The sequence below is a fragment of the Thermobia domestica genome, chromosome 2, assembly GCF_964235325.1.
Source record: "Thermobia domestica chromosome 2, izTheDome1.hap1.1, whole genome shotgun sequence".
NCBI classification, from domain to species: Eukaryota; Metazoa; Arthropoda; class Insecta; order Zygentoma; family Lepismatidae; genus Thermobia; species Thermobia domestica.
The window spans coordinates 82,541,612-82,678,851 of record NC_137455.1 but is presented as its reverse complement, the minus strand read 5'-3'; the positions used below and the strand labels follow the sequence as shown (position 1 = coordinate 82,678,851).

At 36.1% G+C, this 137,240-nt stretch overlaps 3 protein-coding genes across 11 annotated transcripts; all 3 read right to left on the bottom strand.

Moving 5' to 3' along the window:
• Window positions 1-12,066: 12,066 nt before the first annotated feature.
• On the bottom strand, window positions 12,067-40,263 carry LOC145673455 (uncharacterized). Its single transcript, XM_081743174.1, has 7 exons — window positions 40,241-40,263; window positions 35,889-36,021; window positions 29,028-29,161; window positions 26,847-26,985; window positions 24,454-24,533; window positions 20,709-20,879; window positions 12,067-12,342 (listed from the first exon to the last, which is right to left on the bottom strand). The coding sequence occupies exons 2-7, from the start codon at window positions 36,016-36,018 to the stop codon at window positions 12,208-12,210; spliced, it is 789 nt and encodes a 262-aa protein (XP_081599300.1). The 5' UTR covers window positions 36,019-36,021; window positions 40,241-40,263; the 3' UTR covers window positions 12,067-12,207.
• Window positions 40,264-64,310: 24,047 nt separating this feature from the next.
• LOC145673411 (protein phosphatase 1 regulatory subunit 42-like) lies at window positions 64,311-122,315 on the bottom strand. Of its 9 annotated transcripts, none has more exons than XM_081743161.1 (9): window positions 120,178-120,338; window positions 111,185-111,335; window positions 104,840-105,006; window positions 100,941-101,079; window positions 91,476-91,713; window positions 74,603-74,716; window positions 72,749-72,862; window positions 71,570-71,683; window positions 64,311-64,584 (listed from the first exon to the last, which is right to left on the bottom strand). In XM_081743161.1, exons 2-9 carry the CDS (start codon window positions 111,311-111,313, stop codon window positions 64,487-64,489), a joined length of 1,113 nt encoding a protein of 370 aa, XP_081599287.1. In that variant the 5' UTR covers window positions 111,314-111,335; window positions 120,178-120,338; the 3' UTR covers window positions 64,311-64,486. The 9 variants fall into 9 exon arrangements, with proteins under 9 accessions (XP_081599287.1, XP_081599270.1, XP_081599279.1 ...); XM_081743144.1 differs by lacking the exons at window positions 64,311-64,584; window positions 120,178-120,338 and adding exons at window positions 64,607-70,596; window positions 114,999-115,020; XM_081743153.1 differs by lacking the exons at window positions 64,311-64,584; window positions 120,178-120,338 and adding exons at window positions 64,608-70,596; window positions 122,292-122,315.
• Window positions 122,316-136,163: 13,848 nt separating this feature from the next.
• LOC145679090 (uncharacterized) lies at window positions 136,164-136,889 on the bottom strand. The gene has a single exon (XM_081749685.1). The coding sequence runs from the start codon at window positions 136,887-136,889 to the stop codon at window positions 136,164-136,166; it is 726 nt and encodes a 241-aa protein (XP_081605811.1).
• Between the last annotated feature and the right edge of the window lie 351 nt (window positions 136,890-137,240).

Below are 137,240 nucleotides of genomic sequence, written 5' to 3'. Positions count from 1 at the left end.
ACCTAAGGTTGTTGAGTGGAAGTATATACATTATCTCTTTCATATATCCCCAAAAGGAGAAAACACATAAGATCGGGAGATGTAGGAGGCCATGAGAAAACGCAACGTCACCTTCAGCACATCGCCTAATCCGACGTGGGAGTTCTTCGTTCAAATAGCGACACATTTCAGTGTGCCAATGGGAGGGTGCTCGTGGAGTTATTGAAATCTCCCCAAATCTCCCAACTTGTGGAAGCAACCACAACTGTAGCATACTAAGGAATGACATACCCCTCAGTGTTCTCTGCGAAGAAAAACAAACCGCACTCCTTTGATTTAGACACAGCTGCAGACACATTTGCTTTTGGGGGATTTCATTCATGTTGCACTCTAGCGTGCGTTGTTCAGTACGCTAGAGATACGAACATTATGACAATTAACCGAGCGAATGGAATGTTGCCTTGACAACAGTAGGACATACACACACACACACAAAAAAAATCGTCTTCCATAGCACCCTGCATAGAATTAAAAAATTAATATTGTTTGACATGTCGTTCGGTTCTAATATTTGCAATGATTGTATACGGTACGCTTTCAGTTGCAATCGGGTTTGCAACATCTTCCAGATAGTTGGTTGCGGAATATTAAGTTCCCGACTGGCGCACCTATTAACTTCTACGGGCTACGTACGAAACTCGCTCCACTGGTTCTTCAAAAACGTTTGAATGCCCTGTGCTTTTAACTTTACACAGGAAGCCAGTGTCCTTAAACTGTCGATACCACCTCAGAATACTTTGATGACCTGGCGGTATAGTTGCAACCTGTCTATGGAATGCACACTTAACGGTAACAATAGAAAAACAGTTTTCCTATTCCAAAACACAGGATATTTTCTGCTGCATACACATCATTTTGGAAATTAGACTTGTGTTGTCATCTTCCGCCACACATATCAAGAATACGAATATGAGAAATTAAACTTTTAAGTATGTTCTTTCCTTTCATCATTAGCACAAACTTATTGTATTAATAGTTTTCGACATATATAACTTTAAAACCCGATTAATTATTTATAGTCAGCCCGTATACACATTTATTGAAAATGCATATTTTCAATTATAAAAATTCAGTGTTTTCACCAGTTTTCCATTCACAAGAGCCATGGTGGTGTAATCGGTGAGGCGTCTACTTACCAAATGGGCGACCTGAGTTCAATCTCTGGTGGGAGCGGGAATTTCTCCTTTTTAATTAATCAACGGGAATTTTCTCGTTCCAATGTCGCTCAGGGATAAACGCAGCCTGTGAAATGGATACGTGGAGAAACGTAAAGGGCAGGGATAAAATAACTGTAGCGTGGTGCTGACTACTTTACCTCATATATATATATATATATATATATATATATATATATATATATATATATATATATATATATATATATATATATATATATATGCCAAACTATTGCCACGATCTATTAACACGTAAAAATTTGAAGGTAGCAGCAGCGACAAATATCGACCATTTAATCGTTATATTGCATATTGTATTGTATGTAATATAAATTTTCTGTATACAATTTGAACATGTAGTGAACTTTATAAATGTTCGAGGTAATTTCCTAACTTACTATAAACTTTATTAACAAACTCTGTTATAGATGATAACATCGGTGTATTTAAATTATTGGATGAAGATAAAATTTATAATATTGAAAACACTACCAAATTAGTGTAAATATTGTAATTGCCCGTTGCATACAGAAATGATCGGAAATGATCTCAGAGACAAACTGTTTTAAGTACGTTGAAATTCACTGCTTTCTACACATTTCTTTGAAGCAATTTCGTAAGTCACTGTTTACGGCATATTCATTTGCCATTTGCTTCAGATCTCTCTTCCTTAAAGTTATTTTTTATTCTGATGCAGATCAATAGCATCTGCGTCGACAATAACGCTAGAGTTGTCTTGATATCCGGTGTTATTTTTTCTTAAAATTTTCCGTTTTTCCCCTCTTCTGATTGATGAGTTATTTTGTTTGCTTGCTTTTCTTGTAGGAGTGTTTTAGGCCCATCGATCTTGACTTTTTTTCATTATTGATTTGTCATTATTGTATAAATGAATACAATATTACCCTGTAAAACCATAATCAGTGCGTAGTGAATTTGAACGTTGTTTAGAGCTAACAAATTTTTACACAATATGGACCATTACCTTAGTGTTTATAAATTATATCAAGTAGATAATTACGATAGTTTTTAGTTTACATGGAAATATTATATGATTTATAATATTTAACTCCTCCTTATATCAATCTCAGGATTGTCTTTTTTATTTATATTGAAAAATTAAGCCGGAGATAATTCTGTATATGATCTAAGTCTCTCATTAGGTAGATAGTTTGAGTACGTGTCCAATATCTCTTTTCCATAGTTTTGTCTCTTGATGATCCGTTATATCCCAGTAAAATTGTCCTGGCGTTTTTTTTTTAATATTTTTTTATTTATTATTTATAATAGAGAAGAAATTTTCTGAAGTTTTAATACTCGTATTTTAGTACTGCGGATTAGCTAACCTATTGTGCACTTTTTGATAAAAGCACCAAATTTGGCACAGAGGTAGACAGATATAATATGAACAAATTTGGATGTGGAACCATCGGCCAACTGACCCCTTGCGGCCGTGGTAGCCATTTTACAAAATGGCCGCCAGTAGACACCCGAAAAACAACAGAAATTAGATAAAGTTTGTTGCTGAATGTTTTAAATAAAAACATGCCGTCTTGTAAGATATATACAGTGGCGGATCTAAGGGGGGGGGGCTATAGCCCCCGTTCACGTTCGGTTTTACACTGGATAAAATGGGCTTAAATCCTGCTTTACACTGGATAAAACGGCAAAATATGGTTTAGTCCCTCCCTTGATCATATTCTGGATCCGCCACTGTATATATATATATATATATATATATATATATATATATATATATATATATATATATATATATATATATATATATAGGCGCAACATCTACAACAGTAATACTTCACCTTTCATTCCCATTGCATAACTACAGATACAACCACCATTTTGGAAAAGTTATAAAAAAAAAAACTTTCCCGGAGTGTCACTTGAGATACGATATTACTGGAGTGTAAATTTTGGTGCTTTTATCAGAAAGTGCATAATATGTTGAATTATCCAGCTAAACTGCCGGACTATTATAAACAATCACTAATTTGAGCTAGCTTTGAAATTTCGAAAGATGCTGCTTTTTAATACTAATTTACATATTTACTCATTCTTCCTTCTCTGTTTCGAGAACAATGTCGAAGGTCTTCAAACTCGTGAAGCCTCGTGGTGAAGAAGCAGAAACAGTACAATCTACCTTCGGCCGAACAACAAGAACAGAGACAGACTGGTCATTATGCTTCATATGTCAAGAAGTGACGCGAGAGTCGCTAACATGTCCATCCAGGAATACACGTAGACAAGGGGAGCAGCTACAGCATTCTCGCAGGATATATGAAGAGGTTCAATGACCTTGAGCTTCTCCCCAAATCATATCTTTTTAGTCAACTAGATGAAGGAAGTGGCGTTGAAGCAGCATTGTTTGCAAACAATGCACGATACCATAAAACCTGCATGCTGAGGTATAACAAAACGAAGTTAGAGAGAGCAGAAAAGAGGCAGCTGAAAATAGGCGAAGATGAAGAAGTACAGTAAGCTGCTGACCACAACCGAAAATGCAGTCTGTCACGACAATCAAATACTGAGCCTAAACAACGAGAAGCGAAATGTTTCTTTTGCGAATAAACTGCTGGTTGTGCCCCTCTTCATGAAGCTGCGACATTCCAACTGGTTGAGTTGATTTTAGTTTAGCTTCCTTTTAGCAGCAAGGCTATATGAGACGTGGACCTACTGATTAACGTGGAATCGGAACCACATGAGCTCCCGCCGGGAATCGAACCCGGGTCTCCCACGCCAAAGGCGCGTACGCTAACCGCTTAGCCACGGAGGAGCTCAACATTCCAACTGGACTCGCGTGTCAGGTCGTGTGCAATGATTCTGGGCGATATGGACCTACAGACGAAATTCAACGCTGGGGACATGATTGCATAGGATGCGAAGAACCACCGCAATTGTCTCGTGAATTTGTACAACCGCGTTCGGATGATTAAGAAAATGTCTCGTAAAAGTTCAATTGATGAACAAGCAATAGAAGGGCTTGCCTTTGCACAACTGGTCGTGTTTATTGAAGAAGTTTTAGCGAAGGCGAGACGGCTCCGGTTTTCAAACTTGCAGACCTAGCCCAGTTATATGCTTCGCGGATGGAACAAATGTCGGGAATCAAGTATGAAGGCAGAGTGCACACGACCCGTCTTAAACAGAGACTGCTTGCTTACTTTTCTAACATACAGCGTCAGGGGCGCGATGTCTTGCTTGTATTTAATGAAGACCTCGGCGATGCCTTGGCAAAGGCTTGTGAACTGGATACAGATACTGATGCTGTCCATCTGGCGCGCGCTGCCCAAATTGTGCGTCGGAGATGACAATGTGTTCAATGAATTTCCTCCAGAATGTCAACAGGTTTCCGTGCCATACGTGTTGCTTGCCCTAGTCACTATGATCTTGGAAGGATCAAGTATCAAAGACCTTAGAGAAATCACTACACAAGCGGCACTGTCTATCAGCCAACTCCTCAAATTCAATTGTGTGAAGCACCGAAGAGCCGACGTAGGCAGTACATCTCGACCAGTCCGGCACGCCACCACGCAGGAGACGCCACTTCCCATTTATATCGGACTCATGCTACATGCACACACTCGTAAAAGTAAGCTAGTCGACAAGCTGTCACACATGGGAATTTCTATTTCCTACGACCGAGTCCTGTCCCTCTCCGCACAGTTGGGGAACAGGGCCTGATGCCTCTACCATCAGAAACAAGTAGTCTGCCCTCCCAAGATGAGAGCCGCAGTAGACAACATCGACCATAATCCAAGTTCTACGACCTCAAAACAGTCAACAGTCATGCTCTTTCGCTGGTGCAACATCCTGCCTTCCATGGAGCCGGTGTTGACTGCTGCATCAGTATCCTCGGAGAATCGAACGAAAGAGGCCTCAAATCAGTTGACCGTTTGCCACAATATTATACAGACGTTCCATCCATCAACAGGAGCATCAAGTACACGCAGGTACCGGTTACCAACGTGACATCCCTGAGAGGCAGTAGCGGCCTCAAGCAACATATTGAAACAGAGTATCTTTCGCTACAACACACCCAATTAGCCGTAAAAGAAAGTTTTCCATTAGAAAACACTTCATGGGCTGCATCCCACGCAAGTCTACAGTCCAGTAACAAAGTCGGGCTATCTGCCCCGCCTCACTACTTCCACTCTTCCTGGAGAGTACCCATACCGTCGCTATGATCAACCACTTCATGGATGTCGTCAGGAACGCACTGGAACATTTTAACCCTGGTCAAATTCCAGTGCTCACATTCGACCAACCGCTTTTTGCACTGGCAAAGCAAATCCAATGGAAGTGGCCACAGGTGTACGGTGAAAAGAAGTTCGCCATCCTCTTCGGAGGTTTTCATATCGAGATGGCAGCGCTGAAGACCATTGGTGACTAGTTGCGAGGGAACGGATGGGTGCAAACATTGGTTGAGGCAGAGATCACCAGTGCCGGAACTGCGGATTCCTTCCTGCGGGCATCATATATCACTCGAACCAGGAGAGCGCATCAAGTACCATCAGCAGCCCTCTTCATCCTGCAGCAGAACGCATACAACCACTACATTGACCAGTTGCGTGACGCCAGCACCAAGCAGCTTGAGTTCGCAGAATGGTGCCAGCAAAAGGCGGAGACTTGCCTCCAGTTCCACTACTGGGCAACTGTACTGGAATTGGAACTGACGATCTTAGTGTAAGTGCGCTCTCTGCGCCAAGCATAGTTTGCTATGTACGTCGATGCCCTCAAAGAACTAGCAGTTACATGCCTTGGATCACACCAACTACGCGCGCTGGATTTCTATGCATCTGCGAGACATGGTGGAAATGCCGACTAAACACCGTGAAATCGCCGATGATTTTTTCGCAGGGAATTTCACAGTCCACAAAACGACTAGGCCGTTCTCCGCCATCCCTATCGATCAGGCCGACGAACAGAACATTGCAGCCATAAAAGGAGACGGAGGTGCAGTAGGTCTGACTGACAATCCCAGCGCAATTCGACGGTTGATGGTGTCAAGACCAGAGGTTGTCAGGCTCATCGAAGAGTTCCAGGACTAACCAAGAACGATCAAAAGACACAAAGCATCATGACCAGACATCGAGTGTGCAAACTGCTTTCCAAAAAGATGTACAGTCAATGATCAAAGTGATGGAAGACTTTGGGAATCCATTTGAAGAGGATAGTCAAAATCTGTTGGTACTTGACACCAAGGAGATCGCGTCATTTCGAGCTGTAGACGACCTCCGTCGTGCATATAAAGTGGGACTGGTGAAGTTTGACAAATTTGTCAGAGAACGCCTGGTGGAGAGGACGAAACCCATACTGATCCTATCAAAAGAAACAATATCAAAATATTTGGTCAGCCTACAAAAACATCTCAAGCAAAGGGCAAACAGCAAATGAAATCCCTCAGAAACGACGTGAATCTCTTCTCTCGTCTGTATATCGGATGCCAGAACCGGGATGGAAATCTAGACGAATTCTTCAAACATGAAAACCAAGCTTTCCCTCCTGCACTATCGGATAGCGGTGGCATCCGGTTTGGTGTAAAGAGTGATCTTCTCAGTTGTCTAGAAGATTTCAGTCAGCCTAGGTCTGAGGTTCCTCCATCAAGCTGCATTGTCTTAGATGGAGCAGTCATCATCCAGTTGCTGAAGCCTGCTACTGCAAAAACCTTCAAAGAATATGCCCAACAAGTTTTTGTGTCTCACATACTCTCAAAATTTCATCAAGCCACGCGACTGGACCTGGTGTGGGACCGCTACATAAGAAACTCGTTGAAAGGTGCAGCAAGAGCCAAGCGGGGAAAAGGGGTGAGAAAACGAGTGGTGGGTAATTCAACTATACCCGGAGACTGGGTCAGCTTCCTCAGAGTCTACGAAAACAAGACAGAGCTGTTCATCTTCCTCTCTGACATCCTCTTCGACTCATTCCAGCTTGAAGATAAGGAGCTGCTCATCACTAAAGGAGATGATGTCTTGACAAAGCCAGCGCTTTTGGATACTTCAGCCCTGGCACCTTGCAACCACGAGGAGGCCGATACCCGTATTATGTTGCATGCCGCCCACGCTGCTCACAATGGTCACAAGAAGATCCTCATCTGCACAGTAGACACTGATATTGTTGTCCTGGCGGTGGCTCTGGCACGCACCTTGAATGAGGAAACTGAAGTGTGGGTATCCTTCGGCTCGGGGAAGACGTTCCGCTGTTTGGCAGCCCATGAAATTGCTCGGGCTCTGGGTCCTGAAAAAGTTCAGGCACTATCGATGTTTCATGCTTTGACGGGCTGCGACACGGTCTCCTGCTTCGCCGGACGTGGAAAGAGGACAGCATGGGCAGTGTGGACACTGCTACCTGAGCTCCCGCAGACGCTCAATCTTCTCTCCACTGCACCAGATCGTATTAATGAAGACGCCATGCATATAATTGAAAGGTTCATCATACTGCTTTATGACAGAACAAGCACAGAAATGGACACTGACAAGGCACGTCGCAAACTGTTTGCAAAGAAAAACAACGTCCAGCTGATCCCACCGACAAGAGGAGCCCTGGAGCAGCACGTCCGAAGAGCAATATATCAGGGCGAACATGTCTGGGGTCAGGAAATGGTTCTGCACCAACCGACTGGGATTGGATCAAGACCAGCGGCATGTATGAACCTCGATGGACAACGCTACCCGAAGCATTCAAGATCTGCTGGGAGCTCGTCTCTTGCAAATGCAAAGACTGCATGAAAAAGTGCAAGTGCAAGAAGGCCAGTCTGGAATATACACCACTGTGTGCTTGCGACGGGTAATGCTCTGAAATGTAAAATTGTGAACTAAATATAACTAACTAACTAACGCTATGGCCTACGGAACCCGAATGTTCAATGCCGCGTTCACAAAAGCTTTCCACTGACTTCTATCCTTAGCTAACTGCATCCAGTTTCTACTTTGTATTCCAATCTCTGCGAGATCCATCTTAATATTGTCCTCCCATCTGCGCCTAGGTCTCCCTAATGGTCGTTTTCCGATGGGTCTTCCAGTCAAGACTGAAAGCGTTTCTACTTTCTTCCATTCTAGCTACATGACCCGCCCACCTAAGCCTCCTAGACTTGACGACCCTAACAATGTTGGGTGAACCATATAAATTATGTAGTTCCTCGTTATGAAGTTTCGGCCATTCCCCATTCCCGTTCCTCTTGGGTCCTAATATTCGTCTCAGGATCTTGTTCTCAAATACTTTCAGTCTATGTTCTTCCCTCCGAGTAAGTGACCATGTTTCGCAGCCATACAGAACAACAGGCATGATTATCGTTTTATATATTTTAAGCTTCAAATTCCTCGACAGAATTCGCGACAAGAGATTTTGAACCGAATAGTAACACGAATTCCCTGCTTTTAGTCGACATTTAATATAACTTACAAATTATCTGGCATACTTTTCTTCAAAGCATCTATTAAAACCTTCAGCAACAAACTTTATCTAACTTCTGTTGTCTTTCGGATGTCCAATGGCGGCCATTTTGGAAAATGGCCACCACGGCCGCCAGGAGTCAGTTGGCCGATGGCTCCACATCCAAATGTGTTCATCTTACATCTGTATAGCTCTGTGCCAAATTTGGTGCTTTTATCAAAAAGTGCACAATATGTTGAAATATCCTAGCTAAACTGCCGCACTATTTGTAGAAGCTGCATCCACTATTTCGTGTGTATAAATTTGATATGTATTCGTGTCTCATCTGAGTTAGTAAAGTTTTGATAGTAAAGATGTAGCCATTTTTTTTTCCATCTGGTTACTAGGTTTTGTAATACTGTATACTGAAGATGTCTGAGCATATACAATCTTTTCTGATTTGGTGAGTTTTTACATATAATAAGGTCTGTCTAATTGCGAATGCTTCGTTTCATCTATGAATATATTGAGTGGAAGTTTGTCTTCTAAAATAATTCGATATAATGGAATATATATTGCCACCTCTACTCAGAATTTTTCTTTGAACCATCCGTGAATAGTAGATTGTTGATATGATACTGCCAAATTGCTGGAATGACTTGTTTTGATAATACTTATATGCCCCCAGATGGGTAGTATACTTTGAGTATCATGGCAACGAAAACAACCAAAACAGTAAACTTGTTTTAGAACATTGGTTCCCAACCTGGGGGGAGGGGGAGGGGGACAAGCTATGACAAAAATAAAATGTCAAATTATGAATAAAACACAACTTGTGATAAGCATTTACACTTTAGCTTTAGCAAATTTCAAAACGCTATATGTTTGACATTTTGTCTTTGATGTTTGAAGCGGTAGATATCACGTGCAGAGAGAGACAAACGTATGTTCGTTGGGAACATCATGAGAGATGTTAGAAGTGTCCACCATGGACAGCACTACATACATAAAAATGCCGGATCATGGAATAGAGAACCCGTTTGAAGAGAGATCTGGGTTGTGGCGAACACCTGCACAGGCCTTATAGATACGCTGTTCCAAGTCGTTGACAGGAGTTGCATACACCACATTCTTAATGTGTACCTGCATATAAAATTCCAATTAATTCAGGTCCGGAAACCGGACATGTCAATACACAAGACCGGCACGCCCGATCAAACGTCTTGGGAAATTGTTGTTGAACAATTCATCTGCCAACCTATGAGTGTTATGCATATTAACGATACCAGCCCTTCCAAACGTGGCCTCGTCAGTGAACAGTACTGATGTCTGAAACAGCATGATGGTAGTGATCTGCTGAAAGAACTCACTGGCAGAATGCTTCACATGGTTGAAAATCCGCTTCAGTCAGTCCTTGTACCCTTTGCAGGTGACATGGGTACAAGGCATTTTCATGTAATGCACGTCATACAGTCATGTGAATAACATGCGTTTCACGGCATGTTTCTTCGTAGTTATACCTGGCTCACTGACCACAGCTTCTAACACGTTTGTCCATACCGTTTCGTTCGCGGTGTTGGCATAGGATGGGGTCGACCAGCATCCACATGGGCAGATAGTACGGTTCGTGTTTCACACACGCGCCGATAATTACTGCAAACATTCAGTATGATGGTTGGTATCTCTTCGGAATACGCTTCTGATAAGAGTCGTTCTGCTTTACGCCTATTGCCATCTGCACGATCGTACATGAATAGCATATCGACCGGTTGGCAGTTTGAACAACGCACCAGGCTTTAGTCTATTACTACCACTTGTCCTATTCAACATTCGCAGGGGCAGCACAATGACCGCACTCCTATACTATAATGTCTTGAATACATGCACTACCTGTGTGTGTGAACCGAGCAACTATTGAACACCAGCATCACCTCTAGACTTCCTAGACCACCATCTCTGAGCTTATTGATTTTCGATATCTACCGCTTCGAATTTAGTGTTCCCTCGCTAACTCTGCCAATATGCGATATGTTCACAGAACATTTTTTTTTTTGTGCTTATTTCGGTGTCATGAATTACCTCCTGACGTTTGTTATATTAAGTTACACTATATACTTGGTTATACACTATATATAAGTTACACTATATATATTTAAAGAGCATGAGCATTGAAGAATCGTTACGAAATTTGAGGGAAGATATTTTTCAAGATGCAAATTCTTAAATGTTGAAAACTTCGGACGAATTGAAGAAATAACAGTGAGGCGAGCAAAAACAAATTCATTCCCTTCTTGACCGATGTCAACTACAAGTAATAATAAAATTGGAGAGATTGAAAGAAAACGTATGCCATTATTTCACTGAAATCAAATATTTTCTTTTACCTTTCAGTGGAAAAACACCACATAATGTATATTCGCTAACAAAGCTGGGATGATTAAAAAAAACCAAAAAACCTAATGCAATATGCTTATTTGCTAATAAACTTCAAAGAAAATGTAATTAAAATCAGATAAATTTTATGTAAGTTATTACGGAACAGACATACAAAAATGCATATTATTCGGATGGTACAATCCGCGGCAAAAAACCTGCAACATGAGGATGTAAGTTTATTGTGACACTACACCTAACAGCACAGGGAATGAACATAACGTCTAAGTGGAACGAATCATGCCAGGATAAACCTCGGCCTCCTCCCGTGCACACTTATTTTGGAGCAAAAGACTTCGTCATTTCACAATAAACTTATATGCTCATGTTGCAGATTTTTTGCCGCGGATTGTACAAAATAGCTTTAATTAGAAACGAATGTTTTATTCACGCATTTGAAAACTTTTTCATAAATTGGTTTTCTTACCATGCAAAGTACTATGATAGCTATTCAACACATTTGTTTGATGATGACAAATATAACATCCATGCGTGTGAATTATGTGAATTTGATACAATTTATTCTTTATAAAATACGTAAGCGAAGCAAACTGTCGCTATATTTTCCAGCATTTGCCATTTACTAGATTTAATGATGTAATACTTAAACCACTACTGCTACGATTCAGTAGCCAAGTTCTTTGCGGTAAATTATTCACAGACATGTTAAACTGTTATAGAAATACGCATAAAATATCATAAACCATACACATTTACACTAACTAATTTGCGAGTTTCACAGATCAACTAGTCATTGAAAAGTTTCCGGTATGTTTTAGAAATACTCATGTTGATTAAGGTTTTGCTTTGTTTCAACAAAGCGAATATTATAATATAAGGTCAATGATCACTTTCCTTATTGTTTTTCATCCTTGACGAGTGACGTTAACACACATGCGTCAGACTACTCGCAGATAAACCTACGAATAATTATTTAAAATTATCATTTTTAAAATTTTATTTTATTATTGTGTTAAATATACTTGCTATTTTATCTATTGATATGTTTTTGAGAATAAATAAACTAAAAGACTTCATGTGAATTTGAATAATACATTTTTTGTTAGTATTATTTATTTTTAGCGAATACTAGTACAAAATTCGGTTATGAATGATCAAACTATATAAACTAGAATAAACAAGAAGTACAACAGTATTAAAAGGCAAATAAAGGATTGAATCACGACGATTGGGAAGAGCTGGCCAATATTCGTTGAATATTCTGTTGAAGTCTTTGTAGTCCTATACGTGTTCTCTCGTCTAAATCTGGAATTTCTATCCTTCCAACGATCGGTTCAGAAAGTACGGAAAGCACCTAAAATTAGAATTACGCAAGTTAGAATATTAAAACCTATAGCCATATATCTACCACATTTCACTCAATTCTACGATTTATCTAAGTGGCATTTATAGCTTTCGTGTTATATACTCAGAAATGCAATAGGGATGTACTGATACCACTTTTTCACCGATACCGATACTTTTGGACACATTTCTTATATATTATCAGGAATTTTCAGAATAATGAAATGATCAACATTGTATTACATATAAGGCCAAAATTTGACATATAAAGACAAAATGCAGAATTTCATATTACGTTCCACACAAAAAATATATTTCCTCTAAATTTAATCCAGCTCACATAAAATGAACTAAAAAGCAGCAAATACTTATATAGTGTAAACTTAATTCTAAGAATCAGTGATTGATATTCAGAGTGATAATGTACTCTGATAGTTACATTGTATTTACTAGTCTCTATTACATACATATAATGCAAACGGACCACCGTTACAAATTTTTATTGTTTACAAAACTATGCGTGCTGAACCAGTTGTTGTGTATACCATTAAAAAAAAAGGGTTATTTAAGCGAAGTCGAAAACGATAAAACTATTTATTAACTTTAGACCTAATTGTTTTTAACCAGTAAGTTGGAGAAAATAATGACAAAGTAAGCGCTTGTGGGTTTCTTCCATAGCGTTTTCTTCTGAATCGAAACCCCTGTCCCGTTTGGAATTCAAATTACGGGTCTGCTATGCTGACCATTGGCGCCCGAAGGGGAAGGGCAAGGTGGGACCACCCCTAGCTCACGAAAATGTATACGTAATATAGCAAACCATGTATATTAAATACCAGACGTAATATAGCAACCATGGAATGGGGCCCTCCCTAGAAAATTTTCTTCGGGCGTCCTTGATCCTCACTAAGGACCTTTGGTTTTTCTTCACCACTATTTAGGCATCGAGGGACTAAAAATATCAGTTGAGTACGAGTAGTGCAAATGAAAGGCGTACGCATGCATAAAGAATTCGACTGTACAATTGATAATAATTTAGATCAACTTTAAATGTAAATATAAGAGTCACTGTTACTATTAAACAAATTGAAAATAGTTCGGAAAATGTATCGGTGTCCATTTGCCGATACCGATACTCTCAAAAGTGGCCGATATCACCAATATCAATATATCGGTACATTCCTAAAATGCAATCTGTAGCATATTTTAAATTGATTTAAGAATTGCCGTGTATACACACAGAAGACGTTCTATGTAACTACCGTTTACCTTTCCCATCGAAGAATTTGATAAATTCGCACATTTTATACGGCAAACTTTGTACAAAGCTCACTTAGCGCGAGCTGGGATCGAACCAAGGACTTCATGCACCAGAGGTGAACGCTCTACCACTGAGCCACCGCGGCCCCTTGAGACCCAGATTCTATCTCCAGTAGGGGTACATGTGATTCAAATCCTAAGCTATAGGTCCATGCCATATAACCTCGATGCTAAAAAGAGACGTTAAACTGCAAATCTACGAAACAACACTAGGAACTTTTACAGGTTCAGTAACGTATCTCATAATGCCATCTTTCAGCGTATTAAAATACAGCATAACAAAAGATGTCATATCTGATATTTTTACACGTAGTGTCGCTTATTAGAAGTACGTGTGTCACCTTAGAAGATAACAGATACCAATCTTGTGCTTAATAGTGTATCTTTCATGTATACACAATTCTTACTTGTGAATAATCTGTTCCAGCAGGGGAAGGGGGGAATCCTCAAGCATCTAATTTTTTTTCAGTAGTCCTAGGCGTCATCAGAGGTACTTTAACGGCTGGAATACAGCGGCACGAAAGGCAACAAGAAACCATCACTATTTTTCCCTAGTTTACTGATAGCAGAAAAAGACCATATGTACAATGATCTTTCGCAGGTCAAGATATAGCTTCGGTGTTAAATATCTACTCCGTTTGGATCTCTGGGAGAAGGATTTCTTAGAAAGGACTATCGGATGACAGAGTAACACTATGGGGAAGGTCGCTAGAGAAAGGAAGACAAGCCAGAGGAAAAGGTTTAGAAAATCTTAAAAAGAAATGAAACAAAATAACCTAGCCTTGGTAGTTCATGAAATTAGATGGAAAGGTGATGAAGTTGAGAACCGAAGGATATAGAATGTTTTAATCAAGTAATGAAAACGGCGGCCATAATGATGTAGGAATAATTCTTGTTAAGAGCTTAAAAGATAAGGTAATGAAAGCAGAATTTGTTGACATAGTTATGATGTTAAAGATTTAAAAAAAAAAAAAAAAATTACTGATGATACAGATATACGCATGACCTCTTTGCATACAATTGAAGAAGTAGAGGAAAATTATGAGAGAATATAAGAAATAATAGACAGGGAGAAGAGAAGTACATCGTAATTGTAATAGGAGATTTCAACGCAGTTGTGGGAAAAGAAAGGCATGTAGTGTTGTAGGCAAATATGATTTAAACGAAAGGTACTACTCAATTTCTGTTGACATAAGTTAGTAATAGTTGAGAACACTTGATTCAATTAGCACAAGAGATGATACACATGGAAATCCTCAATAGACGACCAGAGGTTCTCTATCGAAGATATCAAATAATGTTATGATTTAGGACAGGTACCGGAATAGCTTGAAATAGAGACCCTTTCTACAATCGACATTTTCTTTGATCATAATCTTTTGCGCTGACCGAAGTGAATATTCAACTCAAAAATTTAGCCAGAAGAAGAGTAGGCAATAAGAAATTGAATACTAAAAAGTTGAAAAACTAAGAAGTAAGAAATCTTTTAGTAGAAAACTGAAGAAAAGTACTCAAACGAGGAAAGGGCAGGTGGCAGGTAGTAACAGACGCAGGGAGCATATTAAAATTTTCATACAGCAGGCTGTAGTTGGTTACAGCAAACACAAAACGTCTAAGAAACTGTAGATTACAAAGTAGATGTTGCAGAAAATGAGGGAGAGGACAGCGTAGAAGCAGGTTAATACAGAAAAGGTCAGAAAGATGTACAGAAAGTTAAACAACGAGTTACGAAAGGAAACAGACAGAGCAAGGAAATAGTTTAAAAAGAAAATGTGAGGACATAGAAGAACTAGAAAGAGTTGAGAAATATGAGGAAATGTATAGGAGGTCAAATCTATGGGACTCTGGAGAAAATAAAGGGTATTATGGTGGCAATGGAAAATAAGAATGGGAAGCTAGCAAGCGAGAGGAGTGAATTCTTAGGAACATGGAAAGAATATGTTGAGGCCTTGTGTGAGGGAAGGGATAGACCGCGTGGCCTAGATGAAATACGCGAGGATGATAAAGGGTGTAATATTTTTAGAGATGAGTTTGAAAAAGCTACATCTGAGATTATGAATAGAATGCAATTAGGATAGATAATATACAGTACATTGAATTCATTAAGAATATGGCAGACAAGGGCAAGAAAGAATTGTTCCGACCTACAGTGAAATCAAAACATTTTCTAAAGACAACCATGATACCGAGAAATCGAACCCTGAGAGATGTGAAGACCACAACTATTAGTCTCATATCGCATGCAGCAAAAATTATGCTTTGAATACTGAACACAAGGTTCTATGAAATAATAAATGAAGAAGTTGAGAAGAACAGTTCGGGTTTAGGAGACGTGAGGACACAAGAGATGCAATTGGCTTATTAAGGACAATCGATTAGGTTTAAAAGAGAAAGAAGTGTATATTGTGTTTATTAATCTAGAGAAGGTTTTTGACCGCGTGAATTGGTAATTATTGTTGGGAGTTCTAAAGAAGATTGGATTGGAATGGAAAGATCGAAGACTCATTAGAAACTTATATGAACCCACAACTAAGTATTAAAATAAGGAAAGAAATGACAGTTCGACAGGGATATTGTCTCTTGTCAAATATTACTTAATGTCTATCTAGAAGAGATTGTGAAAGAGCCAACATAATTTAAGACAGTATTTCGGTAGGATATGCCTCTTGTTACGAAATTTGAAATGAAAATCAGTAAGATTTTAGAAAACTGTGAAGAATATACGATGAAAATAAATGTTAGATAGACAAAAGCCATGGTGATTGGAATGAAACGGTCGGTGTCAAATATAGAAATAGGTAAGGAGAAAATAGAACAGATGATTAGTTTTCTATACTTGGGAAGCATTATTAATGATGATACAAACTGCGAACGTGAAATAAAAGCAAACATAGGAACGGAGAAAGACGCATTTCGGAGGAAAAGTCTATTTTGTGGGTCCTTAAATAGAGTAAAAAAAAACCCTCATAAAATGCTTCACATGGGGCAGAAACACGGACATTACGCAAAAGCAACGAAAAGAAGACTGGAAGCTTTTGAAATGTTGGTGTGGACAAGAATGGAAGGAATTAGCTGGATTGAGCGGAAAACGAATGAGAGGTTGTTAGAAATGAAGAGGGAGAATTGTTCTTTTTGGATGTAATAGAAAAGAGGAAGAAGAGACACTAGTTGGAAAGAAAGTGTACAGTAAGAGACGTGCTAGATGATATGGTGGCAGGAAAGGCAGGGAGGGGGCGAATGAGGATACCGTTGATGGACGGTATCAAAACAGAAAAATCGTACGTGAAGACGAAGAGGTTAGCTAAAGACCGTACAACACGGAAGCTTCTCAATTGCAGCAAGTGACCTGCCAATAATGGCAGAATACCTATGGTGATGACTGTCATCTATCGCTTAAGATGTTTTGCGAGAAGCGTTGATTTATAGTACGTTCTGAATATATACCCAGTGTTTGTTGTAGATGTATTTTTTATAATTCTTTGTTAAAAAGAAAGAAAAATGGTGGTCATCTTGAATTCACAAATATACGGTAAATGACTTCCGTTTGTGATTATGAACAAAAATAAACCATTAATACATTGTAAACATTTATAACAATACTTTATATTCAACATCTACATATTTAACTCTTGGGTATAGATTGAAATAGTAATGACGTCATTTCCTCTTTGTTGCTATGATGATCGCCATGTCCCTTATCAAACGCGTAAAGCAAAAGGTGTATTTGTCAAGTCTAGTACAAAAAGAATAATAGCTGCGAAGTTATTTACAACTGTGGAATATTGTGAGACGAAGTGAAGTTGGTGGGAAAAGATATAGGGGTCACTATTTAAAAAAATTACGAGTAAATCTAGTTATTAGCCAAAAAAAAAAATATCTAAAGAACATACTTGTACAGGCTGCAAATAAACTGATAAAATATAAATCGCAAAATTAACGCAAGCTCCAGTACACATGTAATTTACCGTAAGGAAAAACAATTATGCACATTATAAACTCTCTAATATGCAAAATGGAATGAAATGAAATCTTCCAATTTATCGTCCCACGATCATGCTCTTTTAGGCTAAGGGAGGCGAATGATTAAGACAAATGAATAATGATGGAAGAATTGATGGAATGAGATTGTAGGAGGAAACTGGAGTACCCAAGAAAACCCACGGACACAATGTTGTTCACCACAAACTTACTTGTCCGGGGATCGAACGAGGGATCTCACGCACTAGAGGTAACATCTCTACCACTGAACTACCATGCCCCCTCTCTAACGTGCAGATTGACGAATTGTCGGTATAAAGAAAATAGTACAAATATAGGATAAGAAAAGATCATTGTCTACTTTTAGAATAGTGTTAATTCTATTGGCACATTTACATTTCTTACATCCACTTTTACGAGTGCACAATTATAACAACTACAATAAATAAATAAATAAAAATAACAATAATATTAATAAAAATGTAACCATCTGTATGCTAGGAATTTTCAATATGAACTAATTTCTGATCGGTGAACATGCATCGGATCTTTCCTTACATTCTCTACTTTAAACACAGCAAGAAAAACATCCAATTATGAATAGTTCAGCATAGATTTTAAACAACCGTTAAACATTAATTCTGTTTATGTCTGTAATACATATATGATACCGATACTACTGAATCAAAATTTTCCAGGTTTATTTAATATCCGACGATAACAAGGTGAATAGACTTAATGTAACCTCAATATGTACGAGGGAAATTTTGATAAGCCACGTGAACTCGATTATTTCACTTTCAATGCTTGTCATATAAATTTACTTAATATTGTTTAACATATACCGTATTTACTCGAATATTAGTACCCTATGAATATGACAGCCTTCCTAAAAGTTTAATGCCTATTTTGAGAATCCGTTTAATATGATGATATAAGCACTTCTGTACGATCCTCAGAGAGTCAGTATCTCTATCCATTCTGAAAAATACAAGCTTGAACTTATACATGCAACGTAATGAACTGAAAAATTAGATTAAAAGACAAATTAACTTTGCCTTCATCAGACACATTATGAAATACAATTTCTAAGATTACAGCTCATATACTTCTTAAAATGAGAGGAGGTCATTCCATGAACCAATCATATTCGTCCTTTCCTTTTTAACAATTTTTAATTAATACATATGCAACTTTTAATGATCAACATTCACTTAAGAGGTAAACTTTTAATTTGTGGGAAGGATAGAAGATAAAGAAAAAGGAATAAGCCTAGAGGTAGAATTAGAGGAAGAGGGGAAAATAAACTTTTTAGATATGACAATAAGGAAAGTAGGAGGGAGATTCGAAACTACATGGTATAGGAAACAATGTTCAGCAGGTGTTTATTGCCATAGAAGAAGTGATGTAGATGAAGGATAAAAATGATAGACAGTGATGACGAGAATAGAAAAGAAGACATATAGCAGTTTCACATATTATTACTGCAGAATGGATATGGTGAGGATAGATTGAAGAAGAATAGCAAGAAAGAAGAGGGCAGAAGGAAGTGAGAGAAGATACAGAAGAAGAAAAGAAAAGATGGTTCGTGATAGAGAGCACAGGAGAAAAAACGGAAGTCTTAAAAAACTTATTTAGAAAAGGAGGAGTAAGAACGTACAGAAGAGGAAGTAGAAGAATGTTAAATGCGTTGCGAACGAGGAAAAGGAAGCTAATAGAGATTCAAATAAGTGATGAAGGAGTTGTATATAGAATTAAATGCAAGGAATGTGATATGTTACATAGGAGAAACAGGAAAGAGGTTACAAGAAAGGATTAAACAGCACAGGGACGACGTTAGATTCAAGAGAGATGATAACGCTATATGTAAACATGTAAGGGAGACAGAACATGAAATAGACTGGAAAGACGTAAAGGGACTGGAAAAGGAGAAAAGAAGCATTATAAGAAAATGGAAAGAGGCAGAATGGATAAGGAAGGAAGGAAGGAAGGGAGAAACTTATGAATTGGAATAGCGGACTAAATATACATGATGTATGGAGGAAGATTTTGGATAAAACAGAGAAAGAAGAGGTAAAAAAAGGTGTATTGAACAGCGGATAGACAATTAAAAGTTTGTGTTTTTCGAAAGTGAAAGTTATTTATTAAGAATACACAGGTGTGTCAATTAAAAGTTTAGCTCTTAAGTGAAAGTTGATCATTAAAAGTTGCATATGTATTAATTAAAAATTGTTAAAAAGGAAAGGACGAATATGATTGGTTCATGGAATGACCTCTCATTTTAAGAAGTATATAATCTGTAATCTTAGAAATTGTATTTCATAATGTGTCTGATGAAGGCAAAGTTAATTTGCCGAAACTGTAACGCTATTATTTATTAGTTAATATATGCTTTGGTCAGGATTTGTCTTTTAATTTATACAAGAAGTTCCAAAGCTAGAATGAGTGGTATTCTGAAAAATTAGAGTTTTACGTTGTCAAAATTTCTAATTAGCTTTCATTCTACATTCTTACGGCATTTTGACACAGAAAAATTAAACAATGGTAGTATTCTGTGGTTCGTAATGGTGAAACGGTAAGTCTTACCACTCGTTGTTAACATTCTCAAATCACTGCTTATAGCTTTCGTTCCCTTTCCTCCATATACTATAAATCATAAATTATTGTTTACAGCTTTCGTTCCTCTTCCTATGTACATTTATTGTACAAATAAAGCTAAAAGAAGTAATAATGAAGCAACCTTAAGAAAAAACAAACAACAACTATGCAATTATACACGGTCCCCAAATTTTAGGACAAAAATTTGAAGAAAAGGGTGGCGTTTAATATTCAAGTAAATACGATAATTTACCTAATTCCATTTCCTTTTTATCTTCCGTTTCATTCATTGCATTTTTTTTTTAACTAATATTACCAACCCGGAAATTAGCATATCACAATTTTCGCTTTTTATTTAGGTTCTTAGCTTGTGTTATTTTAAAAATAAAATGGCGATAATTAATGGTAACGAGAAGGATGTGACGTCACAATATTTCAGTCCTAGTGAGAAATAAAAAGCACGTTAATCAAATAAATGCATACCTTGCCATCATTTAATGGTATCAGCGCATTAATTTTTGTTTGTTGAGTGTACTGGGTGATCATCAGAGGACTGCCTTCCATGGACATAGCTACCTCATCGTGACGAGGAATTCGGCCAACCTTTAACGGCTGTTGTGGATGGAACTTAGGTGTAACTGTATGTGTCAAAGACTGAAAAATAAGAAAATCACTGTAGTAAAACGTACTAAATTATTTTACTCAAAATTAAGTATGTTAATATAATTGGTTATCACAATTTTAATCATTATTTATGCTGTCACTTGGTTAAGATTCTCTCTCTCTCTCTCTCTCACACACACACACACATATATATATATATATATATATATATATATATATACAAAAAACTTTTATTAATACTACTGGCAACGCATTATAAAAGTGAGCTAAGCATATGCAATGAGGGGTTGAATTTATCTCTTCCCGTGACTGACTTCTATCCCAAACAATTGGAAACCTCAAACAAAACAAAACACACAGAGTTTAAAATCGGGAACTTTTTATCGTAAATGCTTTCTCGGAAAACAGAAAACAAGCAAACAAGACAGAAAAAAAAAGAAAGAACGACACACACACACACACACACTGAATGGCGTATATTTTCGTTTGCCTACATCAGTAAAATAAGCAAAGTTGTGAAGGTAAAAATTCTCCCTCTACTCATTCGCCCCTGGCCGCTTAAGGTGGAAATAAACTTCCACCTTTCAGTAAATATTGGGTAGAATGTATATGTGGTCAGCACCGCGTTCTGATTCTGTTTATGCCTCAGGTACTTATTTAACAGAGGTTGGATGAATCCTGAACCAGTATTTGGAAGAGGATACGATCAGAGCAAATCCCGGGGATTGAACTGAGCAATCCGATTGGTAGCCAGGATTGATACTCAGGACAGTCAGGCCGATATTATTCACGAATAAGATCAAATTGGTCATGGTATACAGAGATAGGTCTGTTATTTATTTATGTGATATATATCGTATAGTGTCCATCAGTAATTATTCCAGTTACAGGCCTCCCAGCAGGACATTGAAAAAAATATAGGACAGTCTGGTTTATAAAATAGAACAGTTTCGTTTATACAATAAAATATTATGCTTTGAAGCACACAAAATTCTATAAATGTATTGTACGAAAAGGCCACCTTTCACTCCAATGGGCAACTGGAAACAAGATTTAGATTAATACAAAAAGATTAATAAAGAAAGAAGATTGATAACTTATTTCTCTATAATGAAATATTTGAATCTAGTTAAACACTGAATTATTTGATCAACGTATTTCCCTCTGAAAAAATAATGTAACAGCATTTCATTCATCATAGCTCTCCAAACTATATATACACTTCTAACAACTGTTATACAACATGAATTTCAGGACATTTCCAGTTTATAAATAATTTCCAGGATTTTCACCACTGATCTGCTTTCCATTACTTTTTTCAGAACGTTTCCATGACACTTTTATTTCCAGGTCTTCCAGGACACGTCGGAATCCTGCATATTATGTACAGCAATATTGGAAGGCGTTGGAATATGTTGGTGAATACCAATACATCTCAATGTCAAGCCAATACTACTGCACACACTGCTGAAAGAATATGCCAATAAGAAACTGGAGCAAGTCAACTAGTGCTGTCGAAATCGGTTTTTGAAAAAATCGAAAACCGATTTTGAAAAAGTGAAATTTCTTAAAACCGAAATGTCGGTTTTAAAACCGAAAACCGCAAATGTCACAAAAATTCGACAGCACTAATATTAACAGATTTGTCGAATTTGCAGACTGCAGTCCAATGGCACTGCTATCGCCGTAAACTAATTTATCACGGGAGCCTCATTCTGTTCAGTGCCTCACATGGACATCTGGTACTGGTATTACCGTCAATTTAGGCATTTGGTATCATTTCTTCGTTGAGATGCCAACAAGTTTACAAGACACTGATTCATACAGGTAGTGATACAAATATAAAAGATCTCAGTCTAAGTGGATGAGATTTCAAATTGAATTTCATGAGTTGCATGTGTAGTGACCTTAAATAGGGATATACCTTATTTTCTATTTAGCTGTGACTTGTACAACCAACGAACTATCCCTTTCGCACAGTGCTGCACATATTACCATAATAGTCTTGAAGCAAATAAAATAAAAAAAAAAAAAAAAAAAAAAAGTTAAAACACGTATATAAATCAATACAATTGTCTCGATTGATAGATGCTTTCACAATTGTTAAAAGGTGTAATTAAAAACACCAAACATTGTTTCTGCTTTGGAAAGGACAAACATGGTTTCGCTTATAAAACCGCAAACACGGTTTCGGGTGGCTTTCGCTTTTGAAAAGAGCTTTTGCGGTTTCCGTTTGGAAATTAGCTTTTGCGGTTTCGGTTTTCAGAAAACCGGTTTTCTCAAAAACCGAAAACCGCAAATGTCTAAAAAAAATTCGACAGCACTAATGGCAACGTTCCTCAGCTAAGCTTCGAGTGGACATAAGAGGATAGTACAAAGCAAATTAAAAATAATAATAGTGAGGATTAGTGACTCGTCCCTCAAAAAAATTCTAAGACACATTTAGCATATTGTTAATATGTAGCAATTTAAATTATCACTGGAACTGCCCTTGACTTGTATTTTTAATAATTCAACCACTGAAAAATATAGGAAATAAAGGACAAGATTAAAATATAGGACACATATAGGCCAAATATACACAAATTTCCAAAATATTGCAAGAAATAGGAAAATAGGACATCTGGGACCCCTGCAGTTATATGTTAATGTTTGCACAGCAACTCTAATATGTAACTAGAACAGCCAACACGACCAAAGCTGAAGTCCTGAGATCACAAGTTTCAATTCCTAATGAATCATAGTGAGCCTCTGTCTTCTATCAATTAAATTCAGAAAGTATTTAAAAAAATAAGTTACTGGATCACAAATCGAATTCAGGTCTCCAGTTTACCACACCACTACGCTACGCAGTCTGTCCTCTGATTGGACATGCATCTTTAATCTGAAAGTAGACGCTCAGTTACTCACACCATATGTGAGGGTAAGGACAGGACAGCGTAAGTTAGCATACTAGCACGGAAACCGGAGATCTGGTTCGATTCTCGGTCCAGTTGCATTTTTTAATTTCATTGAATTCACACCTATAAAGTACATAGTGTTAGAAGCAGACAATTGCTTTCTCTATTTCTCGTATATGTACACTTATGCCGAATGGTAGTGGGAAATATTACAAACGTTTATGGGGCCAAGAATTTCTTTGGAAAGAAGTGGAATATCTCTGCGATAAAGTTGTTCACCCATATTTTTCCTTCTGTTAGACATTGGTCCGATTATCAAATTAAAGAACAATGGATTGGCTCCCAAAGACTTATATTTAATATTTTATGGGAAGAGGTAAATGAACAAGTATATCGAAGTCGTCTCAAACTTGGTGAACTTGAAAATCAGATCCGTTCAGTCATGTCCAGTATACTTTGATTTCCTAGAAGTACGTAGAGAATATTCCTGTCCATTCTGCACAATAAATATTCTTTTTGTTGTAATACTATACAATAAACAAAATGTGAGAAGAACTAAGAAGTTTTAATTTGTATATTTTAAGAAATAATACAAAATGTTAAAATCTTTGCCTCTTCAATTGTCTTAGTATTTGTGTGTGTGTGTGTGTATGTCGTCATGATGTTTTCATTCGTCGTCGAAATGCACGAAAGCAAATAATTACCTTGCCTCCCATAGGAAATGTTGTAGGAGCAGGTGTTGAAATACTTCTCTTCTTCCCACGTGTCGTTCTTGACGATTGGCCTGAAAAGACAATTTCCTAAATATGTATTCATCAGAAATCAATAAATATGGAGTAAAATACCTTTATTTGTAACTTAGCTCTATTCTTCACCAGCTTGAATCTGGAAATTTGATGAAGCGTTATTACAGATTTAATAATGAAGAAGTGAGAAGAATGTAATTGCCAATGTAACGCTGCAATAAAAGTATGATAGTATCATCTTGATTTTTTATTTTGGAATTGCTGCAGAAAATTCTTGACTTACAGAAGCTCATCCCAGAAAGACAAAGAAAGTTCTGCCATCGGGCATATAACAAGAAATCAACGTTACTAGCAATACAATGATAAATAGTAAAACGTGTAACACATACACTTCACTAGCAGAAGTGCTTGCTTTTCACCCAGTAACAGTTAATGGAATAATATGTATATTAAAATTGGGCAGGGAATGCTTAAAAACGGGATGCTATTTAATTCCTACAGTCTATATGTTGTTTATAAAAAATGTAAGAGTATTATGTGTGATCTAATAGTCAAGAAGTTCATATATAAATTAGTGAGAGACTAGGTTTTCTTTTGCGTGTAACCTAAAGTTGTATTTAAATACATGATGCTATGTGAGAATAGATGTATTCATATGGTGAGGAATGAATAAACAAGAATAATATGTGCTAGGTGAAAATAGCGTTTTCTGTTTGCATGGCAGCACTTATATGATATCGTTATAGTACTACGAGGTAACATGTTGTGCCTGTATATACTATTTAGTAGCTCAGGGCTAATAAGAATGTTCTGGTGCAAGTCCAATTTAACAGGACAAGTGTGAGAAAGTTATATTAGCAACAATAAGTTGGAGATATAAGCATTACAGAGAACAACTTTTGAACATATAAAATTAATTGAGAATATTTGAAACATATATAAGCTTCTGTCTTCTGCTCAGAAAACTCATTGACACGAGATCAAGTTCACTAGTTCCTGACCCCTAACAAGAATATTTCCCATCGCTTTCTCGCATGCAAAAGTGTTACGTTTACTCATTTAATGACAATTGTTACGATAAATTGTACTCGAAATAAATTTACCCGAACAAACTCCTATATGACTCTTCTTACAGTATAAATAGGTTTCGTGCAACCGAAAAACAACACTCGATTCTAAGCAGTCAAAATGATGAAAATAATTATTTGATTTTTTTATGTGTTTCGCTCTGTATCTCAATTACTTGGATGCTAAATGTGATGATGGCCTAGAACCATCCTAACATTACATGAAAACATTAGTAAAAGATTCACTGAAATCAATCCAATAAACGTTGGGAGGTGATTCCTGACACAGAGATAAGCAAAAAAAAGAAAAAAAATCCTATGAACATATAGGATATTGGGAATATTGACAGAATTAACGAGGGCGAAAGCGTGGGAACAGTAAGTTCGAAGCGGTAGATACCGACGTGCACAGACACACAAACGCAAGTTAGTCGGGCACATCACAGGAGATGTTCAAAGTGTCTGCCATGGACAGCAATGCATACATGACAACGCCAAATCATGTTGGGTCATGGCGAGCAGTTGCACACGCCTTATGAATGCGCTTTTCCAAGTCGTTGACATCGTCGTCAGGAGTAGCATAGACTATAATTTTAATGTCCCCACAGATAAAAATCCAGTGCATTCAGATCCAGAAAAATGAAATGAAATTTTTGAGTTTTACGTCAAGACGTAATATTTTTTTTTCTTTAAATCTTTCCTTGTATAAGGTTTCCGAACGACTTCCATGAAAAAAAAGCTGTCAATCTTCAGGAAGCAAGTTTGCTAGATATCGACTATGAGCATCTGTTTAAAACATTTATTAAATAAGACGAATCTATCTGTTTTTGGGTGAAAAAAATATACTTAATTGACCTTGACCTTCGGGAATTTAAGTGATTCATCGGTGAGAGAGTTACGGGGTTCCACTGAATTCGAATTTGCGCCAATGCGTTTGCTACGTGGTGTCCGATAGAAGTTGAACAAGAGTGGGTCCGGCCCCCACGTTCATATAATTTCAGATATTATCTTAATCTAGTAAATGTTTATTTCTGTACATCTTGCTCAAGTAGTAGTTGTAACCGCGAACACCCCATGTGTATGGCAATGGAGTGCTACGCTAGAAGTCAAAGGGTTTAAAATATTTTCCACAATCGGAGCAAGAGAGTATATATCTTCTTCCTCTTCTTTTTTAAAACGTAAGCAACTTAAATAAATATACAAAAATGATTTTAAAGAAAATATTTACGATCTCCTAACAAAAAAAGTTAACAAGCAACATAAAATAATAATAGAAATACATACACTTCTTCGGTGAGCGTGTACGACGACAACGGCTCGAATCAACTGAATTACTGCGTCCATGTGACTTCCCGTTGCTTATAGTTTCGTTGTTGTTCTGGGATTTGTCGTGTAACGCTTCGCGTTTTTTATCTTGCGATAACTGTAACAAAAAATAATGAATAAAATATAGTGACTGCAGTTCAACATACATAAACACTAATTAATCTAGATTATCATGCAGAAGCTGAAGGATTGCCATACAATTTTGTTATAGTTTCACTCTGTCCGAAGTTAGGATTTTTCACCTGTTACAATTTACTTAACAAAAAAATCCCCGCAAGGTCATCAGAGTGTCCAAATAAGCAATATACAGTTAACGTTCAAAGAAATCTCGTTCATAGATGGAATGTAACAAGATCTTTTGGGACAATAGTGGCTATGTTAGAGTGCTCACTTCGGATGTACAACACCAGCCCACGGTAGATATCAGATTCTATGAAATTTATGAAAGACAAACACAGTGAATTTTCCTGGAGTATCTGTATCCTCTCACTTTCCTATACTATCATTAATTCATTAGCAGATATCATATTAAGAAAATTACGCTGAGTTGTTATATCTTTATTACAAATTTCAATTAAACGAAACGAGATATAGTTCAATGTCTCAATATAATGTTATTTAAGCTAGAGATTATTGATTAAGTGGACACCAGTAATACCTAGCAATGAAAGAACTGGCGGAAAGACACAGAAAACTCCCAGAAATCAAACGGATAAGAGATCCATAGCATAACAATACTACATCAGAGTTACCAGGGATTTTCTATTTTCATTTTCTCTGACTTCTTTTCCAAGTCTGTAGAGCACATCACATTTTCCAGATTGAATTTCTTGAGTTTCTACTGTATATTTCAACTTCTAAGATTAGGAAATCTTCATTACCTAATAGTTGTATAATGTGCTCATCCCCCTCCTACATTGTTACTTTGGTTATATTTTGCAGCGTTTACCACTTAGGGTGTTTCCACACTTTTTGACTACACTGCACATTAAAGTATCATACACTACAACAATACAAAGTATCATACGCTACGCAATTCAGCAATCTGGAGATGGCTTTGTCTTGTACATACATAGCTGCCGTCCAATGGCTTCGGTGACACTTGTCTGCGGACTGCGTTTTGATAGATATTTACAACATGTTGCTTTTCCAATCTCTTTCGGGAAACTGTTGCTCCAGATGGGTAGGGGGGAGGGAGCACAAGCTTCATATGTGGAAAAAATGCTCCTTCCTTCTGCAGTATTGCCTCTGATTACGTCCGAACTCGGTCACGGCGCCGAATTTCATTATATGTTTCATGGATTTCTTTATTTGTTTTTTTTGGGTGTAACCTTCTCATAAGCGTTGTAACATGCCGTACACCCTATAGTAATTTCGGGAATTTTAAGGAGCCATCAGTTATATGGAGAGATGATATTAGTGTTGATCAATACCTAAGAGGATGGTGAACATTTTGGTACCAAACAGTAACCATTAGCCACTTGTTTGGCCGGTAGCCACCGATTAGTATTATTACCAAAATGTTTATCATCCTCTTAGGTACTCATCAACACCAATCTCTCTATGATTTACCGTTCCCGAGGTATTGGCCAAAATAAGTTCCGAATCCTGGAGATCTAAGGAACCATACCTTGAGAGCCGTAAGTCATAGAGAGATCACATTAGTGTTGATCAATACCTAAGAGAATGGTGAACATTTTGGTACCAAATACTAACCGGTGGTCACTGGCCAACTGACCACCGTTCCCCAGATATTGGCCAAAAAGTTTCGAATTTCGGGAGATTTAAGGAGTCATATCTCGGGAACCGTAAGTCATAGAGAGATGATATGTTGCGAATTTTTCAATTTTGAGCATGTGTTTTCATAAAACAACATATGATAGAACGTTTTAACAGAACCTTTAAACAAAACAAGTGGAAAAAAATTGAGTACTCAAGGAAATTATAAATTGATAGCTATGTTACAAGCATTGTTTAATGCGTATAATAAAATAATAGAACAATTAGTATAAAGCCTGCAGAAGTTAATAAGAAAAATTAATTATTTTTTAGTTCGTTTTGACAATGCTCTTGAAGCATTATCAACTGGTTTCACTCAACAAACGTTCTCACGAGACCAAGCCTGAAATAATTTCTTACCATATTAAGAAAATCGGTGAGTGGCGTTTTGCGAATATCTGCTGGCATCTTCATCAATATAAGACTATAGGCCGACTGTAGTTTGCTTAACATATCCTGAAGTTTTTTATCCATTCTGGTCATGCGTTCACTAACTACAACAGAGAAAATAAATATTACAGAATTAAAATAATTTCCTCATTTATTCTGACAGTTCATTTCGTGCAACATTAGGGTGGTCCTTATTTAAGTTGTTTATATCTGAGACCGCACCCCTTAATCTTTTTCTCTTAATTTCGGTGCCGCAAAGATATTTTAATCTTTATAGAAATAAGATTTAGAAAATAGTAGTTTCCTATGTTGCTCAATAGATGGCAATACATTCACAGATTTAAATTACTCTGTTTAATCCCATTTTTGTGTAATTTGAAGCAGATTTATTGGAAATAATAAATAAATGTCAAACAATTATCTTTTACGACCATTTACAACTAAATCGTTCTCACCTTTGTTTTTAATTACAACTGTTATTGTAAATAAATTAATTTTAGACTATTTGTAACATGTATGTGAGTTATTGCATTTCGTATTTATGATTGCTATTTTTAGGGAATTGAAGTTTCGTTGTGGGTTTTGTATCATCACATGTGATTAAATGAACAAAGTGATCATTATGTGTTCGGTGTCTAGTGAAATCAGTTATCGTAGTGGTATTTACCTCGTTGGTAATATGAGTGAACAGATATTAGGTTGTAAGTTACTGTTCAAGAGACAAGTACTTGGTGCATTCTTTTATAACATACGAATGTGAAATTACCTTTAAGAGAGAATGCTCGGTTTGCAATTCGTGAGACAGAAATGTTTTGGTCTAAAGCAAGAATACTGATCAAGGATATTCACCACAGCATCGATAAACTCATTGGATTGTACGAAATGTGACATCGGTTTCAAAAATCAAGTACAGGAAATAGTGAAGGGAAGTGAAGACAAGACATATTTCTTAGAAATGTTGAACGATTTATTTGATACAGCGTATGCAAATGCTTTAGACTTAATACAAATTCAGGAGAGAACAAAGAATTCCTTATATCTCAAAGGCAAAAAGGACGACTTGTGAAGTGAGCGAAACGGGTGAATAGTCGATTATCAATTCAAGTGGTGAAGACGAAGATGTACGCCAAACAGTGTACAATTTCAATGGAAGGAGTAGATTCTGATGAGGTAGTGACAGGATCTTCGAGAAGAAGAGGGAAAGTACGTTTTACTACTCCACGACTCTTTGCGGCTTTTGATCGCTATAAATTGATTGATAGAGCTCCATGCACATATTAATCGCAACAGCAGAGGCATTGGGACACCACTACTTCTAATACTGGACGTATCAATGGAGCTTGTATTCTTCTTGAACAGAAATTGGAAAAATATTTTTTATATCTTCCGTGTACATTTTTGAATTGATATTAAAGTGTGTATTTGAAGAATGTGTTTCAGTTTCTTCGGGTCCAGAGGTGCCAACTTTTAAGCGTTTCCAGAAAGAGTGGCCGAGATTTCAACACAACAATTTTCTTATATGAATTTCTGATCGAAGTGTTAATTCAGTTCTTTGCAATATGAAGAAAGATACGCTAGTTTTTGCTGTTTAAAATTTGGAAATGCAGGGAAGCATTGCAGAGAAGATTACAGAGAACTTTTGGAGCTTACAGTAATTTTTCTAGGAAGTATGCCTCCTGGAGGTATTTCTTTCCGTTTCCCTAGAGCTGTACATCAGGCAAGGTGGATGGGAAAAGCCTTATGATATTTAAAAATATCTCTCTTTAGTAAGCAGTTTAAATTAAATGAGCGGGAAGAAGGACTGCGTAAGGTGTGCACTTTTCCTGTTTTAAAAAGCTTGGTTTATGTTGTATGTAAAAACTTGGTTTACTTGTCCCAGTGTATCTCGTTCACCACATCAAGATTTACAATTTTTGAAGAGCTTTCAAACGTACAAACTCATAAACTCTGATGTCTCGAGAGTGGCTTTATTGGAGTTTTCTTAACATCTTTGGTACCTCTCAGAGGAATGTGAGCACTTTCATTTTTTGACGAGAATGTCAATAATGAACAAAACACAAAATAGCAGAAAAATTTAAAAATAGTGACAGTTCATACGAAACGATGAAGCGATTTGAACTGCACGCTAGTGAAATAGATGATATTGAAGAAAAAGAAATTGCTGATTTTGTGATAGGAAACACGAAATTTTTCGAAAGATTTCGGATTTCTACAGGTTTTCTAGACCTTGATCGGTTTGTTGGTCGACAAATGATGAATTTCTTTTCGGGAAAAAAGTAGTTGATAAGCTGCATGTTACAAATGACGCAGCGGAAAGTTAATGGAAGATCACAATGCAGTTCTAACTAAAAATGAAGAACAGAAACAATTCCTTTTGCAAGTGGTGAAAGACTATAGAATGTTTCCAGGATGTGGAAAAGCTACCTTGCGTAAAAAGTAAAAGTTATCATTAAGTCGATCTACAATTCAAATATATTGTCCATTTTTTGGAATATCAGCCACTATCATTTTTAATCAGTTTTACTTGTATTTATTAGCTGATTGATTTCTAACTCATGTAAATTTAACAAGCAAGTGGCATGAGAAATAGATCCAAATATCTTTTCCACAGTGGTTCTTAACACTGTGCATTACCATAAGTACTATATGTACAGACGATGATCATGATGCTTGTAGCTTGCTGATTGATACCCAACCGACTGTATTTGAAGCCCAGTCAATTCTGAATTACAGAGCAAAGCTTTATATTGTCCTATTTACATTTGTGATAATTATTATACGTTTATTGACAAACAGTAAATCGAGTGCCATTGAAATTCAAATGGATTTCTTGTTACATAAATCAACTGCTTTGCGGCACGGGTTAACGTTGATGGATTTTTGTGTATGATGTTTCTATTACCAAAGGAAAAGAAATAGGGGGTGCGGCAGAAGAAATTCGAAAATTTATTTTTTCCCATATACCTAAGGACCACCCTAGTGCAACATACTGCGCTTCCAGCCTGTGTTTCGAGTGCATCAATTGGAGAAGAATAAAGAGTGGATACCTAGTCCTTACAGACCATGTCCATTAAGTATCATTATTATGATTAAGTCTAGGAGGCTCAGGTAGTAGAGGTCTGCACCGGACCGGGAATGGGCCTACAAAGCATAGATCACTTCGGGCTCAGACCTTAAATTTTTAAATATACAACCTTATTTCTCGGGTTTTTGCTTGGCCTAACTTTGTATATATACTGTACAACGATATTTATCGGACCATTTTTTCTGGAGAACTTTTAAAGCACGTCTAAATTTGTAACTTGAGACGCCCACACTAAAAATCTGATTATCATTGTGCAATTGCGAGTAAAGCAAATTGTATAGTGGAGAGAAAATCTAAAATTAACAGAACTAAATATGCTTAGCTTATCTGTAAGTGAAAGTTTGAGCAACAAGAGTGTGGACTCCATTCTTTTTCTTCACAGCAGTCAACAATGACTGCTTTGAGGACTATCTGAGTGAGTCCAGTATACATCCATTTGCATAAGAATTTGGACACATTGACATTTTGTTTTAAATATTTGGAATCTATAAAATAAAATGAAATGAAATATTTAGTTTAACGTCCCACAATTATGTACCGAGGCTAAGGGAGACGGAATTTATATGATTGACCATCTACTTTAGAGAATTCATATAGTTAGTTAGTGTAAACGATAACCTTTGTTATTCTCTGTGAATTATGTAAGCTTTTAAAATGCAAAATTAGACCTCTAATTATTGTAAATAAAAATACAACTTTGCGTTAATTATTATGTTTCTGTAATTCGAGCTTATTTGACTATCCCACGAGCTTGACCTAAAGGCTAAATATATTTCGGACTCGGGTCGGGCCTCACATTATAAATTCACTGACTGGGTCGGGCCAGGCCTAAAAATTCCAGTCCGTACAGACCTCTATCAGGTGGGCAGGTCATGTAGTCAATCTGGAAGAAAGCAGGAATATGCATCCTGCCCCTATGTATCATCGCTATTTTGATAACACAACAAATCAAAATTTTACTAACGTCAGATGGTAACATTGAAAGCCATTAAAGAGTTTTATGGGAGAAGAGCAACAGAGTTTTATACTAAAACAAAATACTCCAAATTAACTTTTGGACTTCGATGTTTTCGGCAAGAGTTAAAAAATAGTTATACACTATATGGAAATCAGGTGCACATACCAAACACCATATTAAACTACGAACGAGTAGCAGAAAAGTGCACAGTGTACATGGAGATAATGTAGACTCCGACGCAATTCTAGCTATATAAGATTTTTAAATTAGCGGCGTAAGGTAAGTATTCCATTGCTTTTACCAATATTTTAACCTTTTTTCTACTCCTTCCACTTAACTACCAATTGATCCTGAAACAACATAAAATTGGAAAGTGTAATATTGAATGGTCTTCTTACCATTTTTCAATTCGACAGTAAAAAGCATAATTAACTAAGTCTATGGCCTATGGAACCCGAAGTTTCAATGCTGCATTCACAAGACCTCTCCACTGACTTGCCCTTAGCCAACTGGCTACTTCGTACTCCTACTTCTGTGACATACATTTTAATAATGACCTCATCTCCGAACCTAGTCTTCCTAATGGTCTTTATCCGATTGGGTTTCCAGTTTAAGGTCTGAAACCGTTCTTGCTTTCTTCTGAACTGGCTACATAACCGGCCAAACTGAGCCTCCTAGACTTAATGACCCTAACAATGTTACGTAAATCGTATAAATTATCCAGTTCCTCGTTATGAAGTTTCTGTCGTTTCCTGTTTCCATCCCTTTTGGGTTTGAATATTCACTTCAAGATTTTATTCTCAAATACTTTCAGTCTGTGGTCTTCGCTCAAAGTAAGAGACACGTTTCGCAATCATACAAGTAAATATGTATAATTATCGTCTCGCACAGAATTCGAACGTCTCGTATAGGCATTTTAAGGGAGCACTCCTTTTTCTTTCATTTTAAAGCATCTAAACACGCTGAAACGTGCGCTTAATTATTTTAGATTAAAAATCCAAAATACCAAATTTTGTCTCTAACCTTCGTAGAATTCCGAAATATGAATATCTCATTATAATATTCATAATCTCGCCCAGTTTTCTTGCCCACCCCAATTTCTTTCCTTCTAGGTCAAATATCAAAAAACGCCGAAACACTGTCATTATTTTAAATGAGAAGTCCAAATACCAAATTTCATATCTCTAACCTTAAGGAAATAGGAGATATGGCTATTTTAATATAATAATTTTCACCCTTATTCCACCCCTTCCCCATGAAATTTCCAAAATCCTTCTTTAGTGCTACCTTACGTCACAAATTCTATGCCTTGTTCAAATTTGAAGTTCCTAGCTTAAGTGATTTGGCGTGAGCATTGATCACTAACTCAGTCATACATCCAGGAGTTCTTATGTATATCAAGATTAATTGTAATCAGAACCATGAAAGAGCAGTTAATTCAGCCATATTTTTCTTGTTACGTGATACGAAAAGAGACGAAAACACAGACTCTGCCGGAAACACGCACTTTTTTGTGTAGCGAGGGTCTACAAACTATACAAGAATTTTACGGTGCTCGCATGAGAGGTGAGTGTTCCACCACTAAGCCACCCTGCCTTTAGTATAGGTCACAGGTATTGATTAATTCCAATTTATTGTTTGTTTTCTAAGTGTATCAAGAAAATATACATACAGACTAGCAAAGAAACAATATATGAATAATAATTAGGAGAATGTAAAATACGCAATCATCGCTGTCCAATAAAAATTAATGGATCTTCTTTGAAATATCACATAAGAATTCATAATAAATGTATCAAGAAGGAAATCATGAGTGAGCTGTGATAACATTTTAGTTATAACTAGGGCAATCAACTTTATACTTTTTCTTAAATTATGCAGCAATATGCTGTTCCTTGAATTATACTTCATTTTTAATCATTTGTATTACATATTTGTTTTATTTTATTCGCTTTTAGTATACAAGCATTAAAAATGTATATGAAGCTATTCAATTTTCCCACTAAAAATTACATCAATACAACATATTACCTCATTTTGTGCAGTTTTCCTTAAGCTCAGTTTCGAAGAAGAAACCTGTACTTGCACGGTAGACTTCTAATATTTAATGAATTCAGAACAAAGAGTACAAAATAGATTACCGCCTTCTACTTTGAAGAGGTCAGTTGGCAATTCTCTTACTCTCTGAGATTGCATATACTCTTGATTTCGGCATCTTGGAATACGCACAACCAGTCTTGCCTGCCTTTTAACACAAAATGAGGAAATAATAATAATAATATAATAATAATAATAATAATAAATTTCTGAGCGGAAGGTACAGAGAGGGGACAAATTCGAACTTTCCATCGTTACGCATAAAGGCAATTGGCAGCTGATTCCTATTGTTTGTGGGATTAATAACAGCCTATGTTGTTTTTTTTTTTTTTTTTTTTTATTTTATTTTTTTATTTTTTTTTTTTTTTGCACAAAATATATTAACAATTTTACTTTATTGTATATACACAAGGTTCTGGAATAACAAGCATTAAGCATTATGCTTATAAGATTAGCAAATTTGGATATTTAAAGTGATCAAAATCACAGATATGGTACTAACCATAGGTGAAAAATTCCATTATGCTTTTACTGCTTTATGGATGCCCTAGTTATAACCATACAGTCTACTTAAGTACATACTCCTTTTCGAACTTTATTTTAGGCTTTCCCCATAGACTATCAAATGTTAACATGGTTTCGCCTAGTTCATAAACACTCTTAATTATTGATATTTTCCTTTCTACATTACCTTCTCTATCGAAATCGTCCAAGTTAGAAGGTGGGACACTAATATTTGAGTCATTTTGTACACTGTCCTCCGACACAGATGATATCTGCGATAACTTAGGAGCATTCCTTTGCCGTCGCTTTCGAGGCATTTTCTGAAATACAATCAACTGGGTTAGCATTTCATTTTTATTAACACCATAACATCCTGTCAAAATTGAAAAGAACAAACTCACAACAGACTATGAAAGATTCAGTAACATTTTTACAGATATTTACGGAAATAGCAATGTAGTGAATAAAATGTCAACTTGACGTCTTGCAATTACGGCCCTTACCGTACGACGGGGTTACTTTGCACATCAGGAGTTACTTTGCACAAAATATGAAAAGAGTTTCACATTCATCTGTCGGTAAAACCATGAACTGTAAAGAGGAAGTTTCAACTGCCACCTTAAGATAGAACATCTAACTGTATTTTGGCTATAATCTTGGGGGTTAACATCAGTTTTAATTACCCGGAGGATTTGTTGTTGTAGAGGTATGGAAAGCATTCAGTGTATAGACCGCCAAAATTTGAAAGATATCACCTACAAGAATTTCCGTCAAATTTAAGTCAGTTTCGTAGAATACCACTGTGTATAATGGGACTTTGATGCAATAGTTGAAATTGGAATGTGAAACGTTTTAAAGTAATAAAAAAAAGTAAAACTGGAAGAAGGCGGTTTCAGCCTCCAATCGGGGTTACTTTGCACCGGTCCAAAATACTGCTTATATAGGAAATTATTAATACTGGAACCTCCTCCATTCTAAATTAAGGTAAATTTCCTACTTAGGTAGATCCCGAAATGAATTTCTTGTTGGAAAATGAAGTATGAACAGTGGCAGATCCAGAAAAATAGTTTGAGAGGGTCTTCACTCACAAAGGCTTCGTTTTTGTTTTGTTTTGTTTTGTTTCTTTCTTTCATTTTAATAACTAGACCTTTGGATGAGCTTGAAGCTTATACGCATAGGAATGACTAACATTAGATTTAAAAAACATGCAATTAGGGTGGATTTCAGCCTGAAAGTCCCAAACCCCGTAAATCTTCCACAAATTACGGTTGGACGATATTCTTGAACATAAACAATAACCAAGGCAAATCAATTCATGGGGATTTTTTTTCTTTTCTTCCTGAGTTGGCATTTTTGTGTGACATATGCTAAACTATTAGAATGTGGTTCCTGTGCCGGTACCAGAAAATACATAATTTTCTTTACAAATATTGGTAATTCATACCAAGTATCGATACCAGTACCCTCATTCTAGTATCAATATTTGTAAGCTGTATGCAGTTTTGTGTAGAAAGTAAAATGTATAAATACTGAAAGGAAAACTGCACAGAAACGTTATGTTCGTGTGTTGAACATACTTTTTTTTGTATGTTGTGCAAAATAACTCCAACTATGAGGTTACTTTGCACTAAAGTTTATATTTCAATAACTATGGTCATACTGAATGTTTACTAATAAACTTGCACGAATGTTTTCCACATATATCTAGATATTATATGTTTAAAATACAGTGTTCTAAATCATTACGTTTGTAAGTTACATGCGATTTTCTTTAAAATTCCTTAAATCATGTGCAAAGTAATTCATGTCTTACGGTATGCTAATTGAATGACGTAAAGTAATTGGTTTAATCATACATGAAAGGGTTACAAAAATAATTCGAATTACGTACACTTGCTCCACCGTTTTACGCACTCTTCAAGTAGCTGGTATATGCCTTGATTTAGAGATGACGTAGACCCTTCCTATGTTATTTACTTTCTCAAATTAACTTCTAAAGAAAAAAGATACAGTATCCAGGAGGAGAGGGGTTGGGGTCTGAGAAAGGAAAATCTAAGAAACTTCCCAAAATACCGGCAACTTATTACCAAACTCCTACCTTAAGTACGTTGAGAAGCGTTACGGCACCAAAAATGTTTTTCACGGTCATTATAAATCTGGATGACAGAGATAAAATGATTTATTATTATTTTAATGTGGTCCACTTTCAGAATTTGATGCATACAATTTTCGGCACATCCAATTTAGGCATACCATTTGAAATAATTGTTCAGAAGTCATAATTCTTTCATAAACATACTTCTGTTCTCCATGAGATTTGCTCTGGGCGATATAACAATACCCAACAAAGCACAGATGAAGTTTAAGAGGACCACTAGAATTGTTAAAAACATACTTTTTTCACGATTTGCATATGAATACAGTGTTCCGACATGTGTCATAAAAACTAAAGTACAAGAAACACACTAGATGAACTCAAAATTCTATCTAACCGAGTAAGAGCAAGGCGAAGCAGGTGGACCCGCGCAGGAACATGTCCGAGAGGGGCAGGCGCGTGAGCGACAGTGAATATACTCGTAAACCAAGTTAGCAAAGACGCGTGGGTTTCTTCAATGATACGACTTCCTATGTAGCACCTATAATGGTTTTACACTAGTAACACTACACTAGTAAACATAGACTACACCCATTCGCAGAAATACTCCGGCAGAAAATACTACCGGTACGTAATACAGTCATCATTCATATGCACTCACTCATTTATTTCAACCGTCTTATAGCACTTGTAACGATTTTACACTAGCAATCCTATATCCGTATATTTTACTATTTAATTCCGTCGCTGCAGAAATTTGTTTCTTATAAACATGTCTTTCCATGAAGAATATTTTATTTTATCTGTAAAGTTTGCAAAATGTGGTGTGCCTAAACTTGACTAGCAACTTTTTGGGTACTTTCACCTGAGAAGCGTTGTAGTACAAACATTTTTTTTTCACAACTATAGATTTTGACGAGAGGAACACATTCGTATATATGAGAACTTCGATCCGATTTTCGGAACTTGAAATAATTGCAATCTTACGGGAATTCACTTCAAGCGTAATCTTCTTAAGCTCCGAGTAGGAACAAAATTTTTGTACCTCCTGTTCCTCTCATAGAAATGTAAAGAAAACGGTAACTGTTTACTAATGGGGCGCCCAAAACTGGCGAGAAAAAAAAAAAGAGAAATGAGGTGAAAGTGGTGTCCAAGTAGTCAAGAAAGCATCATATACAATTTTTGGAAGGCAGTAGAGGACCTGTACAAACCATAAAGGTGTGTGAAAGTGATTGCCCATTTTATGCCGAGAACAAAACCCAACGAACTCCTGCGGGATTTCTAACCCATTCCTACTACTACTCCTATTCGTACTCCTAGTGCTACTACTTATACTATTGATTCTAATTTAACGTATGAAACCATAAAACGATCGAATTGAAATGGAATATTGCAGAAAAAAAGAAGTAGGTGTAAAAGTTGGCCCCTTAAAGCTAAACAATAGCCAAGAAAACATCTGTAATGTTACAGAATTCGTTTCTTAGAAATATATCTTACATTTCCCGTAAATTTTGAAAATATGGTGTTCTTAAATTTAATCTGAACCACATTTAGGGGTATGTTTAGTACAAGGGGTCCAGAAGCACGTAAAAAACGCAAAATTTACAGGAGAAATGAGTGATACAAGTACTTAGACGTAACATAACGTAACCAAATCTAACCTAACATAAACTAACGTAAGCTAACATGAACTAACCTAAACTAACGTAATATTAGTAGAAACAAGCAAAATTCTACCATTGTTTGGATAATTATGCGGGATTCTTACACTAATATAATATAAACTAAACTAACCTAACGTAACCTAAACTAGCCTAACCTAACTTAAACTAACCAACCCTACCCCAAACTAACCGAATGTGAGCAGAAATTACCAAAATTGTAACATTTTTTAGAGAAAAGAGCTGGACCCTTTCTGCTAAACATAGGCCCACATTTACAACATAGGTATGCCAGAATATCCTAAATCTGCATAAGATCTGAGGTAATTTATTGTATTGGATTACAGTACACAGCATATTTTTTTTTCATCCAGTTGTGATTATTTTTCTGGGATAACTTTACAATACACGCTCCAATTGGTATAATTACTCAGAGACGAGAAATTAACTTACACTTTATTAATTAAACAAAATGTCCAAAGTTCCATACGCGAACTCGATCTTACCTTACTCTACTCTACTCCATCCTACCATACTCTATTATACCATTTTCAAGGAGTCCTACTTAACGATGCGCTGCTGGAGGGTGTATTGTAAATTTCAGCCATTTTCTTAAAACCTATGAATTTTAAGCTGCAACGGAAATCTAAAATCCTAATTAGCATCTGTCACTTTTGATTGCGACTTAAAATGAACTCATCTACCTTAAATCGCAATCAAAAATGTCAACTTGACCTACGTATATATATATATATATACTTTTTACCACTATATATCACATACTATATGTCGTGTTCTCTCAACAACACGAAGTAAAAATTCTTGTTAACGTATTTTTAATCTAAAATCTTTAATATACAAGTATTAAAATGCATATTTACCTTTCTCAAAGTAGAAACAGAAACGCGGTTACGTTTAAAATAACATACAGTGTTGCCAAATTAGCAATCTGTAAAAGTGTAGTAATCACAACTTCCTTAAGTAAGGAAAGGAAAGTTGACATATTTCACAACATACCTACGTCAAGACTAAATAACCACTCTAGTAATGACCATTTCCACTAAAATACGGATTTAATATTTAAATTCAAAAATAAATATAAAACATTGATATAAAATACGTGCAGTTTTATTATACGGATCCATAGTATAAGTATAAGTAGTATCTGTAGTAGTAGTAGTAGTAATAGAAACGGGTTAAAAACCCCGCAGGGGTTGGTTGGGTTCCGTTATCGACATGAAATGGGCAAATTAAAGACTTGCCCAAATTTTTCTGTACATTTCACAATCTGTGGGTCCATATAGTAGTAAAACTGCACCATAAAACTTTTCTTCAAATACTTTTCAATATTGAGAGATTTCAAAAAGAAATACCGTCCGAATTGTCTTGATTAAAAAAAAAAGAGAGAGAGAGAGAGAGAGAGATTTTATTGTTCCACGTCGTAGGTATTTCCATAGTCAGCATCAACACCTTCCGTTGCCCATCATAGTGTGCGAAAATGAATTAGGCCGCGCCTCCATTGCTTCCAAATACGATTGCATATGCAAATGCGAATAAAGTTGCAAAGTCTCTTTCAAGCTTCAATGTGAAATATTTTTGCTTGAAAATTCGTACCTTAAAGTCTTGAGAGTATGAAGAAGACGAATGTGGATAAATGACATTTCTATCAAAAAAATGAGGAGGGAGAATTTAACTTATTGCCTCAGCTAGAGCAACAAGAAGAAAAGTTTTTCGATTCGCTCCCATTATTGTTATGTTTCCGTAGTAACTGCTACTATTTTCACTATAAAATAAATTAACTAAATAAAATTAGAGATTACAGAATCAACCTACTTTCTAATGAGTAAAGAAACCCGTTTTTGCTATTTCAAACATATTTGTCATTAATTACATACATTAATTACAAGCCCCCCCGATATCTCACTTACTATAGTAAAGTCTATGAAATATCTTGCAGAATTTTCACATTTTCAGGCAAAGCCCCTCCCCCGAAAGTTAGCAAAGCCCCCTGAAACAAAATCGCAAATACGCCACTGATTACATGTATTCGTACAATCATTATTTGAGGAACAAAAATGAAACATAAATTGAGTAAAAAGTTGCGGTTCGTGTATTAATTAAATCTTCATATTTTAAAGACAAAACAGAAAAATATACATATGGTACCTTCCACTCCAAGTTCCTTGCTTACATCTGCCGATAATTTGTTCACGATTTGTCGTTTGTGTTAATCTGGATGAGCTTGGTTCCAAAATGGAACTTTATCGAACACAATGGAACTTTGTCGTAAAGCATCAACATCTACTTCCATCTTTATTTTATTTTATTTATATCTCCGCACCTCGCAACAGTAGCGGCGTAAGGGTGGGGCGAGCCGTCCCATCGCCCCGGGCCCCACTTTGTGGGGGCTCCTGGATGGTAGGTAAAAAATAATTACTAAAGAACCCTGTTAGCATGAGTCGTACAAGGGCCGTCAAAGTTTATAATCCACATCTTCCCTAAAAGTAAAAACAATTAATTGTCAATTAATATTACACCAATTACCAAATGAAATAACAAAAATATCTGTCTAATAAAACTAATGAGTGTCTGATTTCCGCATAAGCTAAACAAGCTATAGCTTAGGGCCTCAATCTCTTGGGGAAGAACTAGAACTTTAAAGAAAGAAACTGAATGTAAATTAAAAATAAATAAAATAAAAGTTTCATAATATTGGGGGTCCCCAAAGAAATTTAAAAGAAAAAGCTGAATATAGAGAAAAATAGATAAAGTAAATATTTTACGCTCTTGGGGGGGCCCCCAAAGAAAAAATCTCAAAATTTGATCCAGTTATGAAGGCACATATTGATTCAATAAGCACTAAGACGGAAGAACAAAGACAATTATCTTGCTTTTCCCATGAGGTTCAGAACGAACTGATTAACTTTCTTGGAGAAAAAGTTCGACTGTACGTAATTAAAAGCGAGAGAAGAGCAAAATACTTCAGCATTGTATTTGATTCAACTCCTGATTGTTCTCATGTGGAATAGTTGTCACACATATTTCGACTTGTTGACATACAACGTGATTCTGTTCAAGTTTGGGAAGCATTTATTGATTTTATGTCTGTCGAAGGAAAGACTGTTAGGTATTTCTGCTGAAATACTGAAGAAACTTTAACGTGATAGGTTTGATATTCAAAATTGCAGAGGCTAGTTTTATGATAATCAGGCTATAAATATTCTGGAGTTCAAACTTTGATACGGAATACAGGGACGGCGTTAAGGGTGGGCGAGGGTGGGCGACCGCCCACCCGATGGATGGTCTCGCCCACCCCAACAGAAGTAGAATAATGAAGGTGACCAGTGCCGGATTTAGGTTTGATGGGGCCCTAAGCTATTGAAGATAATGGGGCTCTTTGTATTTCTAGCTTTCTTTTTCAGCGACAAAAGTTCGCCTTTTTTATTTGAATATATGCTATATGGTAATTTATGGACCTAATACATATCTAAGTACGTTTTCGCATATATTTCGTTATCTTAACTTACTGTTTTAATACATTACAGAAAAACTGTAAAATTTATAAAATTAGCGGTAGTTTAATTTGGTCCCAATAAAGCCCCTTGCCGATCTTCTCTGTTTTCTTTTTGCACCAACTATGATCAACGCTCCACGCCATGCTTCTACAATATGTGGAGACCGCATCATTTCTCATTTCAAGTTGTTTCTAGTCAGTTGGGTAAAGTTTGAAACGTTTCCAGGGATCCGAAAGTCAATACAATCTGAATATCATCCAGGGTTGGTAATTACTGCCTGAAGCTCAACTAATCGTGTAAGCTTTTTCCAGGCCAGGTTACTAGAGTAACTCAAAATGGAATGCAACTCTTGAAGATTACACAAGGTGTAATACGACACAAATTCGCTGGAAGCAGAGGCGAATCTAGAAGGTTAAAACTGGAGGAGGGGCAACTAAAACCCAGATTATGATAGATATATTGTGAGTTTACTATAAACTTTCAAAAGTGTGTAAGTAATGGCTTCAATAATTTCTGTCACTCAAAAAACTGGGGGCTTAGACCTCTCCGGCCCCTGGTTAGATACGTCTCTTGCTGAAAAACCTGTTGCAATAAAATTATTATAAGTCCTATAAATGTAGGTAGCATCTTTTTACTGCGACGTGAAAAGATTTTGGTACCTTGCCTTGCTATGTAGTAACTAGTGCCGATAACCTAATGCATTCAGTCTGCTGCATATTAACTTACACGACGTAAATTCGGGCAGTTCTGAACGTAATACATAAAATACTGTTAATATATACAAACAAACGACTCATATGCCTATAACGAATGGATGAAATCACTATGATTCGTGCTCCTATCCTTTCCTTTAGTCAGGGGCGGATCCATTCTGAATGTTTGGGGAGGCAGTCGCTCGAAGTCAATAGGTTTTATTTTACGTTTATAATACAAAGGTGAAAATTCTTAGGATTGGTTTTATTTTTAAAATAAAAAATATTCAATTCTGGGGGCGATCGCCCCCTGGATCCGCCCCTGCCTTTAGTGATCCATTATTGCACTCTATCGATCACTATATGAGCTCCTCCGTGGCTAAGCGGTTAGCGTACGCACCTTTGAAGTGGGAGACCCGGGTTCGATTCCTGGAGAGAGCTCATGTGATTCGGATTACACGTTAATCAGTAGGTTCCGTCTCATATAGCCTCGCTGCTGAAAGGGACATTAAATTCAAAATCAACTTTGAAAATCAGTGCCAAGTTCTGAAAGTTATGAAAATACTTCTGCACACTACTTTTCATACTTACGTAAGCGAAATATCTATAATTTCGCGATATAAAGATTATTGCCGCTTAGGGCTGTAATTCCAATATATTTTACTATTATTTCGCCAGCTTGTCGTTTCATGTCTTTTTCTTATGCATCCACTGTTACCAGACTCAATTTCTTGTCGAATTCCAAACAGTACGTGAAATGGTAGTACTAGAGTTATATCCGCATACAAGATACTGTATCACTTATGCTGTGAAGTCTTATTAAAATAGTTAAGTGTAATGGCTGTAAAACAGGGTCCCGATTACAAATGGGGCTCTGAAACAAGACCCCCATTACAAGCGGAGTTGGGAAACGAGGGCTCCATTATAAGCGGGGCTGGGCAACAGAGATCCCACTGCAGGCGGTTTGGAAAACAGGACCCTATTACTTGCTTCATGAGAGCTTAATACATAATAGTACAGAACACCGTTGTTGTATGTGCGTTTTATCTTGCTTGCTTTTTCATATTATTTGGAAATGACTACAGCCATTTTTCTTTAATTTTTTTGGAGCCCCCAAGCTTATACGTAAATCTGGCACTGAAGGTGACATCCTATACTTCAAAAGCAATAGGTATTACTTTCGATTGAAATGTAATAGGTTCCAGGACTCTGTTTAACTCTGCAATGAACAATGATTTTAAGACAGATACTTATAGTAATATAATGACAAAAGTCGTGATAATTGAATTCAAGTTTAACACACACATACACAATCGTGCTATTGAAACGCCAGTGTTTGTATGTGCTGCACTGAAAAAAAAAGTATATTTTAAAAAGCCGACTAAATAATGGACAGGTGGCCAGTATTGTCTATTGTCTCATTTCAGAAAGAGAGGGAGGGGAATAGTGCTTTGTGTCGGCGCGATAGCTTCTTATAAAAGGATTGCAACTTGCAATTGTTTACAGCAATGTACCAATTACCACACGTCTTATCCGTGTGGCATTAAACAGATTTGAAAAAACCCTTATTACAGCATTGTTGAGTTGATCTCTGTTGCGTTCAGAAGTCTCGGTGGTCGGTGCTTGTTCAGCTAATATGTCGAAAAAACTTATCAGCGATCTCTTCTCAGGCTCAGTGTCCTTGTGTTCAAAGAAACGCGATTTTCAATCCGTTGACGTTAGTGATAATTCTTCTTCAATAGAGAAAAAGACAAAAATACAAATACATGTGACAACCAGGATTCTCAATTTGAAGTGTTCGATTACGAAGAAAGTGAAAATGAACTAGATGCTGGAGAGAGCGAAGATGACAGTATTGCTTCTGAATATACTGATTTATACTTTTTGTCTCTTGCTTTCTTGCAATAAATCCCTCAAAGATAAAAATGTTTGCAGTAGCCTATTTTATTATTGGTTTACTTTACCTACTTGTCGTGTATTTTATGTTATTAACGAAAAGTAGAGTATTATCTGTTAGTCTGTGTTGTTAGAACCTTCTTTCATTTCTATGCATTCATGTACATTCTTGGAGAGAGAGGAGTTAAAGCTATCTTGAATTTCATCGACTACACAGTAAACACCGTTATTATTGAAAAAAAAAAAAAAACTGGAAGTAGAGGTAGTGTGTCTGCCACGCGGAATTCTGTAGGTCGAGCATATAGCCCATCCTAAGTCCTGCATTTCTCCAGTTCCACCAGGCGAATGCCGGAATTGTACCCTCTATAAGGCCAAGACAGCTGTTTTCCACATCTTTGCTTCTCCCCAATTTCGGTCTGAGCCTTAGCTAACTAAAGACTATAAAAATTGAAACTTAATTATTGTGGAAAAATGTTTACATTGCCCAGTTCTCATTTTCATTGTCCGCCCACCCAGGAACTAGGTCCGCCTCTTTCCGCCCATCCCATCAAGCGTTCCTGGCGCCGTCCCTGACGGAATATAAATCTTTTTGCCGTTTTCGTTCCTTGTAACAATCGTTCATTGAACCTTGCTGACGTACACGCTACACACGTAACGTTTGTTTGTATTCTTTTCTAGATCTACTCACCGTTGGAATGTACTGCAAAAGAACGAAAAGATTGGTCTGAAATGTGAAAGTGACACTAGATGGAGTTTAAAAACAGAAGCTGTGAAGGCACTTTGTAGTCAGTAGGATGAATTAATTTATGTGTTGGAAGAACTGCGTGAACACTTGATACTCGAGGAGATGCTGGTCTTCTTGCAAGCATCAGTCATCTAACTTCATCGCTTTACTGCATTTTTGGTCTGATGTTCTCCCATATATTGATCGGATCCAAAAATGCCTACAATCTCAGAATATGAATTTCAATCAGGCTCTTATTCAGTTACAGAGCCTGATTGACACCATTGATACCTGGAGAATTGAGCTGGCCGAGGAAATCATATCCGTAGCTGAAGGAATTGCAGAGAATGGAATATAGCTGTGGGTGCACACAGTAGGAGAAGGAGATGCATATCTGGAGAAGAAGCAAAGGATGAACCTCTGACTGCACAGGCCGAAGTGAAGCACTAAATGCATGACCATTTTACTCAGATGCGTGACCTGAACGACAGATTTGAATTTCTGTATTCCATTACCAACTTTGTGCCGCAGCTAGATGATGACAACGAGGAAAGGCTAAAAGCATGTAGGTCTGATTTGGCTTTGTTCTACTCGAGTGACCTAGATGGCGTAGAATTATTTCAGGATTGTAAGGATATAATCCGTTCACTAAGATGTGCTTAGAAAGCTAAAGAACAACTTGACTTTTCCGCACAAGGCATACTGAAATATGTATCTTCAATGGGGCTTGAAGTTGACAAAAGTTTGGCAACCACTCTTCAGATTTTGATAACACTGCCTGTATCTGTCGCATCATGAGAAAGGTCTTTCAGCAAAATGAAACTGATAAAGTCATACTTGCGCTACACCATGAGTCAGGAATCTGGTCATTCTTTCTATCGAAAATGACATAGAAAGAATATAGTTGAGACTTTCGCAGCTACCAAAGCAAGGGAGGTAGTATTCTGAATGCTGATAGAACACATTCTAATAAGGTAGTGGAACTATCGTCGAAAGCAGTTTCATGTTTCAAATTAAGACAATAAAATTATAAAAGTACCAAAAGAATAATAAAAAGCCGTCAGGATCTGTAAATTGACTGATGATGGGTGCAGGGATGTAGCCAGCAGTTTTATGTAGGAGGGGCCCGTCGTTTTTTAGGGGGGGGGGTGGCAGCTACAATGTACAAAGCCAAAGAAAATGTGTTGTAGCTAGTGCTCTTGAGGCCTGGAAAAAACGGAAAATTTTAGTTTCCTTCCGGAAAACTAAAAAACTGGTTTTTAGATTATTATTATTATTATTATTATTCGTTTTTTCTCCATAAATTTTATTCCAGGTAGTTTTTTATTATGTTTGACCAATAACTGCTGTCCCCGCCAAACGTTATACCTTTCTGCATAACTATTTTAGTTTAAGCCCTTGTATCTTCATAAGACTGATTTTCTTTGAAATTTCACTTAATTTCTTTAAACTTTCCTGACAAAAATATTTATTTATTATTCGTCACTAAAAAAAATTTAAAAAAGACATAATTTTATTAAAAGCTATATCTCATTTCCTGTTCTAGGGGCCGTCCACATATTTCGTAACGATATTTTTGACCAATTTTTACCCCCTTCTCCTCCTTGTCGCACTTCGTAAAGCAAGGCTGAACGTCTTCAACTTTGTTACGTAACACTTTTTGATTTTTGTTTTTCACCAATTTTGATTATTTTGGGGTTTATTATAATAAAAAAAAACTATTTTTAATGGTAGAACTTTTTATTACAAAATGCTTATATTATTGTGAATATATTTGTAGCGTTTTTCGCCAAAAATCAAAGTATTAAAAAATGGTAGACCCGTAATAATATTTTAACCCGATAAGGTTGTTTAATTAACCAATCCTAATTCTTCAAAACTACTGTAGTTTCCCTAAGGGAATCGTACCCATCATTTTAGGTCACTGGTGATTGGCAAGGAGAAAGTACTGCGGAAGATGTAGTTAAAACAGGATCTAAAGAAATAACATCGATCTCTTCTTCCGAGATATAGGATGCTTCGTGCATTTGAAGTTCGCCAGTGTCAACGACGCAAAGTTCTGTTCCTCGTCGACCACAGATTAGAAGTGGCTGCACACGTGAAGGAGGAGGGACATCACGTTTCTGAACAATTTTTCGAGCATCTTCTTTGGACTTTGGACTTCAGTTTACCACTTTACAAATTCTTCTTGTCCTAAAACAGTGCGAGAATGCGAATAAATTCGATTTCTTCAGAAATATTCAAATTAAAAAATTAAAAAAAAAAAATAGTACGATATTAATATCTGACTAATTATATCTTTCGGTTTTTAATATCTTTTGGTCTGCAAATCGTGGATCGTTCCGTCGCGGAAAACATTATTTCACGAAAAAGAGTTTCTTCTGTTTCACATGCGAAACCTCTGAGAAGAAAAGAGTGGGTAACGACTCGAATCAAAAGTTTTAAATAATATTCTCAAAAATAGCAATACGAGTGGGAACGCGAAGGAATTTTAAAGCGGTGGTTACTATCACTAACAACTAACTCCAGAAAAGCGTGTGTCGTAAATGCAATGCTGCGATAGCCACAAAACGGAGTTTTATTGTATTGCAATACACACAGAGTTCCTCACCAGTCATGCTGGTGTCTAGTGCATTTGGGAATCCCTACTGTATGATTCAATTAATATAGGCTATAGTTCAGAACTTTCCAAAATAATGGAAATATATATATATATATATCATCTCTCTCTCTCTCTCTTTCTCTCTCTCTCTCTCTCTCTCTCTCTCTCTCTCTCTCTCTCTATATATATATATATATATATATATATATATATATATATATATATATATATACAGAAAGTCACTACATTTGTAAGTTAACTCTTGAACCACCCGACCGATCACGATCAAATTTTCAACATAGATGAGTTTTGGGCCTGGGGTGGATTTTATCGCTTCACTTCGAAGGTGCACTTTGAAGAGAAGGGAAAGATATGTAAAAATGATCGAAAATGATCAATATTAATGTCGAATCCATAGTTTTCGGGGTGGCTGATATGAACAATGTTACTTCCGATGTCATTTAAATCAAAATTTTAATCCTTTCGATTCCCGGCGGGAGCTCATGTGGTTCGGATTCCACGTTAATCAGTAGGTCCACGTCTCATATAGCCTCGCTGCTGAAAGGGACGCTAAACTAAAATCAACTCAACTCAACAACCCAAATTTTAATCCCTATTAGTACTCCTAAGCGGGATGGTGACGTAAAAATAATTGAAAATTACCGATTAATTGGAATCCAAACTGAAAAACCGAATAACGTTGTTTTCACCAAATTTTCCATCTGATATAAATATGTTTTTTTTTTAACATTAGTTACAGCATACAAAAAAGGCAATGCAGGCCTACTTACAAATCAGTTTAGTACCATTGTTGTATGGTAGTATTTATAGTACCGTACCTTGTTAAAACATTTGTTTTCAAACTGTCAAATATAAATCGCAGTAAATTGTGTTATCTGCTGTGAAAATAAAAAGTATACCATATCATTTTCCGATCGGTGTAAGGAAGAGATACCATACTATTTTTCGATTGGTATGGTAAAATAGTATTTTTCCATACTATTTTACAGTAAATTATTAATTATATGTGGTGCCTTCCATTTCAATTCAGGCAGAGCATGTACCATCACCATCTCAGATATTGTTGAAACTTTTTTTTTATAGCAACTAGACATGTTTTTAAGAGACCCATATTTTTTTTGTTTTGTCGAAAAAAATTTTCCCGCCAAGTAATGGGCCATCAAAGACGGGGAGTACAATTTATGAATTGTAGAAGACATGGAAAATGGTCAATTTCGAAGCCTCACCATTCGGCTATGGAGACAGGTAGAGTTATAATTCTTGTTGTGGTATGTACATAGGGATATAAATAAACTATATTTTATTATAGTTTGGTTTGCGCATGCATATCTTTTTGTACATAAATTAACAAATGAACGTCAATTTATCTGAAAAGTCGAAGTTTGCGAATTTTTTTCGAGCACTTCCGGTTCGAATTTTAAAATTCTGTTTTCACGGTTGGTAAGACCTAGTTACTCGCTTTCCGAAACAAATTTTGTATCGCTTCTGTGGTCAACCGTTTTGTCGCAAAAAATTCGAGAAGTTGTAAAATTTTCAAAAATCGCCATTTTTGGGCGCCATTTTCTCGAAAACACCATTTTTTAAAATTCTGAAATTTTGTCAGATGGTTCAACTTTACCTGAATAATAAACACACCAAATATCATTCTCGACCAATGCTTCATGGATTAACTGCAGCCTTTTAAAGTTAGCGAAGTTTCGCTAATTTTGATGTCACAGTTAGCAACACTGGGAACAATGAAAGTGCAATGATTTGATGATGTTTGTGATTCATATTCATTAAATGAAGAATAAAAGGTTTTCTTGGCTGGTTTTTTATTATTTTGAACAAAGAGGCTCTCTGAAATAGTAAAATGAGCCTCCCCCTACTTCTCCGTTTTCTTCAACTGAAGTAATCTGAGGTGGAAATTACGATTACGAAACACACAAATCTTAAGTTTACTTGAAATGGCCATCCAATGAATTCTGATGATCTATAAAGGGCCTAAAATATTACCTCACAAGTAAACCTTACGTTTGGGTGAATCGACTTGCTGACTGAGACACGTATGAGAAAGTAGTACTAAATGGGGTCAGTATTTCAGTGAAGTTATAGCTGCGAAGCTCCAGGGGTTTAGGAGATACAGCTATCAGAACATCACATGAAAGTACAGAATAGTCTTCATACAGTTGGAGGTAAAAGCTTTGTAAGACCTCTTGTAGTGACAAAAGGTGAATAACAAATATATGGGTACATATTAGGACTAGGGGGAAGTCATATAGTAAGGGTATACCTGACGGCGGCCATCTTGAAATCCACCATTTTGAATTAAGGTTAAGTTTTTAAAATAGGAATAGGGTCATGTGATACATGATTTAAGGCGCAAATTTAATCAGAAGAACAATGGTGACGTTAATTTTGATTTACGCCCAATTGGTAAAAAGTTACAGGAAAGTTAAATATTGTTGCAGCATATGTATTAGTCCTTTAGCCCACCTTGTAAATTTTGTGTTAATGATAATAATTAAATAAAAAGCAGGTGTATAAATATTAGGTCTATGGTAAGAGTTGCCTTGATGGCGGCCCTGTTCAAATCCGCCATTTTGAATCAGACAAAAGTTTTAAACAAAACGCACTGACACCTTATTAATAGCAAATTTTACCATAAATCCAACGGTATAACCATTTTTGCTTTATCATTAACCAGCACAAAATTAAATGGATCGCTCCTTACGACTACTGCTTTGACGGAATTGTTAACGACAAATGTGTCAAGTGTAACTCGATTGCCTTTGTCAGGTGTGCTTACTGTGAGCAGAGCATTTGTGCAAGTCATGCACTCTTTTCTGGACTACATATTGATTGTACTAATTGAGGACTTTTCTGGAAGAAAGACCCAAGTTCAATTATGACAATTCCACTTTGGTCATTTTTCCTTAAATTAGCAACTTGTTAATGCAATAACAAATGCTGGTTAATGATAAAGCAAAAATGGTTATACCGTTGGATTTATGGTAAAATTTGCTATTAATAAGGTGTCAGTGCGTTTTGTTTAAAGCTTTTTCTGATTCAAAATGGCGAATTTGAACATGGCCGCCATCAAGGCAACTTCACGATAGACCTAATATTTATACACCTGCTTTTTATTTAATTATTATCATTAACACAAAATTTACAAGGTGGGCTAAAGGACTAATACATATGCTGCAACAATATTTAACTTTCCTGTAACTTTTTATCAATTGGGCGTAAATCAAAATTAACGTCACCATTGTTCTTCTGATTAAATTTGCGCCTTAAATCATGTATCACATGACCCTATTCCTATTTTAAAAACTTAAACTTAATTCAAAATGGTGGATTTCAAGATGGCCGCCGTCAGGTATACCCTTACTATATGACTTCCCCCTAGTCCTAATATGTACCCATATATTTGTTATTCACCTTTTGTCATTACAAGAGGTCTTACAAAGCTTTTACCTCTAACTGTATGAAGACTATTCTGTACTTCCATGTGATGTTCTGGTAGCTGTATCTCCTAAACCCCTGGAGCTTCGCAGCTATAACTTCACTGAAATACTGACCACATTTATTACTACTTTCTCATACGTGTCTCAGCCAGCAACTCGATTCACCCAAACGTAAGGTTTACTTGTCAGTATGATTTGGAATGCTCCAGACAAAGTCTCAATTAAGTGCGATGTCATTACAGTGATCGAAAAATGACAAAAAGTTAAAAAAAAAAAAAAAAAATCGAAACGTTTTCTTACGCGTTCCAAAGAAATTTACTGAATTTTTAAACAGAACAATTCCAGCATAAAAATGGGTCACTCGGAATTTTATAGTATTCGACTAAAGTGTGCCAGTCCTCAACCTGAGAGGGAAGTGTGTGTGTGTGTGTGTGTGTATTGTGCAAATTTTAAGTTAGCTGCTACTGCGTTGCTACAAATCAAAGGTGCAACCTGTGTTGAAGCTGTCATGAGTGACCTATTTCCTTTAGTAGTATGATCCGTAGAAAATGACAGCTGTCTTCTTCAAGAAATGAAATAAAATCTTTGAGTTTTACGTCCCACGGTTATGCCGGTTAGGCTAAAGGAGACGGTGATTATGAGAAATGAATGAAATGGTGGAATGAAGAAAGTGGGAAGAAACGGGAGAACCCCGAGAAAACCCACGCACACGGTGTGTGTCCACCACAAAGTTCACTGGGCGGGGGCTGGGATCGAACCCGGAACCCCAAGCACCAGAGGTGACTGTCTTCTTCAAGAATGTGGTGAATGTCCTGGAGTGGAAGAAATAAGTGTGGTGTTTTTAATTATTGATCCTGATGAAAATGAAAGTGGTTACGTATGCCATATGGGAGAATAATGATCTCGTAAAAAAAAAAAAAAAAAAAAAAATCTGTGCCACTTTCTGTTTTTGTATCGTACATTGCTGGTTTAACTGTAAGAATTGTAATTCATGACTACATCAAGAAAATCCAAAGAGAATCAATTGCTACCGAAAACCACCGTATAAAATTTCAAGATACAAATTCTATTTTACTTCATGTGGACTTCGTTGAAAACAGGACTGTTATTCTGCAAAGTGAAATTCAGAGTTATCACCGAAATATGAAACAATTGACAGTTTTGTTGTAATAAACGACGATAAAACACACGATTCGGCTCATATACTCATAGTCATAGACAAGATTCTAAACATACTCGAAGAAAAGCGAAAATATATTTTATAGAAAAAGGTTTGAATACGTGAAAATAGGTGTCTACAATTTCCCAAACCGTGTCAGTGATTTCTGATGGTGCTGCATCCCACTTTAAAAATCGCTTTCAGATGTTCGAGATGCAGACAGGTCCGATAAAGCAGTGTTTTTGCAGTGAAACCGGCCATGTAAGGGTCTCTTCGACGGTAGTGGGGAAGGGGGGGGGCAAAGAATGTGGCAACGCGCCATAGCCTTAGGCTAAAACAGATACGCAGTATTAAACAGCAGAAAAAAAAAAGAAATGAAATCTTTAAGTTTTACGTTCCACGGGTATGCCGGTTAGGCTAAAGGAGACGGTGATTATGAGAAATGAATGAAATGGTGGAATGCAGAAAGTGGGAGGAAACGGGATAATCCCAAGAAAACCCACGAGCACGGTGTTTGTCCACCACAAAGCCCACACGGCACGAGCTGGAATTGAACCAGGGACCCCAAGCACTGGAAGTGAACGCTCTACCACTGAGCCACCGCGTCCCCACTAAAACCGCAGAAGAATTCGTGAGTATAGTGCAAGTACAAACTCCGGGTATTACTCTCGTTTTGTTACCTGGAACTGAATTCGACGACTTCCGGAAGAAAAAAGGGAAAGTATGCGACCGGTAACTGGTATTCAACGAAGTTATCTTTGGCTTTCGGAAAATTGCGAAGTTTTTATGGCAGTAACGGGTTACCATGAACTAACTTCACACTTCCCCCAAAATCGAACTTTTGCAATTCAAAGTGTAGATTTAAGAAATCTGCAAAAAGGAACTTTTGTTATATACATATATGTATGATAACCAGTGGTGCGTAGCAGAAATATTATGAATTACGTGAAGTTGAAGTGCTGTTTATGCTTCCACATGAACCTTCAGCAGGGTATAGGTTTCCAGAAGAGCATAAGAAAAGTAAAAATAAGTGTTTTGTGACTATCGACAATGTGCTACGCAGGGACGGATCCAGGACGGACTTCTGGGGGGGGGGGGGATTGTAATACTGCTACTTAGAGCTACTTTTAAGAGCTCCAAACTCTGGGATGGGTTTTATTTATATATAAATAAGAAAGTTTCTTTTTCTGGGCGGAGGCGGCAATCGTCCCCCTAGATCCACTCCTGGATGAGTTATGAGTGAACCAACATCTATTGGAGCATCTGCACGGTTTTATGCTATTAGCAAAGAAGACAACAACCAAGCAAATGATTGGTCCATGTAAAAAAAAATCAGTGAAATTTTGTTTCCGAAGACCATTTTAAGTAAGTGAACTTGAAATTTGTGTGTTTCGTAATCGTAATTTACACCTCAGATTACTTCAGTTGAAGAAAACGGAGGAGTAGGGGGAGGCTCATTTTACTATTTCAGAGAGCCTCTTTGTTCAAAATAATTAAAAACCAGCCATCAAAACCTTTTATTCTTCATTTAATGAATATGAACCACAAACATCATCAAATCATTGCACTTTCATTGTTCCCAGTGTTGCTAACTGTGACATCAAAATTAGCGAAACTTCGCTAACTTTAAAAGGCTGCAGTTAATCCATGAAGCATTGGTCGAGAATGATATTTGGTGTGTTTATTATTCAGGTAAAGTTGAACCATCTGACAAAATTTCAGAATTTTAAAAAATGGTGTTTTCGAGAAAATGGCGCCCAAAAATGGCGATTTTTGAAAATTTTACAATTTCCGGAATTTTTTGCGACAAAACGGTTGACCTCAGAAGCGATACAATTTTTTTTTCGGAAAGCGGGTAACTAGGTCTTACCAACCGTGAAAACAGAATTTTAAAATTCGAACCGGAAGTGCTCGAAAAAAATTCGCAAACTTCGACTTTTCAGATAAATTGACGTTCATTTGTTAATTTATGTACAAAAAGATATGCATGCGCAAACCAAACTATAATAAAATATAGTTTATTTATATCCCTATGTACATACCACAACAAGAATTATAACTCTACCTGTCTCCATAGCCGAATGGTGAGGCTTCGAAATTGACCATTTTCCATGTCTTCTACAATTCATAAATTGTACTCCCCGTCTTTGATGGCCCATTACTTGGCGGGAAATTTTTTTTTCGACAAAACAAAAAAATATGGGTCTCTTAAAAACATGTCTAGTTGCTATAAAAAAAGTTTCAACAATATCTGAGATGGTGATGGTACAATTTTATATTTTTTTGCCTGAGTTGAAATGGAAGGCACCATGTAAACTTTGTTATTTTTAAGTGACTGAAACGAGGTAATCTTACGATGATGTTTTAAAAGTTGGTCCTTTGGAGAGGGCTGGCCCCGATGGTCCCCCCTTGGCTACACCCCTGGATGGGTGGTAAGAAAAGTAGGATGGTACAACCCGAAGTAGAATTCTGTGCTCACATATTTAATCTATGATATATGCTCAATTATTAAACATAATCAGGAATTTTTGTTTTAGTATATTCTAATATTGTGTTAGTAAGTGGTAATGGAAACAGCCATAAGCGACAGAATATAAACATGGCTAAATTATTACATACAAAATAATATAATCATAAACAGGTGTGAAATCTGGAAACAATTGTAAAAAAGAGAAGCAGAAGAGAATCATTCTAGTGTTTAACTATTCATTGATATTTCGGCAAAAGTAGTCGAACTAAATAGATCGTATATTATCACTGGAGTGAAACCTAGTAAAAAATAAGTGAAGAAGACACGCAGGAGAAAAATCTATTCTTGTCATTACTTACGGGGAGTTCGGTATAAAAAAAAAAAGGGAGAGAGAGTGTTTTAACTATTGTGTACGATCACTGAAGAGAAACTGAATTTTAAAGTGAATGGGGCTAATTGTAGGAGAAAAATCTAATCAAATAAAACTCACATAGAGTAAACTCAGACAGGTGAGAAATCATCTATGTATAAACTTAACTAGGTATATGAGAAATCGCATAGGAGAAACACCAAAGGCGAAAACCGAACAAGAAAATTCTAGAAAACAGAGTGTTTACGTTTAGAAATAGCATCGGTTATACCGGTATTATTATTTGCAATTTTTTCAATATCAGTTCATTGTTACATTTTGTACATAAATTTGTCTCTAAATGTATTATTAGGACCATTACTTTCACTATTCCATCTAATCGCAGTACTCGTTTAAACTAGGATAGCATAGGTGTAGGATAAATTCTGGATTCTTTGTTGCTACGTTTTGTTTGTTCTTAAGATTGTTATTTCTGTCGTGGGTTGTAGTTTCCGTTACACTTGTATCCTTTTTTCCCTTTTTTTTTTTATCGTGTCCTTTGTTTAAAAATGAATACAATGATAGCCCCGTTTCTTTCTTTCTTTCTTTTTTTTTTTACCAGTCTGAAGGCGGTTGTGAGCATTGAAAAATAGACAGGAATGCTGAATGTTATCCCCATTTACGTTAATATATCCCAGATAAAGGTTGTTTAAACAGACACACCAATGGAAAAGGGGGAGGAGTAAACAGAAATAATGATTATGCAAATCAATGTCAAAAAAGCAGTGTGTAAATTATGATTGTTCGAGAAAGGGCCCCGGGCCCGTTTGCCTTACGCCGCCACTGCATGTCGCATAGCATTTGCATCTAAAGTTATGCTGATTAGTCAATGAGTCAACTTTATATCTTCTGTCTTTTATCGCTCGTACTGCAACACTCGAAACCACAATCCACCGGCCGCCACTGAAGCTAACCATGTCAATTGTCAACTATTGGCACCTGACGGCTTGTCGATCGGTAGCGGAGGTTTTGAGATATGAATTTCCTTAATATGCTTCCCAAAACATCTTTTGCTCCGAAGAAAACGCTTATAGCTCATTGACAAGAAGTAGTTAACTACAAAATTAGAATGTGCATATGTGCCAAAAAGAGTAAAAGAAATAAGTTTAGAATGGACCACTATGAATAAATTTGTATAATAAATGATTTGCTATTTTTTCGAAAGATATCTACAGAAACTATTTGTCACTGTTGAAAAAACGGCCATATAAACTGTATATAAATAGTTCAATTTATAATTTTGCTTTTCTTATTTTCACTCCGAATAACTCAATGTGCTACAATATCAATTTCAATAAAATGCGTACTGTTTCTATTTTATGGTTGTTTGTGTTAATGTGTTTTCAATAGGAATAATTCAGTGTACCAGACTAGTACATATATTAACTGTAGTAATTTTTTCTAGTACTGTATATTATCATTATATATATATATACATTATTTAACAGTAGCTGTTGTGCCATTGTTTATTAAAATTTTACAATCAAGTATTACTAGAAATCCTATTCTAAAAATACAACAATCACACTTATTTTCTGTAAGTTGGCCACTTGACAATGGAACCGACTGTGGCCAACATATACAGGTTTCACTGTATATATATATATATATATATATATATATATATATATATATATATATATATATATATAGATATATATATATATATATATATATATATATATATATATATGTGTGTGTGTGTGTGTGTGTGTGTGTATACAGTGAAACCTGTATATGTTGGCCACCATCGGTTCCATTGCCAAGTGGCCAATATATATACATCTAGAAATAATGGATAAATATCGGTCGTGCTAACCTACGCCACTCGCCACCAAATCATGACCGAGGCCGGTTGATGACCCGTCTGGATCTTCGAAGTTTTCTCCCGAGTTTCGTGGGAAGTTAAAGCATACACTGGGTAAGTTTGTCGATTGAAAGCTTCCTCAATGTTGAATATCTTTTCATCTGTGAAAAGAATTCTCTTGTGCCCATTGTTTGCGTAACGCTGCCATAGGTGTTTTGCTTTTATCACCCTCTGCTCTTTCAGACGTGTATTGAGGAAGTGACCTGTACTTCGCCGGTAAGCCTTCAACCCCAAGTCACTTCTTAACACACGAGACATTGACATTTTGGAAATGTTCAGCTCACGAAAAAGTACTGGCTGCTTTCGTACGAGATTTCTCCGAATATGGGCCGCTATTGCTCGTACTTTTTGTTTCTTACGCTGAGTATGCGGCCTTGCCTTGGGCGATCGTCAACTGCCCCAGTCTTCGTGAATCGCTTGATGGTCCGATACATGGAAGATTTGCTAATATTCCACTTTTTAATGGTGTGAATATCACGGGGACTGATTGACTCACTTTTATGAAGAGCTATTACTGCCATACGATTTTTGTAATCGCCTCACTCCATAGCTACACTTTCATGAACACACTTTTCTCTATGACAGCTCAACTCACAATGACCCACTCCACCATCTTGCACAGGCGGATTGACCGCAACCTTGAACACTGAATGTACACCCTACCTCAGAACTTGTGTCAGTATTTATAATATGACTTTAGATTAATTCTTCTTAGTTCTCTACTTCGATGAGTATTGCCATATTAATTAGTATTAATTTGATTCTTTTTTCTTGGACTGATTACCTTCTGTCATACCTCCTATGTTTACTTTATTGACTGGTTCTGCTTCGATTCGATGAAAAGTTTTTTTTCTTTCTTTCTTTATTATTATTATTATTATTATTATTATTTGTTCTCATCTCGTTTTCGTAATTTCTTGAGTTACTTGTGCTAATATGATTTTCGTATGTTGGTTTCAATTACATGATCTTTTGTTTCCTTTTTGAATGTCCATTTGATTTTTAAATGCCTCCTTCGCTTTTCAATCAATGAGTACTTCTTTCAATTTTGTATTCAACTTAGAGACCCTAGTACTTTCTAGTCTGGATTGTCTTTGTAACAGCTGAGCATCATCTGAGCATCAGCTTTTGTTTGTTGTCCAGGATCGTGACTTGCCCAGTCTTTGGGATCTGAGCTTTTCTACAGTGTTATTGCTCTTTTGGTATTGGTCTAGTATGTCTTCTTCCTCGGATGTTTCAAATTGTTCTCCTATAGCTTGGAAAAAAGTGTTGACACTTTCTACGTTATTGTTCTCTGTAAGTCTTTTGATTTCCGAAGCTTAAGTTTGAAGGAAGAGATGGTCTTCGATTTGTATAGACTTCCATAAGAGTGCATTTGCCCCGTGTAGCGTAGTTGGTAACGCTCTTGCTGATGATGCGAGCGATCCCGGGTTCGTTTCCTAGTGAGAACACTCGGTCGAAAAAGTGTAAAAGCTTTTTCAGGTTAGCCATCCTGTGTGATTTTCTTCATTTCACCACGCAAATGCTGAGATAGTACTTAAAATAATGGTCCCACGCCACTTCCTTCCTTCCGAATTCCATACTTCATCTCCAATTCCCCGAGCTGTGTGATCACCGAAAGACATCCCTCATATGTGATCGGCTAACATAGTCAAAGATGCCAAAAGCCCTGCAATCCATGAGAGTGCACTAGAATTTAGGGATGGTAATTAATTTTGTTAAGTTTTATTGTTTGCTGAGGAAAATTTTCCAATTTCTGAGCTTAGTTTGGGGAGTGAAACTTCTAGTTGATGATTTGGAGATTTAATTTATCAAGTGTTATGCTTCTATTGAAGGAAGTGAAAATCATTAGCGTGCGAAGGTTGTATATTTTCACTTCAGGTATGAAAAAAGAAGACATATCTAAGTACAAAGAAAATGATAGTATTTTGGCGGGAAATTTCGAGGACATCTATGTGAATTTGACAGTCTTTGAGCTTATTTTCTATTTTTTTTTCTGAATCCACATATGGCGAATTTGTAGTGATGATTTAAGTTTTTCATATATACAGGGTGTTAATGAACTATAACGACAAACTGTAAGAGGTGATTCCTTACATCAAAATAAGAGAAAAAGTTTATATCGACCTCAGGGGAAAAGTGCATAGTTTCAGAGCTACGACTACCCAGAAACGCGAAAAAGCCAAATTTTCTAGAGGCTCTAGTTCGAATTCGAGAAACTGTGGATAGTGGTCCTTATCAGCGTAAAGGAAGTTACACATGCGCAATCCAAAAATGCATATTTCATTAATGTCCAATGAGTATACAGAGTATTCCCTGCAGGGTGAAATTTCCAGACATGAAATTAACCGAATTTTGAGATGTGCACTGATTTTATGATTGGTTCAAAGTAGGCAAACAATAAGCCTTGACAGCAATGAGCACGGAATCCTTTGGAAATGTTACGGATCATCAGCAGCACGGTCTCTCGTGCTCGGGGAAACGCATGATGCGATGTTTCCTTTTACCTTATTAGCGGAAAAATCGTGAAATATAACGTGACGAAATACATCGCAGCACGTTATTCCGAACACAAAAAAAAACATGTAGCTGCCGGTTCCTAAAACTTCCTACTTCCCTCCGAAGGAATGGATGTCCATTGTTGTTAAGGCTTACCTCCTGCCTACTTTGGACCCTCCTTGAAATCAGGATACATCTGAAAACTCTATTGAGAGCATATCTGAGAATTACACCCTATGGGGAATAAACTGAACACCTATTGAAAATGTACGAAATATACACTTTTGGATTGTGTACGCGTCACTTCCTTTGGGCTGATAAGGACCACCATCCACAGCTTCTGGAATTCGAACTAGGGCCTCTTAAAATTTGGCTTTTTCACGATTTTGGACAGCCCTAGCTCTGAAACTATGCACTTTTCGCCATAGGTCCATATGAACTTTTTCTCTTATTTTGATGTGAAGAATCACCTTCTACAGTTTGTCGGTAAAGTTCATTAATACCTGTGTATAGAGAGAGTTGATTAATTCGTGTGTCAATTTCATTTGTGCACTGTGCAAAAGTGGTAGGAGGTAAAGCCGTGCAATTTGGCATAACTTTAGACGAAGGATATAATTTTGTTTCGCCATAGAAGCATGTCACTTGTACTAAAGATTGAAGAGATATAGGGTCAAAGGTCAAATTTCGATTTTTTTTCTTATGAGACTGCAATGGTAAATTCTGAAAGAGCCTGAAAAAAATGTAAACCGAAGTGATAAAAAAAAGCTGTATGGTATGATTGTACGTCGCAAACCGACAAAATATGTGTCAATCAAGTGTCAAGGTCAAAGGTTACGGTCAGATCAAGGTCACAGCTCACTTGAGAACCCATTTGAAAACACTGAAAACAACGCAATGTTCGTATCAAATCATGTTAAACATCAAAATGAAGCAGCGGTACAAGCAAGGAACAATCAATAGTAGTATGAGGTTAAAGGTCACAGGCAGATACAAGGTCAAAGGTCAACCACAAAAATAAAATAGTCACTGGGAAAACAGCAGTGTTATAATAAAAGGGCATATTGAAGGATGAAAGAAAACAGTTGAAAAATCAAGGAACAATCCATACTACGCTGAGGGGTGGCCACTCATTTGGAATCTCAAAATTCCCTGACTTTTCCAGAAATTTTCCCGGTTTTCCAGAAAATTTCTAGAGAGATCTAAAATTGGTATATCATTGTTTTTCAAAGCTTAAACAGAAGCTACAAGTGAACTACAATGTGGACTAGATGATCATTATTTAAAAAAGAATCACAAAAAACACTAGCGAAGATAAATAGTCTAATTTTAATCACTTACTTGCCTAATTTTCAATTCTCTTGTGTGTTTCCACTCCACTGTAACCAACTGCTGCACAGAACGAGAAGAGGAATGTTTATCCCTATCGCTTTCCAACCTTAAGCTTAATACTAGTCACAAAAGTACACACACTTACAGTCCACTACTAAAACACAAATTACTGGAACGAACACTACTTTACTGAAATGTTTTAAAACCTCAAATCACAATTTGCAGTTCACTAAAATCAAACTGAAGTTAAGACCACATCCACTTAAATGTTTTAAGACCTCAAACCAATAATCTCATCATCAATTGCAGACAGTTTCTCCTTGACATCATTCAACAACTTCATTCTCTTCGCCTCGAGTTCAACAACTTTATCCTTAATGGCATTTCTCTTTCTTCTGTTTCTTCTCTTCCTCTTCTTGATTCCTCAAAGACTCAACATATACTCCATGAGCATTGCGGGCAGCATGGACAACCCTCTTTGTAATTGGAAACTTATCAATACCACCCACAGCTGAAATTTTATCATGTACCTGCCTGAGTGCAATTAGACTCAACTCGCTTTGATTTTCAATTAAACATTCTTTGTTGATTGAAAATCCCCTCTCCACACTAGCATTTCCATGAGATAAAATGAGGAGAAATTTCACAAAATCAGTCATATGTATTGAGCATGCGCCTAAATGCAGCATCTCCATCCAATGGTCATCTAATCTCTTACTTTTCCTGTCATAATTCCTCATTGCTTCCAATACAAGAGGATTTTTAGCAAAAACTTTGAATTCACCTTGGATTTCATCAGCTAATGTTCTTAAAATCCAATTTTTGGATACTACAATTTCTAGGCAATTGGACAATCTCTTTGCAGCTACAGTGTCATCCATAACAAACACACTTGGATCCAGGAAAGAAATTGCTCTTGTCAGGTTGAATTTTAGAGGTGACCTGTCCATTATTTTCAGTATGAATTTCTGACATCCTACGCGAGTCTTGTCGAAATTCAAGAGTCTGTCTATCCGATACGGTATTGGTTTTTCGTATTGCATCCTTTGATGTGTACCCAATGTTTACAAACTTGGCTGGCTTTAACTTGACAAGTGTGTTAATTACAAAATGGTCCCGATTTCGCTCCAGCTCAATTCATAGGCAGCACTAAATGACAAAAGAATATGAAAAAAGTATGCGCAGCCCAAACCAGCAAAGGTAGATAAACGAAACCTGGAACGAAGGAGAAATCTGGGGGCGAAGCCCCCAGCGACCAAAGCTATTTTGTATATAAATAAACCGGCTAAATGGCTAAGAATACAGTAGAACGTAAATTTTCCCCCGAGTAAAAATTCCATGTTTTTCATCAAAATTCCCTGACTTTTCCAGAATTAAAAAAATTCCCTGACTTTTCCCGGTTTTCCAGGTTTTCCAGGTGAGTGGTCACCCTGTCAAAGGTCACAGGCAAATACAAGGGCAAAGGTCAACCACAAAAATCAAATTTATTTCTAAACGAAACGTGAGCACAGTGTAGATGTGCTTAACACTGTGTTGTTTATGCTCTCGGAAATGCACTAGGTTTATCTAGCATGAGCGATAATGATCCTTTTTGAGGATTTAGTGTCACTTGGCTAAACAGTATTTCTTTTATTCTACATGTTCGCCACCGTGGGCTAAGCACAGATTGATTCTGTGAATCAACTGCTTAGTGAACACTTTCTCAAGCAAGGTAGGAGTGATGTACTCAACACTACGTTCGATTTCTTGCCTTAGTTGTTCAACAGATGTTCTGTTTCTATACACCACCTGTTCAGAAACCCACAAAGAAAATAGTCACACGGTGACAAGTCGGGACTTCTTGGTGGCCATTGCACTTCATTTCCCATAGAGATCACACATTGTTCAAACCATTCCCTCAGAACAGCCATAGTTGCATTCGTACGATGCGCAGGAGCACCATCTTGCTGATATCAAATTTCATCATTCTCATTCATGTTCAGACGATCCAACTCCGGGAAAAAAATCTCACGTAACATATGCTGATAAGATGCTTGTGTCACATTTGCGTCGAAGAAGAAGGGACTAATGATTTGCGTTGATGTGATAACCATCCACACCATTACACCAGTCTGATCAATGGAACGTTCACTGCGAACACGTGGTTGGCAATAATCCCAATATCAAGCATGAGAAGACGAAACGGAACCATTAACAAAAAATTTATATAATGAGTTACTCATTGTTCAATAAATGTTCATACTTATATATATTTACATTAGAAACGCAACAATATTTACAAAATTGAGATCAATACATAGAAAATGTACATGACAAAGAGATCAAAAGCTTTATCATGGCAGTATTTCCACTCCTTGATTTTTTACAAATCCTGTACCAACGTTTTACAACAGATTATTAGAGATCACACGGTTTACTGGTTCGCATCTTATCAACATTACATGCAAATCGCCAGAATGGTCTTGGCACATTCCTATTTATGTTCGTTGAGTCCCCTGCAAAAAATAAAATGATTCATAAACTTCAGAGTATTGATTAACTTAAATATTTACTAAGAAATATAACGCGATAAATTTTACCATAGTTTTAAGGCTAGGATATCATAGATTCAAGTGTATAGAAAGCTATGAACCGATTTAACAGTTGACTTGACTTTTAAAGCATTGCTAATGTTAGTATGGTTTCATATGAAAGGACTCACAGTATATATATCTAATTTTTAATACAATTTATAAAATCGTAATTTATAACATTCTAACAGTCTAACGATCAAATAAAAGGGATTTATAAGATTATAAAGACAGTATATGTTTTCTGGTATTGTAACAAAAACATTAAAAACAAACAGTTGGCACTTGGTTCAATAATGCTATTTCAAAATACAACGTTATTCAAACAATGTTAAAATATCTCCTATCCAATTTTACAATTCTTTAAAATATACTTGCGAGCGTATATTTTTCTAAGGCTCTTAAAATTGTCATGGCAACAACGTACTCGAAAAGGAAAGACAGGGAGTAATGAAGCATTCTCCACACACTTTGTTGTTCGCTGTTTGAAATATTCAATTCCTATTTTATTACTTAATGCAATGCTAGTTCAGAAAGAAATAGTATCTTGGTAAATGCAGAAAACTTCGTTGTAGTTAAAGAAAACGCACATGCTTTTCGACTTGTAAAAAATCATAAAAAGCAACGAGGGTTGCAATGAAGTTCCTTAGCTATCAGTACAACTAAAATGTAGTATATCCAGCCCTAGGTTCCTCGAATCAAGGATCTAGATTTATTTCTTCAATTGTGAATGCCATCTCTCCATCCACGACAATCAGATACCGAGCAAAAGCATGATCATCTACTTCATTGCCACCTCATATAACTCAACGTGTGACATTGAATTTCGATTGGAAAGTCATCAACTTCTTGTTAAGCTTTACTTTGGAAAACAATTTTTCATTGTTACTGCAACTAAGAAAGAATTTACTTAATTATAAATTTCTGTAATATACTCAGGTAATTGTGATGGGAGACTTCAATGCAGTGGCAGGTGAAAAACGGCCTTTAGTGTCGTAGGGAAATAAGGTTTAGGCAAAAGAAAAAAAAGGGGAGAGAGACTGGTCAATTTCTGTAGACAGAATTCTCTGGTAATTGGGAACACTTGGCACATTTAGCACAATAGAAGATATATCTAGAAATACTCAACAATGGTAGGGACGAAGATATTAGATAAACTATGTTATGATTCAGGACAGATATAGGAATAACTTAAAGAACGCGAAGACCATTCCCGGGGCCGACATTTTCTTTGATCATAATCTTGTGCTGGCCGAAATGGACTACAACTGAAAAATGTAGCCAAAGAAAAATACGCAACAAGATCTAGAATACCGAAAAATCTAAAAACGAGGAAATATGGAATCTTTTCGTTGCATTCATGATATGACACAGAGCATATGGAGCAACAAGTCTTCCTGCCCTCACTCCTTGTCATATGGCCAGGTTGGAACGATTCTGCCTTCTTTCAACAGCCAACTGGGGATCATTATCATGTGATGCCCAGTAATGACACTTATCTTGTGGAGTAACGAGGCTTTATTTTACGTTCACATTTTGTTAATCGCCATGTTTTCAAATAGCTGTGGCTAATCTTCGTGTCAAGCCAGCATTAATTTTCCGAATTTCATACTTCGGTTACAATCCTCGAATTTCAATTCTTATACATGATGAGGTTTCCATGAGCGAAAATTGAGCTCATGTAAAAATACATGTATTGCATGCTCTGATAATTTACTTCCATAAGCAGCCTGGCGTGTTGATTTTTTCGGGCTGCAGGTAAATATTTCTTGAACTCGCCACATTTTCCTCCGACCGTGACGTGGATGGGTGACCACTTCTTCTTACGTCTTTTACAGAGCCTGTAATCACTAATTTCGAATGACACTTCTTAATTGACTCTGGATGAATTGCAAGCATTTACACCATTCACCGTACGCCACCACCTCTACATTAAAACGATCGATTTCCACGCTTCATAACTCGCAGCGGTCTGAACTTGCTTATAAACAGATAAACGGTTTGCAATGTTTGTTTACTTCGCGCTTGCTGCTTCCAACGATCAACGATTGAACTCAGTTAAGCTCGCAATGTGAAATTTTAAAAATACTTTATATTATGGCACTGTTTTCAACATGAAATAAGTAATATTATAAATTTATAAAGTATTAAATACATCTAGTTATTTTTACCTCAACTGGTAGTTGCATGACGGCCAGTTACTGGCGCTGATACAAATATCAATACAACTATCAATGTGTGGTGCTTTTTGAACAATTTACTGCAAATCAATATTTTATTTTATGCAAGTAGTACTAAACATATAAGATAAAGCGTTAATATTAAACACAATTATTTAATGACTCAATACTATTTAGAAAAAAAAAAAAAAAAACTTTTAAAAATACCTTTTTATGAACAAAATTTAATTTACTCGTTTTGAGTAAGAGACATGGCATTAGACCTGATGAACAATTATTTATTAGGTAATTTTACAAATCGAATGCCGTTGAAATCGCCTTTCTATCTCTAACCGTTACATAGACAAAGGCAGTTTAATAAATAGACTCCGCGGATGACCCCCCCTCCCCTCACAAGTAGTGCACCTGCTGGGAAAGCAAAAACATTGATTTTTTCATCTACTAGTTGTCCCTAACAACAATGAAAAATCGAACTGCGTTATGCTTTCAATGCATGGTCAACCCTTTTGAGATGCTCGGCTACAAACCGGTTGTGGAAGAGAGACTGTTGTAAGTGAGCGGGCTGTTCAGATTCAAAGTCGTCTACATGGAAGCCTATCAAAATCTGTATACTGTAGTGAAGGTGCAATACATGCGTCATTTTGAATAAGCCTGAATAATTACCACCTGTTTCTTCCTTACTACCGACCACGTAGATATTATTTTTGCATATGCACTCTAAAATTATTTTGCCCCCAAGAATATACTCAAATAACAAAACTGGTAGTAAAACATACGATGGAAAGGAAATCACAATATACCACTATTTAAGTTAAAAATATAATCTGTCATTTTTTCTTATTTATTTTTCTTTTAGGGAGGCAGAACCCTCATCCCTGGTGCAACGGTTCTATACACCATTCTCAAGACATATAACTTTGTGGTGACCAACGAAATATCTATGGACACTACTGAGATTATCCCTTTTACAAGGTTGCCACAAAATTTTTAAAATCATTTTTCATGACTCTCCAGCTGTTTTGTACTTATTTTCCATGACCGCTAGATGAAAAATTAAAATAATACATATTTTTTTTAACGGCCTTCACCATCCCCATAGCCGCCCAACGCATACCTTATTTACTTTCTTTCTTTTGTACACTTTACAAAATATATTTACATGCATATAACATTTGGATATAATATGTTTTGTGTGAGAGAAAGAAAACGATCACTATGCAGTCTAAATGATTCGTTAAGTATATGTTTTAACATGCGTTTTAAGAACAACAACAATAAGTTTTGTGTGAGAGCAAGAAAAATTCTTGTCTTGAATGCTCACTATGAAGCCTAAATGATTCGTTAAGTATGTGTTTAACATGGGTTTAGAAATAACAACAATTCATTTTCCTGGATACAATAAATTTTGTGTGAGAGAAAGAAAAATTCTTGTCTTGAATGCTTACTATGAAGTCTAAATGATTTGTTATGTATTAACAAGTGATTTGTTATGAATAACAGTGGTTCACTTTTTTCGTTCGTTCTCCAACCGTCGGATTTTCTCTGCAACTGCTTCCTCTTCTATCTGGTCTTTCATCCTAATGACCTTTCTCTCTTCTTGCAGTTTCTGTAGTTCCTTTGCAATCCTAAGTTTGTCATTTTTCTCTTTCTTCTCCTCTGTCTTCTGCTTTCGTGCCTCTTCCAAAAAAACTTTCATACCTCTGTCTTGCTGCTCGAACAGATCCCAACATTTTACTTGAAATGGTTACATGTTCTCTGCCGCCGTGAAACTGAATGGTCTCATAAAGTTCTCTGTGCTATGATATTGAACTCATTCTGATTCTCATGATGAAGTCTTTGTTGATCGAAAATCCGACTCCACAGATGCATTACCATGCGAAACAATCAACACTAGCTTTACAACTTGCCACAGGTTCAGCATACTTTTTATCCTGAAGAATACGTACATAGAAATTATCTAATCGCTGTGGTTTATTAGCATGTTCTTCGAATATGTTCTTCAAAGAATCGTTTGCCTCAAAACATAGTTGAAAATATTGATGCTTTGCCTTCTCTGCAACACTTCTACTGTGTTTAAACTGAAGAGTCTCTTAAGGGAAACATTTGTTCTAGATTACCCTACATCAGGTTCGTTCATTATAATTGCTGGATCAAAACAAGACATTCCTCTAACTTCAGGATATTGAAGGCGACATCTCTCTTTCATCTTGTCCACCATTTTCATGAGAAATGTCCTACACTCATTCCGAAACTGTAAAACACTGACATCTTTTTCACCTTTGACTTCTTTTAAAAACTTTTCACACACGAATCCAATGTCTACTTTGGAGGCAAGAAGCAAGGCATATGACTTTATCCATGTGTACAGCATACAGCTGCTTGACAGTAGTAGCTTCTTCCATTACTCTTGGTTTGACAATTCGAGCCATGAAGACCCTCAACGTATGCAAAGCTCTTCATACAAATATGGACATAGTGGATCCGAAGTCTGGAATCTTCTCAAAAAGCCTTGGCAATCACATGAGATGGTCTTAAAGATACTCAATTTACATTTCAGAAAGGGGTCCCGCATGTGCTGAGTAACCCTTTTGTAGGCTCAGAATTTAATGGTTTTGTTTCATGAATGTACTTTTTTACATCCTCAAATATTTGCAATGCCCTTTCAGTGCATTTTTTATTTTCCAGCCATCTTGTTGCGCAATACTTCATAGGGAACATTGAACTACCTGTAACTGCTGTATATTCCCCACGTCTTGCTGGTGAGTTATTAAAAATATAGTACAAATTTCTCAGAAATAAGTTCACCTCCCAACCAACTCCTCGCATTCCAGTACCAATACACTCATAAACGACAAGTAACCCACAAACGCCAATATCAAATAGCTGCTTTCCATGTGGATCTTCTGCAAACATGTTCTCTTTCAGTTTCTTCAAGAAACTCAAGTTCACATTAGGTCCGTCCATGGATACTTGCAACACACTTCTTCTTGGTAGATCTGCTATGCCACGGGTATAGGCTCCCAGAATATCACCTGCTGTGGTTCTATTCAAAAATATGCTGTTCAATGCTGTGTATACACAAGGTTCCTCTTAGTGTCGAAATACCTAATACACAGGTCTAACTGAGTCTTTTGGACAACATTATTCAAGGCTTAGTCAAAACAAATTACAAACTCCTCACAGCACCTCAATCTGTCTTTCAGTTCAGTATCATAGTATGGAGCTAGGCCATGATTTATAACTTATGAATACTTTGTTCTACCCAGCTGAAATTTGCTGGCAATTGCACTATCATGAAACATGGACCTGAAATCGTCACTAATCTTTTCACAGGAGTTACGAGATAATTTATCTTCCACTATTTTAAAACCCATCGGCTTTCCGCAGAAGTTATATAAGCACGCGCAACACTTGACAGAACGTTGTGCGAGTTTTTGTCACTGGTAGATGTCGAAGGATCCTGAACTGCACTTTGTTCAGCACTGTTTTCACCACTGTTGCAGTCAATCCTGGATTTGAAAAAAGTTCCTATGGTCGGCTGTGATGACTTGAGAAGAAGCATCTTTTGGTGACCCGGTCCCTTTGCATGGGATGTGATTGCTGCTATTCCCATGTTAGATAAGAACACGTCCTTTTTGCACAGGCTGCAATAGGCATGACCTCTTGATTTCTTCAGCCATCCAACAAATGCAGGATATAATGACGGTTCCAGCCACTGGTTGCTGAATGTAGTTTTTTTGGTCCCATTGTGATGTTACTGAAAAATACAACAAATAAAACATCAAGTAAATCATTCTGAAAAAAGATATTCTGTGAAAAAATAGCAAAATAATTAAAAAGATAAATCATTTTTTTTTCAGAACTGTCAAAACTAAAATTAAATAAAAAATTTATTATAGCAATAACGTTTCCACATCATAGCTATCTCTTAGTCGTGAACACCCCATAACCCTTATATGAATTACAACATTAACCGTCAGCAAAACAGTAAGTCATATTACTTCTTCTGTCATCACTGGGTTGTTCGTATGTTGTAATTTCAAGAAGACTTATTATTATTATGGTCACACAAACAAAAACTATGTACTATTACCATTACTAAGATACCCACTTATTCTGTGAAAAAGTATTAAAACAGCAACATAATTTATAACATACATCTTCATACAATTTTCCATGACTTTCACCCCTTTTGACCTTGTTTTCATGACTTTCCCTGACCACTTTCAAATTCCATTACTTTCCCTGACCTTCCTGGTCTGTGGCAACCCTGTTTTACTTCCATTATCCACATTCTACTAATTAATCATCCTTATTTATTTGCGTTTATTATACAGGGATGTGATGACGAGATGTAATGTCAGTTTCCGAGATGTTACACAATACTGATTTTAGTTTGCTATGCTAGACAAAATCACGAAGTTCTTACAAATAGTTTTAGCATTTACTTAAACAAATTGGTTGGAGATCTAATTTCAGTCTACTGATTAATCTAGCTTTTTGAGTATGAAGCATAAAAAATGTGACAAAAATTATATTGACAGAAAAAGTTACCGCATTTTGCCATCTTACAACAGAACTGTAAGGTGTTAAGAACTTATTTCTTTTTCTTTCTATCTACGAACAGTCAGACATGACTATTTGTATTAGCCATTGTACCTTCTACATAGTAGTGAAGAAATCTTATATTTCACTTTCTGTTACCGAAATTGGGAGTCCTTTATACTTACTATTCTTCCACGCTGGATACAAAGATGTTACAGATGGATTAGAGAAAAGATCCTGTTGTGATCTCCTTGGTCGATTGTCTGGTGTCGGATAAACTGAAGCACATTCATCTGAACCTAGAAAATTAAAATTTTCTAGATTCATATAATTCTTCTACAAATGTATATATATGAAAATATTGAAAAAAAAATCATAAAAGAAAAACAGAGAACGCTAAAACGGAAAATAAAATACAAAACCCGTAGGTAATTTACAGAAACAGCCACGTTGAATACTTGCTACTTTTTTCTTTCCTTTTCAGAGATGCAGAGCGTTCGTCTCTGGTGTAAATGGCTCGTCCCCAGACCATATGAACATGATGTGCGCATCGAAGTGTATCTTGTCCTTGGTCTTTGTTACTACGATCTCATAAAGCTCAACAAATACTTGCTGGATATATAGTTTGGATTACTCTGTATCAAATGTTTCCTTTACTTTAGCCTATGCCAATAATAGAAATAAAGGGTCTTTCTGGTTTGTATATTTAGGGAGGATTTTAAATGTGAAAGTAAGATGCAAGATGTAGGCTTTAGATAAGCCACACAAGTGATCTGCAGTTGTCAAGGTATAACTGGATTTTAGTGAGAAAATTATTGCTTGCTCCAGAGGTTTGTAAACATTATGGCTGTAAAAGTTACTCTATGATTCTGAAAATAACCGCACTCTTCAAATCAAGAGCACTGTCATATGTACTCGCAGGCCACATCATACGAGAACCTACTTACGAGAAGTCTGGAACAACGAATACTCCGCTCATCCTTTTCTATATCAATTTATATATATCCTAATACAGATCGATGGCCAAAAACAACCGGAACTATCCCTACAGCTCTTACAAAAGAAGTGCCCGGTCAAATTCATCCATCTCTATAGTCTTCTTTCATATAGAAATCTTATGAAAATCAGGGATCTAGATGAACTATGGAAGAGAGTAAGCACTGGAACCTCTGTTCTAGATTCATGAATACTAAAGGAAACTGAAAGAAATATGCAGGAATGTTTGAGAAATTGAAAATAGTGGTGGTCATGTGACATACGTTTTGCATTTAAGTCACGTTGTTTATCAGGTCTCTCATTGGTTCCAGCTTTTATAACCACGCTGTATAAGAAGTAATTACTAAAGATGTATGAATAAAACTTACTTGATCTCTTCAAGGCTGATCCTTTATTCACCATTTGTTTCCCTGTTTTTGTGTATTCCAAATTCTGTATAAATTTTTTGGTCGTATCCGTCACCTCTTTCCCTTCTAAAGAGTCTGAAAAGGAAACCATTAACTGGTTTTAGAATATAAATTTAATATCATTCAACAATTAACATTAATCTTAAATTATAAATCGACAGAAATAATAATAAATAAAAAAAAATGCTGATATCATTAAAGGAATATGAGTTAATGCACAAAACCAAAAATAAATAAAATACAATAAATAAATCACATTATTGTCTAAAGACACAAAACAGTTAATACAATGTGAATAATTTACACGGACTTACGTTCTGGAAGACCAACAAAGAGCAAAACTTTGGAAAATATTGACGTGTGCGGGCTGCAATTAACAAGGACCGCTGACTAACAGTCAAAGATCTAGAAGTTAAGCTGGGAAGATCTTGGATGAAACGTGAATCTACGAGTACGATCGGGATATAAAGGCTCAGTCGTTACAGTTAGTTTCCTTTTCTTCTTTATTTAATTTGCCCATTATAAATTCTCTTTTTCAGGCTAAACAATTACTAAGACGTGCTACCTCCATGTTCTTCGCCGGCTGCGAGATGGAATATAACAAAAATGACCACAGTTCGAGGCAACTGATGATTCGCAGCTTCATGGCAGCGCCCGTCCATTGTCAATATTTCGTGCGTTGTTTAGCGTAATACCAAATCCCACAAGAGACTGAGCCACCCTATAGTTCAGATTTATCACCCTCCAACTTCTAGTTGTTTACAAAAACTTAAATCATTTTGAAAAGAAATATTCCAGACCATGAAGTATATTCAAGTCAATGTGACGAGGCAGTTATTAACAATTCTAACACGACTGCAGAATGTTTTGAATGTAGAAACAACGCTAGAAGTGTGAGATCCCTAGGTTCTTACAAGGGGTCTAAGGCGTCCATGTCATGTTTCTTATGTCTTGTTCCTTCTTCATAAATCTATAGGTGTTCTTTGTATTCTATTGCTCGACACTTTGAGACGACTTGGTATACATACCTGTATATAGTTTTACGTAAAAGCAAAGTATCGAGCAATAGGATACAAACAAAATTAAAAAAATCGTTATAGATATATAGCGAAATTTTTAATTTTGAAAAATTTATAGACAGAGTGTATTAACACATATATTAACGAACAGCCTGTCCATAAAGCTTTTACAAAATTACAAAATTTTAATATATAGAAACTGTGACAGTTCTAGCTGTGTGATTTGCGGCGAAAGAGGAGCAACCTTTACTCTCTCTTTATTTCACAAGATGGAAGTTGCGTTTGTATAGGAGGCGCAGCAATCACTAGTAGTGAAAATAATGCAAGCAATAGATAGCTCACTGTTCTCTGTCATCATGAGGCTCGTATGCAGATTAGGATTGGAGTGGAGTTCAGTGTCTTTTTCGCAGCTAGGCTAAATGAGACGTGGATATAACTAACGTGGAAACCGAATCACATGAGTTCCCGCCAGGAATCGAACTCGGCACCTGGGCCTTCTGCGCCGAAGTTACATACGCTAATCATATAACCACGAGGGAGCTCGTTCGCTGATTAGGGTAACAGTACAGCAGAAATTAATGACAGTATATGGACGACCTAAACTTGTTTACAAAAGCATTGTTGTATAGAATGAGACTTTCAAAGAGACCGGAAGTGTAATACGTTGAAAACAGTAGTTAACATGTGACAAAGTTCTGCATTTAAGCCATAATATTTAACACATCTGTCATTGGTTCCAGCTTTAATAACCACACTGTATAAGTAATCATAATTACTAAAGATGTATCAAACCTACTTGATCTCTTCAAAACTGATTCTTTCTTTGCCAGTTGTCTCGCTGTTTTTGTGTATTCCAAATTCTGTATAAACTTCCTGGTCATATCCGTCACCTCTTTCCCATCTAAAGACGCTGAAATGGAAACCATTAACTATTTTTAGAATATAAATTTAAAAACATTTAATGAATAACACTAATCTTAAATTATAAATCAACAGAAATAATAACAAATATTTAAAAATCGCTAAGAGAAATACAAGAGATACGAGTTAATGCTCAAAAGTAAAAATTAAATCACATTATTGTCAAAAAACAAAACAACAGTTCCCAAATAGATTATATATATTAATACACACGAGGTCTGACCCGAAAATATCGAGTCAATGTTAATACAATGTGAATAATTTACATGAATTCACGTTCTGGAAGACTACCAAACGCAGAACTCCGGAAAATATTAACGTGTACGGACTGCAATCAACAAGGACCGCCGATTGACAGTCAAAGAGCTAGAAGCTGAGCTGGAAAGTCTGAAATTTTGATGAAAGATCTGGGATATAATGTAGATCTACGCCTGCGATCGGGAAATGAAGGGTCAATCGTTCAAATGATCGTCTCTCCTCGAAATGAATGATTGGGATTTGTTCATTATGAATACACTTTTTCAGGCTAAATAACAACTACTCTGTGCCCTTTGCCGGCTGCGACATAGAATACGACGAAAATGATCACAGCTCTGGACAACTGATGATTCGCAGCTTTATTATTACAACGCTCGCGCCCATTCATATATCTCATGCATAGTTTTTTGACCTTATGTCAAATCACACTGGTGATTCAACACCGTACACTTCAGATTTGTTCTCCTGCTACCTTTAGCTGTTGACAAAACTCAAATTACCTTTGAAAGGGAATATTCCAGACCGTCAATCATATTCAAGTCAATGATGAAGTAAGTTTACGCGATTCCAACAGAGAACTTTTCAGAACGTTTCGAAGAATGAAAACAATGCCAGGAAGAGTGTGTGCGATCCCAAGGTGCTTACTTTGAAAAGGATTGAGACGTTCTTACTCTGTGTATATTTCTTGTATCTCTTATTTATTTATCTATTTATTTACCTCCAATAGAGTACAAACTCCAATTACAGAAGACATACACTCTAGATATATTTGTACATTATGAAATAATACTACATATAAATAAAATTCAAAAAACTTAAATATCCACATTATTTACAAAAACGTAACCTCTCAATAGGTTCACTTTTCACTTTGCAACAAAAAATAAATAAAACCAACACAAAAACAAAAAAAATCACTTAATATTAACAAGAGTCTCATGTACTTATTTAAATATTAAACTTTTATCAAATCAATTACGAAACAATTTACATGGTATAAACCTTTTCTAATTTTTTAAATATATATATTCCACAATATATATTTTATATATACATATTCCACAATATGCCTTTACTTGCTACCATTATTCTACTAAACTTCAAACAGTCTTATAACTGGCGAATTTCTTTAAGTTTCTGGCTACCTTGCAATAAAATAATTCTGAACTTCTTAACTAATTTTGTTTTACATTAAAGCCAACAGGGACTGTTTTGTATTATTCCGTTCACTATTTTATAAAGAAATAATTGTTCAAAATATTCTCTCCTGTTAGTTAACGATTTAACTCCTTCAATAGTGCAACATAATATATTTTATTTTCATAGGAAAATACCTATATTGTGCTTGTTAAAATATAAACATCTTACAAATTTCTTCTGAATTTGTCCAAGTTGTCCCTCGAATATTTTAAATTTATTTTTTTTTAATGGACTCCATATGAGAGAACAATATTCTGATTTTGATCTTACAACAGCGTTGTAGATCACAATGATGGTGCATAACTTATGAAAAATTTTTTAAAATTTTAAATTACAAATCTCAATTGTTTATACGCATCTTTTATATTATTTCATATGTAGTCATGAAACGACGAATTAAAATTCATCGTAACTCTCAGATCATTAAATATACTCTTGATATGATATTACCATTAATTGCATATATACATCTTTCATTATTTGTTTTACTTCGTGCCTTAAATATAACACTTTCTTAAATGAAAGGTCATTATCTACTTCAAATGCATATAACAGTTATATAATCTTGTAACAGCAACGTACTTGAATATTATGAAGATATCTCGCCCAAGTAACGTCTGATGAAGATAACTTTAAGTTATTAAAACTGTTATAGCTTATTTTCATTTTAATAAAAATGTATATACTCTGGTCAGAAAAGTATTAACTATTTATGTAGAAGTTCCAGAGTCAAGATCTTATAGTGCTTTTCAAACGAGAAGTTACACATGGTCTTGAACAGGTTTTCTCCTTTCTCCAATCACAGTTGTCTAGTGTTGTCAATTTGAAACAGGCGATAGTATATACTAGGGATGGCCAATTCCGGAATTTTTACTTTCCGGAATCCGGAAAGTAAAATCGGAAAATTCCGGAATTCGGAAAAATTCCGGAATTCAGAAAAATTCCGGATTTCGGAAAAATTCCGGAATTCGGAAAAATTCCGGAATTCAGAAAAATTCCGGATTTCGGAAAAATTCCGGAATTCAGAAAAATTCCGGATTTTAGAAAAATCCGGAATTCGGAAAAAATCCGGATTTCGGAAAAATTCCGGAATTCAGAAAAATTCCGGAATTCGTAAAAAATATTTTTTCTTTTTGTAATCCTAAGAATTTTGTTCAAATGCAAACGAACAAATTTCCTTTTTGTAATCCTAAGAATGTATGATGCAAGTTAAGCTGAAACTTACATCCTAAAGTATACACTACTCAATCTTCCCATGGTTAATGAGACGTAGTCCAAAAGTACGATGCACTCCTAATATTTAATTTTTGTTTTACTGTGATATTGTCCAGAGGTAATACATATATCACACTGAGATAAACAACTTGACAGAATGAAGATATCATACGTAGTTTTCCAGAAAATCGTGAGAAACGAATTTTTATGAAGTTAAAATATGCGTCGCTTGTTGCCAGTGTGATGCAATTGATAACTTTTATGCTGGAATAGTCTTATTATTATTATTATTATTATTATTATTATTATTATTATTATTATTATTATTATTATTATTATTATTATTATTATTATTATTATTATTATTAATCGTTTGTGTACTGTAAAAGAAAAATATGAACCGTTAAGTAGTAGATTTTATCTGTTGTTTTTTGATATCTTCTAACAGTAATAACAAACTGCTTGTAAATACGCAATGATTATCAAGGACAATGGCATATTAATGTAAGGACTACTCTGCAGACTAGCAATAAACAATAAACGATAAACAATAGTTCCAAAAAAAAAAGTAACTAACTTAAGAACGTCAGAATGTTCGCGAGAATATAGGGACCCATTGAGACTATACGTGGTGTAATTATTACTCAAAGGGCCGTACAATGGAGGCATTAACGTTAATGTTAATGGTACTAATGAGCACTTACTTGCTCTAACGGTTAACCTCATTTTTGAGATGATTCTTAGAAGTGAGCGTGTTGGCATGCAGTTAGAAGACATATCCATTATTTAAAAAGCACACGTTATCTGTGGAGTGCTAACGATTTGCGTCACTATCGAACACTAACATAGCACTAGAGATGTTTAAAGTCGAAATTGGAGTCTGACATAAGTGGCTTGTCAACTTCACGGACATTATATTTCCCTTGAATGCGAGAATTTTGCGTTCAGGAAATTTGCGCCCTACCACAAAAATAGGAAAAAATGCGCTCGCAATATATTTGCACTGGGATGTTTGCGCCCTACCGCAAAAAGAGGGGAAAATGCGCCGGCTATATATTTGCACTGGGATGTTAGCGCCCTACAATTCAACTTATTTTTGTATTGTGTAAAGTAACTTCCACTCACACTTGAACTAGGCTTGCCTCTCATCGTCTCAGTGAGTTACTCCATCCGTTATAATATTCCGAACAAATGAAAAAAAATACAATTTTAGTTCACTAAAGGGCAATCCATACAAATACAATTTTTCATTATACTACAAAATTTACAATAAAAGTATAAATGACTGATATATAATTATTTATTAATATAATCAAAGAGTATAATTTAATCTACAAAAGGCTGTTTGGCTCTACCCAGATATCTCTGTTCACAATCCTTGCGAGTTGTTTGGCTTTTTAGGACACAAAATATAGAAAAGAAAATGTAAAGTGAATGTAAAATCAGTTCAGTAATATTATCAAGAAAACTATGTACAGTGTGTTTACTTGCTGGAATTACACTTTAAACACACAATTGCGTTCAGTCGTTCTTTCAGAAAAAATGTTCCGGGGGGCACACTTAGTATTCCGGAGGGGGTCACTGCTGGTACTATTCTATTTATTATTATATTATAGACGTATTATTTTGGTCTCCTCCGAGGGGGCACTTTGAGAGCTCTGGGGAGGCCAGTGTTCCCCCAAAATCATCTCTGGAAGAAGCAGTGATTGCGTTGATCCGTTGTGTTCTTTTGGCTTATATTGAAGTTTATTCTCCCCTTATATAGCCACAATGAAAATAAATCACAAATGGCATGGTTGTGGGGGGAGGATTGTTTATGCTGTAATGTCAGCCCTTCCGAGCAAATGCGTAAGCTCGAATAGGTTCTTTTATTTCGCAGGGCTCAAACTTCCCGGTGGAGGTACATTGCAGGCGCAATTTTCCTGGTTCTTGAGATAGGGCGCAAATTTCCCAGACGCAAAATTCTCGACACCGTTCGAATGACCTCGGAAGACTATATCTTTTTCAATACTTTTTTATAATTTTTTACTCGAGATATCTTGATAGCTTCTTATTAAAATACTTACTAATATATCCTCATTTTATTGTCCTAACCAATCAATATGGGTATGTTGTCAGTAAAATATTTAGATTGATCGAGCCTCTGGTGTGTAACCACAGTATTTCACATCATCCCTCCATTAGAAATCTTGGCTAAACGAACCAATATATGTTGCCAATAAAATAGTTTAGAATGATTGAGCCCCTGGTAAATAACCACAGTATTTCGTGACAGACCCCCCCCCCCCCCTTCCTATTACCATATTCTAGCAACGTGCCTGACTCAGCTAATTCTCTACATTCTTTACCAAGCACACATTTTCTAAAGCGGGAAATGCTCTCTAAATACCTAAGCTCATTATTTTCAGCAGATGCACAAATTGGGTAACATTCTATCTACATGAATGTTATATATGTCGATTACTGGAAACCGTTTCTCGCTATCTATTACCATATTTACTATATAATGATTAACGTTAAAACCGGAAATGGTTGATTTGTACCGCTTCCGGTTTGAATATTACATTCATCAGGGAACTCGATTCTTAACTATTGACTCTGTACATCGTGGCCAAAATTGATGGTAATCCATCAGATAGTACTTGAGACTGTTTGTTTCACTGACGGACAGAATGAATATATGGCTATAGAGTTTTGATAAACTAAATTCGTTAATGAGTGATGATGGAACAAATATAAGAAAGGGAACCAAGAGTAGGCCTACCACCGGAAAAATTTTCGAACACAAAATTAGCCATCGAAAACCCACATGTCCTGGGTTAGAATACCTAGATGAAAACTCTACCACTGAGTCATCAATCACCCGCTTATTAGTTTTATTAATTATTATATTAATACAAATTAATGAATGCCTGCTTATGTTAATTATTGAACAATTACATTGTATACTTCGTAAAGTCAAAAATTATAAATTTGTATTTACTGTACATACAGTGGGCGTAGAAAGTGTTCGTACACCTATGCTATTGAAACGAGAATGCCTGCGAAAAAGAAACAGAAAATTTAAGAAGTGTAATAAAATAACACACACAATATGAATAATGAAAACTAAGCTTTATGAATATATCAATAAAGAACCACGAAGACAAGTTTAATGGTCAGAAAGTAAATAAATTCCGTAGAAATTGTATAGAGTAGACGCAAAAAGAGATCGTACACCTGACGTACGAATACGAAACAAAGATACCACAACTGGGGTTCACTAGTATTCACCTGATTATACACCTCTGTTTATAGCATGACGAATAACAGAATGAGTTTAGTTGTGAATAGGAGTGAAAAAACTGCACGGTGGGCTGTAAAAATGGGAAGCAACCGAACAGAAACAAATGAGAAGACAAGAAAAGTAATTATTAAATTGCATAAGAAGGGTAAATCTTTGAGAAAGATAGCAAACCTTGCAGACAGACCTCGTTCAACAGTACAAACAATAATTGCGATGTATAATGTTTCTATCACTGTGCGAAAAAAAAAAAAAAAAAAAAAAAAAAACTGGAAGACCAAGAGTGTTGAGTGAACAAGATAAACGTTACATTATTAGGGAAAGAAAAAAGTTTCCGAAAAGTAGTGCTGTGCAATTGGCAACGGATCTGGAAACACGCGGTGTTAAAGTATCAGCCAGTACAGTGCAGAATATTTGCAGGGTATCATGGTCGGATAGCCAGGAAAATGTTATGGGTGAACAAGACAAATCGTATAAAGAGACTAAAGTTTGAAAAAGAGTATAAAGATAAGGGATAAGGCTTCTTTCTGGAATAGGGTCATATTTTCGGACGAAAGTAAATTTAATCTTATCGAATCCAATGGGAGGCGTATGGTATGACGCAAGGTGAATACAGAGATGAATCCTCAAAATCTCGTCCCTAAAGTAAGACACGGAGGAGGGTCCGTGCTCGTCTGGGGTTGTATGAGTGCCTCAGGAGTGGGTCGTCTCCACTTTATCGATGGAGTGATGATCCACAAAGTGTATATTAACATATTAAAGGAAAATCTCCATGCTAGTGCGCAGAAAACAATTTATTGTTCAGCAAGGCAACAACTCCAAACATACAGTGGAAAATACTCGATTGTGGCTACTCTATAATACCTTGAAACAGCTTCGCACACCTCCCCAATCCCCAGACATGAACCCCATAGAACATCTATGGTCTGTTCTGGTGACAAGAATCAGAAGGCACAGCTTCTCTACTAAAGAAGGCCTGAGAAAAGCTATTCAAGAAGAATGGGACATAATCAGTCCCGAAGCTACTAACTAACTAACTAACTCTATGACCTATGGAACCCGGAGGTTCAATGCCGCGTTCACAAAAGCTCTCCACTGACTTCTATAGTCCCGAAGCTACAGAACTACGAACTACTACAGGTGAAATCAATGCCACGAAGACTACAGACAATCATTAACGCACAGGGTAATCCCACAAAATATTAAATAACGTAATATACTTTATAAGCATTAATTCAATCATAAGTGTACGGTGACTTTTTGCGTTTACAAAAAAGGAATTCTCTCTTTTCTTCTGAGCAAAACAGTGATTGTCTTTGTTTGGCCTTTCTCTTGTATATAGAAATAAAATGTATGAATGTGTAGTCTTAATTCTGGTTATATATATATTTTCCACCTCCCGTTCTCATGCTAGATGTTTTCAATATAAAGTATGCATGGTGTACGAGCACTTTCTGCGCTCACTGTAGGTATGTTGACAATAAGCGAATGTTATTAGAATATTTGTTGAGATTTCTTTTCCTTCACTGCCTTTCGCCTGATTAAAAAGTAGTTTGCAGTGCTTTGGAGCAGCTGCAGGTGGGAACGCGATAATGTTTGAGACATACCGGCGACTTTTTTGTGTGTGAAAATAAGACCTTCTCATAAAGCAGTAAATAACTGCAGTAGCAATTGTCTACGTAAGTGATAAAGACATATCCAACTACAAGAAACTAATACAGTATATATATTCATTATTGTGTTTCTCTTTTAACAGCTACTAGCTAGGGATGGCCAATTCCAGAATTTTTACTTTTCGGAATCCGGAGAGTAAAATCGGAAAAATTCCGATTTTTTTCTAAATTCCGGATTTTTTTCCGAATGTCGGAATTTATCTGAATTCCGGATTTTTTCCGAATTCCGGAATTTTTCTGAAATCCGGATTTTTTCCGAATTCCGGATTTTTTCTGAATTTCGGAATTTTTCCGAAATCCGGAATTTTTCTGAATTCCGGATTTTTTCCGAATTCCGGAATTTTTCCGAATTCCGAAATTTTTCTGAATTCCGGAATTTTTACGAATTCCGGAATTTTTCCGAATTCCGGAAAGTAAATTTTCCGATTCCGGAAAACAAAATTTCCGGAATCCGGATTCCGGAAAATTTTGGCCATCCCTAGTATATACTAACTTCTAACTGTGAACGTTGCCAATACCAGACGTGCAACCTAGAAATACCGTATTGCTATATTACTTATCTCTCTAGCAAGTAGAAAAGTAAATTATGCACATATAGTGGAATCAGCATATTTCTATGTTAACTGGTTGTTATGATACAGACTTTTAAGTGTTTTCATATAAAACAGTTCTGAAAATCTTTAGAATTAGTTGTCTCCTATACCATTTTCTATGTATAGGAGATCGAACCCGTAAACTATCAGAGGATAGTAAACAAAATAACTTAGTAACTATATTTTGATTCTTTCCGCTGCTGATGCATAAGAAATGGCTTTTTCTTTTTTAACAAACATTTCTATGTATAATGCGAGTAGTTTAAAGAAAAAATAATAATAACATCATATTTCTTTCGTAGAACATTTCTAAAATAAACACTTCTTTATCTGATATAGTCAATGTGATTTTTTTTCCGATTCACGTTCACGTTTGACTGTTTTATCATTCATATCCCCTTTCTCTTTTCCTTTCTATTTAATATATAAACTCAAGATTATGGGCAAGCATGTAGGCATCCAAATAGAATAATAAATTATCGCACTCAGAAGAAAGGTAGGAGTAAAGCTGATATATTCGGGCGAGAATATGACCTCTTATTTTTAATCGTACAACTCGATTTTTTTTCCGTTTAAAATGTAATTATCAGATGCTTCAGTATTAATTTCGTTTGTGTCATGCATCTGTGCTGAAATAAGAAACTCCTCAGGAAGACAGGACTCTCTCAAACAACGAGAAGATAACCACGTAACAGGAATCTGTAAATTATTCTTTGCATAGCATGTAGAAAACATACAAGAGAAAGTTTCAAGAAATAGTGAATAGCAAAGTCTGAGAATGTTATAATTAATTTAAAGCTCAGGCTCAGACAGCTATAGCATATACACTAGACGATGGTCATTGCAGGATGAAACAACAGTCACAACAGTCCTAATAGAATAAATTAAAAGACAATTAATTTCGTTAATAAAGTTTATTATTAATTATAAGGTGTGTGCAATTTAAAAGAGCCAATGTTTTGAAAGAGGTACGTGTATGCACTCTGTGTGTAATACTTTCAACCCATGAGGAAAAAAATATTGCAAGGGAATAAGCAACAAAAGTAAACATGAAGCTATCTATATATCTATTAAAACAGTACAATAGCAATATAAAGCGACTGAGCTCCAACCTATAACTTTGACTTTCAAATCTTTCATTTACGGTTATGTGTAATTTCACGTTTAACAGACACAAACATTTTGAATATGTGTACTTTAAATAAATTAGTCAACTAGATCTTTTTCATAAAGTTTAAGTTTAAAAATTATTGTTCAAAGCCTTTGTATTTTAATAAGCCTTCTCTAAAATCAATTCACGTGAATTGTGCTTCCATCTTCCGAGTTCTTTTAAACTATATGTTGTAGACGTTTATATGTTTGTGGTTAATCCTTTCGACAATGAGATCTCGGAAACTACAGTCTCTACAAACATGATGTTTTCACTGATCGATTGGAAATTTTGCTTTGATTGTCCAGTTTTAATTGAATATTAAAAAAAAAAAAAAAAAAAAAAAAAAAAAAAAAAAAAAAAAACATGACCACTATTTCTTTATTATATTTTTAAGGTACACTGGAAGCGTTTAAATTAAAAAGAAAAAAAAACTAAAGCATCATATTCTACGCCAGAGATGTTCACCCTCGCGAGGGTGGCCCTCTCGAGGGCATCCTCACCCTCAAGTTCCCTCGCCCACAGTGACGCGAGGGCGAGGACAAGTTTTGGTCGCGAGGGCGAGGACAAGCTTCGATGGCGAGGGCGAGGACAAGTTTCGGCAGCGAGGGCGAGGGCAAGCTTCGATGGCGAGGGTGAGGGTGCGCGAGGGCGAGGAAAAGCTTCGACGAAGAGGGCGAGGCTGCGCGAGGGCGAGGACAAGTTTCGGCAGCGAAGGCGATGGTGCGCGAGGGCGAGGACAAGCTTCGATGGCGGGGTGAGGGTGCGCGAGGGCGAGAAAAAGCGAAGGCGAAGAATTTAATAACGAACTTTTTAAATGAATTAAATGTAGACACCGTAAATTGATAACACTTAGTGTAATCCACTTCATCAAAGTCAGTTATTAGTTGATCAATAATTTTAATTGATCTTAAATTAGGATTATCTTATAAATCACTACTGTTAATGGTTTAATTGAATTGTCAATTTTGTAAATAAAATCTCATTCTAAGATAATTACGTTAAGTGTAGATCGCAACTATCTAGGCCAGCCCACAAACTGTTTTTAATTGAAATCCTATCCGTTTTCCAAGTACCCAGTTACAAAACTATTAAGTCAATACTAAAAACTAAAAACGAAAATATTTATTGCTATTAAACGATTAACACGATTGGTATTATTGGACGAAAGCACGTTGGCTCAGTGCTACAGCCAATCTCTAGTATCAGGGGTCACTCGTTCGATCCCAGGTCAAAAGAGTTCGTGAAGGACGATAGCGTATACTTGGGTTTTCTCGGGATTTTCCCGTTTCCTTCCGTTTTCTCATTCCACCTATTCTTTCATCATCATTCACTTGCAATTCCATCAGTCTCTTTTAGCCATCGATGGCATAACCGTTGGATGTTAAACTAAAGATTTATTTTTTTTAAATTTCATTTTATTTATTTATTTATTTTTTTTTTAAGATTGGTATTTTTGAAAGCGTTTTTAATATAGTGTAAGAATATGCAGCGCACAGTCTTGAAAAGGGAGACTATTTTGGGCGTCCAGTAGGCTTCTTTCTGTGATCTGTTACCCTTCATTATCGACGTTTTTATTATTATTATTATTATTATTATTATTATTATTATTATTATTATTATTATTATTATTATTATTATTATTATTATTATTATTATTATTATTATTTCGCTAAATAGGATATTAAAATAGAATGATTTGGTTCTATATCGCAAGTTTTAAAGCTCCCTGACAACTGATATTTAGTCAGCAAAGCATAGGAAAACTTAGAAATAAAGAAGCAAAACACCTGAAGTATTCGGCTATGGTTCATCTAATCATGGGCGTCGTAACGAGGGGCTTGGGTGGTCGCGTTCCTCCCAGATTTTCGTCACACGTATGTAAGCAAACTAAGAAAATAAAAGCATATATTCAGGGGTGTAGTCGAGAGTATACGAAGGTGTATTGCTCAATCTTAGTCATTTGCGCATACTTTCTGCTTCAAGGCGTGTAGTACTATATTCAAAACTAGCATATATAACCTGTGAAATTTTTAAGACTAGCGTATACTCTGTGAAAATTTTAAGACTATGGTGTACGCTGTGTGAAATTTTAGGACTTGAGCAGGAAGTTTTTGATAGTCTATTATTGCAACACAGCCCCTGCCCGCTGCAGCCCCTAGTTATTCGCCTCTACTTTCTAAACATTTTCTATATATTTTACATCCCTGGAGTTGGTGGCCCCGCATCGTGGAGGTTGTGGGGACATTATCTAAGCCTTTGGTCAAGTGACCTTACATTTGGACCTGTCAAGTGACCTTACATTTACATAGATTACTATTGAGATAAGTGGGTAAAACTGCATTCAGGTTTACACCTATAATTTCATGATTCTTAGTGTTCATCCTCCCGAAGGGGAACTTTCGAAGATGTCCTCAATTCTAACTATAGAGAAACGTTCTCACACAACAGAATAAACATAATTTCAAACCGTTCATGATCTATATTTAGAAAAAAATAGCATTCTACTAACGTAATTTGCTGTTATGGAAAATATAAGTTTTACTTATGAATATCTGGGAATCAGTCGATCTGTCTGTATTCTGACGTATTAGAGTTAATGTCCCTTTATAATTCATCACCGATGCCGATGCTAAATGGTACGTGAATCTATAGTTTATGGTAGGATCCGAACCACCATAATGCGTCCAAACTTCACTCAAGGGAATCGAACCTGAGACTTGCTGGAAAGCAGACATGCTTGCTAGACTCTATACTAACTTCCTTTGTATATTTCAATATCATTAACTTTCAGTAATCACCGGTAATCGACCTATAACCAGAGTCGAAGTCTAAGAGGGAGTTATTGAAAATGTTTAATTATCCTAATTTTTATGTAAATATTTCACTTTAGAATATTAGCGTTTAAATACTCCTCTCCCCCATACAACCATTACACACGCTAATACTATGTAACAAGCAGTAACGACTACATATTATCAGGTGCAACATTTAATTAATCAACATATAACATATAAAGCTTATAAAATTTTAATTAGTCAGCTGGATTACATCTTATGAAAAAAGTTGAATAATTTCCACCTTATATGTTAATTGTTTGACGTAACGTAAGCATGAAGGTAAGCTTAGATCTTTGTTCGAAATTCACATTGAAATGATATTCGCAAAGAATCTTCAGTGGGCTGAATCTCTTTCGTTCCAGGTTGGCTACAAGACTGTGATAATCGTAGGACGTAAAAATGAAGATTTTATTCCCCAGTCAGAATTTTTAAACTATCCTATCTCTTCAAGTCAATAATTGTTTGTTTTGCATTATTACTTTTCAACCACAGAGCAAAATAATTCAGTCACTCTACTCCTGTTTTAATGATGTATGGCAGCGTGTAACAAATTGTTGCGAGGTCCTGGGCAAGAAAAGTTTGTGATCGCCCTTTCAGTTTTTAACTGCTAATTATAATAAAATTTCTGGAAATCAATTAATCTACACATTTAATTATTTGTGCTAAAGAAAATAAAGGTTTGTTCTCTTAGTTTCCTGTTCCACCATTTCTTTCATCATCATTCACTTACAATTTCATCCATCTCCTTTAGCAGTTACATAACTCTGGGGCGCTAAACTAAAGATTTCATCTTTTCTTTCATTACTACAATCTTAAAGTTTGCACGACATTATTAATTGTTGAATTGGTGGATTTATAAAAGTCAGTGCTAAATCATTTTAGGCTCGATAATCTTTCCAAGGCCCCTGGAGGCGCTAAGCTCTGAGCGTGCCATTTAGGGAGGAACGGTGGCTCAGCGATAGAGAAATTACCTTTGTTCGAAGGGTCGCATGTTCGATTCCCGTCCAAGTAAGTTCGTGGTAGAGGACATCGTGTTCGTGGGTTTTCTGGGGATTCTCCAGTTTCCTACCCCATTCTCATTCAACTATTTCTTTCATCATTCACTTCTGTCTCCTTTAGCATTTAGCTTGCATAATCGTGGGATCTTAAACTAAAGATTTCGTTTTTCATTTGCCTTTACGTATTTGTAGTGTAAGGAATCCTTGAGACAACGTTTGAAAGATATCATTTCATAATTGTGGGAATTACTGAAAATAAAATTTCTAACAATGATAGCTGCCAAAAATGAACCAAGGCCAAAGTGATAAAGTGCACAAATTGGCCCCTAGGATAGTTTCTTAAGACAAAGTTTCATATTTATGGCAATTGAAAAAATTTAAAATTTTAACATTGTTAAGGTAGGACAAATGTATCTCTATTAGTGGTGAATATTAACAATATTTCAGCATCGAAATTAACCTTACAAGCACATTGACACATTTCAGTTTATATTTTAAAATACCAATTAACTTAGATTCACATTCAAATCAATGAAGTCATTCATGTTATAGGTTAGAGTGGGTATATATTTCCGAGTGATAATTCAACAATAGTGTTCTGAAGTATTTTATTTGTTTGCTGACGGAGTTTCAAAATTAAGCTCTTTAGATCTTTCCCTTTGAATTTGTTCAAATTCCTCAGTTACGCTACATACATCAGGGATGGCCAACGTGTTGACTGTCAAATTCTGACAGATAGTCCGCGGCAGTCACTCTACCGCCACTCATCAAACCTTGATTTCACCCTCACCCTCATGAGAACCGCCCTTGTGTGGCTGAATACTTATGCTTGCATCGTAGTTCAAGGAACATTTTGAAGTAAAGGCATTGGATACTGTTGATAAATGATGTAAACGTCACTATCGACCGAGATCTCCATTGTAACAGTTATTCCATTTTAGGTGTTCCACAGTAAGTTATACAATGATATGTTTAGTTTCCTTTCTTTAGGACGTATGTTAAGCAAGGGCGGATCCATGACGGACTTCTGGTGGGGGTGGTGGGTTGTAATACTGCTACTTAGAGCTACTTTTAAGAGCTCCAAACTCTGGGATGCGTTTTATTTGTATATATAAAAAATAGAAGTTTCCTCTTCTGGGGGGGAGCGATCGCCCCGATCGCCCCCTCCCTCTCGATCCACCACTGACGATAAGGAAATAATTCCCAAATAGGTTGAATAATTGATGCTCTGATCCTCACGAAGGACGCCCTCTCGAGGACTCCTCACCCTCAATTACCCTCGCCTTCAATGATATGAGGGCGAGGGTGCGCGAGGGCGAGGAAAAGTTTTGAGCACGAAGGCGAGGGCGAGCGAGGATAATGGATAACTCCTATCGCGAGGGCGAGGACAAGCTTCGATGGCGAGGGTGAGGGTGCGCGAGGGCGAGGAAAAGCTTCGACGAAAAGGACGAGGGTGTGCGAGGGCGAGGAGAAGCTTCGACAGCAAGGGTGAGGGTGCGCGAGGGCGAGGACAAGCTTCGATGGCGAGGGTGAGGGTGCGAGAGGGCGAGGAAAAGCTTCGACGGCGAGGGTGCGCGAGGGCGAGGACAAGTTTCGGCAGCGAGGGCGAGGGGGCACGAGGACAAGCTTCGATGGCGAGGGTGAGGGTGCGCGAGGACGAGGACAAGTTTTGGCCGCGAGGGCGAGGACAAGCTTCGACGGCGAGGGCGATGGACAATTCCATTCGCGAGGGCGAGGGTGAACGAGGGCGAGGGCCAACTGCTACTGTGAGGGCGAGGGTGAGTGAGGTCGAAGTAAAATGAACATCTATGTTCTACGCATTATATATTCTAACACCATACTATTGTATATAGGGGTTGCACATGTCTCAGGGGTTTGTTTCATGGCCAAATAATGAAAAAGGAAGGATAACCATTTCTCCAGTGTAAGATGAATCTTTATTTTTAGAGCGTTTTGCCCAATGAACACCATATAGAATTGCCATTATAATTAATTGTGTATGTAATGTATTTGCTTATTACATACTGCATGCAAGAAGAAAGAAAACACTGGTCATGCATGAATTAGAACCTCCAACCGGAAGTAGGCTCAAATCTTGCTAACGGTGCGAGATATTGAGAAAAAAATAATCGATAAAATCTCCTCTTTTTGATATGCCTTGCCGTTTATATATATATATATATATATATATATATATATATATATATATATATATATATATATATATATATATATATATATATATATATATATATATATATATATATATATATATATCAAGACGTCTTTCACTTGTGTCTGTAAAGGGACGTGTACAGATGTGAGGAATGAGAAGAATATTTATGCTCATATGCGAAGATGCGCTGTGTAGAGAGCGCAGGCTCAGCTAGTATACACAAAAAAGGCAATATACGTACTCGTATAGATGTATACTAGTAAAGCAAAGGAATAAGAATATTTATAAAAGGATCCTTATTCCTTCCTTGAAAGCTTAGACTCCCACCAACTACTTACAATGTTCGTAAATAAATATTACATTTAACTGGCTTGTGAATTGAGACAAATAGGTAACTACATACAACAGGAATTTCTTTAATTGTAAATATTATTTAAATTGTTGAACATCTGAGAATACACACCCCAATATTTTTCATAATTCATGGTAATTTCTTACTTGACATTAAAGACAAACATAATTAAAAAAAAAAAAAAAAAAGACACTGGAAAAGGTGATTCAAATAAACTTCTTTAGCAAAAAGATACTGAAAAGATAGGGAAGTCGATCGCTTCAAAACCTGCTTTAGTTGTAGCGAAACATTCCTTAAATTTTCAGTGTTTTATATTATAAATTTATCCGAACATTAAATTTCTAGGACACAGAAAATTTTCTGACTTTTCCAGGTTTTCCAGTTCAGTAGACACCTTGTTAACCCCTGACGAGATTAACAAGAGGATAAATTTTAAATGATAATATAGATTCTCTCATATACAGTGAGGTTGAAACATATTTGTTAATCTTTAGACTGTTATTAGAATACTTAGTAAAAATCATTTAGTGCAACACTAAAGAACATTGAAAATGAGACAACCCTACACGTAAAAGCGTTAATTATGCTACTTTCTGGTACAAGTTTGACAGATCATAATAAAAAAAACCGTTCTACATATAAATACTACACTTAGTAAGTGGAAACACTTTGGTCGTCAAAACAGAACCTGACATTAATTTGCACGATTTTAAAATGAGCGACATAAGGGAGATAAAGGTGATATTTTAGTCTAGATGGTCGTAACTTGACATCCTAATTCCTTACACTTTGGTTACATAAAGCCAGAATACTATTTTTCGTTATTTTAAAAAATACTACGCATGAGAAAAGTAGTTGTGACAAGTAGTACATTCTTTATATTCTGATACAATAGATACACATTTTAATATAATTTAAATTACGTATCTTATTCGTCCGTTCACAGTTCGCCACGTAAGGCTTATTTCTTGCAGACTAAAGTTTGTTGGAAGATATAAACAACTACTTACTTAACTCTGATGAAGCGTTTGCAATAACTCGTTCTCTATATTTTGGTAGTGACGCGACAGGATTACCATCCAGTTCGAGATGCTGCAACGCTGACAAACAATGAACAGCTTGAGAGATTTCATCCAAGTCCCTCAACATGTTGTCCTTTGCTGACAAGCATTTCAGAAGATCAAGACTCTTCAGATCAGACAATGAATGCAAACCATTACCAGAAACATTTAAGGCAAGTAGTGAACCCTGAAATTTAACAGTTCAGTAAATTCAGAACGACAGTTTAATAAAAATTCACTGCTGAAATAATGTAAGTAAAAGGCGTAGTCACTGCAAGAAACAAACTTTATCTCTATCGAAGAACATCGTCTTCATCGTCAGCCTAGGCACACTTCAAAAAGGATTTAAACCATAAAAATAATTTTAAAAATGTACGAAGTAAAAATCTTCTTGTCACTATAATTAGACATATGTTAACTGTCATATTCACTTGTCACTGTTCACTGTTTACTGTTTTTTTTCTTTTTTCATTATCTTCCAGACGGCGAAAATGAGTAGCAAAAACATTGCTCCAAATGGCATTTAGGTCACCTTTATCTGAATTGAGTGCCGGTTTCTCCTTATGAATGTAATAAGCTTCTTTAATTTTTCGTTCAGTTGCTGTTTTTGCTTTTTCGATCAAACATGAATTAACAATGTTGTGGTTATTTTCTTTGAGATGTGATGCCAATCCAGATAACTGTTGTAAGCTACGAGATTTGGACGTGCGAATGTGCTAAGCGATTCTGGTATAAATATTCCTTTTTGTTTGACTTATATATATTTGGTCACATTGACATTTGACCCTATAGACGCTACTACTTTGTTGGGGATCAGTAAAAAATGATTAAACATTTGTAATATATTTTTCTATAGGTTTAGAAGGAACTTCGGAGACCTTGATGTTATATTTATGCAACGCCTTCTTAATTTTTGCCGAAATATGTGGAACCAGAGGGACACCAATACATTTGTCTTCTTTTGCATTTGTTGTTGGCCGATGGTGCGTGGCGTCGATCTCCCGCTGTACCTGTTTGTACCACTTCAGTAATAAAGACTTTTGATAGCCATTTTGTTGTCCAATTTTAATTAAATATTGAATTCCTTGGTTGAGATCACCAGGAAGATCAGAAAGTAGAAGAGCTCTCTTGAAGAAGTTTTTCCAAATATTCAGTTTCTGAAGCCATGAATGAGATGACTTAAAATGAACATACTTGGTACCAGCAGAAGGTTTACGATATACTGAAGTAACAAATTTATTGGCTTGTCTTTTGATGGTAATATCAAGGAAGTTAAGAGCTCCATTTTCTTCAAGTTCCATCGTGAATTTGATTCTAGGAGTGCATCAAGTTTTGCAGTGTGCATAGGCTGACAATGAAGACGATGTTCTTCGAAAGTACTTCCTAGAGATAAAGTTTGTTTCTTGCGGTGACTACTGGCCTTTACTTACATTATTTATGATCATTATCACCGCTCCCAATATAATGATAATACAATGCTGAATATTAACCATGGAATACTAAGGAGACGAGACAGCAGTCCTAAATGTGTCAGACAATTAGGTTAAGAAGCAAGTGTAAAATGATTAGTTACAGCTGCAAATGCCTAGATGTTTAGAGGACAGTAACGCATGGATCCATCATGACCGATCAGTAGGGGCACAAGTTTTTCGCATTAAGAATTTGAAATTTTCGAGTTTCGTTTTTCTTATTTCTCGTTTTGTCGCATTTTCCAAATAAAGTTTCGCATTTTGTAGCTCTTGTGGAAAAGAATTCCCTGATATTTTTACAATTGTTCCTTTTATTCATAGGTCAGTATAAAAATAAACTATTAATTACCTAAAAAACAAAATACACTGAATATTTCACTTGACAATGTCAATTTCATTATAGAAAATTATATTTTTTTTTCAAATCAAACTGAACAAAATCAGTAACTAAACTTACTATGAGTAGGAAAGTTTTGCTGTCTTCTGAAAACACATAGGCACAAGTTACATTTAAACATTAAACATAAGCATGTTATATGTTTCCACGTTTTCCTCCTTCATTGTTGTACATTTGTCACTTATCAGTTCATATTTGGGAAAAAAATCTCTTTCAATTGGCATTGCTTATTGGAAGCCACACATATGTAAGTTCATTTACAACAAACTTCAATCAATCATCACTTTGGAACTCCCCATCCAACTGCGATGGTGATAGCTAACGGGCAACATGTTCCCTATAGTCGTGTCCTAATCACCCAAAATTCACAGTTCATGCCACGTTCTACCATTCCGTCAGCGGAAAACTAGCGCTTTTAACGTAATGAAAACGTATTTTTAAAATTTCGCGTTATATCGCGTATTGCTAGAAGTTTCGCGCAAAACTGTCAATTTCGCGTTTTATCGCGCAATGGAAATCAATGAAAATACACATAGAATATCATAAAACGTCAAAAAAACTTAAAATTACTTAATTCTGACGAATTTCGTTTTATCGCGCATTGCGAAAAACTCGCGCCTCTACTGATCAGGCATACACAGGATGAGATAGTGGATGCTCTCCTATAGCAACTATAGCAAGTCATGCATCTCTGACATCTTGACAAAGCTCACCATTAGCGGGGGAAGGTATGGTGTGCAAGGCGTTCTGCAATCAAGGACCAGACGAGCTCAATCGGCGAGAGATCGAGAGAACGTGTCCGCTAAGGATGCAGTGGAATATCGTGTCCATCTATCAAGTGTAGGATTTTGCGCCCTATCGGAAAGTGGCTCCATGCAAGATCTGGAGTAAAGACATCATAACCGGTCCAAAACTCAGTGGTATACCGTTGACTGCTCAGACCCGTTACTGTGTATTAGACGCAAAAGGAAACGGATTATTAAACCATACCATAACTATAACGTCCGGTGCTAGTCATTGTACTGATGCAGAATAAAGGCGTCATCTAGCTTGTTGCTACGGTACTACCACAGACGCATGTCGAATGGCACGCCATTATGATACTGTAGACAGAAGAAATAATTTGTTTGAAAAGAGAATAAACTGCCATTCGGCTTTCCATGCCATGTTCGCAGAACCACTGCAGTCACTACTTTTTTTTCTTTTCTTTTTTCTTTTTTTTTTTTTCAGTCAAAAGGTTTCTAATTCGTCGTACACTTGTGATCGGGAAGTGGCTGTCGAATCTGCCTTAGCTATACGGACAAGAAGTCTGTCGTCTCAGCTAGCATGATGCAGTAGTTGAGATTCTGCATGTCAGTCTTGGAGTAATCGATTTGACTGCTGAGATCTTGCACGTCGATTCTATATTCGCATCATTGTGGTTACACTCCGTTTAACATGGTTACCAATATCTCATCCAGATAATCTGAAGTTACCATATGCCACAAGTCTTTAGCGATCAAAGAAAGAGACCTGATGAAATTGCTACCACATTCGATTTCCAGGCGCACTCATGTCAAATCAGCCACTACTGAACTGTGGGTTCTCTGACCTTCCTGCAGTTGCTGCATCAAGGGAACGTAGATGGCGCACATGAGTGTCGCAGAGTAGCACTGCTACCCATTTTACTATTCTTTCATCCTCTACACAAATTCCAAATGTAAGGTCAATTCAATATTTCCTTCTCGGTGTTTAATATTTAGCAGTGTATATATTCTTATGTGATAAATTCTCATTAATATTTTGTATTTTCTACATTTCTCGACACCAGCTTTCGACTAAAGTTATTAACGTAAGTAAAGAGTGCCACTTGAAGAAAGAGCACATAACAAGAAAATAAATAAGAAAGAAGGAAGATAAGTTATACATAAAATAAATATCAGTATCTTAGAGCGTTCATGCAAAAAAAAAAAAAAAAAAAAAAAAAATCTACACATGAATTTAAAGACATGTTTACAATCGAAGAAATAAATAACATTCCAACAAGGCATGTTCATCTTTTTTTTTGTTTGTTTAACGTTTCATGATTATGCACCGAGGCTAAAGAAAACAATGATGAGATGGATGATAATCATGGATTGACGAAAGTGGGAAGAAATAGAAGAATCCCGAGAAAACCAACGCACACGGTGAACAGGTCTTCTCGGGCTACCAGCCAGGTGAATACTGTTATATCTTGCGACGTTTCGAGGGCTGACATCGTCCTCATCTTCAGGCGAATATGATGGTGCAATGGAGTGTATGGAATATATATACTCATGTATGTATGATTGGACTCTTCTGATTGGTAGTTGAAATGGCGGCTTCTGATTGGTGTTTGAAATGGCGGGATATGATTGGTGTCCAAGTTTTACTCAGTTGGAATCCTGTGTCTCTGTTAAGGTTCGTTTTTTCTTGTATGATTGCAACGGCTTCTTTTATCCTCCTGTCCCAAACTCTTGAGCATTTTGCTATTATTTCGGCATCTGTGAACAAAATCTTATGTTTCTGTTTGATGCTATGTTCAGCCCAAGGTTACTAGAAGGAAAGGTTGAGCTATACGCAAAGACGCTTCGCTCCTCGTTTTGCGTGACGTCACCAGCGAGGAGCAGCAAGTAGGTATAGAGGTGTACGAAGCAGCCAGAATGTCTTTTTTCTTTCTTTATGCATAACATTTTCGCTGTCACAACATTCTCCTACACACAAACTACAAATAAATAAATAATAAATAAGCCAGCAATAAATAGAACATCTTAACGCAATTTATATTATGGAAAATTAACGATGTACCTGTGTTGCATGATCATTTATTTATTTATTTATTTATTGATGAGATAGATAATTGTTGAATTATAATTACATTTTAAATGTATTTATATCTGAAATGTTGCTGTGAATGTATTTAAGCAAAGTTGCAGATAAATATGTGTTTTACCAGGGCAATCTCTGAAATTTCCGGTGCCTGGAGTTAAAGTAATTGCGGAACCAATGATGCCTAGCAATTTATTTCGTTCAATATACAGCACTCAGGCTTAAAGTTTAAAATTGTCCATTCATATCTTCTTCACATGATTATTAAAACGGAACCCATCCATGTTAAACGTCATGTCGACTATCCATTACAGATTATATTCAATGTAACCATTGTTGACGCTATGATTGCACTTCGTGACATTAATAGTACAGTCCGGAAAAATGTATTTGGTTTATATCTAAATATTTGTATGCTAACTAGCGTTACGAATCGAGACGAAACGAGAAATTAGGTTTTCTCGTCTTGTAGAATCGATTTTCGAAAAAAGCTCTTTTCGTCTCGCCTCGAAGTTTCTCTAGCCTCTTGTATAAATTTGTGTACAAAATTTGTCCTGGCTTCCTAAAGTCACGAGAGATCCACGAAGGATGAGATATAACAACAGTTAAACCATATTTATTATTGGAGTATATTGTGTAATGACTTGTGTATCTTTGAATGCTCTTCATTGTGTTGTTACAATGACTTTATGAATTTATAGTTTTTTTTTTTTTTTTTTTTTTTATTATTATTTATTTATTTTCACGATGAACCATGCAACACTAAACCAGTGTTTAAGGTTTAATACTTGGGTGAACTTTTGTTGCCAATGAGACTCATGAAGTTTCTCATCTTGCCTCGAAAACGAGACGAGAACTCCCATATTTTTAAATTTAAACTAATTTAAAAGATGCTTTTCGTCTCGAATTGCAGACGAGATTAGACATTTCTCGCCTCGATCTCCTCTCGTGGACAACACTAATCTCAACAATGAATTAGAGATAGTTAACCTGCTAGTTTTCCTCAACGGTCAAACTCTTCCATTCTGTGGTGCAAGGTGTGGGGCAATTGCTCCACCTGTTCTACCCGCACGACGTCCCGGAGTTTTACTCTGGTTTCTAACTCAAATAAACATCTAGAGGATCAATAAGCAGAAAAAATATCGAAAAATAATTTTAAATTATGAACTTCATGCATACATAGAAATTTATGAAAATGAATAAGGAAAATAAACTTACTTTATTTTACTTTGAAATCGGGAAATCGGCTCCCCCTAGAAAATAGTCTTCGGGTGCCTATGATCCTGACTGAGGACTTTTGTCTTTTCTTCACTATCTTGGCATGGAGGGACTAAAACTATCAGTGAATATGAATAGTGCAAATCAAAGGTGTATACATGCATAAAGAAATCGATTGATTGTACAATTGATAATAATTTAGAACAACTTTTAACTCTAAAAGAAACCGATGAAATATAAGTGTCACTGTTAATATTAAACAAACTGAAAATAGTTTGAAAAATGTATTGGTAAATATCGGTGTTTATTTGCCAATGCCGATACTCCCAAAAGTGGCTGATATTACCGATATATCGGTACATCCCTAATACTATAATGTGAAACACTTGGAGATGAAAGACAAATACACGTAAAAATACATATGTACACACGTACTCAAGTTCACACTATCTTGCAATATTGCATGTCTGTACAGCAAAGCTCACGTAAAGAAATCTTCCGAGATATAGACCTTTTCTCTATTAAATAATATTCGTCCACGTACACCACTAGAAAAGAAAGCAACATAATTCAACATAGCAAAATCCCAAAATAAATAAAGAATTGTTTGTGGTCTTACTAGCAAATCTTCGCGCGCCAAGCAGACGACAAGCTCTAAGTTCCTCGCTGGTGACGTCACTGTGAAGAGAGCGTGAAAGTAGAGGTTCGGGACATAGGTTAAGAGCACCCCCTGGTTCAGCCAGTCCAGATTTTTCTGGTTGGTTTAGTCTGATGTAACTGTTTTGTTCTTTTCATCTGGCTTCAATGGTTCGTCCTGTCTGTCCAATATATGACTTACCACATTCACATGGAATGCGATAAACTCCAGGAGTTCGGAAGCCCAGGTCGTCTTTGGTTGATCGTATTAAGTTTTTTATTTTTGCTGGAGGCTTGTGTATTGTCCTGATGTTGTACCTGGCAAATTGTCTGCTGAGCTTTCCAGAAGTGTTCCCGGTGTATGGGAGGCAGATTGTTGAATATGATCGCCTGAAGATGAGGACGATGTCAGCCCTCGAAACGTCGCAAGATATAACAGTATTCACCTGGCTGCTAGCCCGAGAAGACCTGTTCACAATACATCGCCAGGAAAGCTTCAATAGATACAACGCACACGGTGTTTATCCACTACAAAGCCCACTTGGCGGGAGCCGGGATAGAACGAAGGATCCTGTGCGCCAAAAAGAGAGGTTTGGTTATTAAATTCCTACATTAGCATAGACACTTAGGTAACTGAAGCCTATAAATACTTCACAATTTTTCTTTATTTACGATTTAATTTTCTGTATATTTAACTGAAGAGACAAAAAGAAAGAAGTAGAATCAAATAATTTAAGTTTAAGATATTTACATTAGTAGCATACGGCGCATCTTTAGTTACTAACCCAACGTACACATCAACCGGAATCCTTTCCTAACAATAATTTTGTAGGAAGGTATCAGAGGCTTTAAACAAAAGAAATAAAGGGTACTGAAGAGATATAAGGTAAATATTAGTCAAAATATGTACTTTTTTCAATATTACAAAGCTTATATATTTCTTAAATTACACTCACACGCTAGTGGAACAGTATCTTAAGCATAAGGCTTAACTACAAAGTCTGGAGGAGATGCATTACAAGGGCTCTCAAAGAGACACTTTGAGGAACTTACTCTTAACTACACAATAATATTTTGACTATTTTCTAATATTACAAATTGAAACTGTAATATCAGATTGTCTAAAAATACTGAGCTTTTGGAGGTCAAAATTGAGAACACGTTTATTGATTTGAAAAAAAAAAAAAAAAAAAAAAAAAATCATTTTGTTCGATGACCTGACGTCTTTCTGGCAACATCATAATCCCGTCCGTATAGAATTTCTCGTTTCTTTTTTTTAAACTAACTCAGCATCATCCAGGGAGTTCTACAGAGACCGAAGCGAATGATAATCAGATCTATACCAGGTCCGATCTATACGTTGCATGAATTAAAATCTCCTAGTCATGTTCTCTCAATTTCTGATTGATCGTTAAGGATGAATGCGGTCTGGCGCTGTAAGTGTGATATACAACACTCTTTCCGCTGCCCAGTTCCAGCCGTTTCTTTTGACTTGTTACATGTACTCATGCTAATTTTCGACAAGTCCGCGCCTGTCATTCTAACAGACGGCAGCAACTCGTGACGCACGATGTCCTTGCAATCCCACCAAACGCACAGCAAAACCTTCCTGAGGATCACTGTGGGCTTTGCTACACACTGTGGAGATTCTCCTCGATTCGATAACGATCTTTTTGTACATTATTGTCGTAAGTTATCCAAGTTCATCACTTGTGATCAACCGCTTCACAAATGGCTGGAGTTCGTTACGTTTCAGCAGAGATTTGCAGACAGAATTTAGAACGAATAAATGTTTCTGAGTCAGATCATGAGTTACTCAAACGTCCAGCTTTTTTTTTTTTTTTTTTTTTTTCAGCTTTCTCCAAATGATTTAACATTTTTAATGATAGATGTTCATAGTATTGCGGATGTCCTGATTGCTTGCATGTCGGTCTTGTTCTACTTTGCCAAAAATATAATCTATTTTTACTGTGATTGGTCACCTACTGCGAGGAGCATTTTGACATCGAAATTTCCAGAATGAAAGTGTCTGAACCAATTTTTGGCTGTTGCTTTTGATAATATATATTGCCCATACAGCACAAATTTCTTCACGAGCCTGCGCAGCATTTGCACCTTTATCAGAATAAAATTTTACAATGTAATACAGTTTTGCGGAAAGTTCACACATCTTCGCGACGTAATATCAGCTCTCATTAAAAATACTCTAACACTTTTTGCACATCTACTAGCTTCAACTGTCAGGTGTTAACTTTAGCAAGTAAATTTCCACGAAATTTTTTTACAAAAGTATGTGTATAAACACATTTGAAATTATGGTGCTAAAAGATGATTCTACTTCTTTTGAAATTGATAAGTCTCAGACATTCTGGTAACTTTATTTGTATTAAATAGAATTAATGTATGAGGTTTTCACACAGCTCTCATTCGGAAAGTTTTTCAAAATTTTGTAAAAGTAAAAAGTAAACGTGTTTTCTCTAAAATATGCGCATCATACGAAAGCTCGCCGTTTCCTTTTAACTCAAAAATATATGATTGTTCCAAAATGTGTAAATATTCTCAGAGTTTTGCGACTGAAGAATGGTATCGCGGGCTTCATGGCCTGTGTGAGTCACATCCGGAACATAGATTTTCCTTGAAATTAACTGTGAATTGAAACACAAGATTTTGAAGACAGTAAAATACATTTAATATGATACCGTAGTAACAACAGAAAAGAGCTGACAGTGTTTGATTTTACAATATTTAATTTTCAAACGTAAGAATGTCATACTAAAAACTCCTTGAATGACTAAAATAGAACTTAGAAAAACAAACAAACAAAAGTACATAATAAGTAGGATTACTTATCAAAACTATACTTACCGAAAGACTTTTAACAGTGCGAGGATCAAAATACAGGCACTCTCCAAGAGGAATTTTTTGTTTCTCTAAATGCAATTCTTCCAAGTTAGTGAGTTGTTCTAGATTTTCTATTACAGATATGCTATTCTGGCCGAGATACCTAAAATGTGAAAAATATTAATTTGAGATGGACAAGCTAAAATGAAATGAAATGAAATCTTTAAGTTTTACGTCCCACGGTTATGCCGGTTAGGCTAAAGAAGACGGTGATGATGAGAGATGAGTGAAATGATAGAATGAAGAAAGTGGGAGGAAACGGAAGAACCCCGAGAAAACCCACGAGCACAGTGTTTGTCCACCACAAAGTCCACACGGAGCGAGCAAACTAAAATTAAAAACATACAAACTACATACCATTATACTGTAAGCTCCTAAGCGCAGTATATGACAGTTCAAAATTTTCATTCAAATTGTTATTTATACAAAGGAATGGAGATGACCGGCAATCAATAATCAATAACCGCTTGTATTATAATTGTCGTTTTATTTATCTGCCTTTACTTCTCACAGACTAATGAAAAATAATTCTATAAACTAATAAACTTCTATAAACTAATAAACTTCTATAAACTAATGAAAAATGGAGATTAACCCTGCTATAATAAAATCTAGAACTGAGTGTATACAAGATATGTGTTTCAACAACTTGAGTTTCTTGAAGTTCATAGAATAATCTTAAACATAACCCATTGGCTACCACTTTAATTTCAGTATACAAGATTGCACTACGGCTGGAAAAACAAATGGAATATGAATGCGCAGAAATATGTGGCGCTACTTCGCATCTCAGTGAAATCTATTAGTCAAATCCTATTTCGTATTCACTCACGATTAGGGCTCCCAGATTTTCAGATTAATCTATGAAGTTATAGTTGTGCACTTTTTTCCCCTGAAATATCAAAATTAAATAAATAATAGGTAAACATTCACCAAAAGTGAGTAACAGAGAGTAGATTATTCCTATGAGTCAAGTATCGATAACTAACAAAAGTGGTATTTTTAAATATTGCACGAATGATATCAACTTAAGTTTCAGAGAGAGAGAGAGGAACCGAAATATTCGGAGAATTTTGAACAACTTTTGGGGGACAGATAGTGTAAATTCGAGATGTCTGGCAGGCCTACTTATGTAACATTGTTGGATAAGGTCTCTGTCTCTGGACTATGCTCGATGCTAGCAAATAAACTGACATCAGAGCTGCAGCCAATGTCATTTATCGAGTTGAGATAAATTGAACTGATACTCTTTCCAAAGTCCCTCTAAGTTTTCACTGATAGCGGTCCAATAGCTTTTCAGTTAAACAGAGCCAAACATACATTTAAATAAACATCATCACACATTCATTTTACTATATTTATTTATTTAGTATAGACAGAGAATCCGTCGTTTTTTACTTGAGGTCTAAAAATAAAAGACTAAATGCAAAATAGGAATTACAACATCGAGAAAAAAGATCAGGAATTCGGAAGATGTTCTAATCGTGATATAAACATTTAACATCCTTTCCGTCTTAAATGAGTCTAACTCTGAGGAAGTCTGAAACGATAGCTTAAAACGGCCCTCACAGATAACTTGAAGAAAACGTTCCTAACTTCTTCGTTACTTTGTTAAGGCTCTTCCTACACTTCCATAACATTATAAACTACGAATCCATTTCCTGGTTATTAGAAAAGATCTGAACACAGTTATTTAAATCACTTAATAACATTTTGCAGATATTATTTGACTCTCTATTGTCTTTAGTGTTTCACTAAAATTCAAAAAAGTGGTGGGGAATGTAGTGAAGAGCTTTAACGATATATGTCTTTTGCGTTATACACGAATATAAACCTTAAGTATGTACGTGCCTGGAATGGAGTATACTGCTTTACAATAATTACATAACTGATCTTTCACTGTTCACTTGTATTTCTAGGTTCCAATAAATATTTACGTACTAACTAAATAAGAAAAGAAAAAAAAGCACTGAACTCCCAACTCTTCTACAAATGAAAAAATATTACCTCTGATCCAATGAAAAAAAAAAAAAAAAAACTTAAATCCTGAATCTTACAAATGCGGTTCACCAACACTAGTTCAACAAACAGAATTTCCAAATAAGCATAGCAGTATAGATGCTAGCAAAGTATAACTACGCCATATATGTTCTATTACCAGTAACTTCGGAACGAAATTACCAAACTTTCGGTGCTTATGTACTTTTTTACATAAAGCAAATAATTCGTGAGTTTCATTATCAATTTCGCTTCCGAAATTTTAATTTGTTTTAAAAATTGAATAACAAAATGATGATGATGATGATTGATATATCCTAAGCATACAACTATAGAATAGCTTAAATATTTTCCCTATACAACCCAAGACGACATCGCTATACGCTGCTGTTTCACAGATTAAAATTTTGGTTGCAGATTTACCAGATCATAAAGCTTAAAATATAATGCTCTTATATGTTCTCTTTGGGTTTTATTTACTGCTTACATATTTAAGTATCGAAAACCTAACAATCTTTGTATTTACTCACAGTGGAAGAGACATAGACGATAGCATTTACGAATGAATATAATTACTGGCGTCTTTGAGGAATTATACCCCATAAATCTTCTCCATTTCATTGAATTTTGCCACTGGAATTGATAATAACCTTTTGTATATGTTCATTTTGCAAGTAAATTTAGACATTACTCGCAAAGTACTCTTGCTGCTTAGCTTCATAAAGCATATACAGATTTAATAGCTATGTTATCATAAAGCTGACTTTGCGCTTAGCTCAATTTTGGGCCTGAAAAAGCTGCTAGTTAGTCCACTTTATTGCTTGGCTGGGAATGACTAGAAGAGAACTGCTCTCATTTGTTTCGCTGGATGGATAGACGACAAGGAACGGAAACTTACGATGATTGCAGCCGTATGAGTTTTGATTGGTTGGTTAGATTGGATTTTAGTATTCATTTTAAGTCTATATGAGACGTGTGCTTACAACTTAATGTGAAATCCAAACCATATGAGCTTCCACCATGAATCTAATCTAGGTATCAGGTGCCAAAGGCGGATAAACTAACCATATAAAAGATATTAAAAAAAAAAAAAAATAAAAGTTTCAATGTAAGCTTTACTCTGTTAAAATGTCTTTCCTTAAATAAGATGATGACTTTGTTAAAAAAAAATAAGATTATTTGAAATTTTTTACCAACATTCAGATATCGTAAGCTAAAAACTTTATTGATGGACACAAATCATGAGTATGTGTTATCTGGTCCGTATTAGCTTTACTTTAGTAATTCAAAACAGAAATAACATTTGCAATTTTAAATAGAAACAACACACAGTTCTAAGCAAAGCATAATTCTTTAATTAAAATAACACTGTGAACAGTCTCACCAACAAAATAAACCTTTCGCTACATCGAACACATTATAATTAGATATGCTTCATTAAGATATAATATGTCTGATGAAGCCAAAGGTTTAGCTGGCGAAACTGTCACACATCTAATATTTTAATTAAAACATTCCTTTGCTCGAAGACTGTGTTGTTGTTTTTATTTTGAGTTCTTAAATTATTTAATTACATATATTAGTTGTTAACAGCTTTATTAAATTTTATTGGCACGCAGATTGCTTATCTTTAGGCAAATGATAATGATTTAATTGTTGGTCATTTACTTAACATATACAACAAATAAACTGATCATATTTTTTCTTTTTTGTTTGACAATATTAATAACTAAAACAGAATAGACATAGAAATGAAATTATTGGTTAAAGAACACATCAACTACAGGTGTAAAGTTCATAACAAATGAACTTTCCTACATTTTCCTCATGAAATAGTAAACAAATATGTTAATCAGATTACTTACAATTTTGTCAGTTTCTTCAATTTACTAAGATTCTCGATCTTGCTAATAAGGTTCTTTTGTAGATACAGATGTGTTAGATTCACCAAAGAATCAAGGTTCTCTATTTTCGAAATGCAGTTGTTATGTAAATACAAGACGCTCACGTTTTGACAAAATGAAATATCATCCTGCAATAACAAAATTGAGAAATATCTTAAATCAACATGGCTAATCTTTTTCATTATATTTATTTTTAAACTTTAATTTAATTCAACTTATTGCATTCTTTCACCACATACAGATACTTGTAAATTTAATAGAAACACCTGGAGCTGGAAACATGTCAGTTCTTTGGGTTGGGAACGGTCAGCCGCGATCACAGCGCCGGGCTGTTGGCGGTAGTGTGTTAAGGTAAATTCCATACTATGTGAGAAACAACAGAACGCAGTGCACAATGTACTAAGCAGACGGTGATAGTGTAAAATGGGTGAACCCTCTGATTTTCCACGAGGGCAAATTGTTGGAGCTCGGTTATGTGTGTGGGCGTGACGAAAGTGGAATGACAGTTTACAAAATTCAAATCACATCTGTGAAGAGGAACAGTGGTTGAAAGAAAACACAAGTAACAGGTCCCGCCGAGCGTTAAAACGGATTGTTACTCACATCCCGGATTGTGTCCTGCTTGCGTTGCAAATGATGGAGGATCTCAAAAAGAGTTTTCAAAGTCTGTGTCCACAATTAAGCACCCGCTGCAGGTTACACGAGATGGACATACGGGTCGGGCGGGTTGCACGGGCGAAACCGTTGATAAGGGATCGTAATGCTTTTAGCTGGACAACAATGGAGCCGCGAACGTGCAACATGGACCACTGATGAGTGGAAACGAGTTACATTCTGATCCTCCGAGTTGCATGAATTCCTAATCTTTTTTTTTTTTAAATCTCCAGTCTTTGTTGCTTTACGCAAAATGGCAAATCAGTATTTGTGTTCCGCAGCGAATTAGTGCTGCAAACACTGGCGTCTCTGGCATGTAAAATTTGAGAGGGGGCATCAAAGAAAGTGATTTAAATGGTACTACCTAGCCCAACCTGTTTATTAACTTCGGGGTCAGTCCATGTCAATTCATCCAGGTTATGAAACCCATAGTCTCAGAATGGCATGAGGATTTTTCTGTTTACTCTACTTGCCATCCTTATTGATCACACCAAATTTTAATTTGATATCTTATATACTTTTTTAGTTAAAATTTGTTTTAGTTTGGTAAAATATACGATTTTGTTGTTGCCCAGGGTTAAAGAGATTACGACATTGATATACTAAAAAGATCATAACTTTGTTAATTCTCATCATATCACAATGATTTTTTCACTAAAATGATCACAATAAGATACAGAATAAGGTAAAAATACATTCAGTTACTTGTACTTGAATTGTTGTAGTAAATATTAGCTCAAACCTGGATATTACGATTTTTTTAAAGAAAAAACATAAAATTTTAAAATACAGTAAAAACTTAAAGGCACTACATAAACCAAAGTATTTTATATGTATTTGTAAGCCTAAAGGCATGAGCTAATGTGTTCTGAAAGAAAAACTGTGGGTTTTTAACTGCAAATATTTTTAAACCATTTATCTTTAGAGTACGGCCAGGTATTTCAAGAAAATCGTAACCTTCACGTTGGCAGCCCTGGCGTTGTCCCTAATTGTCACAGGGACATGAACCATATCTCGTTACAAAGCTTATGGAACACAGATTCCAACAAGGTAACTTCTGTGCGCCCTTGTTTCCAACCCATAGAAGAAGAAGAAGAAAAATTGCTTTTTTCAAAAAAAAATATTTTGTCGGACTCTGGCAACACTGTTCATTGTCATACGCAGGAAAAAAAAATTATCGCGTACACACCAGACATTGGGTGGAATCATATAAAAAAATAAAGGGCCTAAGTGCAATAGCTTGCGAGATAAAAATTCGAAATCTCGTATACCCTATGGTCAACCTGTATATATTTTACGAAGGAACTGTGATCTACCCTCAGGTTGGCAACCCTGGCGACTTCCCTAATTGTCACAGAGACGCAAACGATACCTCGTTGCAAAGCTTACGGAACACTGGTTCCAATGAGGTAACTTTTTTTGCCCCCCTCCCCCCTGGTTCCCAACCCACAAAAGAAGAAGAAAATAGCTATTCACTATGAGTTTAATGAATTATACATATTCATCACATACAACAGATTGAATATAATCAGTGAACGAAAAAAGAATTTACCAAATCATCTTAAAGTCCTGAAGTAGTTCATTTACTATTTACACCATAGAAGTCCTGAAGTGGAATTACAGAAAATGTTTAAATAAAACACTAGCAACATTTTATTTCTGGGCTTGCATTTGTTTCAACATCTTGTTGCACTGAAGATTGATTGAACCTATTTCCTTTTCGAAAAAAAAAAAAAAAAAAAAACTTCCGGATGCTTTTGTGACTGGGGGGGGGGGATTACACATGAAATTATGTTACTCATAGGAATCCAGCAAACATCTTCGTTTGGGGGCCAGTGAAAAGATGGAGCAGGCCCATGGGTATGCATAAATTTAATTTTAACGTCTCCTTCATCATCATGTTTTGACAAAACTAATCCAAAATACCACCGGTCATCATAAAGGCATGCAATGTAATTGTGCACACCCACAACAGGCATTTTTACCGAATAATTTTCTCCAGAAAAGTTGAATATTGTGCAAAAGTTGCTCGTTTTGTTCCAGTGGAGTCTTCAGATTTGGGCTCAAAGTGATGAAGACTACGTGTTCCAGGTACTGTCCTGGCTTGAGTGAAACACCCTTCTAAGTTTTTTCGTGCCTCTATCAAGATTTCTTTTCTAATCAATGTGAACTTTATATTTTCTATATTTTCCTTGCAAAAATAAAAAAAAAATCGGAATTATCAATAGCATTACCAGGACTGCGTTGGAGACTTGCTTTTGTCACAATGCGCTTGACAGTGCCACCTATACCGTCACAAGGAGACTTCCCATGGCTGGTAGCAAAAAAAAACACCATGTAGCTTTTAATCCAAGGTCTTTTTCATGAACTCATGTGGTTCGGATTCCACGTTAATCAGTAGGTCCACGTCTCAAATAGCCTCGCTGTTGAAAGGGACGCTAAACTGAAATCAACTCAACTCAACTCTTTTTCATGAACCTGAGGACTGTAAGATTCGCACTCCTCAAGATACCGAACGAAATTGCTACCTAAACTGATATAAGATTCCAACGAACTGATTTGATTTGTGAAATACTTTGTGAAACAATTTTACTTTCTAAATACATTAAATATATTTTTAATTTATTAAAAACTAAGACTGTTATCGAAAGCGCTTATGAGTAAAAAAAAAAAAAAAATAAATAAATAAAAAAAAAACATTATGGTTATTTGATTTTAAAGTTTACTCTAAAAGCTTATGCGCAGTTGTATTAGTTCTAGAACATTGATAAATTTACTGCAGCTTAAATAATTTAACATCTTCAGCTTGATTAAAATGTCATAATTTCATTACGCCTTACATGTAAATCATTCAATGAGTTTTTCAGAAAGTAAAATGTGCACTAGTTTAACCCTTAGAAGATGCCTGGTTCATCCCTTTCTCTTAGCGCCAGTACTTCAAACCTCTGTTGCTCGGCTCCTAATGAACCTAGACTGTGCCTCCTCATGCCGAATTCGTAGGAGAAAGTGATTTTTCTTTTATGATAAAGAACAGTGTTGCCAAAGTCTCACAAACGTCAAAGATGATTTTCATCTTTTGTGGGTTGGGAATCGAGGGGGCACAAAAGGTACCTCATTGGAACCAGTGTTCCGTAAGCTTTGCAACGAGGTATCATTCGCGACTCTGTGACAATTAGGGAAGTCGCCAGAGTTGCCAACCTGAGGGTAGACCACAGTTCCTTCGTAAAAATATATACAGGTTGACCATAGGATATACGAGATTTCGAATTTTTATCTCGCAAGCTATTGCACCTAGGTCCTTTATTTTTTTATATGATTCCACCCAATGTCTGGTGTGTATGCGATATTTTTTTTCCTGCGTATGACAATGAACAGTGTTGCCAGAGTCCGACAAAATATTTTTTTGAAAAAAGCAATTTTTCTTCTTCTTCTTCTATGGGTCGGAAACAAGGGCGCACAGAAGTTACCTTGTTGGAATCTGTGTTCCATAAGCTTTGTAACGAGATATGGTTCATGTCCCTGTGACAATTAGGGACAACGCCAGGGCTGCCAACGTGAAGGTTACGATTTTCTTGAAATACCTGGCCGTACTCTAAAGATAAATGGTTTAAAAATATTTGCAGTTAAAAACCCACAGTTTTTCTTTCAGAACACATTAGCTCATGCCTTTAGGCTTACAAATACATATAAAATACTTTGGTTTATGTAGTGCCTTTAAGTTTTTACTGTATTTTAAAATTTTATGTTTTTTCTTTAAAAAAATCGTAATATCCAGGTTTGAGCTAATATTTACTACAACAATTCAAGTACAAGTAACTGAATGTATTTTTACCTTATTCTGTATCTTATTGTGATCATTTTAGTGAAAAAATCATTGTGATATGATGAGAATTAACAAAGTTATGATCTTTTTAGTATATCAATGTCGTAATCTCTTTAACCCTGGGCAACAACAAAATCGTATATTTTACCAAACTAAAACAAATTTTAACTAAAAAAGTATATAAGATATCAAATTAAAATTTGGTGTGATCAATAAGGATGGCAAGTAGAGTAAACAGAAAAATCTTCATGCCATTCTGAGACTATGGGTTTCATTTGATATTTTAGCTGGATGATTTGAAATGGACTGACCCTTCGATTCTATTGGTTACCTTTCTGTTTACCTTCACGGACCCCTTAAGGTTGTCAAGTACTCGATTACAATCGTAGGGGCCGCGGTGGCTCAGTGGTAGAGCATTCACCTCTGGTGCTTGCGGTCCCGTGTTCGATCCCAGCCCCCGCCAAGTGAACTTTGTGGTGGACAAACACCATGTGCGTGGGTTTCCTCAGGGTATTCCCGTTTCCTCCCATCTTCTTCATTCCATTCATTACTCATCATCACCGTCTCCTTTAGCCTCAACGGCGTAATCGTGGGACGTAAAACTCAAAGATTTCAGATTACAATCGTTTCACAGCCTGAATATTATATTCCAAATAAATATAATTATTATTATTTATATGATATTCTGTCGTTAGTAAATAAATTAAATTAGAATAAAATATTGAATATTTTGTGCTTCAAAATATTGGGGGGACGCGTCCCCCTCGACCCCCCGCCCGAGACACCCGTGGCTGCAAATATCTATCTATATCTATATATAAACTTTAAAAGGAGGGCAGTGTCACTTCAATGGATCTGCTGATGCATGTAGGCAAAAGAAAGCATACTTCTTGCGCCTGAGTATTGCGTAATATTAACCGTAATAAATCTATTTCTTGAACAAATATTATGAACCTGTGGGAGAGCATAATTCTACAATCACAATTGCATACACTGTTTATATTTGACGTTTACAGGGCAATACAATAAACTGACTTCTAAGTTTTACATAAAACCAGCTATATGTAATTGCTATATACTCACTCCTGATCTGATCACTCATACAAAATTAAGATATCGTGAAATGTGTTCTTCGTGTGTAGATTGATTTTGTTGACACGACACTGACAGTCAACTGAAGTTAATTTTTGAATTGGAGAAAGGAAATGACTACGACATCAATATTCTAGAGAAGTGGAGGAAAGAAGCTTTGATTATTTCGAACTAAAGTCAGAATAACAGTTCAAAAAGGAAGTTTGGACAGGAAGTTTGCTGATTAGTAATTCTTACATAGGAAGATGCCATCAAGCTGTGCAAGACTTCTATTAATTCTCTAATGTGGTCTTATGATAGCAATAGGTTATTGCTGACATAATATTTCCAAAATTAAAATGCACAACGAATAATATTCCTTTATTTATTTACTATCACAAGATTATCTTAATATTTTATCAATTATGGATTGTAAAATGTACGCTGTCACGTCTATTATTTCTAATATTATTTTCAGAAGTTCCAACTAAACTATACAATTTTTATTGGGATTATGTTTATCCGTGCTCAATTTCGGATTGGATATTTTAATAACACTGTAAGTTTCGTGATTTATTTCTAATTTAATCTATATAATCATCTTTATTCAATAACATCTGATGATGACAGCCGCTGCTAGTCGAAGATAAAGCCGATATGTACTTTCTTCACCATTTCGAAATTATAAATAAATGTATTTCTTTAAGTATAGAGGGACTATAAGTTTACAAATCTTTCCGAAAGTCAATTATACTTACTATACTGTCAATAAGTTTATCTTGAAGATAAAGATGTGTTGTTTTCCTCAGTACCTCTTCACATGGTTTGTCAGGGCGGTGTTGTTTCCCAGCACCACGAATAGCAACGCTTAGAGTCAGCTTTACCATTATCAACCGCAAACTAATGGATCTGAAAAAACGTTTATTGAGAAATTATACATTAGGAAAGCACAAAGTTTTTTGCAAGGTGTTTCTCACAAGTACATTATTGTTCTTCCAACATATAAAAGTGGGCGGTCACAGCGATCCTCAGAATTAACTTTAAAATAGTTGAACGAAAAAAAGATAATTATGATAATCTTAGCAAGTATTTCTTTTTAAGCATCTTAATCAGTAAAGAACCAAATTAAAATATGCACGTGAAGAATATATTTTGTTAACTGTAAAAAGTTTGAATTGCATTGCACAGCGAGTATCCGTATATTCCCTTTTTCTAAATATATAAATTATATACAATCTTTTATACTTCTTTCATCATAACTTTCTCATAATGAAATCAGTATCATGTAAAGTTATTGCAGGTAAACTTGCATACCAGCACGAATTGTGTATAAATATAAGTATCTGATTTCAAGTTATGTGTGCTCACTATGACAAAAATCACGTCATAATATGTAAGATCTTTCAATACTACGGTGTTTCTAATTAAGAATGACTATTTTCATATCAAATATATATTTCATTTTTCTTCCCACTTACAATATTAACAACTAGCTGAAATACTAGTTTTTAGCACGGGAAGAACAGGTTTATGGCAAATACATAAAAGGAGTATTTCAACTCTCTTTTCTACCCCCTTAGAATGTGTATTTGAATCGAAATGAAAAATGAGAAACCCAACTCGATCTAAGTGCTATCTTAAAAAAAAAAAAAAAAAAAAATCCTTTCAGACGGTGCGGCCGTTATTGTTCGCGAAAAATCTACTACTATCCCTTCCCCTTCCTTAGAATACGCATTTCAATCCAAGTGTAGAGCTAATAATATATACCCAAGTCAACCCCAGTTATGTTTAAAAATTCATTTTAAACGGTTTAATCGTGTCCTCACATTCGCCATCTTAAGAATACAAAATACGATGTTAAAATACTATAGAAATGATCCTCCTTTAAGATCAGAATTTTCGACATCCTCGGAAACATTTCAACTTATTTTCAATAAGGATTTTATATACAGAGTTCCATCTGCCTAACTTGAATGGCTCGTGAGAACATAGTTTTGTCGTACATTTTGAGCTCCCCCCCCCCCCTTTAGGATACGCATTTTTGATGGAAGTTACAAAATAAAAACTAAACTCGAATCAAGTGCAAACTATGCTCGAAAATTAATTCTAAATGATTCAACCGTCTTCCCGTGGCGATAAAACAGACAACATCGAAGTTACTTTCATATCTTGAGAATAACATAGAAATTTCCTCCCCCATGAGAAGTGTGATTTTCTAAAACGTTAGAGCACGTGGTCACTTATTTATAACTAGCTGAAATACCCTTTCTTTGCACGGTGAGGATACGGTTTATGTAATGTATAATATTTGAAGGTAAATAAATGAATGAAATAAGTAAATAAGGAAGAGCAATAGTGTTGTCTCTATCAATATGAGAGTAATAAATAAATAAATAAATAACGACCAGCAACGCAGGAAAATATCAGTTAAATAAATACATACTGAAGAAAGAATAAATACTACAGCTCTTTCGCCGTTGCCTCTGTCAGTTTCAGTACCAACTGCCGTGCTCTTCTTGCCAAAACTTTGCCTAAAATGTCATTGGGGCTGTAACCAGAGTCAGTGATCACAAAACCTGTGGATTCGATACTAATACCAGCCATTTTGAACAATATTTTTCAGGTACCCCCTGAACCTTCCATGACGATGGGGGCTGAAGTTGACTTGAACAGCATCTGGAGTGTTACTATTCATCTTAGCAACACCAAAAACTATAAATTTGATCATTTTGGACACATTTTTCACGCTCTCCCTCTCTCTCCCCAACAACAGGAGCTGAAGTTGGACTTAAACGGCGTAGAGAGTGTTATTATTTATCTCAGCAACCCTGAAAACTGAATTTGACACTAATATGAACATTTTGAACTACAGTAAAACTTGTCAACTTGCTCACGTGCTCATCTTGGCCTGGTTTGTCTTGAACCTGCATTTTTCCATAAGACATTCGTCACTTATTACTCTGTAAGTTGGCCACTTGTCTATCTTGGAAGTTAGACGCATGTTTACCCCATGATGATAATGATAAATTTACCCCGATGGCAAAATTTTCTTTGTCTTTCTGCGATGAGCTTTCCTAAGTCAAAAATTTTCTGCATGAATTCTGCAAAAATTTTCTGCAGAAGAAACATTTGTGATTGTTAATAATACGCAACGTAAGAAACAGTTCAAACTACATTTATGCGAGTCGTCAGTGCATTGAAGACATCTAAACATAGCAGGCATGTTTTTACACTTTTGTGTTGGCTATAATTTTTTTTCCGCTGAATTTTTCTGCACAAGCGCGGCAAATTTTCTGCGATCACATCGCAGATCGCGGCATCTTCTGCTATGGGGAAATTTACTAGCGTATATTAGCCACGCAAAATACCATTTTGTTATTTTTCTTAATTCTTTCGTAATCCCATATGAGAGGAAGATGGGCATTACTCAAGCAGACGGCTCTACCAAATTTTGATACATTTGTTACACTTTGAGGTTAGGTTGGAGCTTTGCATTTCTTTTAGCAGAGCATACACTAAATGAGAAGCTACACTACCACTTGCAGATTGACTTCAGGATAGCTCAGTATAAATACAGTGGGGACGTATGGTATAAAAACTACAGTGTATAAAACACGAAACAATTTTTGCTAGGTGGCCACTAAAAAGCACGAAACATATCTAACCGACTCAGGGCAGGACCGCAGCAGAGGAGCCCGAGCGTTAGCAGGCGCGTCAGCGACGGGGGTATACGCATAAACGTGAATAGTGGAAGACCACACACATACAATACTTTCACTATCACTCAAAATTCATTTCAAGATTCAGTGCATTAACAGTAATTACCATATTCACACTCTCGTTCCTCCCACGGTTAAAAGTGAGGGGGAAGGCGGGGGACGCCGTTACCCCACTTCCAAAAGATATTTATTTATTTGCCTGTTTTGCATACAAATGAGAATATTCTCGAGTACGCATACAGTTGTCAAAATTACAAAATAATTATATATATGCTATAAAAAAAAACTTACAAATAGAGTAATACATACATAACTATGACTTTTATAAGCTTACACATTCATAACATAATTAACAAAAGACTTTTATACAATGTCTTCAAAAAACTCATTTACCGAGTAGTAACACTTATCTACTAAGGACTTGTGAAGAACAGTTTAAATAGAGAATATGATTTGTTTTGCTTCAGAAAGTCAAGTAACTTATTGAAAATTTTTGTACAGTTAATATATATACTGTTTTGAAAAAATGAGAAATTTTAGGGGATAACATACAAATTATTAACGAATCGAATATTGTATTTATGGACGTTACTGTTTTCAATAAATAAATGTTTGTTACTTACGGTAAACAAGATAAGTTTATATAGATACACACACATTAATGGTAATATTTTTTGTCCTCGAAAGATGGGCTTGCAAGAAGACTGGTGACAATCCAAACACAACACTTAGTGCTTTCTTTTATAAGCAAAACGTACTAATCCATTCAGTAGAATAACGCCAAAAAATAATACCATAACTTATTAAAGAATGGAATTGTACACTGAAACTCAAGCTTGTGTTGTTACATTACCTCTTAGTCTGTCTATGGTGTCCCCCCCCCCCCCAAAAAAAAAAATACAATGGGCAAAGATAGGCACTGGGGACGGCGTGACGTCATGCGTCCCCCTACCTTTCCAAATCCACTTTTACCCCTGATTCCTTCACAAAAAATGTTTCACATCCTGTTTTACCTATAAATTTTCTATTTGGTAGAACCGTCTTCTCGAGTGTACCCGGCAGATGTTCTGTATTGCTGACTGCAGACAAAGAAACATGAATTCCCAATTTGTTCTTGGAGGTCAATGGCCAGAACACTACTCTGCTAAAGAGCTGGTGAAGGAAGATGTGAATAAAAAAAGCACGTACAGGAATTCAGGAAATGGTAGTACGTATTTGTTTATCCTATCTGTTTTGGTAAAACCTTTAGCTACATCGACTTCTTTCATCAGTGGGAGCTTTAGTAATTCGAAAAGTTCTCAAGGTTAAAGCTAACTATATCAATTGTCAACTATTGGCATCTGGCGATTTGTCGAACGGTAGCGGAGATCTTGATATACGAATTCCCTTAAGATTTTCTCAGAACATTTTTTGCTCCGAGGGAAACACTTGAAGCTCATTAACAAGAGCTAGTTAACTACAAAATTAGAATGTGCATATGTGCCAAAAAGAATGAGAGAATTGTCTAGAATGAACCACCATGAGTAAATTTGTTAATAACCAATTCGCTATTTTTCGAAAGGTATTTTTAGAAAATATTTGTCACTGATTAATCAGTTCAGATTAAAGTTACTTACTCTACAGACAGCAAAAGAGCAATTTCCGATTTCGGTGTATGTTTCAGGGTTGTTGGAATTTTCCCCAGCCCACAATTCCCCACTGTGTCTTTTTGAGTAAAACCCACAATAAAACCCAAAAGCGCCTACCTCAAAAAATGCTTCAACACTTGGATTGAAATAATAATCTTAATGTGATTATAATTACTTTCTTTAATCGTACTTTTTAGTGTATGCCTAGTTTCAAAATTGGCTAAAAATATGTTTACCACCAGAATAGAATACCATAGAAAACAAAAAAGATTTAAGATTCATTCATGATGAATTTTGTTTGAGCTCGATTAAGTTCGCTGTAACATAGTTCAACTATAATCTATTATATAAAAATGAAAAGAATCTTGTTCATCCCGCAACACGGGAAACTTGTTAAACCATTTGGAATGAATTTTTGAACATACAATAGTTAGTACCTACCCTGAGCTGGGAATTTTATATTATTTTGATTCAAGGGCGCATCCTAGCAAAAGGAGTAGAGGAAGTTTAAAATTCATGTAAAAAAATACCTAATAGGTAATAAAAAAAATAAAATGTAGTTTCAAGAGCCCGCCAAGTTGGGAAGATAAAACTCGGTATATTGAAAATAAGTTAGCATGTGCTGCAACGTTTTTGAAAATTTTCGTTTCAGGGGAGGGGGTACTTTCCATAATTACTTTGTTTTCATTGAAAGCGATGTTGCCTGTTGTTTCTGATCGCATCACGGGAAAAAGGTTGAACAGTTTGAAATGAATTTTGGAATATAGTTCATTATTTATTTATTTATTGTTTTACTTTGATTAAAGGGGACATCGTAATGGAAGTAAAGGGGTTTCAAATTTTCAGCCAAAATTACAATATCTCGTGAGCACGTTAAGTTAGGAAGATGAAATTCGGTATATTGATACCTCACTAAAAATAAGGGGACACAGCACTTCTGTTTTCGAAAATTCCAATTTTAAGGGAAGAATGAGGGTGCTTTCTATAATTTCTTTCTTCACATTTAAATCGATGATGTCTGTTGTTTGTGATAGCGTCACGGGCAGTGGTGCAAATCTGTCTTCAATATTGGGGGAAATGGGTAAGACCGTTCCCATAATATATATATATATATAGGGTGCGGCACGTAAAACCGGCCCGTCCTAATATTCTGGTATATTGTGTTTTTGGCAACACTTAAATAATCTACCTTCCTACCAAGAGATGGCGTGTCGAGGTCGGGTCGAATTACGTGACCTGCAGCAGTCACGTGCAGCCGCAGCCAGTGAAACTTGTCGAAACCAGTTGAGAAAAAGTCCTCGTTGTGTTAAGCCGGTTGAGTGTCAGTGTGTGATCATGCCGTATTCGATACCCGAGCGTGTTGCCATTGTTGAAGGGTTCATTCTCACTGAATCTTTTGTGAAAACAAAGAATTTGTTTCGGGAGAAATTTCCAGGACGTTCTGTGCCAGCAAAAAGCACCATTCAGGAATTGATTGAAAAATGGCGGCGTGCAGGATCGGTTCAAAATGCTCCCAGGAACAGACGACCATCTGTCTGCACACCTGAATTAAAGATGCAGGTGGAGGAGATAATGACAAAAAGTCCTCGAAGGTCAACCAGGAGATTGAGTCAACAGGTTCATGCGAGTGAGAGAAGTTGCAGACGTGTTTTAAGGGGACTGAAGTTAAAACCGTACCGGATAAGTGTTGTGCAAGAACTGAAGGAGCCTGACCTGCAGAAGAGGGTGCATTTCTGTTCATGGCTATTGAGCAATGTTGCCAGTGGTTTCTTGGATCCACTAATGCTCATCATGAGTGACGAGGCGTGGTTCCACCTGTCTGGGTACGTAAATTCCCAAAACAACCGGTATTGGTCGACAGAAAATCCACACGCAATCCACCAGGTACCCTTGCATGATGAGAAGATTGGTGTTTGGTGTGCCATTTCCGCCACACGCGTTATTGGGCCCATATTCTTTGAGACAACAGTGAACAGTGACGTGTATATGGGAATCTTGGAGGAGTTTTATACACACTTGACCGAAGAGGAGCGTCAGTTATGTTACTTTCAGCAGGACGGTGCAACATGCCACACATCAGCTGCATCATTGTCCCTTGTGCATGAGATGTTTACACCAGAGAAAACAATCAGCAAAGGCTTGTGGCCTCCTCGGTCACCAGACTTGTCCACGTGTGACTTTTACTTATGGGGACTATTAAAGGGAAGAGTATACGAAACAAATCAACACACAATTGAAGAACTCAAGACCAGGATCCAGGATGTCACCAATAGCATTACAACACAAGAACTGACAAGGGTATATATGAATCTCCTCAATCGTGCTCACATGTGTGTTGAAGTGGGCGGAGGACACTTTCAGCACCTGCTGTGAAGGCTGTTGTGAAGGTGAGTAGTCATATTCAATACATTACATTTCATTTTATGTGTTCACTTTACGGGCCGGTTTTACGTGCCGCACCCTATATATATATAAAGCGATGTTCAGTTGAAAAACAATGCTGTGGAGGATCAGAGCTGTCTTCAACATTGGGAGATGGGCAGATTTAAGGCTTATTCGGGGGGGGGGATCAATGAAATCTTATTTTCCTTTGTGGCAATCGGACACAAATCATCACATTTCTCCCCGAAAAACAATTTCAAATCGGATTATTTAGGGGACAGTCCCCCAATTTTAAGATTGGTGGGACATGTTTCCTCATCCCCCGGGATTTGCGCCAGTGGTCACAGGAAATGGTTAAACAGTTTGAAGTGAGTTCTAGAATATACCTCAAGCTGGGATATCGTCATGTAACTTTACTTAAAGGGCGTATCCTAAAGGAGACGAGGGTTAAAAATTCATGCCAGAAATAGAATACCTTACTACACTTTCATTGATATGTGTATCCTAAGGGGTAGAGGAGGCTCAAACATTTTCCTTGAACTTAATTCTACCCGTAGAAAGAACGGGCACTTCAGCTAGTATAGAATCAAAAATAATGCGGCCACATTTCCTTTGTTTTTGTTACATACTTGTGTATTAATATAAACAGATAGAATGTTTTCTCCATGTGTCACTTAATTACAAATCGAGAACGCTTCACTGGAAAAAGGAAATTCTTAAAGATCCACTTCTATCTTCTTAACACTAACTACAATCAGATCGTGGAAGTCGCTAATGCTTTCTTGTGTGTCTGATGGAGTATGTGTAACACAGTAAATTATTGTGTCACAAAACAAATCTATTGTAAGAAACCAAATTAGCAACTGAAAATGAGAAAAAATCCATTTCTTAAACTTGCAAGGAATGACAAAAATTAGCGAAATTTGGCATGAAATTTGAATAAGCATAGTTTGGGGGGGAATGAAGCGAGCATCCCCGGTAGAGATATTTCAGTTGACTTTTTTGGGGGAACAAAATGTGATTGAGGGGGGAAATCCCCCTCATTCCCCCCGGTAATTCGCACCCTGCATACTGTAGTATTTTTGCTAATACTGTATATTGTTACAATTACTGTATGTACATTATTCAAAAGTAACTCTCGTGCCATTGCTTATTAAAATTTTACAATCAAGTAATACTAGAAATCCTCTGCTAAAACTACACCACTCACATTTATTTTCTGTAAGTTGGTTACTTTTTCAATGGAACCAATGGTGGCCAACATACATAGGTTTCACTGTATGTATACCGAAAACCCTAACAAGAGTATTGGGGTTTCCACGTACAAGTTATCTTATTTAGTCCGTGTAAATCTAGATTTTGATCGACAACGATACTCATGCTCTCTGTTCCGTGCAGGTGTAGTTTTGGCGCACTACTAGAAATAATTGTTGAAAAATTGTAATTCTTTCACTAATTTACTTCATATTGTCTCGTTAAAGATTTGCGCTGGGCGACATGAAAATATCTCACTTGGCATAGATAAAATTCAAGGTGGCTACCAGAGATAATTGTTGAGGGCCCGCGCGGCAGTGCGTCTGAAGGGAGCAGGCGTGTCAGCGAATGGTAAGTATACGCGTACGCGAAGACAGTGAGAAAAAATTGATTTTGGCAAATACGCGCGTTTCAATAGCACTCGTAACGTTCCACTTGAAAACATAAATTAGAGCTTTTATATACTGTGCAGAAATACACTGCCGGCGGAAAATAACATCTAATAGAGTCATCTTTCATATGCCCTTATTTCATCCACCGTAAAGCACTTGTAATTATTTTACACCAGTAACCCTACACTTGTAAATCTGAAATACAGCTGTATTAGTTTGTATAAAATTTTGTCGCTTGGAGAAATGTGTTCCTTATGGACATATCTTTTCATACAAAGTATTCAATTTCACCTGTAAATATTCCAAAGTGGCGCCAAAACTACAGTTCTTGTTTCTAATGCGGTAGTTCACTAAGAATATCTCTATAATTAGTTACCCCTAATATACCGTAAAGCACAAAACTCCTGTTATGGAGGCCATCTGGATCACCAAAAACATGAAAATGTATTCTTATTTTATTTTTTAACCGGCTATGCTGCAGAAACATCAGCTCTTGCTTACTGGTTGCCGCTAGAAACCGTCTGCGCTGCGTATATAAACAAACCAGCGTTGCAAGACCATGCAATAAAATTTCTCATAGAATATGTTCATTCTATTGCTTTGAAATTATGCACGATAAATAGGGCTAAGTACTAGAGAACTAGTCCAGAAATGTGAAAAAAAAAAAAAACTCGTAAAATTTGCAGGAAGGAATAAATGAATTGGATCCGTGTGTTTTTGGTGGTTGGTGCTATTTTTCAGCGCAGGCGTGCTGACGTTAGGCCAGTTTTAGACGAAAGCATTTATCGTAGCAGATGTGCTGCCAAAAATCTCGTATAATATTCTATGGCATCAAAAGTATATTGTGCTTTTACACGGTAGCATTTTGATAAGCATTTTGTCGTGACGTAGCAAACAAATCACTGGAGAAGAGCGCAATTATGGCTCCAAAACTAAAAACAGATATTTCAGTCACTATTTCTTCTAAAGCCATTTTTCGCATATGGTTATTATGATACAAATGACTTTTCACGGTGCAGTTATACTATACAGATCCATAGATTTTAAAATTTACAGAAGAAATTTCAAATGTTTCAATAGTGTAGTGTATAAGTAATGGAAATATGGTGCGCACTTACATCTGAGATGCGTATTTATGTGGAAATATAGAAATTAAAGTCGAACCTGAAATGCACGTAATTTTCAATAAGCTGCCATAAAATTTTGGCGTCTGTAATTTCCCCATTTTGTATCGAAAACAGAACCCAACCATCCCTTTCGGGGCTTCGAACCCATTCCCACTACTGCTGCTACTACTACTACTACTACTACTGCTACCACTACTACTCCTATTCCAACTACTACTACTATCCGTTCCTACTCCTATTTCTACTACTACTACTACTACTCTTACTATTACTACACCTATTGCTACTGTTACTATTACTAAGTACTCCTACTACTACTCTTACTACTACTTACTCCTCCTCCTCCTCCTCCTCCTCCTACTACTACTACTACTACTTCTACTACTATTACTCTTACTACTACTACTACTTACTACTACTACCATTAATACACCTACTACTACTACTACTGTTACTTATACTATGGATCCGTATAGTAAAACTACACGTTACCACCTGTTAAAGTGAACCTGCACCGGAGAATGCAAGAGCACACCAATAAATGAAACGAGAAAGTTTTTTTAATGAATTTCTGTGTGTATCAGTATAGTGAAACTGCACGCTTTTAACTTTGTACAAACAAGGATGTTCCTCATATTTTTTAATCAACATAATAATAGTATACCTACTCCAACTCATTTTTCTTTACTACAATTCAATTTCCCACACATCGCTTCCTTATAACACACCACAGCGCTGCAATCGGAGCAGAAATGCTGGGGAAAATGCTACGAAATAGAGCAGTTTCTATCGACAAGAAATGCCATAGGATATGCCATGGCATGGGAAATGCTATAGCATTTGCTACTTTACACGATAGGATATCGATGATACGATTTTTGCTACGAGAAATGCTACGATAAATGCTTCCGTCTAAAATTAGCCTTAGACTTTATGATGTAATGAGGAAATTAATTATCAGTTCAAAGATTGAGTTGCATGTGACGGATCCAGTGTTGGGTAAGTTACTTGTAAAAATTTAACGCGTTACAAGTTACTTTACTTTCTATTAAAATGTAATGTTACTAACGCGTTACTTGCTCCCAAAAAGTACCCTACTTTGAAAATAAAGTGTTACTTTTAGGTCCGAAACTTTGAATATGTGAAAAAATCTTATTACTTCAATTTTACGTACTACTACTACTACCATTATTATTATTATTATTATTATTATTATTATTATTATTATTATTATTATTATTATTATTAATAATAATAATAATAATAATAATAATAATAATAATAATAATAATAATATTTACTATAACAACACTGTGTGTAAACTGGTTTGTATCTGAATATAAAAAACTAGTTGATTGCCAACCTCGGTAGTCGTGAAGTCTAGGAGTCAAGGACATTGTTCACGAGCTTCTGAATTTGGGTTGAGGGTCTACGTTGAGTACTCGGGCTCGAGCCGAACATTGTTAAAATTTATAGGGCGCTGGGCAAATATGTTCGAAACTGCTCGGTCCCTGTTTAGAATTGTCAACGAATCTAACAGCTCGACTCAAAGCTCATTCACTATCAAGCTGAGCCGAGACAATAGATCACCCAACTCAGCACGCTAGAGCCGTCGGCTCAGTTAAGCCTAGCCGAACTGAGCTCGTTATAAAAATCTCTTGTGGTCTGGTTATCGAGACGAGATGAGATACGAGCAGTGTCCTTTCTCGTGAGCAACACTAAAAGTATTCGATATTACTGCTTATATTTCTTATGGCTTTCGCTTTTAAGTGTAATCAGGCCATGGTTTCAAAACGAGCTGAACGAGCGAACCATTTATCAAACTTATCTCGACGTTAAAAACAGTGAATCAGCTCGGAACTCGACTCGCAAAAATTACCTTTGAACAGGACCAGTTCTAAACATTTCTTAAGTGTAAGCAAACAATATATAGTGCGGGACAAGAATAAACGACCACAAATGCCATTAAAACTAATGGCGTTTTTGGTCGTTTATTCTTGCCCCTTACTTTATCCGCGCTCTCACCTAAATGATAATAAAAGAGTAGAAAATTGCAATGAACAAAAATTCTTCAAATAATTGTTACAATTGCAAATTTCTTCAATATCTCTAGTCTTCCTGTGAATATTAACAAAAGCTACCGAAATTGTAACTAATTGACTCTGGATCAATACTGAACAAAGTTACAATTTTAATAAATAGCACGTCTTTATTAAATAAGCAGAAGACGCAACTCAGGCTCGTGCTGGAATACTAATGAGGGCGGTGGAGAAATCTACTAAAAGGGCGCCCATACAAACGCGAACATATCTATTAGCGTGATCCTTAATATCATGACGAAATTTTTTCCGAATTTCTTTGCTCCCAACCCCTAAATTGGTTCCATGTCGCACCCAATTTATCCATGAAAAAAATGGGCTCAATCGAAGAATATTTATCAGACCCCCAAGCGATCTACAGTTTGAATGCATATCCAATATGTTAATATATAGGAAAAGTCTGGAATAAACCCTTCTTACTTTAAAGCGGCTGAAGGGAAAGGGATACAGGGATTGGAAGTAATTCACATCTGACCTTGAGAAATAGCATGATGGTGGTCATTTTGAAGTCCGCAATTTTGTATGCGGACCCAAAATTTTAAATGGAAATTATGTTTTGTGACATCGTTTTTGGGTAACCTTTCATTATAAAAACATATCTTCCTATATTTTCAACTTATCTCGGGTCATTTAATTCTTTTTAGCTTTGAAATAATAGTTTCTTAGCTTTCAATATTGTTTTTTTTTTTTCCTTATAGGTTACTGAAATATTAATAAACTATTACATACATGTAACAAGGAAATAATTATATATGTTATATAATTACGTCCCGTCGAAATACACACCAGCCTATATTAAAATTATTTATATGAAATGAAATTACATAAATAATATAATGAATGTTTAAAATGATAATAAAAGAAAGCTGAAGGCTATGAAAAACTAGCCAAATTCTACTGTATCATTAAGCCAATTTTTGTAGCATCTGGATACTTTTTTCTGTGTTCACTGACTATCTGCAATATGTATTGTTTCTCTTTTTCGTGATTCTTGTATCAGTTTCACGCCTCTCTCTGCAACATCATTCACCACCACAATGTTTTTCAATATATTCAACCCACGTTGAAAGTTCACATCTTCTTTCCAAGTAGATGGGCATGTTTGCAGAAAATGTGTATTTATCGAAAATCTTGAGAAACATGTCTTCGAATCTGCGGAAACGAAGTCTGAGAATTCTTTTTCTCTTAAGCTGTTGAGTTCTGCACTATTTATAGAGTATCGCTTTATTTGGTTTTGAGCATCACATTCTTCTGTACTCCCTTTTATATCAAGAACCATTTTTTCTTTCACATGTTGTGGGACTTCATCATCAAAGAATGCAAATGCCGTAGTTTCTGGTGACAGATACCATAAGTGGTTAGCTAACTTTTCCACAGTACAATTGCTAATTTCTGGACCTACTTCCCTGTATTCGATTAATTTCTGTAAAAACTTGTAATCGTGATACGGAGCTTTTACAGCCAATGCTGCAAGGAATCAAGCTTGTAAATAGATTCGGACGAGAAAAACGCATAGTCTCTTGACTGAATTCTTTTCTTTTCTCGTCAGTTCAAATTGGTCTTGGAATAAATATATCTTCAACGCATATATAGCCTTTGCCATCCATCGAGCATGGCTCACACCTCCAGGAATGCGAAATGAAACTCCTTAGGAAGATCATGGCCAATTCTAATAATTGGCGATAGTCATCTCTATGATGTTTCTGATGTATCTGTTGTTGTATGAATTCCAACATATTGACACGGACATCTTTCGGGGCATCATCTACCCCAGTTCGGTAATTGCTTTTATCTATTGATGACCAGGATTGCCAAATCTCTTAAACAAAAGCACATCAGGCCCGGAACTTGTACTGGTAGCTGTAGCACTATCCATTACTGCGTGAAAGCTACTTTGAAGAACTAATTCAAATATGTGATGATGACACGGTATGTAGAGCAAATCACGATCAAATTTCTTCTCAAGGTTTGCACACGCGCCTTTTATTCTGCCAGTGTTGCTTGCAATTGTAGCAAAGCACAACGCCTGTATTTTGTGCTCTATGTCCCATTTCTCCACCGCTTCGCAAACAGCTGTGGCTTGTGCTTCTCCTGTAGATGACGGTATTTCTGGGATGCCTAATAATTGCTCTTTGCCGTTAAAAGTTACAAACATCACAAGTCTGTCAACTTTATCTATATTACTTGTAGCTGGAACTAGCTTGCCATCCCAGTGAAGCACCAAAGCATCAGAATCGGCGACATCAAATCTCCCTTTAATTTCTGCTTGCCTTTTCTCCTGCATTTCTTTCCTGCGAAGTCGAATGGAAGAGCGATTAATAATTAAGCTTTCAATATTACAGTGAAGAGCTTCTGCTGCTGCCACTAAAAGATGAACTGCATTGTGGTCGCTGATTTTGCATCTGTCCAGTACTTCGCACAGACGTGGAGTTAAAATATCCTGAGTACCTTTTGTACCCGAGGTACTTGGACCTCCTCAACATGATTGGGTAGGTGGAGTGGAATCTGTATCTTCATTATCACTGCCAGACAATGTTGCTGACGAAACTGTGGCTTTTCCTTACATTTCTTCGTAAGTTCGTTTTCTTCTTTCTTATTCCTTTTTCTCACGTTCCTTTATTCTTTCTTCAGTTTCTTTGCGGTCAATGCTACCCATATAAACTTGTCGTCCTTTCATACGTTGCATTACTAAAAATTGATTATCCTCTTCCTTCTCGATCATATCTAACGCATTTTCGTGGGCAATATCAAACAAGTCATCTAGTTGGGAAATAAATGTCGCTCTTAGTTTCTTCCACATCAGTTTTTCTGTGTAGCCTTTTCTGTAAATCTTGCCATTCTTTGCATAGTGCTAAAACTTTCTCAATACAGTGATCACTTCGTTTTGTAGGAATTCGTGCCTTTTCCCAAAACACAAGAACTTCCTTCACAATTAAAGTCGCACTTTCTTTTATGGTCAACTTAACTACACGCACATTGAAAAATAAAACACTAAGTACTTGTCGTTTTGAAGACAATTTGGTTCCTAATAGGTCCAATGAGAGCGCATTCGTAGTATTTGCGTGAACAGCGCGAAGCTGACTTCGGGAATATGCCATTGCATTGTATAAATTGTTTACACTTCGTAAAAAAAATTACAAATTCAACAGCACTGTGCGAAGAAACTAAAACAAACAATCGCATAGGAAAACAAATCGTACTTTTTCGAAGCCTTCAAATAAACTGACTGAGCTGAGCATTGCTGTTATCGTTTCAGTGTTGCCAGATATGCATTTTACTAGCCCCATTTCTAAGAGATAAATAACCATTCTAAATATTTTTTTCAGTGATAAATTGGAACATATTTTTTAAATTATTGATTAGGTAAGAATCATATCTACTTTTTCTTGCACTGCAGAGAAACGAATGTGCATTTCTTTCTTTACTTTATGGTTTAATTCAAATAAGGGAAACTATTCAACAATCTTATAAATGTGCAGCCCGTACAGAGATATAAACTCAAAGGATATTAAGTTTTATTACTTCGGAGCTTTTATTTTCCATAGTTGATAATTATTACATGTTCAGAGATAAGTGGAAAATAAATGCAGACGTCTGTTTGTCGTCAAAAGCTACCTCAAAATGATATATCATTCGAGGTCATTTCTATTTAAAATTTTGTGCCCGAATCCAAGATGGTGGACGGAAAGATATGCCTCATCTCGGTCACTACTCAGTAACAGTTATGGATCTACTTCTACAACCTCTATCCAAGATATGATTCCTTTCCTAAGCCGTTTTTAAGTTACAAGAGTTTATTACAAACTTTTGCCATATACTATATATTGTAAATGCATTGAGATGTTTAGTCGCTTGGGGGTCCGTTAAATATTCTTCGACTGAGCCCATTTTCTTTACAGATTAATTTGGTCCAAGATGGAACCAATTTAGGGGTTGGGAGCAAAGAAATTCGGAAATCAAAAATTAAGGACCACCTTAATATATATATATATATATATATATATATATATATATATATATATATATATATATATATATATATATATATGTCATTGTATATGAAAATCACCAAAATTGTTTTAGTGATAAAATTTTTGTCAATCAAAATTAAGCTAAATATATCAACAGCTCAATATAGCTCTATGGTCTATGGACGCAATAGGTTCAATGCCGAGTAATTGAATCCAGTTTCTACTTTATATTCCTATTTCTGTGAGATCCGTCTTAATGATGTCCTTAATGTTGTCTGCGCCTCGGTCTTTCTAATGGTCGTTTTCCTATTTGGATTTCCAGTTTAAAATTTGAGGGCGTTCCCACTTTCTTTCATTCGTTAACATGACCTGCTTATCTGAGCCTAGTAGTCTTCATGATCCTAACAATGTTTGCTAAACGGTATAAATTATGCAGTTCCTCGTTATGAAGTATCCACCGTTCCCCATTCCCGTTCTCCTTGGAGTCTGAATATTCGTCTCAGGATTGTACTCTTAAATACTTTCACTCTGCGTTTTTCCCTCAGAGTAAGCGACCATGTTTCGCAATCATACAACACAACAGGCATGATTGTGGTCTTATATATTTTAAGCTTCAAATTCCTCGACAGAGTTAGCGACGACAAGAGATTTTGAACTGAATAATAACACGAATTCCCTGCTTTTAATCGACATCAAATTTCTTCGTGATTATGGCTTTGGTCTGTCAATAGTGATCCTAGATACTTGAAAGTGTCCACTTTGTAGAAAGTATTATTTGGTATTTAACGCATTCAAAATTTGCAGTACTACGATCCCTACGAACTTCCAAGTATATAGTTTTCTCTGCATTTACTTTGAAGGCCTTATCGCTGCAAGCGTTAATTAAGATTTCTACATTTCTTTCTGTTATTCTATCATCCCCTATTATATTTACGTCATCAGCATAAGCCATAACCTGGTAAATCGGCGAGGATCAAGACAAGAAACATCAAAGATTATTTTTTTGTTGTTTGTAAACCTATCACTTAATCTACCCTGGGTTTGCATCTCAATGCCAATACTCCCGCAATATTCACAAATGGGCCCCTGTCAATACTCGTGCACTATTGTTAGGCATACCAAATTAGAAACAACATCTTGCTATTCCCCTTCCTCTTTATCGACTCGAACTTCTAAAAAAAAAAACAAAAAAACTCTGATTGCATCAGCAATGGAGACCACCTCCTACCTGAGTTTTGGAAACAAGTAAATAATAATAATAATAATAATAATAATAATAATAATAATAATAATAATAATAATAATAATAATAATAATAATAATAAATCATAAGTTAAAAACTAAAGATTTGCAAGAAAAGAGTGGTGCGTTTCCATTGGAGTCCACTATTTCCCGTGTACTTTATCCATACAATAAAAAGAAATTGTCTCTATCTAATGGCCTGTTCATTCTCACAGCTTTGTAATGTCTTTTTTACTCTTGGATAAGAACATGGAGAATATTCCATAAAAATCCTCCTACAGTAAGGAAACCGTTTTAGACATGGAGTTATAAACGCAAGTTATGGCGTTGGAAAGAACCAGGTTCCTTGAGCAGAATGTTACAAATCGGTCCCGTGGCCTGAAACCCAAGAATTCGGGCCCCACATGTTTGGTCTTAGGTCCCTTCTCTTCGATATCAAATATATTGCGCTGTAGCTTACTGACATGCAGCATCAGTATTGTCTTGTAATGTTCGGTTGAATAACATTCAGGCAGTATAATAAGGAAACTTTTTATTTATTTATTTATTTATTTATTTATTAGCAAAAAGCATGGAGAATATGGCATCAACATTCTTTGGGCCCAATTTCTGGGGCTTCGGGCTCGTTTTCTGATATCACGGTGTGCTCAAGGTACCGTTATATTTTGCCACCATTCGCGTCGAACAACTCTATGTTTAACACGGTCTCCTTACAGTAGGAGAATTAGCTCCTTGCTCTTTCTATGTTATCGGATACATAAATTATGGACGAGATTACATTTATGAATCAATAACTTACATGTAGTTTTGAAACTTTTTATTGTCTTATTGATTGTTCAACAAACAAGGCTACGACTTGGGCAGGGGACCCCTTTCACTAGTGCCCTCCCTTTGCCAGAACTACGGGCCCGTTAGTTATACCACTGGTTACTGTGAACGAGAACAGAGTTTTGAAATAGTCATAACTAATTGAGCAATATCTTAAGTGATTTTGCAGACGGCAGGGCCCACCCGGAAATTTCTGGGTATCATGGCAGCCCAGTCCGCCTCTGCATTTGACCGTCGAGTAATTCTGCAGCCGTTTCTGCTCGAAGTTCGCTTGTAACTACTGGATCAGTTTTATTTTTTTTTCTTCTCAAATTTCAGAAATCATTTTCTGTGCTAAATACATATAAGCTGAGATCCCTATTAAGCTTATTATAGACGAACAAATATTCCATCATATATTGTATCAAATATTTCATCAAAGTGGAATTTGAACATGTATAATACCAAGTTGTATGCAACTTTTGGGTTGGTTACAACATTTGATACAACTGTTCTAAATGAGAACTTGTTCTATTTCTATCCAACATTGTATCAAAGAAAACAAACGAAAATCGCTATGCGGTGGCACTAAAATCGAATATGTGGACACGGAAAGCAATTGACATTCTTTTGATGTATACTAGCAGTAATCTGTTTTGTATAACTATAAAATTAAAGAATTCAGTACATACTACAGTTAAGTAAATATTAGGGTTAAGTAAATACTACAGGCGACTTCCCAAAATTGACGTAGATTGAGAATTTTCCGTGATTTTTTTTAAAGAGCAAACATTTTCTTTCATTTTTCTTGATTTAAATGATTTCTTAAGACGTTCTGGCATGTTATTACTTTGGCGAATGCTCAGATTATTGCGTACAGATTGACAATATGCCTGTATATGATGTGTCTGGAATGATCATGTACTATATTATTATATGTTGTTATTTCTTCACGAAATTAATTCGTAATGCCTTAAAAATTGTTTCTCAGGGTAGAAGTTGCGTTCATGAGTGCAGATTCACTTTACGAGGACTTTCTTTAAGGGTCTTCACTTCAGCGAAATTAAACTACCGCTAATTTTAGTTTTTCTGTAATATCTTCAAAACTAATAAAAATATTCGAAAAACAGAAACGTAGTGAACTAGACAATATAATTGTGCATGTGATACTTTTACTACAATGCACGTATCTGCTTTTGGTATGCCGCTATTTACAGAACCCGGAAAAACTGTTAAATCTATCTACAGTTGCAAATCGAAAGCAGATAGATGAGTTGTGATAACGGTATCACACACAAAACCGTATTGTTTAGTTCACTACGGTTCTGTTTTTTTTTTTTTTTTGATATTTTTATTTGTTTTGAGGATATTACAGAAAAACTCTAAAATTAGCAGTAGTTTAACTACGCAGTAGTGAAGACCTTTAAGGTATAAATACGCATCGAACGAACAGCATTTAAAAAGAGACTGCGGGAAAAGCAACTTACGATAGGTTGCCATTAAAAGCGAGGATGATATTTAACCGATTCAGAGCAGGAGCACAGCATGGGACTCACAAGTTAGCACAGGGTTTTGTTCGCAAGAGGCAGAGGCATCAATGACTGAAGGTGAGAGCCAAAATGAGGAAAGCGAAAAACACGATGTTGCATAAAATCAAGATAGGTTAGAGTGCGTAATATTTTCGCATTTCTAAATATAAATTAGTAGTTTCCTACACTGAAACATTCCTCCGGAATTTAATATTCTACAGAGCCCTCGTTAATATGTACTCTCTCATTTTAACTGTAAAACCTAACATTTGGTAACTGTTTAGTAATGGGGGGCCAACACTAACAAAGACAGAAAACAATGTGCCCTGCGAGATACTAACCCGCCTTTACTCGCTAACGCTCGTTCGGCAACATTGTGTGAATTAAATATTAACCTAATTTAACCGAATGTGAATAGAAAATCGCAAAAAAAGTCAATTAAAAACCTGGCTCCCCAAAGTTAAACAATAGCCTAACATTTTTATGACGGACTATTTATTCTTAATCAGTGCCCCAAAGTTACAAAAGTTACTCGAAAATTAACTGAATTAGACGAAATTTAATCATCGGACCAATAAATAGAATATAGATTCATACGTATTTACTGAACAAGAAAAGAACCATGAAAATAAGATTTATTTGGGAATAGCAATAAAGGGGCGAAATGAGACAGAAGTAACTGTGAAGTCATTCCATTCATTTCTACAACCTTATTCATTATAGTTACACCAGCAGGTGCCACCATAAAACTCAGACGTTCATGTAACCTAACAACTGAATCAAGAAATATAAACAATTGAGCATTGATATTCACCTTTATATTTGATCGTTTATAATAGGTGCGAAAGTTTTATCCAACTTATTTGACCAAATTACCGTAAAAAAAAAGAAAAAGAAAAAAAAAGTTTGATACAATATTTGATGGAAAAGTTTGACGATGTATAATTGGCTTAATAATCCGCTTTGAGAGGTTTCACTATTAAATTTCTATCCACTTCTGGGGACCCATTCCGTACCAGACTTCGCAATAACTGTGGAGCGTAATTAAACTTAAAAACATACAACATTTTAACAGGTAAGGAATGAGGATCCTAGTTTTAGCAGTTAAACGCGGATGGAAATTGTACTGTATTTGTTCATGGCAAACTTTTTGCAATCGGGAAATTGTTAACTTCTACCACTTCGAATGAAGGATCAACGGGTGAGATGGAACCTGTTCTTGGGACGGTGAATCGAATCCAACAAATAGCTTCTTGGTAATCAGACTGTTACTGTATGACCATTCTATACGACTTCAGATACTTATGCATAACAAAGTTCGCACAAATGTTCACTGTAATAAGGGGCAATCATTTTTCATTAAACAGTGGAGCGAATAAACAATTTCTCCAATATGGGTCAATCTATTTCAAATCACCCAATTTTAAACAAAATTATTGCTCAACATTTTTTATTTTTTATTATTTTTTAAACCATGAGTTCCCTATGGGTAGGTAGTCACAAAACAGTGTTTGAAAAAAATACGTGCCATAGTTTTAATAAACGTGGTATTCGGAAACTGTAATTGCCAAGCTATATTTAAAGATATCAGAATAATTCAAAAACCAGTGTGTTCAGCATGAAACGAACTTCAGGTATAAATTATTTTAATTTTTGTATCATGCAAGGGTCAGTCAAATTCTTTACTGAAAAAACTCGGAAAAATGTATAAATCGTTAATTTTGAAGACCATTAGTTTTATGAAGGAAAAGAGACTCACTAATGATATGTTGTCACTGTGTTGAATACTTATATAACTACCTGCAGTATAAGTTGAGTCCTGAAAATTGACTTTTTAAAAAAGCTTTTCCAAAATGGATGAAAACCTTAAAGCTTCAATTTTCTCAGGTCAATATCTAAAAAGGGATTGAATGAAAACTGAAAATTTTACAGAACGTTGTTTGTACAAATAGGAATATCTCACAATATATATATATATATGACTGACACTTAACTACATTTTAAGTAATATAGAACAATGAATATCGGTAAAAACGCTACTCTTCTACATGCTCGTGCAGTGCCAAAATAGAAAACTAGGGCTTGTTTAAAGCATTACTTGAAGAAATAGTTTTTTTCAAAACAATTAACTTGTATTTTGTTGTTTACGCCCACCTTATATTTATAATTAAAACTGATTTAAAACTAGAAATAATATACAGGGTATTCTAAAAGTGTGAAAACACCCAAATAAAATCCAAACCGTTCAGAATTGGGAAAAAAAAAAGGAAAAGTGAAGATAAACGACGAGGGGAAAATCTTTTGAAATATCAGCGGCGTGGCGTAAGGGAACACCGGTATGCCCTGTTAATACGAAAAAAAAATACGTATTTCATTATATATAAATTGTTTGGTTATTATCACAATTATTCCCATTGCAATCTTCTGAATATGCTCTCTCACCGTCTCGCCTTACTGTGACAAGCGGAACCTACGCATGCGCGTCACTCAGATGCACATTTTCTGTGTTTCTTCCTGTCGGATGCTATGTTCCTTGGGCTTCCAGGCCTACTGCAAGCAACAGGGTTTTCGTCTGCTTTCTGTTGAATGCGCATGCCCAACTACTTCCTTTCACATCCCGGCAACTCTACATTTTGTTTTAGATATACGCTGGCATATTCAAGTATTTCTAACTCTATCTATTTTGAACTAAGCTATAGTTTCTGTACAGAACGTACGAGCGCTATCAGGGAGATACAGCAAAGCAGAAATGGTTAGTTAATTGTCTTTTTGAAGCAAGTCGGTTATGTAAATAATAGTATAAGAATAGTTATGCTTTAATCGTAATGAAATGCATCGTAATTATAATCGTAATTAAAGGCAAATTATTAGTCTTCTTCATAAATATACAGTATGTCCAGTGGCGTTGCCAGAAACTCTTTGAGGGAGCTCACACACACAAGCATAAACATAAAGCATTCTGTAGAATCACGGTCACCGATCTAGTAGGTCAAGAGAGCCAGCACTGCCCGCCCCTCGCAAAAATTGCTTGGGCCCTTCAGTCACTGGCACATATCTCGGGGAGATGTGGGGAACATGTCCCCTTCAATCGTGGAACAAAGGGACTGTGTTTCCTAATAATTCGATTTGAAATTGTGAAGATTTGTATGCGACTGCCACAAAGGAAAGTGAGATGAAATTGATGTACCTTGACTTGTTTTATTTTTTTAAAAAATCGTATTCTTTAATATTTCATTGTCATTAATTATTGTTAGTCTATTTTCAATTATTTGTTGTAATCATCATAATTTTGCTCAAATAAGAGTATTGTTGCGCCATACATAGTTGATTTTCTTCCATACTTTTGGTGAAGTCATTATTTATATTATTACAAAACAAGTGTCCTAAAATTTTAATTTGGATCATTGTGGATGCATAAGTAGAAACATATCAATTAAGGTAACTTGGGGGAATAACGCCACCTTAAGGTTCTTTGATTTTTCACACTATTATGTGAACATTTAGAAAAGTGGAAAAGGCTTTCAGCAAAATAGAATAGTCTTTGGACCATTCAAGAAAAAAATATCGTCTCACCCTTTGCAATAATAAACTGTAAGGAAGCCATTTTGTGCAAAAAGACATTTTGGCGTTATTACCCACGTGTCTGGGTAATAACACCAATAGTACCGGGGTAATAACGCCATGGAATTAATTTCTTACAACCTAAAGTACAACACGATATTAATTACTTGGCATACACATGAACATTATTTACTCTAAGATTAATTATAATAGATACTCAACTTGAAGGGAAATATTAAATAAAACGTAAAATGATTGAAAAATACAAAGAAACACTTACTTGTATTTTCATATAATGATTTACAAAGTGATACCTGGTTCTTTATTGTTTATAACAGTTCACACTTTTTAAAATTAGTTTAGTTTAAACTTGAATGTTAAATAAATGAGGTGTGAATGAAATCGAGAAAGCAAAAGAAACACAATAAACTAAATAAACATTGTAAATGAACATATAAGAAACTTTTTAAAAGGCCAAAATTGAATGAATTCATTCAAATTTTTCTAACAAGGAGAGATTGCCAACCGTGAAAGCTGGATTTAGTTCAAACTTTGTGAAATGGGTATTTTTGGTTTCACTAAGAATGGTGATAGTTGTTAGATGCAGTGCTACTTTGTTATAGACGACTATCATCACCGTTCTCAGAGACATCGAAATACCTATTTCGCAAAGTTTGAATTAAATTCAGCTCTCAGGGTTGAGATCCTTTCCTTGTAGTGTAACGAAGGTTGCAAATAATGTAATGCAAATATTACGTTAGATAGGAAATGAAAATGAAATCTTTGAGTTTTACGTCCCACGGTTATGCCGGTTAGGCTAAAGGAGACTGTGATTATGAGAAATGAATGAAATGGTGGAATGAAGAAAGTGGGAGGAAACGGGAGAACCCCGAGAAAACCCACGCACTACGTTAGATAGGGTCTAATAATATAAGTTATTACACGTAAAAGTCATAAAGGTAGGTAAGTTATGAGTTTTTGCTTTCAAACTAGCATACACTTTGGACACACAAATTTTTCTTTGTCATATCTGGTTAAGCCTACACATTTTTCGTGTACATATGTTGTACAAATAACACACATTCGCATGTCTATTATTCGATCTTCATCGCAAATTGGGCAATACCACGATTCGTCTTCCTGTCGTTTCTGCTTCTTTGTTTCAGTCGATTTCTTCATTACTGCTTGCTTCGATAAGTTTCCCTTGGACGTTGATGGCATATCATCCAAACTTTTTGAGGTCTGCATTTGTTTTCCTTTCGTATCTTTCCCAAGTTCTTTTGTAGGCTGAAAAAGGTTTCTTCGCACCACTGTGGCAACACTGTTTATGGCTTTTGCTGGTCGTTTACGGAGTGTTGATGTTTTAGGAGTTGGAAGTAAATCATGGAATGAAGTTGATGTTTCATCTTCATTTGCATCTTCTGGTTCCGCAGCTTCAAGATTTTCTTGTGCTGTAATCGGTCCTACCGTTGACGTGGAATGTCTTGAACCAGTAGCATCATTATCACTAGCAGCAGCATCATGCGGTAAATCAGAGCATTTGGATGAATCTGTCACGAGGCTAGGAGCAAATGCGTGGTCAGGAATAATATCTGGATGAAAGGGAAAAATACCCGTTGCACGAAACCCGGATTTTAAGTTTGAGGGTGTGGCAGCTTTGTCCCAAGCTCTACTGAAGATTGGTCCAAAACGTTGTTTGGTTATCCCACTTCCTGTATTTTGTTTGAGGAACAAACGGACTTCCTGGTCCCAGTAAGTTTCGAATGGACCAAACAGAGATTTGTCCATGGGTTGCAATTCGTGTGTTGTTTGACTTGGTAAACAAAATAGCGTTATTCCATACCTCTCTGCAGCGTCTACAATCAAAACATCTAAATGACTTTTGGCACCATCAAAGATCATAAGACAGTTCTCGGCTGTTTTGTACCGAGAGAAATGGTCAAGCCATTCGATGAACATTTCACACGTCATACTGCCTTTCGGCGTCATACCTACTGCACTTGCGGCAGGTAAGTTATCCACCTATTCAGGCTTCATACGAACAAACACCTCTGAATAAAATCATTGGAGGAATCATTTGTCCAATCGCATTACCACAAGCAACAATGGATACACTTTCACCATGTTCTTGCCCTACGATATGAACATTTTTTGATCCTTTTTTTGCATATACGTATGGTTCATGATGTAAATTTAGACGACACCCCTTTTCGTCCATATTGTAAATAAGCTCAGGTTTATTCATTACATTCAATTCCGTCATAACCTTCTCAAGCTTATTAAAATAATCTCCTACCACAACCCGATTCAGCTTCGCAGCTCTACCTGGATTCAGTTTCTGGCTTTTGCGTTTTGCAATTTCTGGATGCCGAGATAAGAACATATGCAACCAATCATATCCAGCACTCTCTTTTTCGCGACTGAATCGATGCGCCACTTTATTTTGCTCACAAAACTTGTACACAGAACTTCTAATCACTTTTGAAGTTAGAGGATACCCAATATCACACAACTTGATAATTCTTTCACACAAGGCGGCCTCCTGTTCTGAAGACAGAGTAGGCTTTGTTCCTAATTTGGTTGCTGTTGTGCCTTTCACAATATGATCTCTAAGTGTTCGTCTTGGTATTTTGTAAAGTCTTGCTGCTGCTGTGACAGACAATTGGTTTTCCTTCACTGATGTCAAGGCAGCTTCGAGTACCTCTTTGGGCCAAGCTGTACGCAGATTGCGTTTCTTGTATTTCCGTGGCATCTACAACATAAGACAGACGCAACACTAAGTATCACTATTTAGAATTTCGAATAATAGTAAAAAAAACGTGGCGTTGTTACCCCGATTTGGAAAAGGCGTTATTGCCCCAACCATTCATGTTTCTCATTCGGAATGTGAATCACACATTGCACTAGAGGAAGATAATTAGTCGCCATTGTATTTACAAACTATAGGCTATGAACTATAAAAAAATACACAATATAAACTTTTAACTCGCACAATAAATGTCAGGACACTAACAACTTACCTTTCCAATTTTACAACAGACGTTGCCAACCTTCTCCTAACACACTCTTTCCACACTCACGCTCGACACAATGGCGCCTATAA

Bases quoted from the DNA above. Each gene is read 5' to 3' on its own strand.
- LOC145673455 (XM_081743174.1), bottom strand. From the start codon at position 36,018: ATGCCTCGAAAGCGACGGCAAAGGAATGCTCCTAAGTTATCGCAGATA. The intron at 20,880-24,453 runs GTAATTATTTGC...CTTATTTTTCAG, and splicing joins CATTTCCTATGGGAGGCAAG to TCTTTGACACATACAGTTAC. The intron at 12,343-20,708 runs GTATGCATTTAT...TTCTAATTTTAG, and splicing joins TACCATTAAATGATGGCAAG to GTGCTTTCCGTACTTTCTGA.
- LOC145679090 (XM_081749685.1), bottom strand. From the start codon at position 136,889: ATGCCACGGAAATACAAGAAACGCAATCTGCGTACAGCTTGGCCCAAA.
- LOC145673411 (XM_081743153.1), bottom strand. From the start codon at position 111,313: ATGGTAAAGCTGACTCTAAGCGTTGCTATTCGTGGTGCTGGGAAACAA. The intron at 105,007-111,184 runs GTAAGTATAATT...TTGTTATTGCAG, and splicing joins ATAAACTTATTGACAGTATA to GATGATATTTCATTTTGTCA. The intron at 91,714-100,940 runs GTAAGTATAGTT...GTTAAATTTCAG, and splicing joins GCACTGTTAAAAGTCTTTCG to GGTTCACTACTTGCCTTAAA.